General features: G+C 42.8%; 1 protein-coding gene and 1 long non-coding RNA gene across 2 annotated transcripts; one reads left to right on the top strand and one right to left on the bottom strand.

Moving 5' to 3' along the window:
• Positions 1–18,426: 18,426 nt before the first annotated feature.
• LOC125109382 (uncharacterized) lies at positions 18,427–93,938 on the bottom strand. The gene is made up of 3 exons (XR_007130210.1): positions 93,848–93,938; positions 52,570–52,658; positions 18,427–19,641 (listed from the first exon to the last, which is right to left on the bottom strand). It is a non-coding gene; the product is annotated as an uncharacterized LOC125109382 (long non-coding RNA).
• Positions 93,939–135,715: 41,777 nt separating this feature from the next.
• On the top strand, positions 135,716–139,674 carry LRATD1 (LRAT domain containing 1). Its single transcript, XM_047746283.1, has one exon. It carries the CDS (start codon positions 135,716–135,718, stop codon positions 136,592–136,594), a length of 879 nt encoding a protein of 292 aa, XP_047602239.1. The 3' UTR covers positions 136,595–139,674.
• The last annotated feature ends 4,505 nt before the right edge of the window (positions 139,675–144,179 follow it).

Genomic DNA, 144,179 nt, shown 5'->3' on the forward strand with positions numbered 1-144,179 from the left:
TTCAAAGCAGTTGGTGACCATGGGGAAGAAGAGGATACACAGAAAGAGGCAGGAATGAGGGCCAGGGACAGAATTCTAGCAGCAGGTGCAGCCCTGATCCTAAGTTCCATCTCCAACTTTCATGTACCTATTACTCAATCCTTCCTCAAAGTCCTTGAGCCAACAGAAACACTTTCTGGTTTAGGCTTGTTGAAGTTGTGTTTCTATCATTTGCAAAGAGTCCTGGTTAATAAACCAAACACAGTAGAAGCCTAAATTTATATGACCTTGCATAATTTATGTAATTTCTATCTAAACTTTGATTTCCCAATATAAATAAATCTGGGATTAGAGAAGGCAACATCTAAAAAGCCCTTCAGATTTAATATCCTAGGAGACAAGGGCACTTATAGAACTAATTTTAATTTTTCTCTAGAAAATAGTCTCTCTGATATGCACCACCATGTTCACTTATGCAATAATCACACAGAATTGAAAAGAATAAGCATCTACTTGTAACGTAAAAATCCTTTGAGATATATCCCTTGGAGCATCAGATAGATTCATCAGCTTTTAAATTGGAAAATAAGATGGAAACATGTTTGAGAAATATGGAAAGGAATAGGTAGTTATTATAATCCTTCTCGGTTAATCTTTTAATGACCTGAAATTTCCAAACCTACCCAAAACACCTACAACTTAATCACCAGTGATTTAAGGAAATTAGGAGATATGGTTATTCTCTTACAACCCATTTGAGGATTTCTGATTATGATCTAGTTACTTAAATTTGATTAGCATTCACCAGTAATGATCCCAACGAATACTGAGACTCTAATGAGACATGTGGGGTAAATTTTTAAAAGAAAGAGAGAAAGATAGAAGGGAAAGAAAGCAAAAAAGGGAGGAATAAAGGGAGGGAGGAGGGGAAAAGAGGAAGAAAAGGACACAAATCCCAGAACAAAACTGGAAATTCAAACTTCTATGGACAGAAGCTGAGAAAACTGTGAAGAGCACGGAGAAGACAAGACGGGCATGGAAGAAGCTCAGGTTTCCTGAGCAGTGCTGCTTTGGTTCCGGTTTCACTGGGAAATGTCACAATGACTCAGAACCTATAATATGCCACGTGTTGCGGTATGTGGTTAGCATGCATTTTCAGTCTCCAAGACCTTCATCAGGTACCACCAGGTAGGTTTACTGATCCTGTTTCTAAAAGAAGAGGATTCTGACGCTCAGGGAGTTTAGTCCAAAACCAGCGAATAATGAGAGGGTCAGGATTTCAAATCACTTCTGCTTCTGCTCCTTCAGCTATGTTCTTTACAGCTATAGGTAAAGTCCTACAAATAGCTCTGTAAGTGCTGAAAGAAAAGAATGTGGTCAGTCAGAATGGGGGAACCCTGTGGACAGAAGATCTCCTACAACAGTGGTCTTCAAAATTCGGTTGTGGGACTAAGACCCTTAGGATCCCCTGGGAACTTGCCAGAAATGCAAATTCCCGCCCCTCCTCTCCCATCCACACACCTACTAAATCAGACCTTAGGAGATGAACTCCGGCAATCTGTGTTTTAATAAGACCATGGTGTGATTCTGAGGTACACGCAAGTTTGAGAACCACTGGTGAAGACCAGCAGTATACAAACACCCCATGACCTTTGCTTCCTCCCCCTCCTTTCTTTTTTTTTGCCACTTAATGGTAATTCTTGTGTCCATTCCTATAATTCTGCCTCCAAACTGCAAAATGCGAAATACTTTACTTCCCCAAGGCCATTGTGATAACTTTTAAAAGCCCATTATGTGCTAAGCTTTGCAAAAGATACAAAAGTAAATAAGTCTCCAGTTTTTAACAACTTAAAATCTCATGAAAGAAACAGACACACAATTAACTTTAAAATAAAATAGGCTGGGATAAATATTCAAACAGGAAAACAGGGCAGTTTTAAAATACAGAGCTGAGTAAATAATTCTAACTGGGGGCCAATACGGAACGACTTTTCATCAAAGATGGACTTCAGCATGGTCTTTAAATAAGCGATAGGCTCCAAGCAGAGCCATACCAGGGGAGCCAGGATAGGAGTACAGAGCATGGGTGGTTAGTGCAGAAGGAACAAAGTAGAAGGAAGCCATTTCAATGTCCCAACATGCTACCCTATGTTCTCTTTCATCTGTGCCTCCTTGAACATTGTCCCTTCTAGGGCAAGTGTCCTCTGGGTATACTACAGTAAAGAAATCCCCCCTTTAAGCTCACTCCACACCCTGAACTTTCCCTTCAAAGCAGTGATTAAAATTGACCTTTCTCTAAATTTAAAAATCTCTTTCTGTGTCCTTCCACGAGGCTGCAAGTTTGTTTTGACAAGGACGACCAGGTCTGTTTTTTCTACCCATACAGAGCTAGCCTCTAACACGGAGCCTGATCTCTAGCATCCTCGTAATGATATTTGTTTCCTAAATGCCCAAGACAAAAACGGGGGTGGAATAATTATCCCGAGGGGGGAAAGGATGGGTTTTTTGGGAATTAGACAGACCTAAGTTCAAATCTTGGATCTGTCTTTCTTAAAGTGTATCATCTCTGGCAACTTCCTTAATTCCTCCCTTCTCAAAAAAAAAAAAAAAAAAAAAAAAAAAAAAAAAAAAAAAAAATTTTTTTTTTTTTTCATTTTAAAATAGGGATAAAATTGCTCTACTGGAATGTTACAAAATTTAAATGAGAAAATGTATTTAAACTACTTGGCAGATAAACAACCTTTAACAAAATGATACTATTCAATGCCACAGGGAAGGCAGGATCTAGAAGACAGATAAGATCTAATAGCTGTTATTCAAGAGAAAAAAAAGGGGCGCCTAGGTGGCCCAGTCTGTGAAGCATCTACTTGGGCTCAGGTCATGACCCCAAGGTCCTGGGATCCAGCCGCACATTAGGATCCCTGCTCAGCAGGGGGTCTGCTTCTCCCTCCCCCTTCTGCCTTTCCCCCTGCTTGTGCTCTCTTTCTCTATCACTCTGTCAAATAAATAAACAAAATCTTTAAGAGAGAGAGAGAGAAAATTAAGTCATTTAGGGGGATGTAGTGAGCTTTAAGCCCCGGCTACCCCAGGGGTCACCCCCATCACCCAGGGGTGAGGTGGCAGCTCTGTGAGGAAGGGAATAAGGAAAATGTGAGGAAGCAAGGGGACAAGTAAGAGAGGCAGGGGAGAGACAGAGAAATGGAAGCAGGAGCGGGAGAGAAAGAGCTCCTCTTGTAGAGGCCCTGCCTCCCAGTCAGTAGGGGTGTTCTCCATGTAGGGACATGTTATTACCACCTCCCTTACACACTTGACCTCTCTATTCCTGCCTGTCCCTTACCCACACATTCACACTCTGCCCAGCTGTAAGTGCAGGATATCCAACTCAACACAAATGACGAATATAGATGCTTACGTGCAGATACAGGATTGGAAGGGAAAAATCCACTAACAACAAAAGTGTCACAGTAAATATAAGAAACAGAAGATAATTCTTGGAAATTAAAAATGGAAGCTTGCACCTTGAAGTATAAAAATTTCCACTAATAAAGTAGTCATGTCTAGATACTGAATTTCTGATTTATATAATTGAACAGAAGTCCTTTCCAATCAAGACCAAAATAAATGATGAGAGAAATATAATGACACAAAGGAAAAGTCCAGGAGTTTAAATAGTCATCTCAAAGGAGAAGGAAAGACAAGCAGGAAGGGGATAATTAAATGAATTACCAAAAGAGTCAAGTGATCATTGAAAAGCTCTCCATAGTGTCAAGTGAGAACCATACAAATATAATCACTTCCTGAAATGAAGGAATGTTAGTGTGACTTCCTGAAATCTAAGGATAAATTAAAAAAAAAAAATCTCAAAAGTATCTGGAAAATAGTGCCATCTACATAGAAAATAAAGAGTCTCATACTGACATCAGATTTTTCTTTTGCAAAATGCATTCTGAAAGACAGTAGTATTTCAAATTTCTGAGAAGGAAAATTGTTCTCAATCTGAAATTCTAAACCCAGAAAAGTTACTGAATCATCTCTACACCTATCATTTTCTACAAGTAGGAAAGCAAAATTACATCAGCAAATTCAGAAGTAATTATTACATAATTTTATATGATTCTAAACAAATAGCTCCTAATAAAAGAATTATAACTTGGAACTACTACTGTACTATCAAGTATACCTCTAAAATACCAGTAATATTTGGAAGGCAGCTAGTAATAGCTAACATTGTGTAGTATTTGCTGTTGTTCTAAGCAACTAGAATTCATTTAATTCTAAGAGTAACCATCTATCCTCCAAGTTTTATAGAAGAGTGAATTAGGGCATAGAGATTCTACATAACTTGTCCGCAGTCCTACAGCTCACAAGTATTGGACTTGAAATTCAAATTCAAGACAGTCACCAGAATCCCTGCTCTTCACTTTTGTCCCATACATAGCTTAGAGATAGTGGTTAATTCACATGATTTACATAAAATTCTAAATTGAAACACCCCTGTTAAGAATTGAAGAGAAATCAGTGAAGAATAGATTACATCCCATGAATTACTTGATATAAAAATAGAAACAAAGAACATATAATTATTCCAGTAAGTATAATAAAGGTGAAAGGGCAGATAAAATAATCACATACAGTTGTAATAAAATGGCAAAATAATTTTCAGCATATCAATGATCACAATGAATATAAATGGCTACATTTAGTTATAAAAAGTTGAAGATTTTAATTTAGAGAAAATTCAAATTCAGGTTTTTTTGTTTTTTTTTGTTTTAAAGATTTTTATCTATTTATTTGACAGAGATCACAAGTAGGCAGAGAGGCAGGCAGAGAGAGAGAGAGGAGGAAGCAGGCTCCCCACTGAGCAGAGAGCCCGATGTGGGGCTCCATCCCAGGAATCTGGGATCATGACCCGAGCCAAAGGCAGAGGTTTTAGCCCACTGAGCCACCAAGGCGCCCCTCAAATTCAGTTTTATGTAATGTATAGATGACATACTAAAAACGCAAAAGAGAATTTGAAAACGGACAAATACATGCAAAGGACACACCCATGGAATCTCTAAATCTAAGTGTCTTCATTAAGGAATTTTACCAGTATTAAATAAAGATATTATTAAAATCTTTCACAGAATCTTCCCAAGAGCCGAAAAGAAAACAACTCATTGACAATTATTTACGAACTTTGTATAACCTGATTAAAGCCTATGACCTCACAAAAATAGAAAATTATTGCCCAAATTCTTCTAAAATTATAGATGCAAAACTTTCACACTATACATTAAGCAAACAAACTCCTACTGGATTATACAACAATAACAATGTATCACACCTCATTTTAGTAAAGACTTAAGATTAGTTTAAAACCAGAAAATCACTATAATGTACTATATAAACAAAAGACAAAAATCATATGATTACCCAGTTGTTACAGAAATGCATTCAATAAAATCTAATGCCAAGAATGATAAAAATCCTTAGTAAACTAGGAATATAAGGGATTATCCTTATTCTGATTAAGGGTATCTCAAAAAAAAAAAAAAGTATAGTAAACATTAGACTTACTGGTAAACACTGAATGTTTTTTTCCAAAGATTGATAAAGAGATAATCATAACTTCTATAACCATTTCTGTTCAACATAGAATAACCAGTACAATAAATCAAGAAAAAGAAGTGTAATCTGTAAGAATTTGAAAGGAAAAGAGAAATGTAGCCATGGATGTTCATAAAAGATATGTCTGTGTTTAAAAAAATTCCAAACAATTTAAAGAAAATGAGAAGGGGTGCCTGGGTGGCTCAGTGGGTTAAGCCTCTGCCTTCAGCTCAGATCATGATCTCAGAGTCCTGGGATCAAGCCCTGCATCAGGCTCTCTGCTCAGCAGGGAGTCTGCTTCCCCCCTCTCTCTCTGTCTACCTTTCTGCCTACTTGTGATCTCTCTCTCTGCCAAATAAATAAATAAAATCTTTTTAAAATATTTTTTAAATTTTTTAAAAAATAAAATAATGAGAATTAATAATCAAATTTATTTTTTTAAAGATTTTATTTGTTTATTTGACAGAGAGAGATCACAAGTAGACAGAGAGGCAGGCAGAGAGAGAGAGAGAGAGAGAGAGAGGGAAGCAGGCTCCCTGCTGAGCAGAGAGCCCGATGCAGGACACGATCCCAGGACCCTGAGATCATGACCTGAGCTGAAGGCAGCGGCTTAACCCACTGAGCCACCCAGGTGCCCCTAATAATCAAATTTAATCAAATATCTAGAACAAGATCAAAGGAAAAAAACAAAACACAACACCTCAGACATACTCATATTTCCAAGATAACTCTCACATAATGTTTGTCAAACAAATTGATATGCTTGGAACTTATTTGTAAAGCTTACTTTATGTCAATACTTCATATATTAGAGTACATTTTCCCACAAATATTAATGATAAACTGAACAGCTGTATTTATGGATTGGACATAATCTAGATATTAATATACTAGGAAATTCCTTTCTTTACCAACATTGGTATTGAGGATACTGGTGGTGCAGTCAGTTAAGTGTCTGCCTTGGGCTCAGATCATGGTCCTGGGATCAAGAGGGTGTCCTGGGATCAAGCCCCACATCAGGCTCCCAGCTCAGTGGGGAGCCTGCATCTCCCTCTTCTTGTGCTCCTCTCCCAGCTCGTTCTCTCTCCCATTCTCTCTCTCTCTCTCTCAAATGAATAAATAAAAATCTTCAAATACTTACATTGGCATTTTCCTGAAGAGCATGAATAGATGTTTCAATATCACCCGGAAAACCACGTGAAGGAATCGTGCTAAGGGTGTGCATTGATAAAATGGAGTCCTAGCACCCTCCATACCCCAAACCCTAGGTAATCATTCCCCAGCAGATTGCACAGTTTTTGAGAGCTGTATTGAAATACAGGACCTCATTGTATACCCTAGCTAGGATCGAATCTCTTAGCATGAACATGAGCCACACTGCATGTAGGACGAGCAGCGGCTTAGCAGCAGGAGGGTCGCTTTCTAGCCTTGACCTAACAAATCTCATGATTTACAGAATTCGCTTCAATTTCCTAAGCCCCAATTTCCTCATGGTTCCTGATGAGGGAAACCTACCAGAGGCTTATACTTACAGCACGATTACTTTCACATAGCAGAGTCAACATATTTGAAATATTTAATTCTAAAGCACAACAATATGCTCATCTCCTTGAAATCACTGTACACGTGACAGTAAAAAAAATAAAGAAAGAAAGAAAAAAAACAAATATTCTACTTTAAGACCGCGTATAAATACCCAAATTCCAGGGCGCTTGGGTGGCTCAGTGGGTTAAAGCCTCTGCCTTCAGCTCAGGCCATGATCCCAGGGTCCGGGCTCTCTGCTCGGCAGGGAACCTGCTTCCCTTCCTCTCTCTCTGCCTGCCTCTCTGCCTACTTGTGATCTCTATCAAACAAATAAGTAAAATCTTAAAAATAAATAAATAAATAAATAAATAAATAAATAAAGTACCCAAATTCCTTTCAAATTCTAATTTTTATTCTTTTATTTATTCACTGGGCATCAGTTATGGGTCATTAATAAGAAGACTCAGTCCTTTCCTTCAGAGTTCACAGTGAAAAATAAAAGAGCCACAGTGGAAGTACTTGGGGATCATTTTTCCTTCCTCTTCTCTAAACATGGTCATTGGAGGGACAGGAAATGTAGACTGTGAGTTCCTCAAAGTCAGGCACTACAGCTTACCCAGCTAAGAGGTACACAGTTTAGGACAGCACCTGGCTAACACTTGGCCCATGGATACTGATTCAGTGGAAATCTTACACCCCTCCAAGTCTCTGCACACACTGTCTTGGGCACTGTGTCTCCCCATCTTCAACCCGGCTCTCGAGCAAAGTGTCATTCAGCGTCCCTCTAGCACTTATTGTGGATCACCCCTGTTTCTGCCAACCTCACCTGTTTATTCTTCCCTCCTTGGCTACCCTGAATTTGGTTTCTCAACTTAAAAAAAAAAAAAAAAGCACTGATATGATTGAAAGGGGAGAATCCTATCACCTACTGTCCACAGCACCCTCTGATGTGTCTTCTCATTTCTGAAGAGAATAAATTATTATCAGCACACATTCTTTTTTCAGAAGCCAGAGCCATAAAAACCTGGCTTATTCTTTTATAAATAGGCTCCCAACATGAAATTGTTCCATATTAAAAAGAATCTTAACTGAGTAAGTTTTAAAAATAGAGGAATTTGGCTGAGTCCCCAGTCTTCTCTTGTGACTTCCTGCTGGCTCTTTGCTCCCCTAAAGCAGCCCCTGGAAGTATTACCACTAACATAGCCATTCTCACATTTTGGTTCTGAGCTCACCAGTAGCTGAAAGGATCCTGCCCAAGTTCCCAGGTTCTCTGATCCAATCCCAAAACATGAGCCCTTTTATGTTTAACTAAGTGTACACATCCGTGGCCATTCATTTTACTTAAAAATAAGAAAATTACACATAATCTATTAAGTGAGTAAAAATATGGTATTTCCCAGTCATAAGTGATGTCTTTCAGAGTTTCATGAGGACTCTAAGTAGAGTCTTCTGCCAAGAAATCTGGCCACCCTGCCTGGCAAACCTGCACAGCTCTTGTAGCCCAAGTGTGCCTACCAGTATGAGGGCCCTACAGGTGTGGGGAAGGACATTTTGTCATAATAATCATCAAGACCATTATGAATTCGTTGTGCTTTTCAATTACAACTATTCTTGCTTTTTAATTAAAAATTGCTGTAGGGGCGCCTGGGTGGCTCAGTGGGTTAAGCCGCTGCCTTCGGCTCAGGACATGATCTCAGGATCCTGGGATCGAGCCCCGCATGGGGCTCTCTGCTCAGCGGGGAGCCTGCTTCCCCCTCTCTCTGCCTGTCTCTCTGCCTGCTTGTGATCTCTCTCTCTCTCTGTCAAATACATAAATAAAAAATCTTAAAAAAAATGTTAAGTGTCCTCTGCTACTGTCAGTTTGTTGTGAGTTATTTGATCAGCTCTATAAGGTATGGGGATATACATTTAAATCAAGAATAATTTGGGGGCACCTGGGTGGCTCAGTTGGTTAAGCCTCTGACTCTTGGTTTTGGCTCAGGTCTGGATCCCAGGTTGTGCAATCAAGCCCTGTGTGGGGCTCTAGGCTCAGTGTGGATTCTACTTCAGATTCTTTCTCCCTCTCCCTCTGCCCCTCCCTGCTCATGCTTGCTCTCAAATAAACAAACAAAATAATTTTTTAAAAAAGAATAATTCAGACTTCACGTTGTCTAATGACTGGATTTTAAAACACTGTATTCACTGTGCTTCATTCAATCACAAAAACGTTTTCCCCAACACTTGTTTGGGGTCAGGCCCTGTTCAGAGTGCAGGGAGCACAGCACTGAGCAGAGCAGGACCAGACTCCTGCCCCATACAGGTCAGGTGACTCATCCAGACCCCATTGTGAAAGCAAATGTATGACAATCTCTCCTAAGGTTTTCTTTTATTTTGACTTCATTTCGGTAATGGAGTTCTTTTTCAAGTGGAAAGAAGAACAGTAGAGGTAACATTCAGGGAATTTTCCACCTCAAGGAAAAAATACAATCAAAACCCTTTGACACTTCAGCACTAACTGATGTCTGAGTTCCGAAGATACTCTTCTGCAAGGATGCTGCTCAAGGAACTCTGTTTTGGGCGAGTACTAACACGGCATTCTTTAAGTAGTCTCAAGCGAACAACCACAAAACTCTGCTTTACTACCTGCCTAAATCTGCTACTTTGGTTCCAAATTTCCCTTAATAAACTTAATTCAGCATAGCCATCACCCAGCCCTACATCAGTACTTACAAATCAGACTCCCCTTCAAGCCTGTGCCACCTCCCTGTCTCCATGACAGGAACGGGCTTTTATTTCCTGCTGGGCACTTTAGCTAAAGCCTCTGCATGTCTTCTGGGCAGTGAATACAATTCCAATACAGGCAAGCTGGCTCAGTGAAAATTACTCATGGTTCAGCACATGCGGGTTGCACAGCAGAGGAATAGGCTTATAATCATTCCATTCATTGGTCTGAGCTGAACTTCTGATGGGAAATTGTAATGAGGCTGAATTACCAGTACTCTCCAAATAACCGATACATCCTAGATGGGGAGAATGGTGGGATTTCCAAAAACCACTCCATTGTTTTAGGTGTGTGTCTATGTCTATGCATTTTCATTCCCAGAATCCATTTTTATTAAGTCTCATTCTTGGGGAAGAACACAAGCTTTTAGGCTGATCTTATCTGCTTTCTATCAAGCTTCCCTCTTGTCTTGGCTGCTTGAAATGAGACATTCTCACCCTATCCGCTTTGTCATATGTAAAGTGGGAAATTTTTTATCTGTGCTATGGATCTCGAAATTAGAGAAGAGTTCAGTAAAATTTCTAGCATTTAATTGGGACTTAGATGGTGCTTAATATATATATATTAATTGTTTGGCAAGTGGCAGTTGTGTGCCCCTTCATTTCTGAATTTGGATAAGCTTTAGGTCTGTTCCATTTATAATGGAATAGTATTTAAATATGTCTCTTAACCTGTATATGTTGATGTCAAAAACTCAGTGAGAAAAGAAAGGAGCTGCACAGATGAGCTAATCTCATGGTTTAATTTTTTTTCAATGTATAAGATATTTTATTTAAATAAAAGCTTCTTTGATAGTCTGATATGGATAGGTGAAACATGAGTTTGCTGGTTGAAACAGAAGAGGAAGCCCAAAACTGTCTTCTGCTCAACCCGCCCCCTGAAATTGAGCCAGAAGGACTTCAGTGAACTTCTTTGACTCTATTAAACCTAATTTGAAAGGTACTCATCACATTTTCTATTGTACAGAGGAGGTAATTTAGAACCAGCCTGGACCAAAAGACTTTGCCAAGATCACATAGACACTAGCTAGGATTTGAATCTAAGTGTGCAACTCTGGGGCCAAGGTTTTATATTCAGCTTGTCTATTTTATACATTCAATAATTATTTATTGAAGAAAGAATATTGTGTCAAGTTTGGGAAGGGTTACACGTGGCAAAGTCTCAGCCCTGTTCTTGAGCAGCTGAACAAAAGTGGACACAATTGACCACACACCTCCAAGTAACTTGGAGATGGAATAAGGCAAATTCTGTCAGAGGGAGCACAAAATACCATGGCGAAGTGAAAAAGGGAGCGATTTGTTTTGTTGGAACATGACGTTGGAAGCCAAGAGTAATTGCTTTTAAAGAGAGCCTTTAAAGAATGGAATAATCGCCAGGCAGAAATACAGAAAGAACGTGCCAAGAGTAAGATAGAAGATGCACAAAGGCACAGAGTTAGGAAGGCATCTTCTAGGAATAATGAGTATTTCTAGTTTGCTGGACCATAATTACACAAGGGAAGTGGCGAGAATTATGAATTTCATTTTAATTTTATTCAAAGTTGTGCAGGGTTTTGAATGTCTGGCCAAGAGGCTTGGACTTGATCCTGTAGGCAGTGAAACGCCATTGAGAGATTAGGAGGACTTGAAGGAATTATTTGGAACTGTTTCAGGAAGATTGCTGTGATGGTAATTTGGAGCAAAACCTGCATTTAACAACCTGTGTATTTTTGATCTGTCATTATTAATGAAATATAAATAGAATTAAATTTTTGGTAAACCTTATTTCAGACAGTTTTATGTTTACAGAAAAATTGTGAAAATAGTATAGTTTTATATTACCAATATATTCTGTACCTACCCTTATTGTACCCTAATTAACCTCTTTAATTAGTAATACATTCTGGATATTTAACTCCTAACAAATATATGAATTAAATATGTTTTCTCCCATTCTATGGATTGTATGTTCTTTTTCTTCATTGTATCCTTTGGTGTGCAAAAATATTAATTTTGGAGAAATCCAATTTATGACCCCCCCCCCTTTTTGGCTGGTGCTTTTGTTGTCATACGTAAAGGATCCATTGCCAAATCCAAAGTCATGGAGATTTATTCCTATGCTTTCTTCTAAGACTTTTTATAGTTTTAGCTCTTAAATTTAGAACTTTGATCCATTTTGCATTCATTATTGTATATAGTACGTGGTAAAGATCTAATTTTATTCTTTTGTGTATGGCGATCTAGTTGTTTCAGCACTATTTGTTAGCAAGACCATTTTCCACATTAAAGTCTCTTAGCATCCTTGCTGAAAATCAGTTGACTGTAGATAAGTCGTCTATTTCTGGACTCTGAACTACAGTTCTCTAAAAATCTATCCCTATGACAGTACCACACTCTTGATTAGTGTACTTTGTAAGTAAGTTTTAGTGACTTTTGAAGTGTGGAATTGTAAGTCCTACAAATTTGTTCTTCTTCAGGATTGTTTTGATATACTGAGTCTCTTGTGATTGCATAAAAATTTTAGGATCACCATTTCTGAATGTGCACAAAAGGCATTTGGGAGTTTAACTGGGATTACATTTAATCTGTCAATTACTAGTGAGAGTATAATCTTAATGACTCATTTAGGTCTTTATTTTTTTCCAGTAATGTTTTACATTTTCCAGCATACAAGTCTTGCACTTCCTTGGTTAAATATTTTCCTGTTTCTTACTGTTTTTGCTGCTATTCTAAATGGAATTGTTTTTATAATTTCCTTTTCAAATTACTCATGATGGTGAATAGAAATAAAATTTATTTTTGTATGTTGATCACATAGTTCTCTAACTTTTATAAATTTGCTTATTAATTTGAATAGTCTTATGGGAGATTATTTAGGACTTTCTATATACAAAACCGTGTCATCTATCAATACAGATGTTTACTTCTCTTTTTCCCTATATGGATACTTTTATTTCTCTTTCTTGCTTGATTCCTCTGGGTAAGGCTTTTAATACAATATCGAATAGTAGTGGACAAAGAGGGCATTTTTGTTTCATTCTTGATCTTAGCAGAAATCTTTCAGTCCTTCATCACTAAGCAGGATGGTAGGTGTGGATTTTTCATAAGTGTCCTTTGTCATGTCAGCCTGTAAATGATTTTGATGACTCTATCATCTATTTCAATACATACATCCCAATGGGCTAAATTCTCAGTGGTTCTGTCTCTTGTTCTCTGCACCAACTAATCACTAAACTGTGGAGGCCGAGAAAATCCAGGCCATCCCACCTCAGGTTTAGCCTTAGCATAAGTACAGCCATCTTAGCTCCGGCAGCCATCTCAGATCCCTGTGCCCAAGGGCTGAACTTTCCCCCACCCTGCTTTAGTAACCCCCACCCCGTTTTGGTTCCAGGAATCCCCACCTGCTTTAGTAACAGGAACCCATAAATACCCCTGCCTTAACTAAGCTCGGGGTCCAAATCCCTACTCCACTGTGTCGGGTATACTTGGGCCCAAGCTTAAGCTTGTCAAATGAACCATCGTGTGATTGCATCAGTGTTGGCTCCTTGGTGGTCTCTCGGACGCGAAAACTTGGGCACAAGAAAACATGAATTTTTTATGTTTTTTTTCCAATCTGGGACAAAGAGAAAGATACTACTAGTTACTGAGCATTTACTACTTAAAAAATATTATTAGTTATTCTATCATTTCTCAATGTGGAAATTATAACCCCAGTTTTCAGCTAAGGAAACCAGTGATTAAAAACCTTTTCTAAGTCACACAATGACTTAGGGAAGAGGTCTAAGTGACTCTAAAATGCATGTGTATTTCTAGAACAGACTAGGCAGTCAGGGCCATGTTGCATAAGTACTATCTGAGAGCTGAGAATGACCTGCAGGCAGGGAACAGATTTTTCTCTTGATAAGGAAAATGTTTCCTTAACAGAGGTTCACAGAAATACTCAGAAGTGCTAGTCACTTGAAGATTCACACCCTTTAAACCGGTTGAGGCAAAGACCTGGGAATGTATGCCAGGCCCTGAGAACAAGAAGGAAAATGGGTGGAACCAAATGCAGGAGAGGCTTGGGAACAAAACAGAAAATAACCTTTAAGGAAAGGCAGCGGGCAGACTAAAACTCTGGAGAATGGCTTGGGGAAAAAAGTTTGTTATTTGAGTCTGGAACACAGGGTCTTCTGCTACTTCTTCTACTGTGGTCTGAATTAGTTTGTTCTGGGAAGGGTTAATGTCTGTGCATGTGTTGTAAGGGGTGGGGTTGCCGCTTGGATCTAAACCCATGAAAAGAGATACATAAAAGCTCCTGATCCAGAGGCTACTGGGTGGTTTGGTCTGTTGAAGAGTCTAACTCTTGATTCTGGTTGGGGGCATGATCTCAGAGTCATGGCATAAAGCCCTGCATCAGGCTCTGAGCTAGGTGTGAAGCCTGATTAAATTCTCTCTCCCTCTCACTCAGAAAAAGACAATTATCATTTGATCTCACTCATATGTGGAATTTAAGAAACAAAACAGGATCATAATGGAAGGGACAAATCAGAGAGGGAGACAACCCATAACAAATTCTTAATCATAGAAAACAGACTGAGGTTTGCTGGAGGGGAGGTGGATGGGGGGTTGGGGTATCTGGGTGATGGGCATTAAAGAGGGCAGGTGATAGAATGAGCACTGGGTGTTATATAAGATTGATGAATCACTGAGCTCTACCTCTGCAACTAATAATACATTGTATGTTAATTAATTACACTTAAATTTAAATTTTTAAAAAAGATTCCCTCTCCCTCTCCATCGGCCTCTCCCCCCTCCAGTATCTCTCTCTCTCTCTCTGTCTCTAAAGGAAAACAAAACAAAACAAAACAAAAACCTCATGATCCACTTCTTTTTTGTCTCATTCGTCTCTCCTACAAAATTTCATCTATATAGACAACTTAGAACACTGAATGTGAATTTTTTCACCTCTTATAGAATATTCTCAGTATTCCAGCATGGGATATTCATGAGATCAGAAAGTATTTTGACTGCCTGAGTTCATATAGTAGATTTCATACTTACTAGTTAGATGATTTAGGCTTAGAAATTTTTTTTTTAAGATTTATTTATTTATTTGACAGAGAGGGAGACAGAGAGCACAAGTAGGCAGAGAGGCAGGCAGAAAGAGAGGGGGAAGCAGACTCCCCACTGAGCAGAGAGCCCGATGGGCTCGATCCCAGGACCCTGAGATCATGATCTGAGCCGAAGGCAGAGGCTTAACCCACTGAGCCACCCAGGCACCCCTAGTAATGTTCTTTTATTCTATTTCCCCATCTATAATATAGGATGCTGAAACTGTTTACCTCATAGAGTAGTTTATACACACACACACACACACATTTAAAACTAGCTGATGCATAATATGCTCTATATATTTACTATTATTTTTATTATTGCCATTAATGATGAGAGAGTGATAATAATAATGATGTAGTCTCTACACCCAGAACATGACTGCACAAAATAGGAACTACATGGTATTTGCTGAGTGAATGAATGGGTTAATGAAAATTCTACCAAGGTAATTTCTACCCAATTAATTTCTGCCAGAAATTCAGTTAATTTCTATCAGAGTAGTATCAAACCATAAAAATCTCACAAATAACAACTCACAGAGGCAAAGCAAAGCATTTAGTAGATAAGGATTTTTGGTATTCAAAATACAAGGTAATGAGGATTTATATTCTTCAGACCCTCTACAGAGCACTGAAATAAAAAATGGGGGTAAACCCCTCAAATAATGTTTATTCTGAAGATTTCTTCTGATGACAAAAAAAAATCAGTATTACTTTAGCACTGTTAATTAGAAACAAATCCCTTAAAAATCTTTCTTTGATTCAGTTGTTCTGTTCCAATTATGAAATAAAATAAATGCATCCATAAAAGGAAAACATTTTATGCACAAAGATGTTCACCATACTGTTTATAATAGAAAAAAAATCTCAATTAGTTAAATATCTAAATACAGCAAGATGAATAAACAGATTGGCAAATATACCATAAGAGGAGCATTAGCCAGATTTTCAAACATTATGTGCCAACAATGTTGGTCATGTGATACAAGGTTCTCTTAGAAGATATTTGTATCAGCATGTAGAAATGATTGCCAAATTCCTGGGGGAAGAAAAGAAAAAAACCAAACCAAAACAAAACAAAACCTCACATATCTAGAACATATTTTATTTAGCCTAAGATTTACGAAAAGATCTAGTTCTTTGAATCTCCAGAATTTTTGCAAAACTCTGTTAAATAGCTAGTGTCTGTGGTTTATAGCAAATTCTACGTCTACATCCATAACTTCTCAATCAGATAAGCACCCATGCCTGGGAGCTCCAAGTCCACGCTAATGTACCACCGGGAAGTAAGTTACAGACCTGTGTATAAAGACAAAATATACCTGATACCAAACCAACAGGCATGCCATTCAAAGACTCATACAGGGTCCTGGGCAAACTATGGCCCAGGAATCAAACCTGGCCCGTGCCTGTTTTTGTATGGCCTATATGCTAAGAATGGCTTTTCATTTTTTTTTAAAGATTTTATTTATTTATTTGACAGAGAGAGAGAGATCACATGTAGAGAGGCAGGCAGAGATAGAGGGGGAAGCAGGGTCTCTTGCTCAGCAGGGCTCAATCCCAGGACCCTGAGATCATGACCTGAGCCAAAGGCAGCGGCTTAACCCACTGAGCCACGCAGGCACCCCTGGATTTTCATTTTGAAAGAGTTATGGGAGTAGGATAAGGAAGAAAAAGATATGAGACAGAGATCATAGGTGACATGCAAAACCTAAATATTTATTTTGATTGTTTACAGAAAAAGTTTGCCAACCTCTGCTATTAGAACAAAGTAAGATGCAGAAGAATTTCACACCCATTCTCTGGGTAGACATTCCCTGAGTTCTTTTATAGGTGCCAGTTATTCATTCATTCATTCATTCATTCATTCATTCCATCCACGTTTTTGAAATACCAAATAATCAGTACAATTCAACATTCACTTTTGGCTCAATAGCTATGTACCAGGCTCCTGAAGACTTGAGGTCTGTCCTCATGTGACCTCAGGATCAACCCACATCAATTTACTCGGTGTCTGCTTCTGTATCTGTTTTGGCCCCAGCCAAGCAGACACACTGCACAGGTAAAATTCCCTCACCTCACACTGAATTAATATGACATCAAAGTAGCTTTATATGAAAATACTGCTTCAAATCTTGGGATTACTCTATCCTATGACTCCCATGCTAGGTCGCTCCATATATTGCTGCTGCTTGAAGTCAAATATACTTTCTTCACATTGTTCAATACTTCCCTAAACCTCCTTCTTGGGTTCTTTCTGCTGTTTCATTTGAATCTGCATTTTTATGGTGAAGCTTACCTGCCTATGTAATTAATTGCTTTGCTATGCATCTCCTCGGATCTAACCACAGTCTGGCTAGCCCCCAAAATTCCACTTTCCCTACAGTCCTCCCCGACAAAGGACCGTAAGGTCAGCATCCTTCTTTCACCCATATTTTTCCAGATCTCCCTTCATCTTCATGTGAAAGTTTCTCCCATTGAAAATCAGGCATCTGCCTCCAAACAAATCCCATGAAGTAACAAATAGAGTTTATTTGCTTTTAACTGGAGAGTCACACTGGTTATCATCGTTTTACCAGAAGTACAGATTAATGATTTAATATCCTTTTGTTAACACAAATACAGGAATATGAATCATTATATAAATAACAAAATTCACCTGGCATAACTTTAGGAACAAAGAAATTCATGTGGAAACAACTTAGCAAAAAAGGCTCCTACTGGTGAAAATCTGGGAAAAAGAAATTTCAATTTCAGCACATTTAACTACTCCAAGACCACCTGAGTGTATAAAGATCTATCTACCCACCTAGGCAGAGTGCTTGAGCATTAGAAGGGCTGCCAAGAAGTTTGGGCGGAAGCCAAACAGGCAGCCAAGCAGAGATTCTAGGCCAGAAAAGATACCAATCAGGTCAAACCCACCTGGCTGGTTTATGACTTCTGGAAACCTCCACGACTGATGGTCAACATGCAGACCCTCAGACACAACCACCAAGCCTTACCTGGGCCAGAAATTTGATAGTTGGTGAAACTGTAACACTTATTTAAAGTGACTTTACAAATGAGGAATTTTATGCCTATGGAAGAGAAATGATTTGTTCAATATCACATCAGTTTGTAGTAGAGGGGAACTAAAACTCAAGCTGCTTGTTTTCTCATCTTTTTCTCTTAGGCAATGTGATGATGGGTTGAACAGGATTTTTAAAAACATTACCATGGAAGAAACCAAAGTAAATTACTTAATGAATTAGAGAATGATAAATATTATAAATGTAAATTATAGGGGCGCCTGGGTGGCTCAGTGGGTTGGGCCGCTGCCTTCGGCTCAGGTCATGATCTCGGAGTCCTGGGATCGAGTCCCGCATTGGGTTCTCTGCTCAGCAAGGAGCCTGCTTCCTCCTGTCTCTCTGCCTGCCTCTCTGCCTGCTTGTGATCTCTCTCTGTCAAATAAATAAATAAAATCTTTAAAAAAAAAATAATAAAATAAATGTAAATTATATATAAATACATATCACAGGTAAAACACAAAGACCACACATAATTACAAATATAATTTTATGTAAGTATATAGCAAATTTACTAAACTTAAGAAAAATTCATTACAAAGATAATTAAGAATACGGTAAAATACCTGGGTCTGAGATTATCTAGTTTAAAAAAAAAATGGTTTTCCTATTAGTAGGTACTCATCTCATATAGTGAGTAAACACTAAACTTCCACAACAGAAAATCATCCACATTAAACCCACACGTCCAACTGTTTAATCATTGTAATGGAATTCACTGATTTTGCTGTTCTTGTCAAAATCTTTGAAACGCCTAGCTTTTTATTATACCATAGATGTAGCCAGAGTTCTCATCCTGTAATTCAGCTCACTTAAGTATATCAAGATGCTGTATCAGGATCGAGAACTCAGGGAAACAGATTGAAAGCAAACAACGGAGGAGCACCCATCTCTGCCCTCACAGGCTTCTTGGACTTGTGTGAGCGAAAGAGACAAGACAGATTCATTCCAGTGCAGGGCAGTCATTGCTGGGAGAGTATTGCATACAGGACACAAAACATGAATAGCTCTGCTTATACATGTGAGAACAGATAACATCAAGCTATTTAAAAAAAGAAGAAGAAGAAAGAAATTTATTTATAACCTGCCTTTCAGAATTTCAAAAGGCAAACACTGTAGGGGCGCCTGGCGGGCTCAGTTGGTTACACGAACAGACTCGTGATTTCAGCTCAGGTCATGATCTCATGCATCTTAAGAGCAAGCCCCGCCACCGAGCTCCACGCTCAGTAGGGAGTCTGCTTGGGATTCTCTCTCTCTCCTTCTGCCCCTCCCCCTGCTCTCGCACTCTCTGAAATCAATCAATCTTGGGAAAACAAAATAAAAGGCAAGTGCTGTGAAGGTCACCTCCCCCAGAGTCCCGGAAAAGGAGAAAGGGTCTCCCATGTGTCCTAGATCATGGGGACCCCAGCTGTGGAATTCACCAAGGACATGACTTGATTAACAAACAAGAATCCTCTTCTTCCTACTGAGAGAATTCATTACCCTCCATGTTGCGATTCCCTGGCCCAGCCTTCTGGGAAGAGTGGAGGTGGTTGCTTCAACTGTGTCCGTGTGTCTGTGAGGAGGATGTGAGCTCTGTTATTGGCGCTTGTGATGTGGGGGTTGAATCAGGACAGGCAGTAACTTGGGGCTCATGATCTCCCAGCAGCCTGATGAAGTGGAAAGAACAGGAGATTTACAGCCAAGAAAAGTTCTACAAAAATAGTAGTCTTTTGACTTGAAACACATCATCCTACGGCCCAAGCTTGAGTTTCTTCATCTTTAAAGGAAGAATGACAGTCTGGGCAGGAGTTCCAGAGCATAAAATAGGATTTGGCACCGAGTGGTCCACTCCTTGGTTCTCATGCTACCTGTTCTCGCTGCTAGACCAATAAAACAACCTTCCTGACTGGACACCGTATTCCCTGACCCCCCATCACCCCCAAGAGCACCATGACTACTGCTCTTTTCTCAATGCTTTGAAGCTGCTATTAACACTGATATATTTAAAAAAAAAAAAAAAAGACAATTCCTCAAAGCTGTTTATATGTGTAGAACCAGGTGCAAATGTTTATGAGAGCATTCAAGGCCCTGCCTAACCTGCCTTTCTAATCCCTTGCTCATTCTTCCCATGAAAAGCCTCAACTTCCTCCAAGCCTACTCAGGAACCCACAGGGTTGGGTACCCAGCAGCCCCATGATCCAGAATATCTTTGCCTCCCTCACCCCTTTAAATCTTACCAGTTTCTTTAGCTCAGCCTAGCATTCACCCGGGATTTCCTCTTAGTGGCAGCACCCCCTTTGAAACATTATGGCACGCACTGTCCATGCCATTAACTTGGTAGATTCTCTTTCTTAGCCAAATAATTTTCAGGTCCTTACTGTGTTGGTCCATGGTGGAAAGTGCTTTAAATAGCTCTGGAGTTTTCCACATGTGAAAGTCTCCTCTCCCCAGTTAGATGACAAGTTTCTCAAGGACAGAAAACCAGTTACCAAACGTGTTTAATAGCAGCCAGAGGATGTATAAAGTGGTGTTGTCTAAAGGAAAAAAAAAACAAAAACAAAACAAAGCAAAGCAAATAAACAGTACACTCCCTGAAATGGGATGTACTGGGGTTTTGAGTATACCGGTTATATTTAATTAAAATGGTTTATATGAATGAAGAAATAAATGCATAACTTTTCTCACCTCTAGTTTCTTGGGGATAAAATGTATGGGTCAATTTCAGAGGATAAGAATCTGTTATTTGCCGCTGGCCACCTTCCCTTCCAGAGGATCTGCAGAGCCTCCAAAGGAAGGCAAGACCCCAGATGGCAGTTTACTTGAGTAAAGTTTTGACAAGCTGTTGTGCTTACTCCCCTTGTCAGTTCCCAGTACAGCAGTAAGGTCACCTGAGCAATGGACTTGAAACACAATTGAAATAAACAGAGTAGATGGTGAATTTCTAGCCTGACTGCTCCTAAGCCTGTTCTTCCCCGCCTCCCTTTGAAGTTCTGCAAAAATGAGGCTGATGAAGGGATTCTTTCATGCTTTCCAGGCCTCGTGAAACCTACCATAACACCTCCCACATCCTGTACCTTTTCAGAATCCGCCTAAGGAAAGCAAACACATACACATGCCCCCTAGAGTTCCCCACCACTGTGTGGGCCTTTCATTCCACAGTCCTCTTGAAAGTGTTATTTGTGAGGCTTAAAATATTGTGAGCTTGCAGGGGGAGGAGACAAGTGCTCTGGAGAAAATAACACACTAGGATAAGCCACATCACATTGTTTCTTCTGGGACACATTTTGTTCTGGGAAAATGTCCTAATAGCTGTTGATTTCAAAGTTACTGTGTATCACAGCACTGTGCCTAAGAAAATACAATGACATTTTCTATGATGATATTGTAGTGAAATAATAGCTGTTCAGTCCCATAAGCAGCAGACTGACGTTCAACATATATTAGAAATAGTGAGTGTTGAATATCTAATCCATCAAATAGCTCCGGGACAGGACTGGTTTCCTGATGGGGGCAGGGAGGAGAGGGGCAGATTTCATAACTAAGGTGTCATACAAATTTTAGCACAATGTCAGCTGCTTTTTTATTCCCAAATGAAAAACAGAGGCGTAGCTTATTAGTGAGCTAATACCATACGGTGTGCAAAGTCCCAGCTTGGGTGACAATGACCTATACCCTGGCACCCCAGCAGAGGTACCGTCGTTGAAATGTAAGTCACTGAGCAGCTCTGTGGTTCAGTTTCCTAATTTTTTTTTTAAATAGTTACAATTATACTTGAGATGGATTTTTTTTTTTCCTTTCTTTTCTTGAAGACTAGAACCAAGGTACGGTTCCTGAAATATACTAAACACATGATGGCTGTCACTATTGTCATTATCAGATGACAATGTGAAATTCAAAGCCCCTTTGCAGACCCCTGCTACAGCATCCCTTCCTCACCAGCACAGAATCATAGACCCTCATGAACAGGGAGAACAGCACTAGGACAGTCCCCAAGCATTTCCATGACCACTAAAGGCACTCTGGCTTTTCTTGACAACTTCTGATAAGACAGAGGATGGGAAACCTGTAAGCTGTTAGAATTTATGTGCCCCGAGTCTACGGCCATACCACCCTGAACGCGCCCGATCTCGTCTGATCTCGGAAGCTAAGCAGGGCCGGGCCTGGTTAGTACTTGGATGGGAGAATTTATGTGCCCCGAGACTTCGTGAGTTCCTCAGGAAATCCCGTTCCTCCTTTATAGGCGATTTTGTCTTAACTACCAATAATACAATGCCCTAAGTCCAAAACTCCAGATTCCTGGCCATCAGAAATTCAATTTTTTTCCTTCATTTGTATATTAATTTTCTATTGCTGCTGTAACAAATTACCACTGGCTTTGTGGCTTTAAACAACACAAATTGTTTATCATGGGGTTCTGTCAGGTCCAGTCTGACACCGGTCTCACTGAACTACAAACAAGGTGTCAGTAGGTCTGCGCTCCTTCCGGAGGCTCTAGGGGCTGAATCCATGTTATTGCCTTTTAAAGTGTCTGGGAGCCACTCACATTCCTTGGCTCATGGCCCTCTTCTTCCCGCTTCTAAACCAGCAACATTGCATCTCTCTGATCTCACTTCTGCCTTCTCTGACTTTCCTCTTCTGCCCCCTCTTCCACTTTTAAGAACCATTGTGTTTACACTGAGTCCTCCCGGATACTCCAGGATAATCTCTCTATTTTAAAGTCAGCTGATGAGCAACCTTCCTTGTACCTGGCTACTTTAATTTCCTTTTGCTATGTAACCTAGCACATTCCTAGGTTCTAAGGATTAGGACATGGGCATCTTTGGGGTAGCCATTATTTGCCAAGCACAATTTGATTTTAAAACGTTTTTTCTGGGAAAAGAAACAACCTCAAAGAACCAAGTTTTGCCATCAGTGAGAAGGCAATCTAAATGTTTATTGAGGAACAGTTCTATGTCAGTCCCTGCACATTTGTTAACTCAAACCTCAGGACAACAGCCTTAGGTGAACTAGCAAAGCACCCTCTTGCCTCCTTGTCCCTACTTCTGTAGCACCAGAGTAGACCTTCACTGCATTACATATAAATCTCGAGATTCCAGAGGAAAAAAACATTCTAAGAGATCAGAAATCAGAGAGTCTGTGACTGAGAAGTTTGAAAAGTGTTTCTTAAATATGATATATTATTTCTAATATTTATTGATCAACTTACATTTACCCTTCCCTGGGCTAATACATCTTACTTATTATGCATTATATTATGTAATTTTTATCAAAGCCTTAATTGGCAGGTCGCTGGGGTGGCTCAATCAGTTAAATGTCCTGATTCTATTTTGGCTCAGGTCATGATCTGAGGGTGATGGGATCGAGCCCCGCAGTGGGCTCCCTGCTCAGACGAGTCTGCTTCAGATTCTTTCCCGCTGCTCGCCCCCAACAACACTCACTCTCTCTCTAAAATAAAATAAATAAATCTTTAAAAAAATTGGTAACTATCTGCATATTAAAGAAAGAAAAAAAAAGACTTCAATAATTTGGTAAATTGTTCAAGGACATACACTAGTAATTGGCAGAATTACCATTTGAACCCGGTTTGCCTGACTGGAAAATGCAGGTGTAAAACCATTATACTAACTGGTTCTGACATGTTGGGTCACAGGGCATCTAGCAAAGACTGAACTTGAAAGGATTTTAACTCGAATTTAAACCAATGTATTTAAGCTCTGTCAGAATGCATGTCTAGCCTCAATGCTGATTTCTTTGAAGCAGGAAATAGTCCTTTGGAAAGGTAAATGTAGGCCGTTCCCGTGGGGAAAAACAGGACCCTTAGCCCAGCCAAGGGGGATAGGCATGCGTCTGGGAAGAGGGAATGTTTGAACAACCAAGAGGAAGGACGAAGTGCTCCAAACAGAAGACAGCAGGCATAGAAACACAGAGATACCGACTTCCATAGAACATGCAAGAGACTGGAATGTTCATACTAATGTAATATAAAATGTGAGAAAGGAAATGAAATAGGATAGGTAGATAAAGCAAAACATTCAGGTCTTCGAATGCCATGCTGGAATTGGAAAGGTTTCTGAGCAGAATTAACCTGACATTTGTAGTTAAAAAGAATGTAGGGCAACCACACTTGAGGGGGGATGGGACCTATTAGGTTGATGCCGGTGCCTGGAGAAGAAATGTTAAGTCTGAGAGAGGATTAGTTGGTAGTGACAGGGAGAAGGGACATAAACATAGAAGCATGGGGCGGCGGGGATTTTGAATCCCAGGCCCTGAATCAAGGCTTCCTCCTGAGCTCTTCTGGGCTGCCCTTTCCTATGTGTCCTATGAGCAGCTGGGTGCCTGCGGTGAGGCACACTCAGGTGACCTCAGAGGTCCCCTCCCTCTCTGAGACTCAAATTGAATTGCTTTGAAGTGCCAAACCTCCTCTGAAGAGGCATAATTTAGAGACTGTCTCAGCCTTTGCAGAACCCCTTTGCCTTTTGGAGGAAGATTATATTTTCCAGCTGGAGTCAGTAAGAGTTGTTTCAGCTTTTACGGGAGGTCTGCGATAGACACTCCGGGGAACGTTCTCATTCTCTCACTGGATTGCGTACAATACACACCGTGGTTTTTATTTGTTTGTTCAGGGAGAAAACCATCCTCCGATTCCCCTGTAATGACAAGGGGCGGGGAAGGTGTGCAAAGAGCAACCCAAGTACGTTTTAATATTTCCCTGCTAAGGGCTTGACGGTGTTTCACAAATGGATAAAGATTTTGCCAGAAACAAAAGGACGAGCTTCACCCTTCGGCTAAACAGTGTTGCAGACCTACCATTTAAAAATTTCTCTGAACATGCATTTATTTAATCGCTACCTAGTATTTGCAGAATGGCCTACTGAGTGACAAACATGTTCTGGGCCCATCTGTGAATCAAACTCTATGGGGATATTTAACAGTAACACGGCGACACCACACATGGGACTCAACTTCTCCCGTCATTATCTCCTCCTCTATAAAACGGGGAGAACATGAACTCGTCTATCAAACACAATGTCAAGCAGAAACGATCAAGCAGTGATGCACCCGAAGACAGGCAGGTAAAGGCTGCAAGAGAAGGTTTGATTTAAATATTATCGTACAAGAAGGTTTGGCGTCAGTTTTCTGCCCAGAGTTCATTTCTGTCTACAAGAATGACAGAGACAAGCATTTATAGTTCTTTTTGCACCGAAACAGTAACGTGACTAATGGGACACCTGGGTGACTCAGTTGGTTAATCTGCTGCCTTCGACTCAAGTCATGATCCTGGGGTCCTGGGGTCAAGCCCCGGATCCGGCTCCTTGTTTGGCAGGGAGCCTGCTTCTCTCCTCCTCTGCCTGCCACTCTGCCCGCTTGTGTGCTCTCTCTTTCTCTCTGACAAGTAAACAAATAAAATCTTCAAAATAATAATAATTAATAATAATAATAATAATAATAATAATAATAATGTGACTAGCATCTTGCCTAAGTCAAGAAGCTTTCCATATGCCAGGCACCATGCTAAACGCTCTTCTTAGAATGGCTTCATTTTTCATCTTCACAGTACTTTCTCATTTGTTTGCCCATTTTGCAGGTAAGAAAACTGATGCTCAGGGAGGCTGCATGATGGTCAGATGGTGCAGTCAGTATGCTAACAAAGTCAACTTGGTGCTTGACAGGTCAACTCTACAGCCCATTGCTAACCATATTCTGCATTGCAAAACCTTAGCCAGACCCTCAACTAAGCTAACAAGTCTCAACATTTTCTTAAATGGGCCCCAAAAGTGGAAGCAAGTTCCTACAGACCAATGTGGGATCGAAACAACATGCAAGAAAATCAGGAGAACTGGGCAATCCCAAACACGAAGGGAGAGAACTGATTAGAATTGTCTTCCATTCCTTAGTGAGGAATGGGAGGAAACTGTCGGGAAACTGATGACAGAATGTTCCTCCATAACTGATCGTGGGTATCTGGGTCGTATGTGAAAAGTCACACGATCCTTTTTTTTTTTTAAAGATTTTATTTATTTATTTGACAGAGAGAGAGATCACAAGTAGGCAGAGAGGCAGGCAGAGAGAGAGGAAGGGAAGCAGGCTCCCCGCTGAGCAGAGAGCCCGATGCGGGGCTCGATCCCAGGACCCTGGGATCATGACCTGAGCCGAAGGCAGAGGTTTTAGCCCACTGAGACACCCAGACACCCCACAGGATCCATTTTTAAAAACAGATATATGAAACCAGATCTGATTATGGAAGCTTTCCCCCTTGAATATTTTGGAGGTCAGCGTATGGCAAATAAGGCGAGGGAAGGGTCAATTTCCTATCTTTACACTGATGAACATTTACGGGAGGGAGGTAGAGACAAAAGGTCTCAAGTACGTGCAGGTTTGTCAAGCTGCGAAAAGATGAATGAAGAGCTAAATGGCCCTTGGCTTTGCAGAGCACATTCATAAGCCATTTAGGGAAGATGGAAAACAAAAAACAAAAAAAAAAAGAGGGGACTGAGCTTCAAGGAGGTGTGGTGGGTCTGAGCATGGCTGGGCCCTGGTGCTCTGGGAAAGGCAGCAAGGGCTTTCAGGTAGTGAGATGTCGGGAAGCCGGAATTACACACACAGGATGCATTACAGATAAAATATACACTACAGAGTGAAAGACAACTTTGATGTCATTCCACTTCTCTATGTTTATGATGAACTTTAGCTACTATAGTTTTCCTATAATTAAATTTATTATTTAATTTTGTGGCATGCCTAATATTTAATTTTATGTAGTTTGCACTGCTACAAACTAAAACCCAATTACTGCTCCCAAAGTTTTAATAAGGTCTGTTTTATAGACACAAAGGTCTCTTAAGAGAAATCACAGAGCACAAGTTGCATCCCATCCCTGGATGGGTGGGGACAGAATGGACATGGGGCATGGAACTTTGGTGCAAACAGAAACGTGCATCAGTTTCCCCAAAGGATGGATGACCACACTAAGATCTGTCCTCCTAATACTAATTACACTAAAATAAATAAATTAAAACTTCATAAGCACCAAGCAGGTCCTCTGTCATATTCTCAAAAATCCGAAACAGAAGGAAACTTCCAGAAATTATTTTACGTAGGCAGGTATCTAAGGCCACTCACTGAGAGCAGTAAATAAAGAACACCTTCGAAGTCTGATGCCCCAGGATGACTGGGAGCTGAGCAGTTGGGGCAAGTTACTGAGCTTCTGTAAACTTCAACTTGGTCCTTGGTCAAATTAGGTTACCAGGACTTCCTCATGGATTTACTGTGAGTGTTAAGTTACATAAGACTGTAAGTTACTTACTTTAGAACCAGATATATGGAAGGTATTCACCCCAGAGAAGGGCAGTAGGACAAAGTCTGGTACAGAGATTTGGGAAAATCAAATTACCTACCCTCAGAACAGACTACGCCCCAAGCCAGCTGGGAGACGGAGGTAACACAAACATCCAAAAGCACTCAAAAGACGTCATGTGTGAAAGCACTGGCCAACCCTAAAATACTATCATTTTTAACATTGCTCTTTTCCCAACAATGCAGGGCTATATTGTAAATGCCTTGAGACCCAGAGCCATGTCTGTGTTGTTCGCCATGAAATGGCTAGAATTATTAGCTATGCAGGAAGTATTTTTTTTTTAATTGAGTAAAACTAAAAATCAAACATCTTCCATGGACACTGGTGGCTGAATTTAAAGCCTCTTCCTGGCACTCTAAAAAAAACAAACAAACAAACAAAAAAAAACAATCATAAAGCATTGAGAGCACCATCAGCCTCATGCAAGGGAAGAATATGGGAATGGGTTTTCTGGAGGAACTGCCCTTCACTGCCAAGGATGATGAATGGGAAGGCTCCAGGCAGATCAGATAACCTGAACCAATACGTGAAGGTTCATTAACGAGCCCATGGTCCCACTGGCAACCGGGGATGTCACAGGTCATGAAACATAGGCACTTGCAATCTTCCCCTGGGACAGTATTTATCTTGAATTATTTACCACCAGATTTCCTGACAGTGGGAATGGGCCGATATTGTGGTTTTTGTATGGGGGTGGGAATCCTCAAATTGTAATTAATCCGTCTTGAGGAGACTGAATGGATCTTACAGAGCCACAGCCCGTAAATTACCACAATTAGCGTCTTTATGGCACCATGAAAGTTTCATGTCATGAGAAACCACATTTCCAGAAAGAACAGTGAGTGGAAACCACTTTGGAATAGATTGCCTCTGATTCCTGTAAGGTGGTATTTCTTTCAGCTACATTAGGTCTAGTCATTAGGGTGAATAGGATCCATTGGAGAAATGGATGACGGAATTTTAAGGAAGGCAAAAGTGAGATGGCTTTTTATCAAAAAGTATGTCCTAGCCCCAGAAACCACACAGAGAGAAAATGGCTACGTGAGAAATAATTACAATTTGAATGTATAGATGCAGTAACTCCTGACCTTTCAAAGACTGTCCCGTCACCTTTGGGATGGAATCCAAACTCCTCAGCTTAATGGGGACAGTCGGGCCCTCAGTAAGCTGGCTCCTGCTCCCTTCTCCGGCCTTATCTCTCAGGCTCGCCATGTAAATTCTGCACCCTGGGTTATACAGAACTCTCTGCAGTTCCCAAAACACACCATGTTTTACGTTGGGGAACACTTTTTCTTCCCATCCCCTGTGCCCGGAATTCCTTCTTTCCCTTTCTGCCTGGCAGAACTGAACCCATAATGAGTGTTAAAATACTGCACACCCCTCCCCCCAGAGCTTTCCCAGAAGCTCTCAGTCATGGCAGCTCACTCCCCTCCTCTTGCCACCAGTTGTCTCAGCCCACTTTTCCTCTAATGCCTGGTACCCTCTACCACCACTGTGAGGTTTTTACCTGTCTCCATGATGGGGCCATGAGCTCTTTCAGGAGAAGGACATTGTTTCCTTTTCTCTCCAGTCTGCCCAAGGCACAGGAACTGGGTAGGGGCTCTGACAATACAGTTTTTTTGTTTTTGTTTTTGTTTTAAAGATTTTATTTATTTATTTGACAGAGATCACAAGTAGGCAGAGAGGCAGGCAGAGAGAGATGTGGAAGCAGGCTCCCTGCTGAGCAGAAACCCCAACGCGGGGCTCAATCCCAGGACCCTGGGATCATGACCTGAGCTGAAGGCAGAGGCTTTAACGCACTGAGCCACCCAGGCGCCCCCTGACCATACAGTTTTGATGAAGAGAGGGGATGCCACAAATCTCAGAAACTCTCACAAAATGCATATCAATAAAAGCAGATGTGAATTCCACGTGGGATGCAAACACATACGGCTGATGTCGCCATAAGACAAAATGACAAAGGCTGCCATAGAAATGGTGATCTTGCCCTCTGGGGTTTGAGCCGGTCATGGTAGTAGAGAAACATATAAGCTATTACATATTGAAGTAGTTACACATTAATGGGTGACTTGGTTCTCCCATCTGGAATTGTCCCACCTCTAAGTGTCACGTTTCATCTGTGAGTCTATGGCCAGGTCACCCACCAGCAATTCTGCGAGGTTTTTGGTGTTAGCTTCAGGAGGACCCCATCTCAGCTTTCTTTGGGTTTGTACACAGCATTATGGCTTTTGCCTTGTGGCACTCACCAACTATCTCCCTTTTATTATATTTATGTGATATATTAGGTCATTCATGTAAATTATTAAGACTGATGTTTTTCACTAAATTAGGACTTACTAAGGACAGTATTCTATATGTTCTGGATATCTATTCTATCTGCTTCTGGGTATCTATTATTATTGCATATCAGATAATCCCCGAAATTGCTTAAAACAACAATCATTTCTCTCTCATAGTTTTGGGGATCAGGGATTTGCGAATTGCTCATTTGACCTATTCTGGTTTGGAGTTTCTCATGTAGACACAGGCAAACAGTGGCTAGAGCTGGAACAATGGAGGACTAAGGCAGCTGAGGGCTGAATGGGATCTCTTCTCCTCATGTACCCTTAGTACCTCTCCATGTGTTTTCTACACATGAGCTGGTTTGGGCTTCCTCACAAGATGGCAGCTTCAGATGTCTTCAATGGCATGTCAGTGTTCCAAGGCAAGTCCTAAGAGAGCCAGAAGCTGCACTGCTTTTATGACCTAGTTTTAGGCATCATAGCTATTGTATTCTATTAGTTAATTCAGTCACAAAGGCTTAAGTTCAAGGAGGGATGATATACACTCCACTTCATGATAGGGGAAAGGAAATGTTCTGGAATAAAATGCAGGGCAGGAAATATTTTAGTGGTCATTTAGAACATGCAACCTTTTTTAAGCATAATTTTAAAAAAGGTTTTATTTGAGATAGACAGCGAGAGAGAGAGAGAGATCATAAGAGGGGAGGGGGCAGAGGGAGAAGGAGAAGCAGACTCCCCATTGAGTGGGGAGCCCAATGCAGGGCTCGATCCCAGGACCCCGGAATCATGACCTGAGCTGAAGGCAGATGCTTAACCGACCGAGACATCCAGGTGTCCCATGCATAATTTTTGTCCTTATTCCCTAAAACTCATTCCATATGCCTGGACTTGAGCTCAGTACATATTTTTTAAATGCTGAATTAACAATTGCTGAATTACAGTAACACTGGCTGGAACTAAATATTTGAGCCAACATACTTCCCACACCTAATCCTCAGCTATCAGTCAGCTGCTCATCCAAGAGGGAAGGTAAAGCAGAAGATGGATGTTTTATTGACCTTAGTGATTAGCAAGAATTGAGTATATATTATTTCTCTCAAACAAATTCAAGTCAGGCCAAGAAAAATGCCAATTTTAATCAAAGTAGTTTAGGAACTATTCAGAAGAAGTATCTGGTGATCTTTTTCCTCTGACTTTTCTAAAAGAAGAATTTTTTAAAGTACATTTCTAATATCAACCCAGTTGATAAAGGTCTTAAGAATTTCAGTAATTTCTTTTAGTATTTAAGGTGGGACTTTCTATAGCCCAGCTATTAATGTGTGTGTGTGTGTGGTGTGTGTGTGTGTGTGTGTGTGTGTGTGTGTGTATTAATTGTCAAGACAATTTTTTCCCCCTTTGGCAAGAGAAAAGTTCTTTGAGTTCAAGAATTTTTGCACAGCTGTTCTGTTTTGAAACACAGATTTGTATAGTGTGGTATATGTGAGTATGTGTATTTATGTGTAATTCTGAATTCAAAAAAACATGTTAAAACACACAGCACATGTATTTGAGCCAAAGAACTAAAGTAACACCCTCACATATTGTCTGTTTACCATCTGTCTGTCTAAGACTTGGCATTACAGAAATTACATTAAAATGTTGTCTCCTCTCATAAGTAGTTAGTTTCTTGGGTACAAGAATTCTGTCTGATGCTTCAGTATAACCTGAGAAATCCTCTATGTTGACCAATCAAATAAGCATGAATGCCCCACTTGACACCCAAAGGACAAAGATCACAAAATCCAGCCACATACTGATGAGTCATAACAGGCAAAGCCTTGTTCAACAATTAGCTTTGGGAGTAGAAGGTAAATGCAAACACAATATTGTATTTTCTGAATGTCTATCCCTTATGGTAGACTTTTTCCTGCTATCGACATCTTGAAAGGGCACAAAAAATTTTAGGGAGCAAACATTCAGAACGACACAATCTGTTCCGGGATATTCTAGTTTCTTCTACAAGCAGGTAAAGGTCTACAAGCAGACCTCTGCAGGATGGTGCGACTTGATGCTACAATAAGGCTCCACCTTCAGATTGGTAAGACTATCTAGCAGTTTCCACCTCATAAGGTAATTAAAAAGAAGAGGATATACTGTATTTATAATAGCATTTTAAATGTCAACAAGTACAATCCAAATATAAAAAACTGACCCAGAAGATTATAATTTAAACTTGCCCTTTACCAGTTTTAGGCACCACTATAAAGCATTCAAGACCCTCTAAATCCACTCACCTATTTTAATTTCCATTCTCTCCCAACTTAGGCTCTAACTCCAATTAAGTGAGATGAATTATTCTTTCCCCCATGAACCAAGCCCATATCCAATTTCTTCCCCTTCTTACCACCCCTCAGTTTTTACTATCTGGGATTTTCTCCCTCTTTCCATACTGATGGAAATGCTATTCATTTTACTAATTTAAGTCCCAGCTTCAATTTTATTTCCTCCCTTGTCTCTTTTATGGATTTTATAGTATAAAAAATGATGTGTAATAAATGCCAGGATATCTGGGGTTAATTCCATTGGGGCAATTTATAAGTTTAGAGTCCTTTATCGAAACACTTGGGCATACTTTAAAAAAAAAAAATAGGACTAAGTAATATCCTTCACTGAGTCTCATCAAACCAGATCAGCCAGTCAGTGAGTCAGCCAACCCCAGGAACTATACTAGGAACTGCAGGAAATAAAATGACTATGACAAATCTACTGTCCTCAAAGAGATCAGAATCTCCCAGGAGAGACAGATAATTCAACTAATAAGAATACCTCCGAGTCTTGGAGATACCAGGCTCTGGGAGTACCAAATGGCCTGCCATAGATTTTCAGCAAAAATATTTATCTTCATACTAAATCTACACACCCGTCAGTAAGAATGTTTGGATAAACATGGAAAGTCTGAGTTCACCTGCCATAGGGTGAATACTGGCAGTAGGAGATGCGCAACCATGTATGAAAGGCTCTTTTCACTTGGTATAACACATCGATGTGCTCTCCTCTGCTTAAGCCATTCCTTGAAGGCGGCGTGCGGTGGATTCTGGAAGAAGAGGCAGAGATGGGCAAGTTCATGTGTCTTCTGGGTGATGGACACAGAAGTCACGTCCACTTTCATTTGGAGAAAGTAGAAGCAGAGTGAGTGATTCACCTTGTTTTAATGCAAGCAGATGGCAGGGTCATGGGAACTTGTTTAAACCATTAGTGAACTGTCTCTTCAAATTAAGGGCTTTTGAGAATTAAGAGCTCCGTGAAACCCCCATGACTCACAAGACTGTATGCTCTCCCTGAGTGATCAGGCCTCTAAGCCCCTGAACACTAAACCACAAGGAACATATAAAGGCATGGCTGATCGCTTGAATGAAGGGCCGGCATTCTGATTCAAGACAACATGTGGTGGGAGGTAACCAGAGGAAGCAAGAATTACCCAGTGAGCCACCCTCCACTTAGTGCAATCACAGGCTTTGAAGAACCACAGAGCAATTGGGTAGAAATAAACTAATAAAGTCTGGAGAAGCTTTCAAATATGGATGGGTCTGAATCATGTCTTGAGTTTCTTCAACTTATATTCAGAAGGGCAACATCCTCATATATTGAAACAAAAAGGGTCTGCCTTAAAAATACAACTTAATTTTAAAAGGAATTAATTGATCTAAAATCTCAGGAGACTTATGCCTATATATATATTACATATATGTGTAACAGATATATGTAATATATCATGTATATATATTAATATATAACATATATCTTGTTTTTATTTTGTATTTTATATCATATCACATTTTATTCATGCTAATCAAATAACATTGTTAAAAAATATTAAAACGGAAAACTATGACCTTGTCTAGATTACAGAAACGATTATTTACTTATAAAGGAAATAGCTTTATATTGTGATCCTATATGGTGATCACAAAAACATAAGAGATATACAAGAAATTTACACAAAATCATTGTGTTTTGCATGTTTTATGCAAGAAGCTTTTAGACTGGCAATTTGAGACTAACATAAAAAAGAAACTTAGGGGGCGCCTGGGTGGCTCAGTGGTTAAAGCCTCTGCCTTCCTCTGCCTTCAGCTCAGGTCATGATCCCAGGTCCTGGGATAGAGCCCCACATCGGGCTCTCTGCTCAGCAGGGAGCCTGCTTCCTCCCCTCTCTCTCTCTGCCTGCCTCTCTGCCTACTTGTGATCTTTCTCTCTCTCTCTCTCAAATAAATAAAATCTTTAAAAAAAAAAAAAAAAGAAACTTAGACCTGCAAAGTCCATTGGCCATTAATTCAAATTCAGTTTTTTACAGTTGAGAAAAATCAGGTCAGATAAAGGAAGTGACTCTCTTTAAGCCATGTAGCAGTGCTGACAGAAAATATACCAGAACTGGAGAACATGAACTATACATGATTTCAAATCCAGGTCTGATATTATCAAGCTCAAACTATAAAACTGTAACTCAATATCCATATAAGATAGGCATTTTCTATGAAATACATCTAAAATACATAATCACTGATTTAAATGAAAAAAATCGTGATCTACAAAGAATACAGAATCTAAACTCAACTGCTTTTCTTTACTGAATACAGTAAACCAAAATTGTTTTAAATTATTCAGAAGCTAAAATAATCCTCTGAAAAAATACCTCCGAAAAATATCAGAATTAAATTATGGTCTGATTCAAATGATTTTTATCACAATCTTACTCTCTGGAAACTCATGTTCTCTAAAAGAAATTTTAGCATGAAATTGAGAGTTCTGGGGGTGCCTGGGTGGCTCAGTGGGTTAAGCCTCTGCCTTCAAGCTCAGGTCATGATCCCAGGATCCTGGGATAGAGCCCTGCATTGGGCTCTCTGCTCAGCACGAAGCCTGCTTCCCTTCCTCTCTCTCTGCCTGCCTCTCTGCCTACTTGTGATCTGTCAAATAAATAATAAATTAAAAAAAGAAATTGAGAGTTCCGTAGAAAATACAGTATTACTTTTTTAATCTAAAAGCTGATATTGATAGCATAATTTCATAACATCTTGCCAAAAACAAACAAACAAAAACAGAACCTCAATCTTAAAATAAACTCATTACATGGGTTAAAATACCCCAGATTCTAGGGCTGGTCCTGAAAGAAATTGGGTATTTTCCATTTGTCATGAAAGCTTCCCTGATTAGGATCCAGAACTCCTAAAGGAAAGAGAGAATGTATCCTACCTTAGCAGGGTCTGTGATTCAATGAACAGAGATGGATGGGCGGATGGAGCCAGAGAAAAGGGCAGCCTCCTTGCTTGGCAGGAAGACCAAAGCAGACCATGCAAAGTACATGAAAATTTGAAGTCTAAGTTCAAATGGTGATCAAGGTCAGTGTTCTAATAGGCAGTGCCTCTGAACACAAGAACTTAAGTGGATCAAGGTTATGTATCATTTCTCAATTCCCACCAGTCCAGGGGCAGCTGGAGATCTGGACCCAGTGTGTTGGGAGAAGTCTGCATGAACCCAGAAGGGTGTTTGGGCTCCGGTCACGCTGCACAGGGACCAGAGCAGAACTCTCATTTCAACTGGGACAAGGAAACGTTTCCCTCAGGAAAAATCAGGTGGTGCTCGAGAATTACAGATGCACTGGAGGGGGAAAAAAAAGAAAAAGAGGCTCTCCCTCCTTTTGTGAAGTCACCAGTTTTGTTACAGAAAGAGGGAAAAAGAGAGTGGGATATATTAAAGAAGGAATACAAGACAGTGAAGAAAGGAGGGAGAGGAGATGTGAGGGTTGGGAAAGAAAGGAAAGCAGGGATCTTGGAAATCCCAATGCTCCTCGAGCAGACACTGAAGGATTACAAGACTCCCTGGTTCTATGGGACTCACAGTGTCTACTCCAGGTGTGAGCCTCAGGCAGTGGAGATGTACCGAATTTGTCCCAAGAGATGGAGTCCTTGCTCCGCCACTTACTACAGGGATACCACCGAATGAGTCACCTTTTATCTCTGTGCATCAGTTTCTCTTCCGTAAAATTCTAAGGAAAATGCTGCATTCAGAGTCTTACTGTGAACACCAAATAGTGTACATGAAAGCATTTTGTAGACCATAAGTTGTTACACACACACCATAATGGCGCTCCTTACAGATCATGTAGTGTCCACTGATGTCTTCCCTCAGTGGAGGGAAGTGAGTCTTCCCTCACTTTCTTCTAAAGCGCAGCTACCAAGACATGGTTATAAATGGACAACCAAGAATCTGGGATGAATCTTCACAAACTTGGGACTAGCACTGGGATTATCTTCCAATGCTACCTTCCACTGTGCTGGCCCAAACCTTTCTGCCCATACACAGAGACCCTCCTGCCATGGGGGCCTTAGAAACCATCCTTGGTTTCTAGAAACCAGGGATGCTGTAGAAGATATTCTCAAATCCTTGGTTTTCTGAAGTGTAGAAGGAAAGTAGCTGATGCTACATTGTAGTAAAATACAGACATCCATCTTTTGGATGCTACATAGTTCAAATTCTAGGTTTTGTGCCTCCGAATATGTACCAGTAAAAAAGTAAAAAGGAGGAATGCATTTTTATATGTTTGTTTCACTCTAAGTCATTTTATTTATTTATTTTTTAAAGATCTTATTTATTTATTTGACAGACAGAGATCACAAGTAGGCAGAGAGGCAGGCAGAGAGAGGGGGGAAGCAGGCTCCCTGCAGAGCAGAGAGCCCTATGCGGGGCTTGATCCCAGGACCCTGGGATCATGACCTGAGCCGAAGGTAGAGGCTTTAACCCACTGAGCAACCCAGGTGCCCCTAAGTCAACAGTTTAAAACCTGCTTCATTGATTTGATTTTTAAAAAATAGTTCAGAGACAGAAATAGAACCTGGGAGACTTCGCTTTTTCCTTACCTCTGAGTTAATAAGAGCACACACAGCATTGGCAATCCATGAAGTTATATGAAATCTGGCCATTGTTCTGTATAAATGGAAAATTAGGTGGGAGGTGACATGCCCAAGGACACAAATCATTGTCTATCAGATCAGGGCTAGGATCCAAATCACTAGTATTCATGGCACCAGATACACCTGCTGTGAGCTTTTCTGGAGCAGGGACAGATCGTCAACCTCGACTGCATATTAGAACCACCTGAGAAATTTCTAAAAATCCCAATAGCCCAGCTACACTACAGACCAAGTAAATTGTAATCTCTGGGGGTGGGACACGGCATTACCACTTCTTACAGCCGCTCAGCAGACGAAAGTGAGGCCTATTGTTCTAGAGTCATCTTTCCTGTGCCTAAATGACAATATAAAATTCTGTATTCATGTAAATGATAATGGCTTGGTTTATGGAGCACTTGCTCTGCCCTAGGTACTGTGTCAAGCCCTCTCCATGATTTTTTCCACTGAACTCCCCACTGCAGCCTTACAAAGTCAATGCTACTGTTATCCCCATTTAACAACAGAGCAACCTGATGCCTACCTAAGCTAAACACCTTGCTCAAAGTCATATAGCTCTAAAGTGTCAAGGTCCATCATAGACCCCAGAGCCCTTGGGGACTAGACAACATCTCTAATCTGGCAGAGACACAGTGAACAGGCAGGCCTTTTGTGGTTGATGTAGGAGTTGTGAGGCTTTGCCCAGTGACTATTTCTTAATCTCTACCCACATCCTGATGAAAGTTCACTCTATAGACAGCTGATCTTAACGTGTGACTCCTCCATCAAGCACATGATCTTGGTCTTTTTAACGATGCCAGATGTTATCCTGTATATCCTGTAGAAGAACATTGGCCTTTGCATTGCATCCAAAAGACCAACTCCCAGGAAAGCACGGGCCATCATAAGAAACTAGACTTCACACGTAATTTTGCTCAAGGTTTCCTTCCCCTTGATTCTGTTGACTACCCAGATGTCAAGACTTCATGGGATGTGCCCAACCCTGGCATCCTGATCTAACCACTCACGGGACTGCCCAATGTCCGGCCTTCAGACTGTTTGCACGGGCTTCCTCCAATGTCAAACTGGAAGTATGAAGTATGTAGGGTGAGAAATGGCTCAGTATCCTAGTTATTTTTGGGTTGTTTTTACAAACAGAAGCCCAAGGACAAATTCTCAGAGGTCTCTGAGCTTCACTACAAGACTTTTAAATTTTTAACATCACTGACAAACATTTAAAAATTAAAAATAGCCTATTCTGAATGATCAGAATGACTGCTTTGTGTCCAAATCCTTTCTCACATTTCCAGCATTCAAGTTTGTAATTATATTTACAAATGAGTTTTCACCAGTCAAATGGTGCCATGTTAATTGTCCCAGGCTAATGAGAACAGAACAAAGGCAGATTTAGTGGGTAAATGATGAATTCCTGCTGCGTGAACTCCAAATGGCATCACTGTGAACCGCAGGCATGAGGGTTCGGAAGCAGCACAAAAAGTGGTGGAAAAATGATCTTCAGGCCAACAGAGTAGGAACAGCATGTTAAAAGGAAGGGAACAGTTGGTACACGGCCGTCAGGCAGGTGGCATTTAGTTTTGGCAAAATTCATTACTCTTGACAATTGAAATTATTTTTGCTTTTGTCATATATTTGGTTTTAGTTTGTTAATTTGTTTTGACTTCAGAGTGGTATGAATTAACAGCATAAGGAATGTGGAGCTAGTTTTATGTGCACACATAGTTAAGTAGTGGGAGGATAAAACAGTCTAATTCCATATTGCGGGGTCTGTGAAAATATTTACCTCGAAAAGGATCCACAGCCACTGGAGTTCAGTTCTGACCAGGGTGGAAACTTGGCTCCTTACCAATCTAGGTGGTTCCCCAGAAGTGTCCTGGGCTACTAGAATCAGCTCCCCATGGACCAAGGATGGGAAGGATATAGCATGCAACACCTTATACGATTTCATTGACATTTAAGTGATTTAACTTGTTCATCTAATTTTTTTTCTATTCTTAGGCTCGTATGAATGTTCCAATTAAATTAAAAAATAAGGGAATGAACAAAGGATGTGTTTTTAATAGACTGAATTTCCATTTGAGTTTTATTAAAATTGCTATAGAAATTACCATGAAAAAGTCTGTCTCAGAAAATGGTAATATCAATTGTTACCATCCTGGTGATGAAAAGAGGCAGTATTAGGTGAGGTGATGGTCCATGTGTAGACAAAGTAGTAAGCATTAATTGGGAGCCTTCCCGGGGCAGGAACGATCTTGTTCCTCTATGAATTCCTCACACCCAAACAGGTCCTAACACAGGGCAGGTGAGTGCTTGTTAAGTTTGCTGCCATGTCTTGCTTGGCATGCTGCCTTTCAGAACTCACCTGGAATGTTCCCACAGGCTCAGCCCTGCCTCCAAGTGTAGGGTCCTGGGAAGCAACCCTAAGACAGAAATTCTGCAGCTCAGCATCAAGTCAGCCTAGATGCACAGCCCATTCTCTGCTCCCGGTGACTTGTCTCCCTGCTTGGGAGCCTCCAGCTCAGGGAAAGGGGCCCTTGAGACTGACCTTTCCAGTCCTCCTAGCGATGGCATTCGGTCCCTGAAAGTAAGCACCCCAGGGTTCTCCACTGATGGGTCTTCTGGAAACCAGTCATCTGGTGGCCTCCGCCTCTGCCCATTCTGCTGCCAGATGATGCTGTCCCTCCCAAGGGAGGTGGGAGTTGTGGAGATTTCAGCTGCGAGACTCTGGGCTGAGCAGGATGTAGTGTTGTTCAAGTACAAGTATGCAATAGTTCATGTGTTGCCAAGTTAGACACCACACTATGGCTCAGAGTTATCATCTATATAATGGGTATAAAATTTAATTTATGAGAGTTGTGAGGTACAAATGAATTAATTTATATAAAGCATTTGGAAGAGTGCCTAACTCACCATGAGCACTCAAAAATGCTGTTTTCTCTTGTTTTTTGGGGGTTTTTGGTTTGTTTTGGGGTTGTTGGTTTTTGAGGTCGCTCATACCGCCACACCCATGCCAAATATTCCTGGGAACTGATAACTGGCCACCCTGTAGGCTCTCTAGACACTTAACTCTGGTTTTCTTTTCTTTTCTTTTTTAAAGATTTTACTTATTCATTTGTCAGAGAGAGAGAGAGCGCACAAGTAGGGAGAGTGCCAGGCAGAGGCAGAGGGAGAAGCAAACTCCCCACTGAGCAAGGAGCGTCATGTAGAACTCGATCCCAGGACCCTGGGATCATGACCTGAGCCAAGAGCAGATGCTTAACTGATGAGCCACCCAGGTGTCCCTAACTCTGGTTTTCTGACCAACTTTTTCCTATTTCTTTTGGTTAACTCTACATGCTTCCCTAGCAGAGGACTCTCATGGCATCATTTAATCATTAAACAACATCTAACTACCATTTCATAGTCTTTAAATTTCTTCAGGGCCAATCCCCTGATCAAATGTCATTCTGACACTTAACGGTTGAGTTGTAGACATTAGGGTTTCCCTACAATAGAGTACACCCACTCAGGTATTGTAGGCCCAAATCCACAGGGCCCCAAGTGCACATACTCACTCACTGTTCTGCAAGCAGCCCTTTATGGGGTGGGGTGACAGATGCCACACGTCCTTCATCTGAGACGTAAGTATCAAGTAGGAGATCAGACAGGGGAGAGTTTAGAGAAAAGATAGGAGTAGCATAAGGGGAGTCCAAAAAAGCCACTAATGGCATGGCAACAGAAGGTCACCTCTGTCATTTTTCAGAGCTTTTCCATTTGCAAAGTACTACATTCTCTCATTTTATCCTCACAGAAACACCATGAAGTGACAGAATGCATTTGAATGACTGGGACAGTGCTTGATCCATTTTCACCAGATGTGAACCCTTTCAAAGCAGCTGATATGCCCACAAAATCGTGTTCAAGGGCAGCATAAAAAAGTGGCTGTAGCTTGAGCACTTTTGAAGTTAGCCCACTGTGCCCTTGCTGATGGCTTGAATATACTTTAACCTTTCCCACTGGTGATTTTTTTAAGAATTCAGTTCCTGATTTTCTGGTTTTTTTCAGTTCAGCAGTCTTCATCTGGCAACTTCCCCAGACTGGACATTGGCTTTCTTAGAACTCCATTTCTATGAAACCATAAAGCCCTTTGACTCGTATCCCAACTGTCACAACTTGAGATTCTTCTCTTGCTCCCTACAATGTAAATTTTGTTTACACGTGTAGTGTCTGGTCCCTAAAGATCACCACCCCCTAGTGTTCACAATCCTGTATAAATCCCTCCCTGAGTGTGGGAGGTATCTCTGATTTGCTTCTAGCCAATAGAATAGGGCAAAGGTGAAAGCATTTTGCAGATGTAATCAAAGTCCTAAATGGATAAATTTTGACTTAATCAACCATGAGTATATCTTGGGGCAGCTTGACTTTGGTGAAAATCCTTAAAGGAAAAAAAAAAAAAAAAAAAAGAGGACTGGGTCCTCTTTCAGGTGAGAGCCTAGCTTTGCTGGCTTAATGATGTGAGTGACCATGGTGAGAAAACTCAAATGTAAGGAACCATGGATAGCCCCAAAGATTGAAGATGGCAACCTCCAGCCTATAAGAAGCTTAGGCCTTCCCACAACCACCACAGGGAAATTCATTCTGCCAACAATCTGAATGAACTTGGAAAATGAGTCTTCTCCAGTTGAGCCTTCAGATGAGAACATTCTTAAATTTTATCTCACCTTTTTACAAACTTGACTAGGAACTTTAAAGCCAGAAAATTTGCATACCTGATTAGAACACTAAAATTTTGATTTGCTATATATGTAATGTAAAGGAGTCATGCCTAAAATGAAATGGGCAGGAAATCTTGAAATGAAAACCAAGAGCAGAGGTTGAAAAAAAAAAAAAAAGGTTTAAGTTTGAATATAAAAAACTGCTTGGTAGGATTCCATTCATTAAACAGAAACATTTGATATTTTAATGCTTATGATTTCATTTATAATATTCTTGGACAATTGAAAAAAAAAGTAGCAGAAAACAGATCAGTGGTAGCTCAAGGGAATTTGTTGGAGTAATGGAACTGTTCTATATCTTGATTATGTAGTAGATACATGAAGATATTTGTCAAAACTTAAGTTTAGGGGCGCCTGGGTGGCTCAGTGGGTTAAGCCGCTGCCTTCGGCTCAGGTCATGATCTCAGGGTCCTGGGATCGAGCCCCGCATCGGGCTCTCTGCTCAGCAGGGAGCCTGCTTCCTCCTCTCTCTCTACCTGCCTCTCTGCCTGCTTGTGATCTCTCTCTGTCAAATAAATAAATAAAATCTTTAAAAAAAAAACAAAACTTAAGTTTATACTAAAAATAGTGAATTTTACTGCATATAAATTATAGCTATCAGATTGTTTTGTTTATAGAAAATATATAATGTTGATTTCATTAAAATTATAAACTTTTGTGCTACAAAAGACACCATTCAGAAAACGAAGACACGCCCAAAGAATGAAAGAAAACACTTGCAAATAATCTGATATTGCACTCTATCCTGAATATACAAAGAGCAAAAGTTACTCAATAATACAAAACAATTAATGGAGAAAGTACATGATTAGACATTTCTACAAAGACACATGAATGGCTAATAAGATAAAAAGTGTTCGTAATGTAGTAAAAAGATAATCAAGATGTCAAGCCAAAGAGATAGTACTTATACCCACTAGTATGTCAATATTTAAAAAAGAGAGAGAGAACAACTGGTTTTGACAAGAATGTAGAGAAACTGTAACCTTCATACACTGCTGGTATTAACATAAAATGATATAGCCAATACTCTGAAAAGCAGTTTCTCAATTCTTAAAATTTAAACACAGAGTTTCCATATGACTCACCAGTTCCCCTTCTGGGTTATGCCCAAGAGGAGTAGAAATACACATACACATAAAACCTTGTATACAAATTTTTCTCTAGTTTCTTATTGAAGCAAAAAAACATATAATATAAAATTTACCATCTTAACCATTTTTAAGTGCCCTCTTCCAGGATCTAAAACACATTCATAATGTTGCATGACCATCACCATCATTCATCTCCAGAATTCTTTTTAACCTTATATAATTGGAACTCTATGCCTATTAAACAATGCCATTCCCCCCTCTCCCCAGTCCCTGGCAACCATGTCCTACTTTGTATCTCTATGATTCTGACTACTCTAGATATCTCATATAAGTGGAATCATACAGTATTTGTCTTTTTGTGACCAACTTACTTCGTTTAGCACAACGTCCTAAGTTTATTCATGGTGTAGCATATGTCAGAAATTCTTTCCTTTTTAAGAATGAATATTCCATTGTACATATATACCATTGCTTATCCACCCATCCCTCAGTGGGCACCTGCGTTGCCCCCACATTTTGGTTATTGTGAATAATGTTACTATAAACACGAGTATACAATTATCTATTTAGGACTCTGCTTTTCATTCTTTGGGGATATATATACAGAAATGGAATTGCTCGATCATATAAATGAACATTTATAGCAGTGTTATGTATGTAAGACAAAAGTGGAAATCATCTAATTGTCTATCTCTGAAAAATGGATAAAATGTGGTATATCCATACAATGGAATAGTACCCCACACTAAAAAAGAAGGAATTATTGACTTATGCTACAACATGGATAAATCTTGAAAACACCATGTTTTGTTAGAGTAATTGGTCACAAAAAATCACAGATTGGATGATTCTATTGATTCTATTGAAACATTCATAGTTGACAGATTTGTAGCAACAGAAAGCAGATTAATGCTCACCAGGGACTGGGGTAAAGGAAGTAATAAGGGGAGACTGCCAACAAGGACAGAGTTTCCTTTAAGTGATGAAAGTGTGCTCAAATTAGCTTGTGGTAGTGATTGCACAAATCTATGAATGTACTGAAATTTATTCAATTGTACACTAGATGGTGAGTTGCATGGTATGTAAATTTTATATCAATAAGGCTCTTAAAATTCCCAAGTCTCACTCAAAAGAAAAAGAAAATTTTAAACTTCCACAGTCCAAAGAGAAAAGGGCAAAACACATAAGCAGAAGGTCTCTTTTAAAAAGGAATACCAATGATCAATAACCATATAAAAGGATGCTCAGTTTATCAATTATTGAACTAATGCAAACAAAATAAAAATGAGATCTTCCCCCAGTAAGATTCATAAAAATTAAAGACTGGCAATACCCAGTGTTGGTGAAGTTATAATTAAATAATCTTTCCAACCTCAAGACTTGCATATGCTCAGCTGAAACAAATTTTCTAGAAACAATGTTTGCGGTATATATGAAAATGTGTGATATGCATAACTTTTATCTAACTTTAAGGCCACGGTAGCACAGGATTTATAAACAAACATTCTAGTCTGTTCCCGCAGTGCATGATGTGGAAGTGGCCTGCCACAGTGTCCTGGAGGGACCTTGCTTGGGTTCCAGGCTGTGAGGAAGCCCTGCAGGGTCCTGGGACAGAGACCTGGACAGCCAGGGAGCTGAGATTTGAGATGGTAAGTGGTCCTTACTGTATAGCACAAACTGGTCAGTTGTGTGCAATGTGGTACAGATGTTCTATATTTCTTTTTTAAATTTTTTATTTTTAAAATTTTTTAAGATTTTATTTATTTATTTGACAGAGAGAGAGAGAGAGATTACAAGTAGGCAGAGCAGCAGGCAGAGAGAGAGAGAGGGAAGCAGGTTCCCCGCTGAGCAGAGCGCCCGATGCAGGGCTCGATCCCAGGACCCCGAGATCATATCCTGAGCCGAAGGCAGAGGCTTAACCCACTGAGCAACCCAGGCGCCCCCAGATGTTCTGCATTTCAACAATTAGTCTGACCTACCATGAATACAGACTGAAAGCTGGTCCTATGAAAATACAAGCATTAAACATGCATGCAATAGACATTATCCCAGTTTGTTTACAATGCCAGAAGAATAAGTGTTCAACTTTAGGGCACCAGTTAACTAAATCAAGGATATTCAGAAAGTATGATAGTCTGTGGCTGTAACACATGATTTGAAAATATATACTTATTAAATAGGCAAAATTATCTAATCTTGAATGAAAAAGATTATTTGACAATATGGAGAATAAAAGTATCACAATTTAAAAGTACTCATGCACATATGCCTGTGTCCATAAGGAAAGAAATATCACCTGGGAGGCTCCTGGGTCACCTCTTCCATAAAGTCTTTGCTAATCCAGACCAAGTTCTCGCCATCACATAGCTTGCATTCCAGTGTGGCGGAGAGGGGAAAGAGAGGGGTGAGTTTTGTGGCATTGGTAAGCAAGAATAAAATGATCAATTCAGAAAATGAAAAGTTCTGTGAATAAAATTTACAAAAGTGAGATAGGAGAGGGAGGACTATTTAGTGAGCACAGTCAGGGTAGAACTCTCTGAGGAGGTGACAGTTAACAGAGGTTACCATGATAAGAAACAGCCAGATATGTGAAATATGGAGCAGAGAGTTCACGCAGGGAGAAGAGAAATGATACAAAGTTCCAGAGATGAAGACAAGGTTGGTGTGTTCAAGCCACAGAAGGAGGGCTAGGGAGGTGGGGACACCATGAGCCAGGGAGAGCTAGTAGAAGGAGCAAACAGAGACAAAACAACATGGACCCATGGATGTCTTGTCAGGAGTGGCACAGAAATTTGATTTTTTTTTTTAAGTGAGATGGGAATCCATCACAGAGGAAGAAACATCAAATCTACTTTAAAGATAGATTACTAGGCTTCTGGTGAGTGAATTGACTGGTGGGCAGAGAAGAAGCAGGAACAGCAAGTGCCATTATATTAGCACCAGCAACAGATGCTGGTGTGCGTCGCACTAGCAGCTATGGACACGATGAGGCAGTGAGAAGGGTTCAGATTCGAGGGACATTTTAGAAGTCGTGCTCCCTGGATTCCTGATGGGATGTAGGGGTGCAGGAAAGAGGGGAGTCAAGGCTTTCCACTCAGGTCTTGGCTTGAACAATTGAGTGAATGATGATGTCACTGATGGGGGGAGGAGCAGGTCAGGGTATGTAGGGGAATTCAAGAGTTCTTTCCTGGAAACTAACTTTGGGATTCAGATTAATTACTCAGGTGAAGATGTTGCGAGGCTGTTTTGATATTTTTACCTGAAACTCACAGGGGATGGGTCAGAATTGGTCAACTCCATTTGGGTGTCATCAGTAAGGAGGTGGTGGCTAAAGATGGAAGATTGGCTGTGATCACTTAAAGAATGTGGATGGAGAAGAGAAGATGAATAGAAGATTGGATTCTGGAGCCCTCTAAAGCTAAGAGGAGGAGAAAAGAAAGAAGAAGAGAGACGAGGAAACCTTTCCTATAAAAGACCAGGCAATAGCCATTTTCACATCTGAAGGCTACACCACACCCCACCTGTGGCTACTGATACTCAGCTCTGTCACCATATCCTGAAAGCAGCCACAGGCAGTATGGAAACAAGTGGGCATGGCTATGTTCCAAGAAAACTTTATTTACAAAGGAGGCAGCAAGCAGACTTTGGCCAGTAGCTGTGATTTGCCACCACTGGAATAGATAGACAGGAAGGAATTATGCTGGTGGTTGAAAGCGAGCAAATAGATCCCAGTGTCACAGAAACCCAAAGAAGGTGCCTGAAGATGGAAACAACAGTAGATCATGTCTAGCAGACTGCAAAGAAGCCTGAGCGTAAAGTCTTCCAACTCTACAGGACTATGTGGTTTACTGAATGCATGGTTGTTTCCTACACTCTCCTGGGGATACAGTCCCTTCCTTCTCCAGGGTCCTCCGCCAAAAATCTCCTTCTGACAACATCCCTCCCTTGGAAAGCTCTAGGTTTCCAATACTACCTAAGCCCAGAACCTTCTGTGGGAGACAGAGTAACAGAGCCCCAAAGATGTCCACATGCTAGTCCCTGTCACCTGCAAATGTGTGCCTTGTTACCTTGCAGATATGCCTGAGTTAGGGTCTTGTGATAGGGAAATTATCCTGAATTACCTGGATGGGCCTTAGTAATCATCAGAGTCCTGTCTTGGGCTGAATGGTGTCTCTCCGAATTCATGCATGAAAATCCTAACCCAAGTACCTCAGAATAAGACCTTCCCTGGAACTAGGGTGACTGTGGATACGGTCAGTGAAGATAAGGTCATACTGAAGTATGGTGGCCTTTTAATCCAATATGACGTGGGCCCCTATTAAAAAGGGGAAATTTGGACATGAACGAGCATACACAAGGAGACGGTCATGTGAGATGAAGGTCAGAGGTCATGTGAGAAGTCAGAGGGACACTTCTATAAGCCAAGGAACACAAAAGATTGCCAACAAATATCCAGAAGCTAGGCAGGAGGTCAGAACAGCCTTCAGAAGGGACCAACCTTGCCAACACCTTGACCTAGGACTTCTAGCCTCCAGAACTGTAAAAACAACAAATAAATAAATATCTGTGATTTGAGCCACCTAATTTGTGGCTTTGTACTTCATTCCTGCAGCCCTGGCAAATTCATACATGTTGTTGAAAGTGAACCAGGGAGGCAGAAGAGGACTGGAGATGGAGAGAGGGCCGTGAGCCAAGGAATGGGGACAGTCTCTAGAAGCTGGAAAAGGCAAAGAAAATCATTCTTCCCTAGAGCCTCCAAAAGGAACTCACCCCTGCCGATACTGTGCTTTTAGCCCACGAGACTGGTGTTGGACTTCTGACCTACAGACATTCATGATAATAAATTTTCATGGTTTTAAGTGAGGAAGACAGTGGTAGTTTGTCACAGCAGCCACAGAAATTGGATACGCCTCCCCAGCTTCAAATTCCACCCCCACCTCCCCACTCAGGCACAAGGATAATTCCTGTTCTGTGGGCTGGACGAAGAACAGCTTAAAGCCAAGTGCCAGGTTTTACTCCTCTTCTGGTCTCTAGCACTCTGCACATGCTCGGGAATAAAGGCAGGTTAATGTAAGTTGAATGACTACGCCTTTCCCCATGCTCTTCACTTTCCTACCTGCCTATAAGCATACTTGAGGTTTAATTTTCTGGCCTTGAAGCTCATTTTCTTTACATTCCTTCATCGATTTTATGACATTTTATTGGACTACTCCAAACTGTCCTAAGCTCTTCTGAAATTCAAGAACAAAAACAAAATCAGGCTTTGAAGATCCAGCAAGAAGCAGGACCCATCATGAAAGTGTCTTTAGCAGAAGGTGATAATGTGAAATCACTTGAGCTAATTTGCCGCAAATCACTGCTAAAATCTATTGCAGTGGGCAGATCTGAATGGGCAATTTCACGGGAGGAGATGGGCTGACCCAATCCTTACCCATCTAAAAATCCATTTAGTCTTATAGGTGAAATAATAAATTTCATTATGGTTTATTGAAAACATCTTCTTAATGATTACATATAGGCCTGTGAAATCATTGATTTTTTTTTAATCTTGGAACTGCATGTCTAGCTATACATGTCTTTGTGCTAAATATTCCAAAGTATGAATGAGAATCTACTAAACACTGAGTTAATGATGGATTCTCCAGAATGTCCTTGATAGCAAGCTCACTAGCAACTGTGGAGTTCGAATATGTTATGATCTATCTCTGTGACAGAGAACCCCACATTTCAGACGATGGAGAGAGGGCTGATGGTTACAATGAGGTCAAATGCAAATTCAACCAGATCAAGTCTCTGTTGTAACACGGGCCGAGCATCTCCTTCCTATGGCTGTAACTCAAACATTTTTTTAAGGTTCTCACATGTGGTGTACCTTGATATTTTATCTCATTTAATCATCCTCGCAGGTAAATGAGGTGGACAGTCTGATCACTAATTTGCAGAGGAGGAACCTAAGGCTAAGTCTGCGTTGAACGGACTTCAAGGCCAGGCAGAAAGTTAAGGGCAGAGCAGAGACACGTACCGGAAACGTTGTATGTTCAATGTTCTCTCCGTGAGCCCCTAATTCACGTGTTAGAGCAAGATCCCTCCAGAAATGGTGAACTCGTGCTCCCACTCCAAGATGGCTGCCGTCTATGGATGGAAACTATAGCCTTTTTATTTTTTAAAGATTTTCTTTATTTATTTGACACAGAGAGAGAGACAGTGAGAGAGGGAACACAAGCAGGGGAAGGGGGGTGGGGAGCAGGCAGCCTGATGCAGGGCTCGATCCCAGGACCTGAGCCTAAGGCAGCTGCTTAATGACTGAGCCACCCAGGCACCCCAACTATAGGCTTTTTAGATTCAGAAAGGACATTTGAAACAATCTCTCACGTCTTGGCACGTGAGCTACTTTACCGAGGAAGAACCTGGGACTGGTCATAGGTCAGAGAGTCAGGGAGCCGGAACCAGAATCCACGTTTTTTGGGTCACCTCACCTTGCTTTCCTCAGCAGCACACGCAGATGAGAGGGTCTGCAGGGAGCGATGGCAAACCCATCACCTGGTACCCAACAGAAGCGATCAGAGTACAAAGGTGTGCTCAGAGCTGACTGCAGGAGATTTTGGAAGGATTTCTGGAATTAGCAAGCTCAAAGGCAAGCAAACCAAAGAAGGAAAAAGAAAGAAAAGAAAACCACAAAAGTGGAGGATGGCATGTGTTTAGGTTCTTACAGAAAATCCTCGCTAATGTATCTGTGCAGGGCTAGACCCACAGGTGCATTTGGCCACTGCACAGAGTCCTAAAAGGGGAATAGCAGAAATGAGAATGTGTCAAATAGAAGGAAGCCAGGGCCAGCTCCAGATTTAAAATGAAACCCAAAGTCCTCTGGGGTGCGCACACGTGCAGCCCTCAGAGCCCCTTCATCCCGTGAGTTCCTGTACCCACGCAACCCAGAATTTTCTTCCTGTGGGGCTGAGGGAGTGCTGACTTCCAAAGCTCTCCCCTGAGAGCCCTTTCCAATTTTCAAAGATCCCAAGGGGAGGAGGGTAGGATTAACCCAGATGAATTTTATCAAAAATGGTGGCACGTCAGTCATCGAAGAGGGAGTGAGCTTCTCATGTTACAGACAGGAGGAGCCCTGTGCCTTCATCTGTGAATGACCAGACAGAGGATGTGGGGAGGCACTGGGAGGTGGGGGTTTGTGCGCAGCACAGTGATTTCTGGTGGGAGATTAGTTCAGATCCTGGAGCCTGGAAACCCAGACTCCAGTCCCTGCTGCACAGCTACCGGCTGGGTGACTGTGTACCGAGCACTTCCCCTTGCTGGACTTCTATTTTTTCCTGGCTTAGTGAGAAAGCTGTGTATGGCCTCAAACGCCCGTGGCAGTCTGCCTATATGATTCCAGCTCTTCCTCATCCTTCCCTTATTTGGGAAATTTCCCTTATTTGTGACATGAAAATGATAACTGTACACAGCTCATAGCTTCCTATTAAACAAGAAAATCTCTATTAAAAGGGCTTAGATAAGTTCCTGGCACCCAGCAAGCAGCCAGAGATGTTCATTCTGCATCATTTTAGACGACGGTAAATGATAAATCTGTCGGTTTTTCACTTCCCCTGATGCCCTCTATGCGGCACAGCCCACAGGCTCATCATTCCCAAAGTGTGCATTTCCACCAATTTAGAGCGTGTTAGGAAGAACAATGCCCTTGAGACGAATCATTATTAGTCTATACATTACTACCCTCTGGTCATGTTAAAAATCTTTCAGCGGCTCTTCATGGCCTTTGGAATAAAGGCCACTGGCCCTGGCTGTCTCAGGGCCTACTGCTTCGCTTCCGACACATAGGTGGGCTCGAGCTCTTGAAACACACCATGCACACCTATACATGCCTGTTTGTACAAGAGGTTCCTTCTGCATGGAATGCGTTTTCCCAGCCCACACCCCTTCTGCCTGTTGCTACAGCATCCACCCTCCAAGACCTGAGCCAAAGGTCACTCTCCTTATGAGCCTCCATTTCCTTCCTTTGGCAGAAAGTTCTCCTCCTCTTGCAAACTCATATGTCACTTTTGCCCCTCCTCCAACAGAGCAGGCATCTCAGTCCAGCTCAGCTGGGTCAGGGTGTTGGGCAGATGATCTCTCCCCAAAGGATTCATGAGGGTAGAGATTCTGTCTTACTCATGCCCTGTGGTTACCTCCTAGGCCAGGAGGATAGAGGACAAGAGATGACCCTGAAGACAGTGGTTAGGAGAAGGATCTGAAGATGTGGCAGAGCAGGAAAGGCATTGCTAACAAAATCCTTGGCCAACTAACCAAGCCGAAGAAAGAAGATAAAAGTTGGAGCTAGGTGGGGGGCCCCCTAGGTGGCTCAGGCAGCTGAGTGTCTGACTTTGAGTTTCCGCTCAGGTCATGATCTCTGGGTCCTGGATCAAGCCCCATAGGCTCTGTGCTCAGCAGGAAGTCTGTTTTTCCCTCTCTGCTCCTCCCCCAACTCGCTCACTTGATCTCTTTCTCTTTCCCTCTCTGAAATAAACAAATCATAAAAAAAAAAAAAAGTTGGAGCTGGGGGAAAGTTGACAGAGAGCAGATCCCATGTCAACTGCAGGGGGGCTCAGAGGCATAACCACTCTGGGGGCAGGGGGCGGTCCTAGGCAGACAAGGCTGGGCTGAGCTGTGTGGCTGGTGGGGCCAGGGGGCCCAGATCGAAACCCATAGAAAATGAGTATGTGGTGGTATTTCTTTGATGTAGTTTCTCAGATATGTAGCTCAGAGTTGGAGCAGGACAGATCTTTATGGGTTACATAAAGGTCTAGACGTTCTGAACGCCCACAAGCCCAGCACATAGGAAGGCTTCAGTATCTGCTACAGCACATTCAGAACCTGGATGGCCCCGGCCTCTCCCTACTGCTCTTCCCTTCACTGCCCACCGGTGCTCCCAACAGACACACAAGGTGCCGTCCAACTCTGCATCCGTTTCCGATGCTTTCCCATCCCCCCCTCATCTGATACCCACCAAGCTCACTTCCACCCCAAAGCCTTTATTACCTAAAGTGCTCCCACCAGCTATCCTCATGGCCTGCTTCTTCACTTCCCTTATTATGGTCCCCAAATATCTTTAATCATTAAAATGAAAAGGTAAATTTCCCTGTATCCACCCTAATTCTCTCTCCATCCCACTAAACCTGCTTTATATTTCAACATAGTCATTTTCATTACCCGACTCCTATGGATTGACTGGTTTAACAATTTATTTCTGTCTCTGGCTCACTAGCATGTAAGTTTCCAGAGGGCAAGGACTCCTCTCCTTTGTCCTCCGATGTATCCAAAGGCTTAGGTCACAGTGGGCACTGAATAACCAGAAGCTGTACTATGTCTAGCTACAAAAAGTTACTGTCTGACTCCATCTACATATGCTTCGCCAACATCAGCTTGAATCGCCATGAAATTCACTGCCTATCCGAAGACAAACGTGTTCTAGGCTGACATTTAAATTATTTGGCCGCTACAAGAGCCCTGATTCCGACCGAATTGTAGATATTGCCTAGCTCCTGTATTACTAAGCCCCGGGACCCACTTCTGCTCTGCCCACCCAAGGTATCAGAGCTGAGTCTGGCGCTCAATGTCTTTTTTTCCAAAGGAATTGTGAGAACATAGCAGAAAGCTCCAGTTGGAAACTTCTGAGTATCCCTGCTCCCCTTCCAGCTGGTGCTGAATGGGGCTGATGAAGATTGACTACCGTGATGTGGTAACAATCCATCACACTTAGAGTCTCTCTTCTGAACATTAATCTTATAAATTCACCAGGAGACATAATAGTGTAAATATATTATTCATAAACTAGAGGGAATCTCCACTCACCACCATAACCATTTTGACAATAAATCATAACATGTAAATGGTTTTCTTCTTTGTTTTCGGGGGTTTTTTTCTTCTCATTTTGGAGACTCAACAAGATACATCTATAAACAGAAAGAAATCTCCGAGCTAGAGCAGAAACTCATAGGGAGGAACCTGGATTAAATGGGCAAACAAGAGGGAACACAGTTGAACCGCGATGATTTCTCATTTTGCGTTTGCTAGACCATTACAGAAGCTTTCTCACTGTATCACAAATGAATGAATAAGCATAGGAAGAATATGTCCTTTTTGGCCTTTAAGGCAGGCTGTGAAACCATCTGAGTGGAAATACTCACTGTTTGGGATTGGGGAGGCAGAAATTCCCTGCTCTGGGAAGGAAAAGGGTCGTCACGATAAAGCCGACATCAGCGGATGAGCAGAAAGCCTGGAAAGGAAAGGAACATTCCTTTAGCAACACACACTCCGTGACAAGTGCATCACACACATTATCTCTTTCCATCTCCCACAACCTAATGAGCAGGCAATATGGCCTCCCTTTTGTAAACCAAAGAAGCGGGATACATAGTGATGAAGTAACGTATCGCTTACATAGAGCAGTAGAATGGCTGATCTTGGACTTGAATCAGCCCACCTGTCTGATTCCAGGGTTCCTGCTTTTAAATACTATGCTGACTTCTATTGTCTGTGCTTTGCCTACACCCTGGGGATTAGGTAGGACAGCATAGCTCCTTAGACCAGAATGGCTGGTTTCACAAGAAGACTCCCAAAAGGGGAAAGTCAGAGCTCTGTCTCACACTTATCTGGCCCATCCAGGAATAAAGACACTGAAGTGGTGGGTCAGGATACTGGCTTATACCCACCCCTTCTAGGCTACCAGCTGTCAGCATTTATACTATGATTAGTCGGAGATTATAACTGTATTTAAGATACTGGGTGTGACCTATTCAGGGAGATCAAAGGCCACCTTTGTGATTGAATGTTATTCCAAAAAGGCTAAGGGAGTGGCTCCTAATTAAGGAGTGAAACTCTAGGCACCCAAGAAAGAAGTTACTAACAGTAATAATGGGATCTTTGAAGTTTACACAGCATTTTTCATGCCTGATCTCATTTGTCGTAAAAGAAGAAATCGCCATTTGTTGCTGACCTCCAGTGTTTCCAGAACCGTGAAAGGCACTTCACAGGTGCTCTGATCAGTGCAGGGCAGAATGGCAGATCAATGGGGGTGTGCCTGGCTCACCGGCAATGATGCTGCGGGTCAGAGAGCGGGGTCCCTGGTCTTTCTACCCATTCACTGCCCCCCCCAGTGTGCCAGCTGCCAAGAGCTGCCTACGCTTTCCCATCCCTCCCTCAAATCACCGCTAACTCTAGAACAGGATGGAAAAATGCCAGTTGTCAGAATCTAAAAACTGAGCTTATATCTCACAAGTCTGTTTTGTTTCAACATGATTGGAATTAGTCTGAAACTGAGAAATTACCTAGGAACATTTTGGTCACATTTCACAGGCATGATTCCAGTGTGGAAATCAAAGGCGAATGGCTGTCATGAATTTGGGAAGCTATGCACAATCTGGGAAAAACCGTGCTTCCATCCCAAGAGATCTAGGCCAGATACGAAGTCAGGGCGAGAGGAAGGGAATGAGTACCCAAACTGGACAAAATATAAAAAATAAAATCACATATGATACAAGGAGGCTATCAGAAACAAGGAATGAGGAAAGAGATGAGGGCATTGGGCTGATTTTAGGGACACAGAGAACTATCCCACATTCCCCCAAATGCCCTGGCGACCCTCTTGTCACCAAGACACTGCCTTAATGGAAAGAACACACATCATGTTGTCAAAAACAAAACTGAGCTCAAATGATATAGATCAATGTGCCAGGCCCAAATCTGTCCCTTGCCAGTTGCGTGGATGCCTAGGAATGAAGAAGTCTCACTCAGCCAACGGTTTCATCATCCGAAGCCATACCACCTGCGCTGCGTCCCTTCCACGAGGTGCTATGACACGGAAGACATAATATTACAGTCACTCATCATCCCGATGAAGCCAAAAAGGTAGGTGAGACTGTTCTTAAAACCGGTTGACCAAGCTCTGCAATAAACTTCAATTTTAAAAAGACATAACAGGGCACCTGGGTGGCTCAGTTGGTTAAGCAACTGCCTTTGGCTCAGGTCATGATCCCAGAGCCCGGGGATCCAGTCCCGCATCAGCCTCCCAGCTCCTCAGGGAGTCTGCTTCTCCCTCTGGCCTTCTCCCCTTTCATGCTCTCTCTCACTGTCTCTCTCTCAAATAAATAAAATCTTAAAAAAAAAAAAAAGACATGAACAATGGGTGACAAACCAACAGAACAGGGTCAAGAAAGATGAGGAACTGAGAAAATGTTTTTTTTTTCTTTTCTTTCTGTTTTGTTGTTGTTGCTTGTTTTGTTTTTGTTTTTGTTTTTTGAGAAAAATGTTTCTGGCCAAAGAAAAAAGGATTTAAGTTTGGAAGAAGATAAAAATGAAGGACGGATAAACTGGCTCGGGCGGAGGGTACTGTGCTAAAAAATGAGTAAGAGAAAGCAGAGTGACTCAGAGTCTGTATTGGCTCTTGTCACTGGAATTGCTAAAGAAAACTAGATGTTTCCTGATCTAAAATGTTGGAAAGAGAATGTGTGCACTGCACAGGATGTGAAGGCTTTATCACCATTTTCTTGTCCTGTAATTTTAAGATTTGATGGAAGGCCACAGAGTCAGGTGGGATCAATTTCAAAACATGTTATCAGAGACTCAGATAAAGTTTAGAAAAAAAAACTCAAGTTCACTTTAAATGTAGGAGTGGAATAATAATGTTCCTCATGATACTGAGAGATGGTCACTGGTGGTCCAACACAGGAAAAATGCAGGCAGGCCCATCCTTAACAGCTGGTATGATTTTGGGGATTAGCCTAATTAGATGCTGGTCCCCTCACCTGTAGTAAGTGTGGTTGGACCCTTCAGGATCATATGAAAGGTTCCTCTGGCTCGGATGATCTAGAATTCTATTATTCATGAAGGGGAGTTGACCAGAAGATAGAACCATTCCTCTGAAAGAAAGGGTTCTCCAGGATGTCAGAGAAAGTTCACCCTAGATTGCAGGCAACCACAAGGATTATCAAATCTTTTCTCTGAAAGCCACAACAATGAATTGGGCATACGTGTAGGACAAAACTCAGCTAAAGAGAAAAAGATCCCCATTTGTGGCTTTGTGGCTTCATAGCAAAAGCAGATCGTGTTAGCCATTGTGACTCGTAATGCAGTCTTCCAGACAAGCCCCTCAACGGTAGAGAGCTTCATATCCACCATCCTACACACACACCGCAGGGTCCTTTCTTGACCACTGCCTTTTCACTTAAGACTCTCACTTCCTCACCCGTGTCCACCCCAAAGTGTGATTTCTTCTCTCTTTGCTGCTCATCCCCCTCTTTCCAAAATGCTGTTTCATAAAAGCATTTTGTAGGTTCACCAATACACTTCTACTCTGCCATAAGAGGAGCACTATTTTTCCCTCAAAGCCAAAAATTTGGTTTCCTCTTTTCACATGGCCTTTGCTGATAATCGTTCTAAGGCCTTCTTGTCCAGCCCAGGTGCTAACAACTCAGGAGAGTTCTCATACTCCCTCCCTGCTCTCCAAACCCAGGCCCACTCTGCTGTTCAGCATCATGGAATCCAGCGCCTTCTCTGGGCCTGCGTTTAACTCTCAGGCAGGAAACCCAGGGCCACGTTTGCGCAGGACACTGAGAGAGGAGTTGAGCAAGAAGTAAAGATCAATAGCTGAATTTCTTAGTAGTGGTGAAGGAACAGCAGGAGAAGGTAAAAAGGAAAGAAGACACCTACTCTGTGCCAGGCACTGTGTTAAGTAAGCATGCGAAAGTCAGGACCCACTGAATCAGCATCAGAACCTAGCATGTACTACATATGAACACAGGGTTAAGCGCTTTGTTTTATCTATTTATTTTTCTAGAGAGGAAGAAAGAGAAGGAGAAGGAAGGGTAGACAGAGGGGGAGAGAGAGAATCTTAAGCAGGCTCCATGCCCAGTGTGGAGAGCTGACGTGGGGCTCAATCTCAGAACCCTGAGATCATGACCTGATCTGAAATCAAGAGTTACGTGCTTAACCACCTGTGGCACCCAGGTGCCCTAATGTGTTAAGCACTTCCACGTCTTTACCCATTAATTAACCTCAATGCCCATTTCAAAAAAGTGAAAGCATGTGAGCCATTTCACAAAAACCATATGGCTGATGACTGGCTGAAACAGGACCATCACATCTTCCAACCTCTGTCCAATATTTTCTTTCTACCCTCGCTGTCTCCAAATTCAAGCATTAAAGGCAAAGTAAATGTTTTGTGGTTGTCCAATGGAAGATGTAACCAACCTTCCACTCAAAATTGGTTCTGATATTGAGACAGGTGGTGTTATACTTGTACCGAGATAGTAAGAAAAGATTTATTACTCATATAATGGAACTTTTTAGGGCATGCAGGACTGGCACCCAAGCTGCTGAGGGATAGCTCAAGTGAAGGGTGGGGAAGGTGGCTTGGTTTATATCATAGTTAGGGGCTGGGGTCAGGATGAAGGCCCCTGTGCATGAGGCCCAGGGGCCACATGGTCTGAATATTCTGCCGGTACAGAATGACGGTGTGCCAGGCTTTCTTTTCAGTTTGTCCAGCTGTGGGGCAAGGTGTGGGGAGTAGAGCTTGAACGGTCTCAGTGGATATATGGCAAAAATGGAGCCAGACTCTTATTTTCTGCTACAGTACATAAGTGCAATGGGTAGGCAACGTGTTCCGAGTCCAGATTCAGGGAGATCCCCCAGGCAGTGGTATGTGCGCTGGAACACTCTTTCCCTGTGCCCAAGCCAGAGTGACAGGGCAGAGAAGCTGTGTGTGGTGCTGACGCTCCAGAGAGCAGCACCTGTCTCATTCTCTGTGCCTAATGAGTTCACTCGGATGAAGGCACAACACTCAATCGTAAACAATAATCAGCCCCCATCCATCAGGAGCCAAATTACATGTTTGCGTGCACTGAAAGGGCCTAAAACACCCTCTCACAAGTGGTTGTGCAGCCCAGCGTGCAGGAGAACATCCCAGGAGCCAGCTTCCAACCAGGACAGGAACTAATGTTGACTGTGACCGCGATATATGCCGAGCCCTGGAAGTACACAACACTGTCAATCCGCCTCCAGAACCCACGCAGGTGGCACTGGGTCAAACCCACATCTCGGAGTTTAGGGCAGCACAGATGGGGCCGCTGCAGTGCACAACTCTAGGGGGTGATATTCTCCTTGTGTTCTCTGTCTGCAGCATCCGCTGAGGTGAGGCACTAAACAGCCAGCAGGTTTGCACCCAGGGGCCCTGCACAAGCGAGGAAGTGACCTGCTGTTGAGAATACACTTGGGGAACAGCTGTCCTGCTGTCTGAACCCAAGGCTTTCTGATTCTAAAGCCCCTGTATGAGATCTTCCCTGAGATATGAAAACTTCATCTAAAAATAGCAGAAAGGAAGTTAGGGGGTGGGGGAATTTTTTACAGTTGCTTTTCCTTAGGGTTTGTCTTCAAAGTTTTCCAGAAGAAAATTCACGTTCAGCCTAGGACTCCCAAGTGCGGCAGTTGCCAAGCAGGACATATGAGCCTATGAATTTTAGGGAGGAATCGTCTGGGCATTTCTGTGACATATCAGTGGCCCGTTGCATCCGACATCCCTCGATTCTGAGTTCAGGAGTCTTTTTTGATGAGGGATCTAATTCTTTTCATCATGATGAAAAGAATGAAAAGAATTAGAAATGAAAAGATGAAAAGAATTAGAAATACTGTTGAGGGGGCGCCTGGGTGGCTCAGTGGGTTAAGCCGCTGCCTTCGGCTCAGGTCATGATCCCAGGTCCTGGGTTCAAGCCCCGCATCGGGCTTTCTGCTCAGCAGGGAGCCTGCTTCCTCCTCTCTCTCTGCCTGCCTCTCTGCTTACTTGTGATTTCTCTCTGTCAAATAAATAAATAAAATCTTTAAAAAAAAAAAAAAAAAAAAAAAAAAAAAAGAAATACTGTTGAGAATTCTCTCATTTAGAAACACCACTCAGACATGGAGCAGAAGAGAGCCAGAAAGGGCATCCTAAAGTGTGCGTGTTTGGATCTGTACCCTGCAAGGATGTAGGAAAAGTAACTCAGTGTGCTAGAGGCTGGGAGGCCTCACTCCAGGAGGGGATAGGCAAAGAAGTGGCATGGGGAGGAGGCATGTGCTCTGAGCCTCTGCCCATTATGTTTAGTCCTTGAGGTTATATTGGAACAAGCTGGTGAAGGTCTTGCTTCCAACATGGAAGACTCAGCATGACAGGAGAGAGTGCAGAGAGTGACGAGAAGAAACTTAAGTAGCAGGAGAAGAAGTTTGGCCCCATACTGCCGGCTTTGAATATGGAGGAAGACCACAAGTCGAGGAACGTGATGGTCTCTAAAAGCTAGAAGGGTTAAGAAATCAGATTCTTCCCTAGAGCCTCCAAAGGAACACAGTCCTAGCCAAACCTTTGAGTCCAGCATAGACCCATTTCACACTTCTGACCTACAAAATTGGAAGATAATAAATTTGCATCGTTTTAAGTCACGAGGTTTATGGAACTGTATTATAGCAGCGATAGAAGACTAATACATTCACTCCAATTAATGTTGGCTGTTATCACAATTAGTCCAGGATAAAGTTCCAAAAAGAAGGAAGAAGAGAGCAAAGAAACAACTAAGTTGACACCCGCTGACTATGGAGAAATGATGAGAAAAGTGCGGGGTGTATTTGAGAGGCAGCAGATGACACGTGTGGCTTGATGGGGCCATCGCTGAAGTTCAAGCACAAACATGGTAGAGTGAAGGCTGTCCAGTGCCAAGCAGACACATGGCAACATAATCGTACATCTGGTGCTCAGTGATATTCCAGGTAACCTGTGTCCATTGCAGCTTCCATTTGTCCTGTCCACTCTCCCACCTTCTTTCCTGTAAGAAATCAACCTTCCAAGCAATATTTCCATTGCCAAGCAAACATCAGAGAGGCAGAATTGAGTTTCTAGAGAGGGATTTCTTTTTTTTTTTTTTTAAAGATTTTTTATTTATTTATTTGACAGAGATCACAAGCAGGCAGAGAGGCAGGCAGAGAGAGAGAGGGGGAAGCAGGCTCCCCACTGAGCAGAGAGCCTGATGCGGGGCCCGATCTCAGGTTCCTGGGATCATGACCTGAGCCAAAGGCAGAGGTTTAACCCACCGAGCCACCCAGGTGCCCCTAGAGAGAGATTTCTGAGGAAGTCTTGTCTAGAACAGGGACCACTAAAGGCCACACATCCATGAGTGAGATACTTCTCCAGTGATCTGATGCAGCGAAACAAGGACTTCACTTATGGGAAAGGTAAAGCTCGGATGAGAACAGTAAGGGGAGTGGTTGCATTTCCTTGGACAAGTCCCTCCCCTTCTGTCTAGTCTGTGAAATGGGAATCGCAATCCTGTTCCTGCTTCCCTAGCAGATGGCTGAGGAGATGAAAGGGGGAAAGAGAAGTGAAGGAACTTGGTAGGAGAGGAGCACTGCACAGCCTCCGTCAGCCCTCGTTAGTCCCGCAGGCTCCCAAAAGACAAGGAGGGAGTAGGTCTGTCCTCCAGAGGCCTCGGCACTGTCTGGTTGCAGGTTTGATCATATAGATACACATTGGACATCCTTCCCTTCATTCCTGTTCCTTCTTATATCCTGATTCTTTCTATTCCCCTTCTAATCAACTGAACACTTTGATCACTATTTTGCCTTCTTGTCAAACAGATCTCTGAAATTCATTTATTTGCAAACTGATTTTACAACCCAAATTGCTCATACATAATGTTCAAGCATGTCAGAGGAAGCCTGAGCATCCACCTGGGAAGTAAACCCAGACAGCAAGACTGTTCTTTAAAACTAGGAAGCTTTCCTGGAATAAATACTCATTTTGTACTTTAGTCTCTGTTTTGAGAAGGGGGAATAGCATCAAAATCCTATAAGGTCATTTCATTGGTTACATATGAATAATAATTTCACAATTAATCCAGAAGATGACTATTCCTAAGATTATGCATTCTAGGTAAGTTTCAGGGTGTTGACTTTGCTTGAGTTCTTCTCTTTACACGATCTCATTTTGAGGTTTGAGATGACTATTTGTAGACAGTAAAATATATGTCTTCCACCATGAAATTGTTTCAGCCATGTATAAAAGAGGAGTTTTCCTTTCAAACTCTGTGTCCCCTGTTTTCTGATCTGGCGCCCTCAGAAGTTGGCCTGTTCTGGGCAGGACCACGCATATGAATTTTTTAAGAGAAAGGAAAAGAAAGAAAGTCAAAGCTTGTCATGGAAGCTGCCCACTTGGGTGGGACACACACTGGAGAAAGTAACTTACTGCAGAGTTGAAGTTTATAAGCACACCCAGGCAGGAAACTGGCAGACTCAAAAGAGTGTAGGTGTGTAGGGGAGTTTGTGATGACACAGGCATCTACACCTGACCCTAAACTACTTAGAGGGGTCGAGCTGAACACTAAGCATCCAAAAAGAAGCAGCCTGTCCTGGTAGTTCTCCTGTTGTTGTCTATTATTCCCCTCTGGGCACACCATGGTGCCCTCAGATGCCCACTGCTACCCTATTATCTACCAGAAGTTGCCCTGGGACAATGAACAATTATACCTCAAAGTAAAGCAGAATGCACAATCTCAGAAGAGTTTTAGAGATCATATGGTTTAATATTCTCATTTTCCTATGCTCCCGAGAGCCCAGCTGGTGAGAGAGAGGCAAGGCTCCTGACCGCCTAGCACAGCCCACCATGGAAGCTACTGTGTCAAGTCTTTCTGGGGCTCGGTTTCCTGAAGGTCATCTCATCCTCTGAAAGGCAAGGCTTTGTATCCCAGAGTGGGAAAACTGAGGGACAAAAGTATGAAGACTTCCACAGCTCCCTAAAAACACCCCATCCCCACTAAAGCAATTCTCCTGCACAACTAAGTCAATCAATACAAATGGAATGGGTCACTGGCAGCACTTCCAAACTTGCATTATTAAGCCAGGAAATGGGGTCATTTCTCTGCATTCAGGATCTTAGAGGCAATCCTGAGAGGGCCCTTTTGCTAAATTGGTATGTGGTTTGCATCCTGGGTCTTCATCTCTCACTCATGATTTCGTCATAGTGGCATAGGCCCAGCTGGTGAGAACTCAGTCTCAGAACTTGGGGTCTAGGTTTGTTAAGGAGACATTCACTGTCTCAAGGAAACAATTTTCAGCCATTGCTTCTCCTTTCTTCATCCTCAGGGCAACCTGGCTCTTCTCAGTCTCCAGCCATAGCCTGAATCTGCTCCTATCCAGTAAAGGCACAGAGTCTACAAAGGGGAAGCCATTACAAAGCAAATACTTCCCCCAACTTTACTGCCACTGACTGCATATGAACTTTTCTCTATCAGGAAATCTTTGTCAACATATTCCCCTTTGTCTCCGTCAGTCTGCCTGGTTAACTTCCACCAAAGCTGAAGACTTTCCTGCCCTGATTGCTCAGGCTGGCGCTGAAGCCCTTCTTCAGGCCACCACAGCATGGGTGGTATTGTTTCTTTGTATTGGCAATGATCCAGGAGTTCTGTCCACATAGGAGCCTGGTCTTTTTTTTTTTTTTTTAAGATTTTTTTTTTTTAAATTTATCTATCTGACAGAGAGACAGAGATCACAAGGAGGCAGAGAGGCAGGCAGAGAGAGGGGGCGGGAAGCAGGCTCCCTGCTGAGCAGAGAGCCCAATGCAGGGCTCGATCCCAGGACCCTGAGATCATGACCTGAGCCGAAGGCAGAGGCTTAACCAGCTGAGCCACCCAGGTGCCCCTAGGAGCCTGGTCTTAATGATCACAGTAACAAATGACTATTCTAATAATCCCATTACTGTTATGAAGAAGCAAAAAAAAATGAAGAAGAGGGAAGAGAATAAAAAAAATGAAAGAAACAGCAATGGAGATGCCACTGGTTCCTAAAGATGGCTGGAACCAGAGTGCAAGATGTAGACAGAGAGACAGGCCAATAAACAGCAGCAGAAACACAACAGGGGGGCCTGGGTGGATTCCTTGCCATCATCAGAGTGCATGGTGACTGACAGAGCTGGGACTTTTAAATGGTCTTGTTTCTTCATCATCTCAATGTCTGCTCTTTGGAGCAGAAATCATCTCTTGCCTTAGCCTAAGGACAGACAAGAATGACTTGAAGCTGGTCTGCTGAACTGGACCCAGAGCAGAGAGAGTTTAGTCGTCCAGCCTGGAAGTACACCATCAGCCCATCTCCACCTCCTCTAGCCATCTGGGCTGTTAACATGACCAGAGTCCTGTCTTCCCCTAAAGGAGTCAGAAAAGACAGGAAGATGGAAGGAAAGTTTCTAACATACCTTAGAGTAGGATTCCTTCACCTAGAATCTCAGAGGGGGAGAGAATCAAAGCCTTTCTACCCCTCAACTGTGCCAGAAGAGAGGTCTCACCTCCTCAATGTCTCCTCAGGAGTCAGTGTGAGTCATTTCTTCTTAGAAGGTTCCTCTGCAATTTCAGTGTGTGACCCATAACCCCACCCCATGCACCTCATGTCTGTCATTGAATGACCTCCATGCCAGGTCACACTGGCAGTGGTTTAGAAGTTGTCCTTGCTTAAATGTCCCCAAGAAGACAGGTAGAGATGACTTTGCACAATCAGTAGAGATAGCGGTGAACACCTACTCACAGTTTCTAAGCTCTTTTGTGTCTTCTATCTCATCTACATTTTCCAACAACCCAAACATGGAACTTATCCAAGATTCAAGAGCTAATAAGACTAGGAAGCCTGACCCCCAAATCTGACTCCCTGATCTTTGTGATGCCTTCTTAGAAAAGGCTAAGTTGTTTGAGTGGCCTGATCTAGAGGATGTGTTCCGTCCTAAAGTTCAAAAAACGGGATGGTTTGGAGACACGGAGAGCTTTGCTCTAAAGATCTCATATAGTCCATTCTTTTTTAGCCTGAAAAGCTGGGGGAACTACTTAAACTAAAATAGTCTTTCTTTAAAAGTTAATAATCAGGGGGGGAGGAGTCAAGATGGCGGAGAAGTAGCAGGCTGAGACTACTTCGGGTAGCGGGAGATCGGCTAAATAGCTTATCTAAAGATTGCAAACACCTACAAATCCAACGGGAGATTGAAGAGAAGAAGAACAGCAATTCCAGAAACAGAAAATCAACCACTTTCTGCAAGGTAGGACTGGCGGAGAAGTGAATCCAAAGCGACGGGAAGATAGACCGCGGGGGGAGGGGCCGACTCCCGGCGAGCGGCGGAGCAACGGAGCAAAATCAGGACTTTTAAAAGTCTGTTCCGCTGAGGGACATCGCTCCAGAGGCTTAACTGGGGTGAAGCCCAGGCGGGGTAAGCGCGGCCTCAGGTCCCGCAGGATCGCAGAAGGATCGGGGGTGTCTCAGTGTCGCAGAGCTTACCGGTATTGGAACGGGGAGGCCGGCTGCAGAGACAGAGCCGAGGAGTGACTCTCAGCTCCGGGTTGCCTTGAACCGGTCGCAGGCTCGGTCAGCTTGGAGCGCGGCCGGAGGCCAGGGTGACGGGAGTCATTTGGTGCTGTTCTCTGAGGGCGCACTGAGGAGTGGGGCCCCGGGCTCTCGGCTCCTCCGGGCCGGAGACCGGGAGGCCGCCATCTTTATTCCCGTCCTCCGGACTCTACGGAAAGCGCTCAGGGAACAAAAGCTCCCGAAAGCGAACCCGAGCGGATTACTCAGCGCGGCCCCGGGTAAGGGCGGTGCAACTCCGCCTGGGGCAAAGACTCTTGAGAATCACTACAACGGGCCCCTCCCCCAGAAGATCTATGGGAAACCCAGTCAGGACCAAGTTCACCTACCAAGGAGAACGGCGGAATTCCAGAGGAGAAGAAAGCAAAGCACGGAACTCATGGCTTTCTCCCCATGATTTTTTAGCCTTGCAGTTAATTTAATTTTTTTTTCTTTTCAATTTTTTTTTCTTTTTCTCTTCTTCTGCTAAATTTTTTTAACTTTTACCGTTTTCTTTTTTTAACGTTTTTTAAATAGTTTATCTAATATATATATATTTTTTCCTCTTTTTATATTTTTTCTTTATCGGCTTTCTTTTTTTTAATAGTTTTTTTTTTCTTTCTTTCTGAACCCCTTTTTATCCCCTTTCTCCCCCCTCACAATTCGGGATCTCTTCTGATTTGGCTAAAGCATATTTTCCTGGGGTTGTTGCCACCCTTTTAGTATTTTACTTGCTCCTTCATAAACTCTTATCTGGACAAAATGACAAGGCGGAAAAATTCACAACAAAAAAAAGAACAAGAGGCAGTACCAAAGGCTAGGGACCTAATCAATACAGACATTGGTAATATGTCAGATATAGAGTTCAGAATGATGATTCTCAAGGTTCTAGCCGGGCTTGAAAAAGGCATGGAAGATATTAAAGCAACCCTCTCGGGAGATATAAAAGCCCTTTCTGGAGAAATAAAAGAACTAAAATCTAACCAAGTTGAAATCAAAAAAGCTATTAATGAGGTGCAATCAAAATGGAGGCTCTCACTGCTAGGATAAATGAGGCAGAAGAAAGAATTAGCGATATAGAAGACCAAATGACAGAGAATAAAGAAGCTGAGCAAAAGAGGGACAAACAGCTACTGGACCACGAGGGAGAATTCAAGAGATAAGTGACACCAAAGACGAAACATTATAATAATTGGGATTCCAGAAGAAGAGGAAACAGAGAGGGGAGCAGAAGGTATATTGGAGAGAATTAATGGAGAGAATTTCCCCAATATGGCAAAGGGAACAAGCATCAAAATCCAGGAGGTTCAGAGAACCCCCCCTCAAAATCAATAAGAATAGGTCCACACCCCGTCACCTAATAGTAAAATTGACAAGTCTTAGTGACAAAGAAAAGATCCTGAAAGCAGCCCGGGAAAAGAAGTCTGTAACGTACAATGGTAAAAATATTCGATTGGCAGCAGACTTATCCACAGAGACCTGGCAGGCCAGAAAGAGCTGGCATGATATATTCAGAGTACTAAATGAGAAAAACATGCAGCCAAGAATACTATATCCAGCTAGGCTATCATTGAAAATAGAAGGAGAGATTAAAAGCTTCCAGGACAAACAAAAACTGAAAGAATTTGCAAATACCAAACCAGCTCTACAGGAAATATTGAAAGGGGTCCTCTAAGCAAAGAGAGACCCTCAAAGTAGTAGATCAGAAAGAAACAGAGACAATATAAAATAAGTCACCTTACAGGCAATACAATGGCACTAAATTCATATCTCTCAATACTTACCCTGAATGTTAATGGGATAAATGCCCCAATCAAAAGACACAGGGTATCAGAATGGATAAAAAAACAAAAACCATCTATATGTTGCCTACAAGAAACTCATCTTAAACCCGAAGACACCTCCAGGTTTAAAGTGAGGGGGTGGAAAAGAATTTACCATGCTAATGGTCATCAGAAGAAAGCAGGAGTGGCAATCCTTATATCAGATCAATTAGATTTTAAGCCAAAGATTATAATAAGAGATGAGGAAGGACACTATATCATACTCAATGGAACTGTCCAACAAGAAGATCTAACAATTTTAAATATCTATGCCCCTAACGTGGGAGCAGCCAACTATATAAACCAATTAATAACAAAATCAAAGAAACACATCGACAAGAATACAATAATAGTAGGGGATTTTAACACTCCCCTCACTGAAATGGACAGATCATCCAAGCAAAAGATCAACAAGGAAATCAAGGCCTTAAATGACACACTGGACCAGATGGACATCACAGATATATTCAGAACATTTCATCCCAAAGCAACAGAATACACATTCTTCTCTAGTGCACATGGAACATTCTCCAGAATAGATCACATTCTTGGTCCTAAATCAAGTCTCAACCGGTATCAAAAGATTGGGATCATTCCCTGCATATTTTCAGACCACAATGCTCTAAAGCTAGAACTCAATCACAAGAGGAAATTTGGAAAGAACCCAAATACATGGAGACTAAACAGCATCCTTCTAAAGAATGAATGGGTCAACCAGGAAATCAAAGAAGAATTGAAAAATTTATGGAAACAAATGATAATGAAAACACAACAGTTCAGAATCTGTGGGACACAACAAAGGCAGTCCTGAGAGGAAAATATATAGCGGTACAAGCCTTTCTCAAGAAACAAGAAAGGTCTCAGGTACACAACCTAACCCTACACCTAAAGGAGCTGGAGAAAGAACAAGAAAGAAACCCTAAACACAGCAGGAGAAGAGAAATCATAAAGATCAGAGCAGAAATCAATGAAATAGAAACCAAAAAAAACAATAGAACAAATCAACGAAACTAGGAGCTGGTTCTTTGAAAGAATTAATAAGATTGATAAACCCCTGGCCAGACTTATCAAAAAGAAAAGAGAGAGGACCCAAATAAATAAAATCATGAATGAAAGAGGAGAGATCACAACGAACACCAAAGAAATACAGACAATTATAAGAACATACTATGAGCAACTCTACGCCAACAAATTTGACAATCTGGAAGAAATGGATGCATTCCTAGAGACATATAAACTACCACACCTGAACCAGGAAGAAATAGAAAGCCTGAACAGACCCATAACCAGTAAGGAGATTGAAACAGTCATCAAAAATCTCCAAACAAACAAAAGCCCAGGGCCAGACGGCTTCCCGGGGGAATTCTACCAAACATTTAAAGAAGAACTAATTCCTATTCTCCTGAAACTGTTCCAAAAAATAGCAATAGAAGGAAAACTTCCAAACTCATTTTATGAGGCCAGCATCACCTTGATCCCAAAACCAGACAAGGATCCCAACAAAAAAGAGAACTACAGACCAATATCCTTGATGAACACAGATGCAAAAATTCTCGCCAAAATACTAGCCAATAGGATTCAACAGTACATTAAAAGGATTATTCACCACGACCAAGTGGGATTTATTCCAGGGCTGCAAGGCTGGTTCAACATCCGCAAATCAATCAATGTGATACAACACATTAATAAAAGAAAGAACAAGAACCATATGATACTCTCCATAGATGCTGAAAAAGCATTTGACAAAGTACAGCATCCCTTCCTGATCAGAACTCTTCAAAGTGTAGGGATAGATGGCACATACCTCAATATTATCAAAGCCATCTATGAAAAACCCACCGCAAATATCATTCTCAATGGAGAAAAACTGAAAGCTTTTCCGCTAAGGTCAGGAACACGGCAGGGATGTCCGTTATCACCACTGCTATTCAACATAGTACTAGAAGTCCTAGCCTCAGCAATCAGACAACAAAAGGAAATTAAAGGCATCCAAATCGGCAAAGAAGAAGTCAAACTATCACTCTTCGCAGATGATATGATACTCTATGTGGAAAACCCAAAAGACTCCACCCCAAAACTGCTAGAACTTGTACAGGAATTCAGTAAAGTGTCAGGATATAAAATCAATGCACAGAAATCAGTTGCATTTCTCTACACCAACAACAAGACAGAAGAAAGAGAAATTAAGGAGTCCATCCCATTTACAATTGCACCCAAAACTATAAGATACCTAGGAATAAACCTAACCAAAGAGACTAAGAATCTATACTCAGAAAACTATGAAGTACTCATGAAAGAAATTGAGGAAGACACAAAGAAATGGAAAAATGTTCCATGCTCCTGGATTGGAAGAATAAATATTGTGAAAATGTCTATGCTACCTAAAGCAATCTACACATTTAATGCAATTCCTATCAAAGTACCATCCATGTTTTTCAAAGAAATGGAACAAATAATCCTAAAATTTATATGGAACCAGAAAAGACCTCGAATAGCCAAAGGAACATTGAAAAAGAAAGCCAAAGTTGGTGGCATCACAATTCCGGACTTCAAGCTCTATTACAAAGCTGTCATCATCAAGACAGCATGGTACTGGCACAAAAACAGACACATAGATCAATGGAACAGAATAGAGAGCCCAGAAATGGACCCTCAACTCTATGGTCAACTCATCTTCGACAAAGCAGGAAAGAATATCCAATGGAACAAAGACAGCCTCTTCAATAAATGGTGTTGGGAAAATTGGACAGCCACATGCAGAAAAATGAAATTGGATCATTTCCTTACACCACACACGAAAATAGACTCATAATGGATGAAGGATCTCAATGTGAGAAAGGAATCCATCAAAATCCTCGAGGAGAACACAGGCAGCAACCTCTTCGACGTCAGCCGCAGCAACATCTTCCTAGGAACATCACCAAAGGCAAGGGAAGCAAGGGCAAAAATGAACTTTTGGGATTTTATCAAGATCAAAAGCTTTTGCACAGCAAAGGAAACAGTGAACAAAACCAAAAGACAACTGACAGAATGGGAGAAGATATTTGCAAATGACATATCAGATAAAGGGCTAGTGTCCAAAATCTATAAAGAACTTAGCAAACTCAACACCCAAAGAACAAATAATCCAATCAAGAAATGGGCAGAGGACATGAACAGACATTTCTGCAAAGAAGACATCCAGATGGCCAACAGACACATGAAAAAGTGCTCCATATCACTCGGCATCAGGGAAATACAAATCAAAACCACCATGAGATATCACCTCACACCAGTCAGAATGGCTAAAATTAACAAGTCAGGAAATGACAGATGCTGGCGAGGATGCGGAGAAAGGGGAACCCTCCTCCACTGTTGGTGGGAATGCAAGCTGGTGCAACCACTCTGGAAAACAGCATGGAGGTTCCTCAAAATGTTGAAAATAGAACTACCCTATGACCCTGCAATTGCACTGCTGGGTATTTACCCTAAAGATACAAACATAGTGATCCGAAGGGGCACATGCACCCGAATGTTTACAGCAGCAATGTCTACAATAGCCAAACTATGGAAAGAACCTAGATGTCCATCAACAGACGAATGGATAAAGAAGATGTGGTATATATACACAATGGAATACTATGCAGCCATCAAAAGAAATGAAATCTTGCCATTTGCGACGACGTGGATGGAACTAGAGGGTATCATGCTTAGCGAAATAAGTCAATCGGAGAAAGACAACTATCATATGATCTCCCTGATATGAGGGAGAGGAGATGCAACATGGGGGGTCGAGGGGGTAGGAGAAGAGTAAATGAAACAAGATGGGATTGGGAGGGAGACAAACCATAAGTGACTCTTAATCTCACAAAACAAACTGAGGGTTGATGGGGGGAGGGGGTTGGGAGAGGGGGTGGGGTTATGGATATCGGGGAGGGTATGTGCTATGGTGAGTGTTGTGAAGTGTGTAAACCTGGCGATTTGCAGACCTGTACCCCTGGGGATAAAAATATATGTTTATAAAGCTGTAAAAAAAAAAAAAAGAAAGAAAGAAAGGATGAATCCCCAAGTTTTGTAACAACATGGACGAGACTGGAAGAGATTATGCTGAGTGAAATAAGTCAAGCAGAGAGAGTCAATTATCATATGGTTTCACTTATTTGTGGAGCATAACAAATAGCATGGAGGACAAGGGGAGATGGAGAGGAGAAGGGAGTTGAGGGAAATTGGAAGGGGAGGTGAACCATGAGAGACTATGGACTCTGAAAAACGATCTGAGAATTTTGAAGGGGTGGGGGGTGGGAGGTTGGGGGCACCAGGTGATGGGTATTGTAGAGGGCACGGATTGCATGGAGCACTGGGTGTGGTGCAAAAATAATGAATACTGTTATGCTGAAAAAAAAATTAAAAAAAAATAAAAATAAAAAAAAAGTTAATAATCAGGGCACCTGCGTGGCTCTGTGGATTAAGTGGCTGCCTTCGACTCAGGTCCTGATCCCAGGGTTCTGGGATCTAGCCCTGTGTCAGCCTCCCAGTCTGCTTCTCCCTCTCTTCCCCACTCATGTTTTCTCTCTCTCTCTTTCTCTCAGATAACTAAAATCTTTTTTTTAAAAGCTAATAGTCTCTCATGGTTCACCTCCCCTTCCAATTTCCCCCAACTCCCTTCTCCTCTCTAACTCCCCTTGTCCTCCATGAGAGACTATGGACTCTGAAAAACAATCTGAGGGGTTTAAAGGGGCACAGGATGGGAGGTTGGGGGAACCAGGTGGTGGGTATTAGAGAGGGCAAGGATTGCATGGAGCACTGGGTGTGGTACAAAAACAATGAATACTGTTATGCTGAAAATAAATTAAAAAAAACCATTTAATTATTATATCACATAAATAAAATCATCTGAAAAAAATAGCTAATAGTCACTCGCTGCTATGGAACCAGTTAATTGTAATTAATGACTCATTAATGTAAAATTAAGATGCCTGCTACTCCATAACTAGCCAATAACCAGAAAATAGATGAGAACATAACTGACGAGTCTTTCTAAACCTTTAGGGTCAGGATTAGGTACCTCTCTCTAAGATTTGCCAAGATGCTCCAAGAACCTAGTCTTCTCCAAAAACATAATAGAGAGTTCTTTGCTTGTATGTGTATGTAGCCTGCTGCCCATAGACACCAAGAAGCAATAGTCACCTACCTGTCAAGAATTCAGATGGAACACTTCTGCTACTCTAGACTTAAGGATAATGGAGAACCCCAGATGGCTGCAGCCTGAGATGGTCATTTAGACATCATCTTACTTACCAGGCTCACAGAGAAGCGTGTTGCCCAGTGTTACAGAGCAGAGTCAGCCATGAAGCTGGGAGGCAGCTCCAAGCTCCCCTTCCAGGCCTCATATTATTTTTGCTCCACTCTGCCATCTCTGATTTCAGAGATGGACTCTCTGAAATCAAGGCACTCATAACTGAATAGATCTTAAATCAAGAGTCTGTGGCTGAGCTCTTTGTCTCTCTCAAGATCTTTACCCTTGTCAAGATTTGCTCCGGAACTCGGGACAATCACAAAGCAGAACAAGGAGGCATACATCTTGAGAGATTGGGGAGATAAATGCTGAACTTCATTCACATGTTTTAAAATTGGAATGAAATAGAATAAAAGTCAGCTTCCAAGGTCACAGTATCATTAGTCAAACAAGAGAGTGAAAGAGATCTCCCTAGAAGTTGATAAGACACCAAAAAGTAAAAGGCAAGCTCACAAGGGAACAGAACTCAGGAAATTTGCAGACACGGCTCAAGGTGGGCCAGAAGAAGAGAAAGGGCAAACCCTCCATGCTGGAGAAGCTGAGCTGGCCACAGGGGTAAGCCATTGGATTTATTCATGGAGATGCATGAGGACTCTAATATTGGGGATATTAATTTAGTTCTTGGCACTCACTTGTCTGTTCAGCCCTCTGGGGGTTAGACAAGGCTACTGTGACTATCCTCTCTTGTAAAAACAGCTTTGAGAAGGAACAGGTTGTGCTGGGAAACTCAGCTAGAAGCCTAGAGGCACAATTGCCAAATCATGGGGTTGGATCTGGGCTGGATTTGGGGCCATTACTTAACTTCACACCCTCCTCTGCAGGATTTCTGCTCCAAGACGCAATGTGTAAGAGCACACAGTCATGATGGAATTCAGAAGAAGGTAACGATCATCTCTCAGATAAACTGAATACGCTTGCACGGTACACTTCGAAAGGCAAACACTTCCTAAGACACTGAGTAATAAACAGGTGTGTCTGATTTGGAGTGAGGCAAGAGAGGATGAACCTGGAGTCACATGACATCAGTTTCCATTTCACTTGAGCCACTTCCGACCTGAGTGGCTTTCTTTAAGCATGCTCCTTGACAGCCTCATGCCCCCGACCTGTGCAACAAGCGCTTTATCCCAGAGATGCTCAGAGATCCTCACTGGAAATGATTTGTCAGCTATGAGCATGTCAATTCAAGATAAGGGCTTGCTTCTAACTTCTTGCTGCCTGCTTGTACGTACCATCTGCAGAAATGGTAGGCATCACAGGAAAAATCTCTTCCTACCATCAACCTCCAAAATGTCTACTTTCTGGCGTCCTGGGAACACTTAGTACAGGCTAAAAGAGTTCATTCCCCCATAGGTCCAGCTAATTTTGCCAGCTCCAGCTGTAGCATCCTGCATTTTGTTGTATTGGTAACACACTGCTCCATATTATGTAAATGTGTGTGCTCTTTGCAGACCGGCAGTAATTGCAAAGCTAAAAAAAATCACTGGAGTGGTCCTGTCTCCCGGGAGCACATCACATCAGGAGTTTGGTTACTGACCTTTTCATTTGTCTGAACAAATAAAAAGAAAATTATTGACTTTCTTTTTTAAATATTTGCTTGCCTCCCTTTCAAGATAAATGATATAAATAAAAATATCAGTCACCTGTTTTTATAGCGTGCTTTGGAATTCCACCCGACTCAAGGCCATTCTCCTGCCTGGACTCCAGCTGCTTAACAGTTTTTCTGCCATCCAAGGATAAAATTTGTATTTAAGATGCTGTCTTCTGTAGGCTCAATGCTGGAGAGTGAGTCTACTTAAAATTACCATTGAAAGTAATTTCCCCCTCATGAATTTCCCACAATTCTCCTGTTGAGACTGGCTCCATTTTACTTACCTTCATTTTAAATGCTCTAATAATTTTTAAATAAACTTTCCTTCGTGTGCACTGTAGTACCTGGATGGACTTATCAAGAAGCTGGAAATACATGTAACAAGGGTTATTAATCAATTGAGTCTGCTGTGATTCGATAATTAAGAGAAGGGAAAGTACTTGATAAAAGGGATAGATTTTTAACTTTTTAATGCCTATGAATTAGTGAGTAGAATTTTGATGGGCTGTTGGAATTGGCACAGAAGAAAGGCAGCTAGCCCATACATTCTGAGGTGACACAGGGAACTGGGGCAGACCTGGTCGGGACATCGGTATATGTGGTTCCAAATAATGACCTAGAGCAAGTCATCTACCACCTCTGGCTCACAGCTCACCTGTCTGTATTCAGGAGACATGAGAAGCAGCAAATATCCCTTAGACTTGATACCATAGACTCATGAAATTCCCTAACACACACCCAAAGGAAGAAGGGGGAAGCAGAGAAAGGGTTGCCAATCTCTAGTTCTCTAAATAAAAACCAAAAATATCAATTTTAAAAACATGGAACCATCAAAATATTACAGAAAAAAAATGTGATAGCATATAATTGAGTTTATGAAAAAATTACTAGATTTTTTTCCATGTTTTAAGGATTGATGAAAATTTCCTCATGCATCAGGACCCAAACATGACTCCGAGGCTAGAGCATCTCTAAGTGCCATTCGAATACTTCAGTTCTGTGACATTTCATAGTACTAGCAAATCTGAAAGATCCTTTTTGCTCTAAAATCCTATGGAATTCTAGAGTTTGAGATGCTGCAAATCCTTATTTTTTATAGTGTTTTAAAATGGATTTCCTTAACTGAACGTTCTGTTTACAAAAGGTTGATAACATCTGCTTTAAATAGGAAAGTCACTTCACAATTTTACTACCTTATTTTTTTCTAAAGATTTTATTTATTTATTTATTTGACAGACAGAGAGAGAGATCACAAGTAGGCAGAACAGCAGGCAGAGGAGGGAGGGAAGCAGGCTCCCTGCAGGGCTCGATCCCAGGACCCTGAGATCATGACCTGAGCTGAAAGCAGAGGCTTAACCCACTGAGCCACCCAGGTGCCCCTTTACCACTTTAGTTAAATGATTAACTCGATAAAGCAACTTAAAAGTCTTCAGTACATTTGCACTGCATGTGCTTGGCTATTATGCCCAAAAGTTTTTGTTCTTATGAAAATGTGCTTAACACAATTATATTCTCTTAAGTTTATTTTAGTTTTTTTTATTTTTCATGTGATATCTGTATGGAAATATCATATATTTCAAACTGTGAAATGTCACATATTTCCTCAAAGTCAAAAAGAGAAAATTATAAATGTTTGCCTTGCATTAAAGGTCCATATTCCCATGCTGTTCTCTGTAAAATAGGGAAAAAAGTACTATTCTCCCCTATTGATAGAGGTGACTGTGAGGCTCACAAGAGATAGTCATCTGAAATACTTCTGTGATCTAAAGAGTTTTAAATTATCTTCATTATATAAAAAATGCTTAAAATAATAAGTAACTTTGATATAATTTGTTGAAGAGAATGTATGTCACTATGATATTATAATACTTTATAAATATCAACTGAGTCAATTTTAAAATAACTCATCAAAGGTTTTTGGAAGGATAAATGGAGTTGTAGTTCTTTTATCCTTAAGCTGGTAAAAAATAACTTTGTTGCATGAGAGGAATACTCTGAAAGATCAAGTTGATAAGAGAATATTTCAAGTATAATTAAATCAAATGAGTCAAAGTAAAATAGGATATAAATGAACTTGATAGTAGGCAAATGTGATAGAGGATTCATGAGACATGGATTTACTAAATAACCATCCTAGAAATTTAGTTATTTCTTAGTGCCTACCTTAAATTAAGATGTTCTAGAAAAAGGATGCAATCTAACTGGGAAGACTAAGTTTGTTTTGACTCTTCTTGGAAACTGTAAGAAATAACAGTGTTTTATGTTTGTTTTATTTTTTTAAAAAGAAAAAAAATGACCTAAGATCACAGAATATCAGTACAGCAGAGATGGGTAAGAATCTTAGAAATTGTCCAGTTTGGGAGGCAAGTATGGTCTATCTGAATGACTGGCAGTCCTGGTCCCAAATTGGTAGAGAAGGACAATGAAGATTCCTCTGAGCTTCTCAGAAAAGAGTCATGAACTTGTTTTTCATTTATATGGCAGATGTGTTTAGACTTTTATAATGTATCAGAGACTGTACTTGACACAGTTCACAGTGGCAAAGAGGACGACAGCCCCTGCCCTTGGAGAGCAGACAGATCATTACAGTGAAATGTGACACTTCCCATGGGAAGGAACAGCACGGGTTAAAGGCACATGTCACATAACCTAATCCAGAGCATCAAGTGACCCTCCCAGAGGGACTTAACGTAAAATATGACTTCTAGAAAATTTAGCTACAAGAGAGTGGTGGTAGGGTATTTGTCGCGGCCAGCGCGATAAATCGACCAGGAACGTGAGGGTAAGAGGATGAAGAAAAGAACTCGAGAAGCAAAGAGATGGGGGCAGGAGGAGCACTGAGGAGGATGTCCAACAGTGCTAAGTTTATTCAAAGCACTAAGGCCATATAAATAGTGATAATAGGAGAAGCAATACACCTGTGTCTAGTTAAACAACCACGAGTTCCTCATGACGCCAAATGGCTGATGCCAGTACAAATACAGCAAACTGAAAGTAATTTATGGGCTGTACTAGGGCAGCAAGGACCAGCCATGAACTTATTACCCCAACCGAATTGTTCTCATTTCTTTAGCAAGCGTGTGGGAAGTCACATAGGTGAGCACACAACACAGCACAGATCCTTTCTCAGTGCTACTTAACTTTTCCCATCCTAAACCTTTTGTTAGGTTATTCGGACTTTTAAGGAGGCACAAGTCAGGGCCTGGTTTGGTCATCATCTCAAGACTTAACTGCGGCCTCCCACGGTATTCCCAGAAGCAGAGAAGACGGCAATGCTAAGGCAGAAAGGAGCCTGGTCACGCAAGTGCTAAGTACATGCAAAATACCCACAGCAGAGATGAGAAAGGGGTCTGGGCCACATAGCAGTGGCCACGTGTAGCAGGAATGATGAATGTTGTTTAATCAACAAGACTTCTCTATGGTTACTCTTCTTTATTCTAGAGGAATAACACAATTCACCCCTTGGGCAATTGGTTTTGTTGTTGTTGTTGTTGTTTTGGGGCTTTTGTTTTCTTTTGTTTTGAGAAACATGAAAGATCTATTGCTTGAGGAAGAAGAGGAACCTTGGTTGTAGCCTCATGTGGCAAGGGAGAGGGAGCGAAGAGAGAGGAATTGCCCTCCACAAGAGATGCAACTTCCTGTATTCCTGGCAGCCCAGATGAAAGCATGAGGAGGACAATTAAAACACAGATTAAGATAGCAAGAAGTGAGGAGAGTCTTGTACTAGAGAATGAGACAGAGAAGTGGGGAGTGAGGCCAAGTAACTTTTACAACAGCAAACCCAATGAGCAATTTCAATGTATTCCAAGTACTATGTGGGAACCTCTAACTTCCACCCACCCCAGCCTCAGTAAATGTCAGTTATGGACTTGTGTTTAGGTTCTTTGGAAGAAAATAGAAACAGAAGCAGCCTCCAGAATGAAGCCTAATATTTAGGAAGCATTCTAAACCTGTTGGGTTCTGATGCCTATAAGATATTCAACTGAGAGATCTACCAAGTGGCTACTTGGATATATAAAGCAGGGTTTAGAAGAAAGGATGGTATTGAGAATAAATATCTGAGAATGTCACCAGGTAGAAGCCAAAACAATAAGAAACACACACACACAAAACCAAACAAAAATAAGCCAAAGACCTTTATAAAATTAACTCAAAAAGGTATGTAGAATAGGAAGGGGAAAGGGTCTTGAAGAAAAAAACAAACAGAAACATAGAAAGAGTAGCCTGAATAAGATATTCATTAAAGGGGATCAAAGGAAAAGAAAAAAATAAGAATGTAAATTCAAAGCAAAGGAATTAAAGAGTTTCCAAAACAAGAAAATGGTCTTCTCTGCCAAATGCTGTTGAGAGATCAAATGGCAGAAGGTATGAGGAATACACTCGTGCATTTTATTCCAAAAAGATGACTGATGACTTGGGCAGGAATAGTTTTTGTTAGTCTGAGGTCTTCATTCAGGCATGGGTGGGAAAGTGAAGGAGAGGGACTCTGGAAAATTCTGCCAAGACATTTGACCAGAGAAGGAGAAAAAACACTGGCAGCAGCCAGATCAGAAGATGAATTGAGTACAGAAAGACTTGAGGATATTTAAATGATGAGGAGAAGGTTCTGGCAAAGAGAAATGTTCATGGGTTAGACCCCTCCCTAGGATTGAGGTCATGAGAAAACACTAACCAGAGAGGGGAGCCCAGAGCAGAGCTTTAAGGATGTAAGAGACAGAGACAAGGACAGATTGAAAATTGACTGAATCCGTATCTTTTAGATGATTGGAAAAAACTACTTTCCCAGGGATTACTCATCAAAAATTTGGACTTGAACCCTTCAGCCCCTTTAAAATTTTTCGTGTGAAGAGCATATAAAACAAACATTAAAAGGAACTCTTGTGGCACCATCACATTGGCAGTCCCTTAGAAACCATCCACTATAGCTTCCCCCCACCGCCCCTCACTGTCCATCTCCTCCCCCATCTTTCTATTTATTCCACCTGTCTTATGTTAAGTTTGTTCTCCTCATTTCCTTTAAGTTGGCTGTTTATTTCATTGCATTTTTTTTTTTCCTTCTGCTGGTTTGGAGGTTACATACTCCATTGTAATTAGTTTAGTCACTTTCCTAAAAATTACAATCTGCATACCTAAGTTACCAAAGTGTAAAATTAATCACTACATGTACCATCTCCTCAGAGGTCCAAGAACCCTCCTGCCCTGGGTGCCATGAAAGGGGTGCCTTTCAGAGTGTTGCTGAATATCTTTTTACTTATGTTTGCGGGACATCTTTTTCCATCCTTTTACTTTAAACCTACCTACATGGTGATGTGGGTTTGTTTTTTGATTTTTGTTTTTTTTTAGGATTTTTATTTATTTATTTGAGAGAGAAGAAGAGAACACATACATGAGAGAGAGAGGGAGAGAGAGAGGGAGTGCATGCGCACGCGCACAAGTGGGGGAGAGGCAGAGAGAGAGGGAGAAGCTGACTCCCCACTGATGGGGAGCCTACTCAGGGCTCCATCCCAGGACCCTGGGATCATAATCTGAGCTGAAGGCAAATGTTTACCCCACTGAGCCACACAGTCACCCCTATATGACTATGTTTTAAGTGAATTTCTTGCAGACTTCTAAAGTTGGGTCCTGTTTTTTATCCACTCTACCAATCTGTCTTTTAATATGTATTCAGACCACTAATGTTTATATTAAATATTGATTCATTAAGGCTTAAATCTGCCCTTTTATTTGCTTTCTGCTTGTTTTGCTTTTCATTTCCATGTCGCCTTTTTCTTGCCTTCCAGTGGGTTACTGGAGTATTTTGTCAATCTTATTTTGATTTATTGTCTTTAAATATTACTTTGAATAGAATTTTTCATGGTTAATCTAGGAATTACAATACACATATGTAACATATTAGAGTATCTGTATGTTTCTATATGGACATTTTCACACTTAAGGAAAACACAGAAATCTTTTTTCTATATAGGTCCTTTTACTCATTCTGCCTTTAAAATATAAATGACTGGGAAGCTGGGTGACTCAGTCAGTTAAGCATCTGCCTTCAGCTCAGGTCATGATCCCAGGGTCCCAGGATTACGTATTGGGGGGCGGGGGGCGCTGCTCAGCAGGGAGTCTGCTTCTCCTTCTCCCTCTCCCTCTGACCCTCCCCACCCAGCCCTTCAGGGCTCATGCTTGCTCTCTCTTTTTCTCTCTCAAATGGATAAATATATAAAATCTTTAAAAATATATAAATGACTTTTTTCATCTACATATACTGAGCCCCAGATCAGGTGTTGGAATATTTGTTTCAACCAAACATAATTTTTTTTAAATTCATGTACAAAAGGTTAGCCTACTATATTATTATTATCTATATTATCCTTATATTATATTATCCCTAGGTTTACACATTTCATTGTTCTTCCTTCTATGGACCAGCCACCTTCTTTTGTCATTTTTCTCTTTGGAAAACTCCTTTTAGTCATTCTTCAGGGGAGTTCTGCTAGCAACAAATTCTCTTGGTTTTCCTGCCTCTGAAAACATCTGTATTTTCCTTCATTCCTGAAGGATATTTTTGCTGCATATAAAATCCAGAATTGAAAGTTCTTTCTTTTCAGCACTTGAAGTATTTTGTGCCACTTCCTCTGGCTTCCGTGGTTTCAGATGAGAAATCTGCTCCTGTTCAAACTGTTGTTCCCCTCTAGATAACGCATTGTTTCTCTCTAGCCTCTTCACAGCTAACTGCAATGATCCTATCTTCAAATAAAGTCACATTCTGAGTTACTAGTGACTATGACTTCAACATTTGAATCTGGCGCAGATACAATTTAACCCATCATATATGCCATGTCAGCTCTTTGATATTTCCAGTTTTCCTTTAAAATATCTTAACCAGATTTTGTCATTATTTCCAAGTGTATGGGTGGTTTAAATACCACCCTTTACAAAATAAGACTTGATTAGTGTTGAGTAATAATTAATTAATTCAATCATTTACTTAATCAACCAAAAGTCCTATACTATGCCAGGCGGTGGTAATAAAAAGACAAATTATACATAGTGCCAGCATCTAGGAATTTATAGCCCAACACGAGGGGGAGAAAGGCATATAGGTATACAGCCATAATGGAATTTTGAACAAGGTCAGACCCATAAGTGTAGGAAAAGAATGTGCTTTGGTTATTTGGAAAAGTGAGATTATTTCCATATTGAAGTGAGTCAAGAAAAGCTCTATGGAGAGAGTGACATGAGATCAAAATCTAGAAGAATAGCTAGGATTTGAACATGTAGAAATGAGAAGAAAAGGGTACTCTTCATAGTAGAAAGAGATTGAACAAAGGCAAAGAGACGGGGAAATGTCTGGTATGCTCAAGTAACAGGATTCTGCTTGCTACTTTTTTTCAGACATGTTAATTGTGCCATCCAACAAGTTTGAAAAATTTTTGCAGTGCACAGATAAGGTGGTAGTTTGTCAGCAGGAATGAATCAGACTTTAGAATTAATCAGAACTCAGGCTGAATCCTGGCTCCCACACTTGATAGTTGTGTGCTCTTAACTTCTGGTCTGTTTCCTTATTAGCTCCTTCACAGGTGATTTTAAGCCTATGAGGTTTGAATGCAAAATGCTCAGCATTCTACCTGTTATTTCTTCTATAGGAGAACTCTCACCACAGTGGTGAGAGCCAGAGATAAGACCACAGTGCATGGCTATACCATTCATGCATTTCACAAAGGTTCCTGGTACAGTGGCCGCAATCCACCTCTCTTCCCACCTACCAAATTTGTGTCCTGGCTCAGAGCTATCCACTTGTCCTCAGCAAGGCACCTCCCTCTGTCCGGAAGTGTACACATACAGGGGGGCACTTTTTTCTGATTCGTATAATAGAGCAGTAAAGATTAGCCATATCTCTGGGCATAGGTTGGTACATTGTAGGGCCAAATAGATTATGGTTTCTAATTGACTTCCTAATAAAAAGCTTTCATGACAAAGTCCAAGGTACCTAATGCCTTCTTCTGAATACTTGTGCATTCTGCTTGCAATGTATTTTTTTTCTAATTGAGAATATCATGAAATCTTGCCTTATATAATTTCGTTTTTGTTCAATATTAGAATCTGAGACAAAATACAAGAAGCACAAGACAACTTTGAAAGCAAGCCTTGGCATTCTCTGGTTGCAGGAAGGAAAATGAAGAGAATAATAAAGTCTGCATAGATATGAATGGGGCAAAGACCTGCAGTAGAGAGAGAAGTGGGATCACTACAACCGATTAAGTAGCTAATTACAAGTATTAGTGTGGTACGGGTTACGTCTGCCCAATGTAAGGAAGTCCATGGTCAAAACTGTCAAATCATACCTGAAATATTCAAGGGATGTGAGTGGGATAAAATGTTAGCAGGAATTTTTACTCAACTTTAAAGGGATTACCTCTAAGCAGTCTTCCTCCCCATCTCCCCAGCCTGGCTTAATCTGTCCCCTTCTGAATCCTCAGGACAATGTCACAGAGTAGAGAAGAATTAAAATCACCTGGAGTCCAATCTTGCTGGATTCCCACAAGCAGCACAACTACAAGCAAGGTCTTTGCTCTCAGCATCAATCACATCTTAGACTGGACTGCCAGGAGGATTAAATGAGATAATGTATGTCATCCCCTGAGCGGAAGTACCTACCATAGGAGGATCTCTCAATAATTAGCAGCCATTAATATCCCCTGACATGCTTTACTAATTTCCCCACTCATCCCACCTGTTTGCACATCTGTGGCGATCTTAACCTCCTCTGCCATCTGGAGCCCACTGTTATTTCCAAAGCTATGTAAAATGTGGTCAGAATCATGAGGACAGGGCGCCGTTTTCAACTCTTGCTCTCGATCAACCACAAGGGACTGAAGACAACTGCTGATAACTGTTGTCTGTATAGTTTTCAACAGTAACAGAGACCTACATGATAAACTAGAAAAGTCAGCTGTACCTCACGCTCTGTCCTGCCGTCTGCCCTTCTAAGTGAGCACCTCACGATAGGTCCTAAGGGACAAATGCATCCTTTGGATTTGAAAGCTAATATATTTTGAATTTACTGGATACAAAACTGAAGCACTTTTCATTTTCACTTTGAACTAGTTTCTTGAACCTGCAATCTAAGACAACGATTTTTTTTAAGATTTTATTTATTTATTTGTCAGAAAGAGAGAGAGAGAGAGAGCACAGGCAGACAGAGTGGCAGGCAGAGGGAGAAGCAGGCTCCCCACAGAACAAGGAGCCCGATGTGGGACTCAATCCCAGGACGCTGGGATCATGACCTGAGCCGAAGGCAGCTGCTTAACCAACTGAGCCACCCAGGCGTCCCAAAGACAACGATTTTTTAAGACAAACCAACGTGGACAGTTGGTGAAGACCACAGCCTGAGGATAGACCTATTTGTTAAAACCCTGGATCCATTACATACGAATGATACGGAATGAAAATTAGAATGCCAGCCTTGTAACATGGGCGGTTACGAGGATCAAACGAGATTTGGGGTGATTCACTTAGTGTGGTGCCTGACATGTTGTAGGCAGTCAGCAAATTGTAATGATTGCCCTGCCGCCAAATATACCAATTACAATGATAGCATTCAGATAAGTGGGGTGATGGGCAGCCTTAAACAGGAATATTAACAAAAATAAAAAACACCGAGACAATGGTTAAAATGTGAGCTCCAAGAGGGAGGGATGTTTGTCTATTTTGTTCACTGTTTTACCTCCTGAATTCGAACAGTCTCTGACAGGAACAAGTGCTTAACAAATATTGGTTGAATTAATTAATAACAAGCTCTAGGAATTACATTTCAACAGGGGACCCTTCAGCCCCGGGAAAACATTATGGTGTCCATTTTTCTCCTCCATCCTTCCAGCATGCTCTCCGCAGAGGAATTGATGAGTTTGGTCATGGTTGTAGAGGAAAAGCCAACATTGCAGCTTAAAGCTTTTCGAACATGCAAAAGAATTTCCTTTGCAGTAAAAACTCTCCAGTCAAGAATCTCTTATGTTTCCTTAGTCACCCTAATGGAAATGATTTTAGTCCTTTTGGATTGAAAGCAACGTGACTGCCAAGAGCAAAAGACTCAAGAGACAGGATGTGTGGCTCTGGTCTGCCATTCACTAGCTGTGTGGCCTTGAGTCCCCACAGTCACCACCCACCAGTGTGACTCAGGGGCTTACATGTGTTAAAAGTCAGAAATAAATTCAACAAGAAAGGGAAATAAAATTAGGAAACATCCTGGTAGGTTTCCTACCTAGTAAATAGGATATAAATCCTGATTCCTCTATACCATAAGATTTAAAAAAAGAGAGAGAGAGAGAAAAGAAAAGAAAATCAAACAGCTCTTGAAAATGATCACTAGACAAAATATTTTTGTCTAGGAAAATAATTCTAGTAATAGACACAGTTCGTTGTGGTGAATTTTTAAAACTGTTGAACAGAGATTAAAATACTTAGACAACCAGTAAAAAAGCAAACTTAAAAAAAAAAAAACAACAAAAACTGGCCATTAAATTCACAAAAAGGTTTTAAAATGTATTTCATTTCAGAATACTTTCTTTGAAATATCTTTCAAGGGGCGCCTGGGTGGCTCAGTGGCTTAAAGCCTCTGCCTTCAGCTCGGGTCATGATCTCAGGGTCCTGGGATCGAGCCCCGCATCGGGCTCTCTGCTCAGCGGGGATCCTGCTTCCTCTTCTCTCTCTGCCTGCCTCTCTGCCTACTTGTGATCTCTGTCTGTCAAATAAATAAATAAAATCTTTCAAAAAAAATGACTTTTTGAAATATCTTTCAAAATTGAGTTGTCACAGCACCTAACTTTTTTATACTTGGACCCCAAAACAATATGCAAAATGTCTTTCTGCTCATTTTTCAACCTATAGTGAAGAAAAAAAGAAATAGTGACGGGAGAGAAGGAGGAAGTCCATTCACTCTGACTCAGCGTCCAGAAAAGAGATTATAAGCATGGACTATTCCTATTAATCTATTTGTCTCTTAAAATATAAGTAATTAAGGGGCACCTGGGTGGCTCAGTGGGTTAATCCTCTGCCTTCAGCTCAGGTCATGATCTCAGGGTCCTGGAATCGAGCCCTGCATCAGGCTTTTTGCTCAGTGGGGAGCCGGCTTCCCCCTCTCCCTCTGCCTGCCTCTCTGCCTACTTGTGATCTCTCTCTGTCAAATTAATATATATATATAAGTAAATAAATAACTCATGGAAAGAGTTCAAAACATCTATTTTATTTTAAAAAAACTTGAAAAATATGCTGAATTCAGAAAAATGATAGAAATACCCAGCAGATCAACAGTGTTGAGCTCTCCTCCATAGTGTAACTTCAGAGCACACAGTGCTCCTACCTTCAAGGCTGCCTGTCCCAAGGAATGCAACAAAAATATAACTGATGTTTCAGGATACTGAGATTCGCAATTTTGAAAGGAGGGCAGCAGGAAACAAAGCTTAGCTAGTGTGTGCAGCCTTTATCAGGGAAAGACACCGATGCAGGAATTCCTGGGAGCTAATTCCCCAAGGCCCAGAATGTCCATGGAAGAGAGGTTCGAGGACAGGCATGTGAGTGCAGGGGTTGGAAGGATTGTATCTAATAAAAGCATGTTCGCTGCAGTTCTCAACAGTGTATTTTTCCTGAGTTGCTGGGAATTGGAATACATTTGTATGTGTGTTTGCTTTTCTGTATTTTCCAGATCTATAATCAGCCCTAAGTTTTTGTAATAGAAAAATGACAAATAAATGAGATTTAAACAATGTACCCCAATGATATTGATGAGATTGTAGCATAAAGGGCTCCATTTTTCAATTTCAAAGGCTTCCCATCTCTTTGGCCCACAATTAATTTCTCAGAGCAACTGTTTACTAAACATACCCCCTACCCCTCCAGCTCCCATCCTAGCTCCTCAAAGAATTGATTAGGCTGCCTGGCTGTTTTTTCCAGGAATTATTTAAACATTATCTAAATGTGTAGGCAACACTTTGCTGCCATCTGCTTCTAATGAAGATGATAATGATGAAGATCACAGCATTGTGGGTTAAGACTCCATAAAAATGCATATGTGTTTACAAAGCTGTGGATATTAATTTAGGTCACAGCTTTGGTCGGATGAGAGAAGTGTTGTCACATCATCATTATGCTTCTGCCTGTACAGATTTCTTTTCCCCTCCTAGATGTGCTGGAGGTTTGGATGCCAAGGACTCTCCTTCTAGCCCACTGGGTTTAACCCTTGAAGGTAATTTCAAAGAACTGACAAGTCAAGGGGAACCAATGTAACAGCTTTGTTAGTCTTTTTATGTATGTATGTATGTATGTATGTATGTATTTATTTATTTGACAGACAGAGATCACAAGTAGACGGAGAGGCAGGCAGAGAGAGAGAGAGGGAAGTAGGCTTCTTGCTGAGCAGAGAGCCCGATGTGGGACTCGATCCCAGGACCCTGAGATCATGACCTGAGCCGAAGGCAGCGGCTTAACCCACTGAGCCACCCAGGCGCCCCAGCTTTGTTAGTCTTAAAAGTTGATAAAAGCCACCCATGTATGGTTTCTTAATAAAATTAATTTGGAAACTACTACTACTCAAGCCTAAGGATAAATGGGGTACCCCTCCCCACACCCACCTCATGCTAATGGGGAGAAGATCATCAGTACACTGAGAAGGTTCTCCTTCTGCCTATGAGCATAGACTTACAACTCCTTCAATGACCTGGGCAGGCCACCTCTTGGCCCCAGAAGCCCCGGAAAAGAGTCATGAATAGGACATTCATGAAATTAGTGTCACAGACATGCTGCATCCTAGGCCACAAATCCATTACCTATTCTATGCCTCATCTCCTTGGGTGCCCAGCAATATCATCCAAACATTACCTAACAAAATACACAATGAACAGTAGCACAGAAATGCCCAACCTTGAATACGGAACCTTCTGATTATTGCATTCCAAGAGAGGAAGAGAAATAAGAAAATAATCTCTGCCTTGTCAATTAAACTGTAGAGGACTAACTCCAAAGTTCCTTGCTCCCTGTGTTAGGTAAAATATCCCACACATACTCCCCACATGTCCACGTCCTAATCTCTGGAATTTGTGACTACTTTACCTTACATGGCAAAGAAGTACTCAAGTCATGGATAAAATTAAGGATGGTGATCAGTTCACTTTAAAATGGGGGAGATTAAAATGGGGGGATTATTGGGTGGGTCCAGTATAATAATAAGGGTCCCTAAAAGGGGAAGAGGGAGGCAGAGGAGGAGGTAAGAACCAGAGAGGGTACAGCATGTGGCAAGGACTCCGCATCCCATTCCTAGTTTTGACAGTGGAAGAAAGGGGCCATGAGCCAAGGAATGGGGGCAGCCTCTTGAAGCTGCAACAGGTAAGGGAACAGACTTTGTCCTAGAACCTCAAGAAAGAAACACACACCTGCCAAGACCTCCATTTCAGCCCAGTGAAGTCAATGCATTACTTTAGAATTCATTTTGCATGGACAGAACTGTAAGATAATAAACCCACGTTGTTTTAAACCCTTGCATTTGTAATTTCCTACAATAATCCAGAGACTAGAGGGGAGGAATCAAGATGGCGGAGAAGTAGCAGGCTGAGACTACTTCGGGTAGCAGGAGATCAGCTAAATAGCTTATCTAAAGATTGCAAACACCTACAAATCCAACGGGAGATTGAAGAGAAGAAGAACAGCAATTCCAGAAACAGAAAATCAACCACTTTCTGCAAGGTAGGACTGGCGGAGAAGTGAATCCAAAGCGACGGGAAGATAGACCGCGGGGGGAGGGGCCGGCTCCCGGCAAGCGGCGGAGCAACGGAGCAAAATCAGGACTTTTAAAAGTCTGTTCCGCTGAGGGACATCGCTCCAGAGGCTTAACCGGGGTGAAGCCCAGGCGGGGTCAGCGCAGCCTCAGGTCCCGCAGGGTCGCAGAAGGATCGGGGGTGTCTGAGTGTCGCAGAGCTTACCGGTATTAAACGGGGAAGCCGGCTGCAGAGACAGAGCCGAGGAGTGACTCTCAGCTCGGGGTTGCCTTGAACCGGTCGCAGGCTCAGTCAGCTCGGAGCGCGGCCGGAGGCCAGGGTGACGGGAGTCATTGGGCGCTGTTCTCTGAGGGTGCACTAAGGAGTGGGGCCCCGGGCTCTTGGCTCCTCCGGACCGGACACCAGGAGGCCGCCATCTTCGTTCCCGTCTTCCAGAACTCTACGGAAAGCGCTCAGGGAACAAAAGCTCCTGAAAGCGAACCCGAGCGGATTACTCAGCACGGCCCCGGGTAAGGGCGGTGCAACTCCGCCTGGGGCAAAGATGCTTGAGAATCACAACAACAGGCCCCTACCCCAGAAGATCAACGGGAAACCCAGCCAGGACCAAGTTCACCTACCAAGGAGAGTGGCGGAATTCCAGAGGAGAAGAAAGCAAAGCACGGAACTCATGGCTTTCTCCCCATGATTTTTTAGCCTTGCAGTTAATTTATTTTTTTTTCTTTTTCAATTTTTTTTTCTTTTTTTCTTCTTCTGCTAAATTTTTTTTAACTTTTACCGTTTTCTTTTTTTAAAGTTTTTTAAATAGTTTATCTAATATATATATTTTTTTCCTCTTTTTATATTTTTTCTTTATCGGCTTTCTTTTTTTTAATAGTTTCTTTTTTTTTTTTTCTTTCTTTCTGAACCCCTTTTTATCCCCTTTCTCCCCCCTCACGATTCGGATCTCTTCTGATTTGGCTAAAGCATATTTTCCTGGGGTTGTTGCCACCCTTTTAGTATTTTACTTGCTCCTTCATAAACTCTTATCTGGACAAAATGACAAGGCGGAAAAATTCACAACAAAAAAAAGAACAAGAGGCAGTACCAAAGGCTAGGGACCTAATCAATACAGACATTGGTAATATGTCAGATATAGAGTTCAGAATGATGATTCTCAAGGTTCATAGCCGGGCTTGAAAAAGGCATGGAAGATATTAAAGCAACCCTCTCGGGAGATATAAAAGCCCTTTCTGGAGAAATAAAAGAACTAAAATCTAACCAAGTTGAAATCAAAAAAGCTATTAATGAGGTGCAATCAAAAATGGAGGCTCTCACTGCTAGGATAAATGAGGCAGAAGAAAGAATTAGCGATATAGAAGACCAAATGACAGAGAATAAAGAAGCTGAGCAAAAGAGGGACAAACAGCTACTGGACCACGAGGGGAGAATTCAAGAGATAAGTGACACCAAAGACGAAACATTATAATAATTGGGATTCCAGAAGAAGAGGAAACAGAGAGGGGAGCAGAAGGTATATTGGAGAGAATTAATGGAGAGAATTTCCCCAATATGGCAAAGGGAACAAGCATCAAAATCCAGGAGGTTCAGAGAACCCCCCCTCAAAATCAATAAGAATAGGTCCACACCCCGTCACCTAATAGTAAAATTGACAAGTCTTAGTGACAAAGAAAAGATCCTGAAAGCAGCCCGGGAAAAGAAGTCTGTAACGTACAATGGTAAAAATATTCGATTGGCAGCAGACTTATCCACGAGACCTGGCAGGCCAAAAGAGCTGGCATGATATATTCAGAGTACTAAATGAGAAAAACATGCAGCCAAGAATACTATATCCAGCTAGGCTATCATTGAAAATAGAAGGAGAGATTAAAAGCTTCCAGGACAAACAAAAACTGAAAGAATTTGCAAATACCAAACCAGCTCTACAGGAAATATTGAAAGGGGTCCTCTAAGCAAAGAGAGACCCTCAAAGTAGTAGATCAGAAAGAAACAGAGACAATATACAATAACAGTCACCTTACAGGCAATACAATGGCACTAAAATCATATCTCTCAATACTTACCCTGAATGTTAATGGGCTAAATGCCCCAATCAAAAGACACAGGGTATCAGAATGGATAAAAAAACAAAAACCATCTATATGTTGCCTACAAGAAACTCATCTTAAACCCGAAGACACCTCCAGGTTTAAAGTGAGGGGGTGGAAAAGAATTTACCATGCTAATGGACATCAGAAGAAAGCAGGAGGGGCAATCCTTATAGCAGATCAATTAGATTTTAAGCCAAAGACTATAATAAGAGATGAGGAAGGACACTATATCATACTCAAAGGAACTGTCCAACAAGAAGATCTAACAATTTTAAATATCTATGCCCCTAACGTGGGAGCAGCCAACTATATAAACCAATTAATAACAAAATCAAAGAAACACATCGACAAGAATACAATAATAGTAGGGGATTTTAACACTCCCCTCACTGAAATGGACAGATCATCCAAGCAAAAGATCAACAAGGAAATCAAGGCCTTAAATGACACACTGGACCAGATGGACATCACAGATATATTCAGAACATTTCATCCCAAAGCAACAGAATACACATTCTTCTCTAGTGCACATGGAACATTCTCCAGAATAGATCACATCTTGGTCCTAAATCAAGTCTCAACCAGTATCAAAAGATTGGGATCGTTCCCTGCATATTTTCAGACCACAATGCTCTAAAGCTAGAACTCAATCACAAGAGGAAATTTGGAAAGAACCCAAATACATGGAGACTAAACAGCATCCTTCTAAAGAATGAATGGGTCAACCAGGAAATTAAAGAAGAATTGAAAAAATTTATGGAAACAAATGATAATGAAAACACAACGGTTCAGAATCTGTGGGACACAACAAAGGCAGTCCTGAGAGGAAAATATATAGCGGTACAAGCCTTTCTCAAGAAACAAGAAAGGTCTCAGGTACACAACCTAACCCTACACCTAAAGGAGCTGGAGAAAGAACAAGAAAGAAACCCTAACCCAGCAGGAGAAGAGAAATCATAAAGATCAGAGCAGAAATCAATGAAATAGAAACCAAAAAACAATAGAACAAATCAACGAAACTAGGAGCTGGTTCTTTGAAAGAATTCATAAGATTGATAAACCCCTGGCCAGACTTATCAAAAAGAAAAGAGAAAGGACCCAAATAAATAAATCATGAATGAAAGAGGAGAGATCACAACGAACACCAAAGAAATACAGACAATTATAAGAATATACTATGAGCAACTCTACGCCAACAAATTTGACAATCTGGAAGAAATGGATGCATTCCTAGAGACATATAAACTACCACACCTGAACCAGGAAGAAATAGAAAGCCTCAACAGACCCATAACCAGTAAGGAGATTGAAACAGTCATCAAAATCTCCAAACAAACAAAAGCCAGGGCCAGAAGGGTTCCTGGGGGAATTCTACCAAACATTTAAGAAGAACTAATTCCTATTCTCCTGAAACTGTTCCAAAAAATAGAAATAGAAGGAAAACTTCCAAACTCATTTTATGAGGCCAGCATCACCTTGATCCCAAAACCAGACAAGGATCCCAACAAAAAAGAGAACTACAGACCAATATCCTTGATGAACACAGATGCAAAAATTCTCGCCAAAATACTAGCCAATAGGATTCAACAGTACATTAAAAGGATTATTCACCACCACCAAGTAGGATTTATTCCAGGGCTGCAAGGTTGGTTCAACATCCGCAAATCAATCAATGTGATACAACACATTAATAAAAGAAAGAACAAGAACCATATGATACTCTCCATAGATGCTGAAAAAGCATTTGACAAAGTACAGCATCCCTTCCTGATCAAAACTCTTCAAAGTGTAGGGATAGACGGCACATACCTCAATATTATCAAAGCCATCTATGAAAAACCCACCGCAAATATCATTCTCAATGAAGAAAAACTGAAAGCTTTTCCGCTAAGGTCAGGAACACGGCAGGGATGTCCGTTATCACCACTGCTATTCAACATAGTACTAGAAGTCCTAGCCTCAGCAATCAGACAACAAAAGGAAATTAAAGGCATCCAAATCGGCAAAGAAGAAGTCAAACTATCACTCTTCGCAGATGATATGATACTCTATGTGGAAAACCCAAAAGACTCCACTCCAAAACTGCTAGAACTTGTACAGGAATTCAGTAAAGTGTCAGGATATAAAATCAATGCACAGAAATCAGTTGCATTTCTCTACACCAACAACAAGACAGAAGAAAGAGACATTAAGGAGTCCATCCCATTTACAATTGCACCCAAAACTATAAGATACCTAGGAATAAACCTAACCAAAGAGACTAAGAATCTATACACAGAAAACTATAAAGTATCATGAAAGAAATTGAGGAAGACACAAAGAAATGGAAAAATGTTCCATGCTCCTGGATTGGAAGAATAAATATTGTGAAAATGTCTATGCTACCTAAAGCAATCTACACATTTAATGCAATTCCTATCAAAGTACCATCCATTTTTTTCAAAGAAATGGAACAAATAATCCTAAAATTTATATGGAACCAGAAAAGACCTCGAATAGCCAAAGGAACATTGAAAAAGAAAGCCAAAGTTGGTGGCATCACAATTCCGGACTTCAAGCTCTATTACAAAGCTGTCATCATCAAGACAGCATGGTACTGGCACAAAAACAGACACATAGATCAATGGAACAGAATAGAGAGCCCAGAAATGGACCCTCAACTCTATGGTCAACTCATCTTCGACAAAGCAGGAAAGAATATCCAATGGAACAAAGACAGCCTCTTCAATAAATGGTGTTGGGAAAATTGGACAGCCACATGCAGAAAAATGAAATTGGATCATTTCCTTACACCACACACGAAAATAGACTCAAAATGGATGAAGGATCTCAATGTGAGAACGGAATCCATCAAAATCCTCGAGGAGAACACAGGCAGCAACCTCTTCGACCTCAGCCACATCAACATCTTCCTAGGAACATCACCAAAGGCAAGGGAAGCAAGGGCAAAAATGAACTTTTGGGATTTCTTCAAGATCAAAAGCTTTTGCACAGCAAAGGAAACAGTTAACAAAACCAAAAGACAACTGACAGAATGGGAGAAGATATTTGCAAATGACATATCAGATAAAGGGCTAGTGTCCAAAATCTATAAAGAACTTAGCAAACTCAACACCCAAAGAACAAATAATCCAATCAAGAAATGGGCAGAGGACATGAACAGACATTTCTGCAAAGAAGACATCCAGATGGCCAACAGACACATGAAAAAGTGCTCCATATCACTCGGCATCAGGGAAATACAAATCAAAACCACCATGAGATATCACCTCACACCAGTCAGAATGGCTAAAATTAACAAGTCAGGAAATGACAGATGCTGGCGAGGATGCGGAGAAAGGGGAACCCTCCTACACTGTTGGTGGGAATGCAAGCTGGTGCAGCCACTCTGGAAAACAGCATGGAGGTTCCTCAAAATGTTGAAAATAGAACTACCCTATGACCCAGCAATTGCACTGCTGGGTATTTACCCTAAAGATACAAACGTAGTGATCCGAAGGGGCACATGCACCCGAATGTTTATAGCAGCAATGTCTACAATAGCCAAACTATGGAAAGAACCTAGATGTCCATCTACAGACGAATGGATAAAGAAGATGTGGTATATATACACAATGGAATACTATGCAGCCATCAAAAGAAATGAAATCTTGCCATTTGCGACGACGTGGATGGAACTAGAGGGTATCATGCTTAGCGAAATAAGTCAATCGGAGAAAGACAACTATCATATGATCTCCCTGATATGAGGGAGAGGAGATGCAACATGGGGGGTCGAGGGGGTAGGAGAAGAGTAAATGAAACAAGATGGGATTGGGAGGGAGACAAACCATAAGTGACTCTTAATCTCACAAAACAAACTGAGGGTTGTTGGGGGGAGGGGGTTGGGAGAGGGGGTGGGGTTATGGATATTGGGGAGGGCATGTGCTATGGTGAGTGTTGTGAAGTGTGTAAACCTGGCGATTCGCAGACCTGTACCCCTGGGGATAAAAATATATGTTATAAAGCTGTAAAAAAAAAAAAAAAAAAAGAAAGAAAGAAAGGGTGAATCCCCAAGTTTTGTAGCAACATGGACGGGACTGGAAGAGATGATGCTGAGTGAAATAAGTCAAGCAGAGAGAGTCAATTATCATATGGTTTCACTTATTTGTGGAGCATAACAAATAGCATGGAGGACAAGGGGAGATGGAGAGGAGAAGGGAGTTGAGGGAAATTGGAAGGGGAGGTGAACCATGAGAGACTATGGACTCTGAAAAACGATCTGAGAATTTTGAAGGGGTGGGGGGTGGGAGGTTGGGGGCACCAGGTGGTGAGTATTGTAGAGGGCACGGATTGCATGGAGCACTGGGTGTGGTGCAAAAATAATGAATACTGTTATGCTGAAAAAAATTAAAAAAAATATTTAAAAATAAAGTGTATTAACTCTTATGGAAAAAAAAATAATAATAATAATCCAGAGACTAATAGGTCCCCCACTTCCCTAGTCTATTCTCCCTCAGCCAGATGCGTCTCACTCAGAGGCAGTTCAGGTTCTTGGGAAGAAGCTGCATCCAGACCCACCGGCTGCTGGGTTGGAGCACCTCCAAAACGGACGTAGTGCAGCTCCAAGGTTCTTGTGAGGGCGATTTTTCTAGCCCATCAGGACACACAAGAATATCACAGCACCACAATCACACTAACAGAATTTAGAGAGCCCATGACAAACCCCCCAGCCTTAGCGCAGCTGGCACACACACAACCAGGGGCCAGATCCCAGCAGCCGGTTCAGAGAGCAGCCCAGCCTCACGGGCTATCTCCAACCGCAAACGCCAACAGAGGCCTCATGCTGGGAAAAGGGAGGAAAGATCGGGGTTTCAGTTCTGCCCCGATGCTGCTTTTCATCCCAAGGGTCCCGATCTAAACTCAGTAAGGAGAGATCTTCTATGGATGGACAGGTTCACTGTGACCTTCTGATTTCTTGGAGGGAAATAAACGCCATCACACAGCCTCCCCTTTCTGGAACTAACCTCACTTCTTCTTTTTTTTTTTTTTTTTTTGGTCTAACCTCACTTCTTGAAAGACTTACACAATCACAGTTAGACACTCACTCTTAGGCTCTGGCCCTGTGAAATTCCATCTCTTTCAAACTGTAGGTGCCTGGCCTCAACACCGAACTGTGTAGACTCTGTTGACAACCGTCTCTCGTGACGTTTCACTGGCACTTGCGATGTTTGTAAGCGGCAGCTCCCCAAAGCCCCTTCAGGGCCTGGCTTCCTTGGCACTGCTATGCTCCCCCAGCCAGAGGCCAAGGAATATTTTATTCCTGTGCATTGGTGGCTACTCCCTTTACCTCTTGCTCTTGAGTTTCAAGGGGCTTGGGAAGCTGATCTCTTAGGGGAAGTCTGCTGCTTCTCTACATTTGTCTCAGCTTAACATCACCTTCAGCAAATTCATGAACTTCCCAGTGCACAGGCACCTCTGGGGGTCAGAAAGAATCAATATGCCCTTAGAGCCAAAGTTCTCCCTGCACATCTTCGCATCCCTCTGCTTTTGAATTTTCCAGGCCTTGACTCACCGGTTCTATTTTCCTAGCAGCAAAATTTCTTTCTTTCCTCACTTGTCCATCACATAAGGGTAAGTCTCTGAGCGCTCTGGCTCCTCTGTTTCCCCCCCCCCCCTTCTCAGCGGGCCGAGTGAAGTTTAAAGAAACGATAACCTACTTTCTAAGTTGATTGTCTTTCTTCTAAACTGTGGAGGTAGGCTTGTTTGCTGGATCACTGTGCCCTCCTTCGTTTAGCTTTGCTCTTGGACCAAGCACACTTCCTTCTAGATTTTATCTGGCGCTGTCGCCTGCCTGACGAGTGAGTCAGTTCTAGGCCTGATGAGAACGAATGTGCCCGCCACCCAGAAGATCACTCCCCAGTTGTCTGCAGCAACCCCAGGCCTAATGTCCATCCTGGTGGCCTCTGCAGCTGAAACTCTGTTATGTGTCCTCAATCCCTCGTCTCCGTCCATGTCCTCGCCATGCTCCCCTCACAGCACACGACATATCTGTTTGCACGAGCTTCTGCGTTATCTTGAAAACTAAATAAATATGCTGCGTTGTTATTCCCTTAGCAATCTGAACCCCCTCCTGTGCCATCCCAGGTTTGAGGGTGGCCCCATTTGCTCTTAGGATTGCCTCACCCCATTGTCACCCTGCTAAGAAGTCTCTCCATAATGTTGTAGTCCCACTCTGGGAAATAATCTGATCTGTGCAGAATATTCTGTTTCACGTAGCTAAACGTTTAGGGGAGAAATCCAGTCTCTGATGTAGCGACTGACACACCACCCCTTCCTTTCCAGTTCTTCCTTTAGGAGTAATTAAATCTGGGCACACATCCTTCTCCCATTCACATCTGCGTTCCTGGAGTCCTCGGACTCTGGGTTAAGAAAATGCTTTTCCTGCCCTTCCATTTCAATGGGCACATCTTCCTCCAGTTTCTCCTTCACTTTTCTCCTGCTCCTTCCTAATGACAATAAAAACTTGGGGTTTTTTAAGAACTAATGCTATTCCAACATAAGTGACCAAACTCCATTCCTAAAAACAGTCTGTTCTGGACAAGGGAGGTTTTAATGCTCTCTCCATGTCACAGGCTTTTCTGTCTCCATCCACCAAGATGACACGTTGCTGCTGATAAAGGAGGAAATCGTTCTCCTTTTTATCTGTTCATTGATTTAAAAATGCACCATTTCTCCGTAATCGATCTCAGCCTTGGTCTCTAAAACCCACACCCGCGCTCAAAGCTTACAAAGGGAACAGTCTAGAACTAACCTGAGACCCTGTGGAGAGGAATGACTCTGCAAACTGAATGAATCCAACGCTTTCCCTGAGTGAAATCCAAAATGAAACCAAGACAGCATTTGGGACAGGAGATCTAGCACGCTCTGTCAAAGCCCCAGTGCTGACAATCTAAAGACCAAACAGTGAACATTAATGTTCTGAATGCACAATCCCGCTGCGTTTTGTAACTTGAAGTCCCAGAAATACCACGTCAGCCTGTCATTTCAATATCACGCACAGTCACCGTCTAGGTCAAAGCTTGGCCTGTGAACTCATGCGAGCGAGCACTTAGATGCTCCAGAAGGAAGCCTTCTTTGTAAGTGGCACAGAGTACGAGATGTTTGATGCCTAAATCCTACACTAGCCCCTCTCACTCTTTGCCTGTCAACAGAAATATCAAGAATTAAATAGAAACTAGAGGTTCCTACTCAGTGATCTGCCACAGACATCCCCCTGGTCTATCCCCACCTAAGTGAGGCAGTGAGGGCCCCAGGCAGCTGCACCTTGGCTTACACACGTGGTCTGAGACTGAACAGCTAGACCAGGGGCCTCCCCACGCTGAGAATAAAGCCAGTGCAAATGACTTTAATTCATTCAAAAAAAAAAAAAAAAAAAAAAAAGGAAAGAACAACTCATTGACTTCTCAACCTGGGAGACACCAGGACAGCAACAGAATGCAGAGCCCAGGGGTCACGGTAGGAGCCAACAGGACGATCCGAGCCCCCTTTCCCTTTCCCCAGCCCAAGCCGGGAAGAGCCAGCCCCTCCTCAGACAGGCTGGACTTCACGGAGAATCGTCGCTTAGGCCCGGGAACGAAGATGAGCCACAGGGCACACAGTGCTCCCCGTCCTCGAGCACAGCCCCAAGCCTGTGGAGCCCAACTTGAAGAGCATTAGCTGGTTCTGGGGCTGAGCTTCTGCCCCCACAGCCCACGGAGTCCCCCAGCCCTGAGCAGAACCCATCCTCCCCAACCCCTGCCACTCCCCTTTTCTACTGTAGGAGTTTATTTTATTTAAAAACTCAACAGAAAAACAAAACTTACTGTTTCCCAAGCCTGCCACACAGAGGAGTGGCTCTCCAACAAGGGTTCCTGGTCGAGCAACATCGGCATCACCTGGGAACCTGCTAGAAGTTCAAGCTTATTGGCTCCAACCCAGACCCACCGAATCAGAAATTCCAGCAGGGGGGCGGGGACAGTCTTCAGTTTCACATGCCCTCCAGGTGGGTCTGCTGCACACCACAATTTGAGAAGCCCGGACTAAACAGTGTCATAACTGCACTAATCAGGCTGCCGCTTCTGCACTGGGGGAAAGGAGCTGACCAGCAGAGAGAGAAAGGAGCCGTCTCCAAGCCTGTCTCTTCAAGAAGAGGGGAAACTTCTACTGCACACAGGATATCGTAAATTCCCTTTCCTCTTAGATGATTTTGCAGCAACACAAATTGATGAGAAATAGTCACTAAGAACTAATTCTGAATGACTTAACTGGTCTTCTCACTGCTGTCTGAACTCACTGGGACAGGAATTATTTTTCTAACAAAAAGTCTAGTGGTCTACCTTGCTCAAAGATGGCAGTCCATCACCTAATTCCCGGGGGGGTGGGGGGGAAGGGTAAAAGCCTAAACTACCTGGCTTGGAAAACGAGGCCAGTCACAAACTGGCCCCAAACCACCTTTCCAGCCTAATTTTTAAAAAGCTCCTATTACGTTCTCTACATCAAAAGGAGTAGCTTCAGATAAAGCAATGGAAGAAAGAATTTCCCTCCCATATAGCCATCTCCGGGATCAGGAGCCCCCAGGAAGCAGGTTAGCCATGCAAATGTTCAGCCACATCCCCAGAGAATCGGCTCCAACAGCCCTGGAACAGGACCTGTACATCTGCATTTGTCCAGAGCCTCCGGCGACCAGCTACTCCCTGAGAAATTCTGCTCCCTGTGTTGCGGAGCAGATGCTGCCCGGCACGGAGTTTAAGGAAGTACCTATTAACTCCTGAGCAGTGCTACCATGATCCATTCTCAGACAGTTCCACTTTATAAACTCTTCTAACCTCCCTCATCAAACCATTCTAACATCTCACAGCATGCAAATCGTATTTATTTAGCATTTATTTATTTATCTAAGATTGTATTTATTGATTTGATAGAGCACACAAGCAGGGGGAGCAGCAGAGGGAAATGGAGAAGCAGACTCCCTGCTGAGCATGGAGCCCCACGCGGGGTTCCATCCCAGGACCCAGAGATCAGGACCTGAGCCCGAAGGCCCATGCTTGACTGACTGAGCCATTCAGGTGGTGCCCCTATTTTGCACATTTAAAACACATCTTAAGAACAAATAGGTCCCACATCATTTTGACGGAGGTGTCTAGTACTTAAATACCTGAAAACTGAAAGGCAGGGACATCAGACCCACCGTAGCACTGAACGTAAGGAACAGTCGGGAACATTCCAGATGCATAGATAGATGTGCTCTCATTAACGTCTTCATTCAGGCTCCTTGCCCAGGGTTTCCACATCTAACTCTACATGGTTGTTGAAGGTTTCTGTGCCAAAGCGCAGCCAAGATGACTTGTTCCCTTAATTTTGCCATTAACTTTTTTTTTCTTCTCTGCAAACTCTCAGAACAAATAGATTCTGTTTGCATGAATAATGCACCATGTTCCCAGGTACAAAGGAGAAGCCAAAGTCTTCACAGCTGCAAAAGGAAGCTTAACCAAGATCCATTTCCAGTGCTTTGCCTGCATCAAAGGGCTTACAGCCCATGGGGGAATTTTTTTTTTTAAGTTCATCTTTTGAAATTCTTTCCTTTCCACTCCCAGCTATTTTAAATTCCACTTCATGAAACCGAGCATCCACTTTTTGGTAATGGACTGGGAGTCAGAAACCCGGATTCTCCTGCTAGGTTTGCTATCAGCTGCTGCATGACTTTGGTAAAACATTTGACCCCTGTGAGACTCAGTTTTCCTAGCAGCAAAATGGGCCATGTGACGAGACAAGTAGGCGGCTCTCTAAGTCCCTCTGCTCTAGGTGGAGGAGGAGGGGGCTCTGCCACACCCCGTCCAGATCCCCAGAGACATTCTCTCATAGCGAGGAAGGACTTACTCCGAGATATTTCACTACTCTGACCACAACTTCAGTTTGAGATATTGGCTGATGAGCAACTTAATCGTTAAGGGAGAGGATTGTCATGGAATCAGCTATCCTACAGCCTGAGCAAAGGCTTTGAAGAATTATCATTTCACGTGTTGTGTGGGAGCCGGGGAGTACACGGTCCTCTGCTTCTCTCACTCTCCTTTCAGGAGAGAAGATGGAGGCTTCTCCCAGACCTGGGAACTGTGTTAGGCTGGGATGAAAACGTGGTCATGAACTAAAACAGGAGTCAGTGGTCGCTGACCAAGGGTATGAATTATTTCATTCTCGGTTTCTGCTGTTAATTGCACATTGGAAGACAATGTGCAGAAACTATTTCGTTTTACTTTACCAGGCTCAACTAATGTAGGTAATTAAGATTCACTGCCTAATTAACTTCAAATGGCTATACAGAGAGTAACATAATTCTGTTCCTTTCTAAATATCAAGGTTTATTCATATAGTAAAAACAGTATTATGTGTAATCGAAGGCCTCACTGTTTGTTCATGTTATATCATTAATGACATGCCATCCTTTTAGGGCTACACAATATTCATGAAGTGCCCTCTGTTTACAGAGAGTGGACAAGAGGGCCCCAGAGGTTAATGACTGCGGCAGACCTCACAGGCTAGTTGGTGACAAAGATGGGTCTCGAAGAAGCTCTCATGGTAGATTAGTGTTCTTTCAAATTAGTCATTGAAAGGATTCATTTGTATTGAGAGAAATTATTTCTATTTTAACATTCCTGGTTTATCGAGCAATGTGGGATCAAGGGCATTTTTGACATAGGGCAGTTGAGGGTAAGGACGAAAAAGAGGGAGATCCCTTGTTTTTCAGATTTACTCAAATGTAATTTATTTATATCTCACAGTCTATCAACAAGTTACACTAAATGCCAAACCCACCCCTGGTGAACAGATGATATAAAGGCACGCTTAAGAAATACATTTAAGTCAAAATTGTGCTGCCCAGCGTTTACTGGGCTCTAAACAATTTGTAACAGGACAAGTCACAGTAAGGAACGCCCCTTCTGGAATGCTAAGCGATGCCTGGCTGACCCCAGAGTGAAGTTCCAGACCCAGGGTGTGCAGAGGAGCTGCCCAGAGAGATTAGGAATGCAAAGAAAGGTAAAGGAATCAAGTATGACCTGTGTCCTGGGGTGCCCAGCATCAAGCCAGAGAAACTCACTTCAGCCATGAACTGTGTGTATGTGAGGGCTGCGCTCCAGCCAGTAACAGATATAGACAAAGTCCAAAGGCTGAAAACCAAGTAGATCCTCAGGAATGTGAAAAGTGTGAGAAAATCAAGTTCATCACTGGGCCCAGGACTAGGATATGCACGGTTTACTTACAACCTCCTGGACTTTGGGATTCACCACGCACATGAATGGAGAGATGGATGATGGCAGATCATCTGTGAGAAGAGTGTTCCTTTTTTTTTTTTTCTTTTTATGAGGTTACGACAAAGCATGTCACAATATTGGCAGGAATGAGAGTCACTGTGGCACCCGTGGGGTGACCCACTCAGGAGGGTGATCATTGTACTCATCCTCTTGAGAAAGAATATCTGGTGGGACCCTTTGTGTGTTAACATTTTAGGGAAAAAAAAAAAAGCCCTTCCCCAGGAAGGGAAACTAGGGGAAAGACCAGGGTTCCTGAAGTACAGATGCCTGAACATGTCTTAGCTCCAACATTGAGAAGGCAGCTATGTTTGGAAACTACAAATTAACTGATAGTGCTAGAAATGTTTGTATTCTGACTTGATGGCATGACAGACCAGTGTGCACCAGCACCCTGACCTGGCTCAGCCTTTGGCACCTTCCTCCTGGTAGCATGCACCTTCTACTGGAGACCCCTGCTCACCACCCCTTCCCGTCTTCCAGCAACCCTAACTTCCCATGGGAATAAGCAGCAGCGTCACCACTGGCCTGTCTCAACCCAAATTTTCTGAGTGACCTTTAAATCAAATGTCCTTGGGGCGTCTGGGTGGCTCAGTAGGTTAAACCCTCTGCCTTCAGCTCAGGTCATGATCCCAGGGTCCAGGGATCGAGCCCCACATAGGGCTCTCTGCTCAGCAGGGAGACTGCTTCCCTTCCTCTCTCTCTGCCTCCCTCTCTGCTTACCTGTGATTTTTGTCTGTCAAATAAATAAATAAAATCTTAAAAAAAATAAAAAATAAATCAAATGTCCTTGCCAGTTTGGCTGCCACTTCTCCCCTAAGCGCAACACTGGGGAGTGGGGTCGCTATGAACTGAAGACTCATTGTAGCAGAACATAACGATGTCCTAGGTCTGCTACCATTATAGGAGCAGACCTGGAGCAGTTACTGCGCTTGGATGCAACTCACCAAGGTCACTTCCTTCATAGTCACCAGTGGTTATTTGCCAAGAGGAAATAAACCCCCAGCTTCCCCTCCCTCTCCCCCCAAGACCTGCTACAGCAAGGAGAAAGACACCAAACGGGAGGACTACTGATGGTCAGGCTTTTACTCATTGTTGGTGGGAGCGTGAGTATGGAGAGGGGAAGAAGGTGAACATTTGTATTCTAGAAATGGAGTGGGCCCAGCAGGTGTGCTCCATTACCATGTAGGGGACATACCTGTTACAGAACGAACAAATTAATTAATGGATGAATGGATTAATTATGTTTATAGGAGATTTGTCCTGCTTTAAAGGCACTATCCAGACACAGTGGCCTTTAGCCACTCCTCTTTCTGCAAGAAGTAACTTTAGTACTTCCAGCTCCTGACTGCCTTAGCTACAAGCTCAGAAGCGTTTGATCAGATGCCAGTACTTTGATCTGGCCATTCCCTAGGGAGGCAGAAGGTCAGGCCCTGCAGCCCACTGGCCCTGCGAGAGGCTCTCCTAGGCCCATCCTGTATGAGCAGTGCTGGGACTCAGTGTTGAACTTCGCCTTGGTGACCGTTTGGAAAGAGCATGTTGCCTGGGGAACACATCCTGGCTGGCCGGCAGGAGACCCACATTCCAAAGCACAATCCCATTTCCTACACAACAGGGAAATGGAGGAGACTTGTCTTTTGAGTTTTGATTTTCAAACCTTAGCCCAGTGCAGGAGCTCAGCCAAGCGAAGAGAAAGGAAGAGAGAGCCACGGATGGTGAGAAAGGCCTCCCACGTAAACGAACCATACTGGCCTCCAGGGAGAAGACAGTGAAAATGCTCCGTGAGCCACGTGCTACCAGCTAAGTTGAAGGGCTCCGTAACGGAAGAGTTAGCCCCTCAACACCACAGTTTGAAGTTCAGCAAAACATCTGACAGTCCCTTCTGGAAGGATCCACATGGGATTTCCCTGTATGGAACATGACCCAGATCAGACGCCCCATACCCTTGGTCACAGTCTCCCTTTCTTGGAACATGAGGGATGATTCCTCTGGTTTTACTGGGGAGTCAACATCCTGGTCGCACAATGTGATCACATGCCCTGTTCCCACTGGCTCGGGAGTCAACATAGCTGGTAGTACAGGAATGAGATCCAGGATGGGACTGTGCCTGGCGGGGAGGGAAAGGGGGGGTGTTGGCAGTGGGATGCGCCAGGAGGCCAGGGCTACCGTGACAACTATACTCATGTCTTCAGTTAATCTTTAAAGAGAAACACGTCTTTAACCATTTGTTAGGCTTTAGGCCTTGTTTCCTTTGACTCTAGTCCTAAACAGGTCACTTAACTTCTCAAGAGACTTGGGCACAATCACAGCACCCACCTTGCTGGCCAGCTTGTCAAGAAGGACCTGAGAATGGTAATGGCCATCTGCTGAGCGTTTGGTAAGTGCTTGTGCTCATGACTCCATCCAGGGGTGCCCAGGTCAAACGCTTGAATGGAAATCCAGTAATTGTCATGGGACGGGGGTTGGTCAAGTGCAAAGCACGATCACAAGCAGTATCTCATTTAATCATGCACGCTTCAGTCTGTACAACAACATGGTGAGGAAAGAGCATTTTCCTTATTAGAGAGAGGAAAACCAGAGTCACAGTGGGCGTCCAAGATGACCCAGCTGGTCAGTGTTCCAGTCTGGGGTCGACCCAGACCTGCTTCTCACAAAATATCACAAGTAGGGGCTGTGGTTGCTAACACAGATATCACCTAAACCAAGAGAATCTGGGAAGACAAAGCAGTGGTTTTTGAAGGGGGTCCAAGCTGGACTCCAACAGCAGCAGGAAACAAAATGCTCAGAGCTGGACATAGAACAGGCTGCCATCCCCGCAGACACGGACAGAAGGATTCAACCTTGGCCGCCAAGCATGGACGCTATAGGCCCAGAGTTCGCAGGCAGAGGAGTTTAAAATGCTGCTCCTAGTCTCTGGTGAAAGCTCAAAGAGCCTCTATTTAAAAATGCCCTTCAGGTTTTGCCCAACTGAGTGGAAAAAAAAAAAATCCAACTCAAAACCTTGGAAATATCTGGGGATGTCAGAATCTAGTATTTTTGCTGAAAACCAAGTAATGAGGGACCAGTTCTCTCAGGAAGGTTTGCTGACGTGTATGAGGGCCAGGCTCCCAGGGGCGGTGTCCAGTGAGGATTCTCTCCCCTCCCTGGAGGGATGGTCAGAGACAGCCTTGGGGAGTTTGGGAAAGGGGAAGTGGGCGGCAGGGACTCATCCCCAACCCTCACTTTATTCCTCACGGACTTCTCTAGTGAAGCTTTTCACTGGCCCGAAGGGAGAAGAGATTTTCTTTCCGTGTTTTATAGACTTGCTTGACTCGTGGAAAGCTGACGCAGGGAATACCATTCTCCTGCCTGCCAACACTGCCGGTGAGCACGAATTATTACAGGCTTTAATTTCATTTAATAGGGGAAAGATCCTTGCCAATAATATATATGAAAGTGCGCTGTAACGAACAAAAGGAAAGCATTCTACGGATGTATAAGGAATGATAGTGATCATGTTCACAAAGATAAATTTTATGCAGCAAAGGAAAACAAAACCTGAATTTTAACAACAGAAGAATAGTTAAATAAATAATCGCTTATCTATATGATAGAAGGCTGGATGGCCACTAGAAGTCATTTTATGAAAAAGTTTTTATGATGAAAGGAAATGTGATTACTACTCCATGAGAATTGCACACGGTATGCCTGCAGGTAAGGTAGACAGACGGATGGACAGGTGGAGAGTTGGAGACAAACCGTGAGAGGGGAGAACATTATAGCAATATATAAATAAGACTTACCTCCGAGTGACTGTACCATGCCTGCATTTTATTTTCTCCTTCATTTTTATTTCTTTAGTTTTACCCTGCCTTGTTCTAAAAACAATTTTAAGTTGTTTACAGCACACATACAAGATAAAATTAAATTTGGAAAAAACATAAGCAAGTGAGGAATAAATATAAGAAAGATAAGATGTAGCCGGCAGGGTGGCTGGTGGGTAGAAGACATTCCGTGAATCCCCACACATTCGGTAGAGACCGACCACAAATTCACCCCTAAGCTTTCCGGACACCAACATGCGGAGAGAGAGAGAGAGAGAGATGCAAGAGACCGTGCAACCCATGAATACAAGACAAAGCATGAGCAAGAAAATAAAGCAAAATGCTTCTGTTTAGGAAAACAGGAAAGAAAGTTCTCCCGTGGTTCTCTGCTCCAGGGGACAGCGTAGAAGGTGGGGAGCGGCAGGGCAATGTGTTTTGTCCCCTGTGACCCAGTGAGTCACCTGTAGACCTTCCCAGTAGCCTCCGTGTAAGCTGGGGGGTGGGGGGGGGGGGTGGGCAGAGCACGAGAAAGAGCAAGAGCCACCACGTAGGGATGGTTCCTAGTCCCAGACTCCACGCGCAGTGGTGGTCCCACTGTCTCATCTGATCCTCACGCACCCCGACAAGGTATCCTGGAAATCAGCCGAGAGAACAGCTCAAATCCAGTTAGCCAGCAAATGGCGGGGCCCAGGTCTCTCTCCACATGCCTGCCACGTTTTACCAGTCAGTTCTACGGCTCCCCAAGTCCGGGGAAGAAACAATGTTCCATACAGGCCAGGGGCCCAAGGCCAGGATGCGGTTCAGAGAAAAGAGCTCTGGGGGAGATCTTTTTTTTTTTTTTTCTTTCTACTTTTTAGTATTCCCGAGCTTTGGCCAATGATGATGTGGACTTTTACGTTATGCACCCTTGCGGATTCTCTGCACAGCCCTCAAGCCCCCTGGCTCGCACTACATTCAGTTGATTTTAGGAGTTCTTGAGGCGCTCCATGGGGCGGGGGCTGTTGCTTAAGCATTGACTCCTTGTTTTGCCTCAGGTCATGATCTCAGGGGTCATGAGATGGAGCCCCCATGCAAGACTCCACGCTGAGTACAGAGTCTGCTGGAGATGTTCTCTCTCCCTCTCCCTCTGCCCCTCCACTCACGATCACCAACATGGGCATGCTCACTCGCTCTCAAATAAATAAATAAATCTTTTAAAAAAAAAGAATTATAGGGGCGCCTGGGTGGCTCAGTGGGTTAAAGCCGCTGCCTTCAGCTCGGGTCATGTTCCCAGGGTCCTGGGATCAAGCCCCATGTCGGGCTCTCTGCTCACCAGGGAGCCTGCTTCCTCCTCTCTCTCTCTCTGCCTGCCTCTCTGCCTACTTGTGATCTCTGTCTGTAAAATGAATAAATAAAATCTTAAAAAAAAAAAAAAGAATTATTAGAGGCAACTTTCTCCCCACCTGATGAGGGACCTCCGCAAGGATGCAGAGAATGGTCTTGGTTTATAAATAAGCTCATCCTTATCCTGAAACTTCCACAGTTTTAATGAAAAGCCCATCACTGAGCTATTTCTATGATGTGGGGTCTCATCATGAATTTCAAGCCACTGTGAACACATTCCTGAGTTTCTCCTACGCAGCTCATGTCTCTCCTATTTCCTAGGTGGATGCTCTATTCCACCCAACAGGCTGGGGAAGATATCAAGCCCCAAGGATTTTAAATGATACTAAACTGACCAAAGCAACATTTACTAGAGCTGGTAATGTCGATTGGAAATAATTGCCCTCATACACTCATATTTGGAGTATAAGTAAGAGTAACCTTCATTCTTAAAACAAAAACAAAACCTTCATTCTTAAAGACAGTTTTACAAAGCACACCAATAGCATTCTGAGCCTTTGACCTAGAAATTCCACTTGAATAGATTATTTTAAGGAGACAAGTGTAAATGAGGGCAACATTTAGCTACTAGGATGTCTCCTAGCACTGTTCACAATAGGGCAAGATTGGAAACCAAATATCCAAAAATAAGAGTTCGTTTAAATTGAGATCCATCCTTATAATGAGGTAACACACATTCATGTAAAAGTTATATTATAAACTGTATTAATTTACTTCAGTTATTTCTGTATCTTATGTATTTAGAATGAGAAAATTGGGTATAAAAATTTGTGTAGCATGATCTCATTTCTTAAATAAACATTATAATATGTACATGTAAGAAAAAATATAGAAGGATATAAGGATATACTCTAAAATGTCAATGGTAGTTATTCTAGCACTAAGGTATTACCAGTAGCTTTTAACTTCTACTTTTTGAATACATGTACATGAAAAAATGTTCATCATCATTAGCCATCAGGGAAATTCGAATCAAAACCACACTGAGATACCACCTAATACCAGTTAGAATGGCAAAAATCAACAAGGCAAGAAACAATTGCTGGAGAAGGTGTGGAGAAAGGGGAACCCTCTTACACTGTTGGTGGGAATGCAAATTAGTACAGCTACTTTGGGAAACAGTGTAGAGATTCCTCAAAAAATTAAAAATAGAGCTTCCCTATGACCCTGCCATTGCACTACTGGGTATTTACCCCAAAGATACAGATGTAGTGGAAAGAAGGGCCATATACGCCCCTCGTAACAGCAATGCTCACAAAAACCAAACTGTGGAAAGAGCCAAGATGCCCTTCAGCAGACGACTGGATAAAGATGATGTGGTCCATATATACGACGGAATAGTACTCAGCCATCAGAAAGGATAAATACCCAACTTTTGCATCAGCATGGATGGGCCTGGAGGAGATTATGCTTGGTGAAGTAACTCAAACAAAGAAAGTCATTTTCTTATGGTTTCACTTATATGTGGAACATAAGGAATAGCATGGAGAACATTAGGAGAAGGGAAAAATGGAGGGGTAGAAATCAGAGTAGGAGATGAACCATAGGAAACTACAGGCTCCAGGAAACAAACTGAGGGTTTTAGAAGGGAGGGAGGTGGGGGGTGGGTGAGTCTGGTGATGGGTATTAAGGAGGGCACGGATTGCATGGAGCACTGGGTATTATACACAAACAATGAATCATGGAACACTGCATCAAAAACTAATGATGTACTGTATGGTGACTAACATAACACAATTAAAAAAAGAATAAAAGGACCAAAAAAGCAGGGACCACACCCATCCCATTCCGTACTGTAGCCCCTGTATGTATTCAGAACACGGCACAGAGTGGGACCTAACTGAACACTGAATGAATGAATAAACAACTGAAGCTTTTTTTTTGCAAAAATAAAACAAAACTATAAAACTCAAAAAGAAATGAATAAATGTGTGTTTAAAAACGTATCTATAGTGAAGATGTATTACTCCAAGAAAAAGAAAAAGGAATTTAAAAACAAAACGGGCAAAACCTACTGAAGTCTCAGTGTTGCATTTCTGTCTATACGGGAGGAAAAAAGCCAAGATATGGATAAAAAGGCCGATAAGCCAGATCAGAACATTCTCCCATGTTTGTCTATACCATTGCCATGGGCAGGGCTAAAGATTTAAAAATCCTTCATGTGGGGGCAGGGGGGCTGATGGAAGACATTCAGGTAAGTGTGGAGCTGTCCCTTGAGGCATGCTAAGCTAGGAGTGTCCATAAAAGTAACCTAAACCTTTTTCTCTCTACAGCTTTGAAGCTCAAATTTAAAGCCAAGGCTACCCATGGAGATGGAAGCCAACCCAATTTTTATAGTTTGTAAAAAAGTTCCTTTCACCCAGGCCTTTCCCATTTCTGATTTCACAAGAGCGCACCTGCCCCACTGGTCCCAGCAGCAGCTTATTATATCCTCCTTGCAAGCAGAGAGCACTTGGTAATCAAAGATAATTCTGCTCCCACGTGAATAAATGCAGTCCGGACTTGTCTATCACTAAAAGGCCTCGAAAAGACTAGAAGACACAAATGGATATAAATTTAGTTCTAAACTGTTTTTTAAAATACATTCTAGCACGTTTAACGGCAGAGCGAGCTAATGTATGTCAGCACTGCATTTTCTTGAAAGCTGCTTCCATGTGTTACTGAATAAAAAGATGGATCCTGGTCTTTCATCAAAAATAGCACCCAATAAAGTGAATGTTTTCATTTGCCCCCTTCCCTTTTTGGGGAAACTTGCAGTCACTAATAAAAATTTATTGAACAGCTACTAGAAAACACAAATATGAACTTGTCTTATTGCCTCTAGAAGGTCCTTTGCCCCGTGTCAGCTAGACAAGGTACCAAGTAAATTCTGAGCTTACATGTAAAATGTCAAGGAGTTGCAAGGCTTAAAAATGTTAGAAAGCCACTGTGCAAGAGGCGGGGGAGGTACAAGGCCCCGAATGCCTTAGCCTCAGCTTTCTTCTCTCCATATTTCCTGCTGCTCACTTGGGCGATGTTCACGTCCCAATATACACCTTGCTTTTCTTTCATTTATCAATGGCTTTTCATATTCTGCCCTCTCCACTGGAACCACCTTCTTATCCATTTCTAGCCTAGGAAGCGCTGACTCACCCACTCAGACATCTTCCGCTTTGTGAAGCATTCAATGAGCATAGCCCTTTCCACCTTCCCCCGGAAGGCCAACCAGTCCATTGTCTATGCTACAGAGAATCCTGTTAGAGAGAATCGTGTTATTACATGAGTCATACTCTAGCTGAATAATGTGTCACATGTATCTCCTCTATATGAGAAAGCAAGATTTTTGAGAGTAATGTCTAGGCTAATTTCTTTTTGATTCCAGAATTAGCACAGTGCTCTCCGCAAATGTAAGGACTCATAACACTTAGTTGACCTGGATGAAGAGTATGTCAAGTCATCAGAACTAGTGAAGGAAAAGGGAAAGGGGAAGTAGAGGGAGGAAGGGAAGATGGAAAGAGCAGAGAAGTGGGATGGGAGAACGAGAGGGGAACGCCAGTTGAAATGCTCAAGGATGACGGTTTCCACATCCTAGACTCTGGTTATTGTGGCCAAAATTTTCCTCTGGTTTCACATCTGTTGTCTAACTGATATCAGAAATAGATGAGCAAGTAGGACAGCAGTATGAAAATTTTGTGTTTCTAGGAGAAAGGTCAGTGTTGGGGGATCCATAGGCCAATTTTGGACAACAAGACACTCTTAAAAGTAGAGTGAAAAGAGCTCTTGAGAAAATATTATTAGATATCTAAATATCCTTCACATATTTTTGTCCACCAGGCCTCCAAAATATTCTATAACAACAATTGTTTGTTCTGTTTTTAGGGAGAGAGAGTGAGAGAGCACGAGGTTGGGCAGAAAGGGGCAGAGGGAGAGAGAAAGAGAGACTTTTAAGCAGGTTCCATGCTTAGAGCCAAGCCCTATGTGTGGCTGGATCTCAGGACCCTGAGATCTTGACCTGAGCTAAAATCAAGACACTTAAATGACTGAGCCACCCAGGTGGGCCTATGACAACATTTCTTTAAGCCTGTTCCATGGAATAAGTAGTGGGGGAAAGAGAGATCAAATAATTCCCTGCTCAAAAAATTTAGGAAGCATTAAGTGTTGTTTTTTTTTTAATGGTTTTTCTACAATACTACCTAAGCTTTTAAAATTCTGTTACACATTTTGAATATCTAAGAGTATCCACAATTTCCCTAACTTAGTGGACCAGAGAATCCCAGTACATCCCCTGAGGCTGGTGCTCCTTCTAGAAAATCAAGTCCATCTTAGAAAATCAAGTCCTGCCCACTAAGTAGTAGATGTCATCCCTTCCCTGTTGATGGAGAAGGGCACTGATGCTAAAGATATGGGGCGTATGGGGAAAAAGAAGGATTTCAAAGCCAAGTACCAGAGGCACTTAAATCTTGGAAATGTTTACTAGGGCCTGAATCAAGTTTCACACTTCAGGGTAAGGAGTGGGACTTTTAGACCCCCAAGGCTTTATCTATAGAGTCCCTTATCTAGAGTGTATCTAGAGTGCACATGTGGCCCTGAAATGGGTCTAACATAACAGGAGTTTTAAAGCCAGAGCCAAGTCCTTGGGTTGGACCGCAAGAGTAGACAATGACACACAGATGGAAAATGGTGTCTCCACGCACTGACATGATCTATTCCCACATAAGAGCTCTTGTTAAAATAGACATTTTTATAGACTTTATAGATTTACTGTTGCATACAGTAATTTCCTAGAACCTAGATACTAGCATAGATGATATTATCAGAATAACACAAAAAATAGATCTGATAGAAGAAAGATAGTCACATCGCAATTCAGGTGAACGCCTTTTTTCCATCAATATCACTGGAAATGGAGGGGCTTGGGTGGCTCAGTCAGGTAATGGACTGCCTTTGGCTTGGATCATGATCCCAGGGTCCTGGGATGGAGCCCTGAGTCAGCTCTCTGCTTGGCAGGGAGTCTGCTTCTCCCTCTGCCTCTGCTCCTCCCCCAACTTGGGTGCTGTCTCTCTCTGTCAAATAAATAAATAAAATCTTAAAAATATATATATATATATATATATACATATATATATATATACATATATATATATATATATCATTGGAAATGAAATAATTTGTCTAAAATATTCCTCATATAATATCGACTCCATAAAACAAAAGTTTCTTGAAGGTATAACCTCCTTTTTAGCATTATGCTTATTTTTTTTACCACCAAATCACTACAGATTCATATGATCTGTTTTCCCAGTTGTTCAAGGCCATCCAAGCATTATCACCATCAGAAACAAGCAATATATCAGGAAAAGTGCTAGAGCAAGGATCAGGAGACTTAGCTCTGTTGTCAGCTCCTTGTACAACCTTAGGCAACGGCATTTGCTCCCCTAAACGTTGTTATTCTAATCCTGTGCTGTCCCCCACAGAAGCCACTAAACTCCGGGGGCTATGAAGCACCCGAAATGCACCTAGCCTGGTCTGAAGTATGCTTGAAGTATAAAACACATACGGAATTTCAGGTATTTAAACGGAGAGTAAGAGTGTGACTATTTCACTAAGAAATTTTACAATGAATTCATACGGAAATGATACTATTCCGGATGGACTAGGTTGGTAAATATAATTTCACCTGTTTGTTTTTACTCTATTGTGTTAACGTGGCTTTTAGGAAATTCTAAATTACACACGGGATTCGCTTTGTATTTCTAGCAATGGCACGGGTCTAATGTGTCAAACGAAGCGGTGACTTCAGATTACTTCAGAGCGGCCTTCTACTCCCGAACTCTTAAGATAAAACCTTTGATGGAAGATAAAGCTAGGGGAGGGTCTGAGGCATAAACCTGGAAAGAAAGAACCACATAGGACGAGGTTTCAGACAGGACTGTGAGTGCTAAAAATCACACCGGCACCCCTGGGTGTGGTGGAGAATGCAAGAGGGCAAGGATGCTGTGGGGGTGGGGAGGGAGGAGCGCGTCAACCTAACTTTGAAGTCTGAGGCAGCTTTGGCTTAGCTTTGGATGAATGAAGCTTTGTTGGGTCATGACTCCTAGTTAGAATAGCCTCGAAGTTTCTGAAGTGGATCGTACCATACAGACCAGAATAAAAGATAATGATGCAGATTTTCTGTATTAGGACTGTACTAACGTAGTTTTACTGAGTTAGAGACGAACGTCTCTGGATAACGGATGAGCCTGGGACAAGGGGGAAGTATTATCCTCAGCAAGACGGAATTTGTGAAGAGTAATTGTGGTTTTACAAATTGATTTATTGAGGAATGTATTGGGGGGAAAAGTAGGAATCTCAAAAGTAAATCTCATGTCATTTAGAGAATCAAAGAAAAGACAGCTTAGCTTTCATTTAATCCAACCCTTTCGTTTTGGGGATCCGCACCCTGAGGCTCAGACTGGGAAAGTGAAATTGCCTTTCTTCACGAAACGAGCCTAACCACCTGTAGCAAAGTTGAGCAGGATTATAATTCAGAAGTGGGTCTTACAAAGGAATCAGAAAAATAAGCAAGACTGTTTTCCTTCAAGAAGTTTTTCGTAGCTGAAATTTTCTCCTTTTGTTTCCTTTGGATGTTTTTAAAAACTGACCAAACTGGTGATATTTGGTGCCCTGTCTTTTCCTATTAAAACACAAAGCAGAGAAGACATTTCAATCTTTCCAAAGTGGAGATTAGTAACATCTCCACCACTGGATCCAGTAAGTGGTTCAAGGCTATGTAAAGAGGGTTATATGTTGTTTGTTGATTGAAAAATATCCACTTAGCTGCCTAGTAACTGTCTGTAAAAATCTTGACACCTCTGCCCAAAGTTATTTACTCGTTGGTTGGTTGTTTCTGCCCAACCGTCTTAATAATGGTTTTGAGGTAGGAATGTTGGCTCTCCACTTCCAGTCACTTGGATAATACACTGTGAAAACTTTTGCTTCTAAAGAATAGGGAGACCTTCAAAGCACAGCAATTATCGCCCCCCTCCAAAAAAAAACCATCAGAAAAGTGAAATAAATTAAAACAAACAAATACACATTTCAAAGACTCAGAGACCTCATGAGAAATAAGACGATAAAACTCCAGAGAAGGAAACTCCTTGCAGAGGTGCCCGGAGGACTTCCTGGTCTTGGGGGAGGCATTTTCTGATCACACATTAAGCCTGAGAACCAGGACTTGCCTGAGAGACAGAAGCCGGCAGAGCTGATCTCCATGCCAAAGACCGCAGTGGCAAAACCAGGCATCACACGGTCCCAAAGAGTCCATTTTCACCGTCAAGAGATACACTAACATCCAAAGGAGCTACGAGCAGGTGGCTGGAGGGTGAAGTGGATAATTCCAGACAGCAGAGGCTTCCAGAGTTAAGGAAACAAAACCACTGGGAGAAGAGCCATGAGAACTACAGATGGGAACTGAAAGCTTTCGAGGAGGGGACTGGTCCCTGAGGTATCCATCACGTTCCCAGGGGGCACTGGCCTTTCCTGGAAGAGTTGGGAGGCTGAGGATCCAGGCCAAGCCCCCAGCAAGAGGCTGCTGCTCGGATACAAAGAAACCTTTATAATCCTTTTGGAGCAACTCCCAATTTCCCCATTCCCCAGCCACAGGTAACCACCAGTCCACTCCCTGCATCTATGAGCTTGACTGTCTTAGACGCCTAATGTAAGTGCAATCATGTGGCATCTGTCCTTCTGTGACTGGCTTAGTTCACTTAATGTAATGTCCTCAAGATCCACCCCTGTGGTCTCAAATGGTAGGATTTCCTTCTTTTTTTAAGGCTGAATAATATTCTAGTGTGTGTGTGAGCATATATATATATATATATATATATATATATATATATATATATGCTATATTTTATTTATCCATTCTTCAGGCAATAGACAAGCTCTGGAGATCTTCTCTACAGCATAATACCCATAGTTAGCAATACTGTATTATGCACTTACTATATTTAAAACCAGAAAGAAGGTAAGTGAAAGGAAGGAATAAAGAAGGAAAAGTAAAGCTCTTGAAACAATGCCTAGCACATAGTAAGCACCAGTAAATGTTTACATTTATAATTCATCTCCTACCCCAAAAAGGAGGAAACCAGCAAAGGTTCTCAGAGTTGTTTGGGAAGCAAATAACTAAATAGGAGACTTGAAGGACCTAAAAAATGAAGCTGGTCTCTACCGGAAACCCGAGCCCCCCAGTGGGGTAAAGCCCAAACCTCTCTCCATGGTCCTTGCTTTTCCAAGTCTTCTAACCTCTTTATTTTGGAGGAGGTCTTGGCTTTTCTGTTCATACTCCCAAAGGTGTCTCATCTCTGAAACTCAAACTTTTTCATCATACTGAATCTGTCAAAACTATCCCTGTGGGTTAATAGCTGCTGTCCATCTGTCACTAATGACAGAGACAAAATGATGCATTTAAAAAATAATCCGTAGCCTCACGATCACCAAAGATCAAAGATCCCCTAGGACAGGTGCTGGCCGTTGAGCTGGAGCGGAGAATGAAGGCGTGTGTTAGGGGGAGATCAGAAGTGGAAAGGAGAAAAGATAAGTCTGGAGCCAAAGCTGTGAAGGCCTCGTCACATGACCCCTCAATTATACAAAGTGTGTGCTGTCTCATAATTGTCAATCTCTCTTAGGTCTACATCTCATTCCTCAAACTCCAGGTTAACTGTGGACTTCTCAAAGATGAGGTCTTGAACATGCCACATCAACTAGCCCGGCTGTGGAGACAGGAAAAGGTCCCAGAGAGAGAACGAACATTAGTAAGAAGGTAGCTGAAGGAAGGAGGGGGAAACGGGCAAGAATAAAAAATGGAACAATACAAAAATATACGGAGACGTTCTCTTATCAATGAGCGTCGGTCAAGGCGGGTTAAAGATCCGGCGTGTCCACCTTGTAGACAGCCTCCCTGGGTCTGGCCTTGAGTCTCCTTGGATGGCCAGCTCAAAAATTAGCTAAACGTCACTTGACTGAGTACCAGTCAGCTCCCAGTTCCACAGTCCCTACAGTGCTTTTGCTTAGTGGTGCTCAGCAGGCTCCCTGCCCTTGCGGAAAGACAGTAAGACCCCTGGGAAGATTGCTACACCTAAACAAGAAAAGAAATGGAAAGGGCCGATTTGATCTAAGATAGAAAGTTCTTATTTATTCATATGAATTTGTTGTTTCTCATTCTCCTTGTGTATTTGTTACATTGTCTCCTAAACTAATTACCTAATTACAGAGGGTGAAAGCATTTACAGGATTATGGAGAGTTCCCTCACATGTACTGTGGAGGTAGAGATGTTTATTAATTGCTCCATCGAAAAATGTTCCAACCCTGTCACAGCCGCTGAATTATTCATTCATCTGCCCCCTCCACCCCTGTGTTTAACCAGGATTAATCCCTCCAAGGAACCACTAAATACCACCGGCCATTTATACTAAGCCCTTTAATTAATCACATTATTGGTCGTGTGTTGACCCTCTTCTCTCCCACATGCCATTCACAGTTTTCTGGGGAAAGAACCAACTAGAACACACACTTCTAGCAATGGCTGCAAGGCACTCTGCTACCAATTATTCCTTTAAATTGAAGTCACCAACATTTCAGACAAGAGAGGTCAAAATGTGGCTGTTTTTACTTTGACCGACAGATACGGCTGACGTTTTTGTTCTGCTCTTTGTAAAGGAAGACAACCAGCGGTAGACACAAGGAGACCCTCCTGTACAAAACTCTCCACTCCACAAATCAGAGACCCACGGAAATCTGCTCACCCCTTTTCTTCAGGACCAGTGCCTTTGGGAGATGCATTAGTCGATGCACTAGTATTTCCTGCAGGATGCACTGCAGGAGAAACAACTCCCGACCCTCCGTGCGGGCCCAGAAAGGCGGATGTGTCCACTCATGCAGACTCTCGTGCACGTCTGAGTGACACTCGTGTCACTCAACAGCGCAGTCTGCATCAACTGTGTGGCTTGCCATCTCCACATGGAGGCCCCTGCCTAGGAGGGAAAGAGAGATACAGGCTGGGGAATTGCAAGTGCTCCTTCCACAGTGTCAGTGGGGTGACAGACGTCACATCCAAGAGGAGTCATCTAGTCCCATTCAACTGCAAGGAGACAAAGACATACAGTCCCTTATGTGTCCAGAAGAGAAAGGGAAGCAGATAATGATAAATACAACGATTAGCGTCTTGTCTATCACAGAAGATTAAGTGCACTAATCTTTACTTCAACTGCTTAATGGTTACTGGTAGTAATACCTCACTCTGATAGGGTGAATGCTCACTTACCAATAATTTTCCATTGATTTCTCTCATGAGTTTTTATTCTATCTTGTTCGATCTCTATTCTATTCTGCCATGTTTTCTTCTATTTTGTCACTCAGAGATAAAGCTCCACATGAGTAGGAACTCAGTTGGGAAATGTCTCCACCCCACCACAGGTGTATTTCCATTATGTCAGTCTCTCACAGGGCTTCTCAATCTGGGTGCCATGATTCAGAGATTACAAGGACCGTCTAAGGCAATGTGTGCATCCTGTTTCCTATGAAGAGGGCCCATACTTTCCAGCATGTTTTCAAAGATTTCCCTCTACTGGTCTATTGAGTCTTGGAGGCTGGAACAGTCTGGATGATCTTTTCCTCTTCCAAAGCATCTGCCAAATGCCAACACAGCCAAGTGGACAGAACAGATTGCTGATGAAGGAATTTTGGAAAAGAAGTTGGGAGGGAATAGGGGTCCTAGAGAAAATGTTTACATGGGTGTCAGCAGTTGGAGGTATGGGATCTGGCTCAGGGGTCCAGCAGGAGGGCATTAATGACTTAGAGGGAAGGAGCCAGGAAGCAGAATGAGGGCACAAAAGGAGAGGGAGACTATCTGGAAGACAACCATTTGTGTGCTTCACGAAGAGCTGGGAAAGATCGCCTTGCCCATCCCTGGATAAGTATATTTGCTACCAGAGCTTACTTATCACAGAGTTCCTGGCGAGAAGAGGTCTGGCTGTGGGCATCCAGACACATTAACTGAATCTTCTGGAACAAGGGATTAGCATATGCACCAAAGTTTTTTGTTTTTTTTTTTTTTAAATCAGTCCTGTGATTTATTTAGCATGTTGACTCACATATTAACTGTAAAGAAATCATCCCCTACAGTCTCATTGTGTGAAAGGTAGACCTGCCCTTTATGGGCAGGAAGATGAAAGGGTGAACCTCTAAAGCAGAAAGAAGGGACGATGTATATAGCAAACTACATGAAACGTTTAAAGAAGAAATTATGTTAAAAGAAAATGCTACCCTACAAAAGGTAGAAAGCCACAACTAATTCCCAATACTACAGCAGACTGCAATGTTTTGGGGAAGCTGAAATAGTTTTCCTTTTTGTATTCTAAAAACGAGAAATTGGTTTATGCTGAAATCCCAGGAGGTTCTTTATAAAGGAATACAAAGCCAGGTTTTAAGGAGTCATGGTGGACCCCAGTGGGAGAGCACATCACACCTCTTCCCCCTCAGCCCAAGCACTGGCCCTTTCGCAGGCACTTCCAGAGGAAAAATATCACTCTATATTGCAAAAATTGTATTTGAAATACCCTCCCAGCTTTGCTTTGTCCACTGAAACCACATCTGTCCTTCAGAAGCCAGTTTAGAGATCCCAAGCCCCACAAACTGGCCAGCTGGGACCCACCGACCGAACTCTTTTATAACAGCAACTACAACTAAGCCAACAGCTACCATTACTAAAGATGGGCCATGAGCCTATAAACACACCTTCAGACCTACAGATGAGAACACTGAAGCCCGACCCTTCAAAAACATCACGGTACTGAACTGTTACCTGTGGTGCCCACATCACCCAGGGTGAGCTTCTAATCCCTCAGAAGCGGGGAGTCCCTCATTACCTCATCTTTGGTTTTACACCCAGTGGCGCCTGCAAAAGAGCAAGGACCTGATAACGTCTGTTAAAGAGAGCGAGAGGAAGAATGAATGAGGCTCAGAGAGAAAGAAGCTGTCCAGACGGACAGTAGGGATCACGGATAAGCTGGGACCTGTGGCCTGACCACAAAGCTCCTGGGGACAGCTGTCCCAATAGAAACTAAATGCTAATTTTTGCCATGTGTTTTACATGCTTTGCAATGCCCCATCTAATTTTTTTTTAAATGTGAAATCTGTGGAGTAATTATAGACCCGGAAAGGTGCATAAAACAGTAAATGTTCAATGAATTCTCAGGAATTGGTCTGTCACACACATGCTGCCCACGTGAAAATGTAAGGAACATTCTCAGAACCAGAATGAGAACGAGAGAGAAGCATGTCGCTTCCAGCCTTCCTACCCTGTAGAAATCACTGCTTCATCATTACGATAATAATATTCTTGTTTTGCTTTTGGTTTTACCTTTGGACCCATTATGTACTGTCTCACCTAATTACAAAAGTTCCTTAACGGGTAGTGTGTGCAATGACCGTCCGTGTCCTAGAGACAGGACGTCGGGAGTACAGGGCTCAGTACTAAGGTCTTGCCTATCTGCATGGGGAGAAGAGGCAGAGTGGCCTTTCCAGGAGCCTCGGGGGGTGCCGTCTCACCCCTCAGCTCATTTGGACCTGACTCCCATCTTTGCGCAGAGCCTTCGGATCCCCAGCTGCTGGAGAGCTCACATTCAAGGTTTCTGAGCCCGTGCCACCTATCAGAGAGCACAGTGGGACTCGTGCTTGCATCTGGCAACAGGCCTATGTTCCAATCAAGCCCATTTGACTCAGCTAGGGGAAAAAACAGAGAAAGGAAGAAGTCTGTAGGAGGCCAGCTGGTGCGCCCCTCCCCTGCCGGCACGTGTCCTGCAAGCTTGAAGCATACTCGACATCAGAGGGTCCTTGACGCTATTTTATATACGAGCAAACTTCATTTAAAAACCTGGTTAAATCAAGAAGTTGGACAGAGGCCAGAAATCACCCTGTCAAACCCATTAGCATTTGAAAATGCAGAAAAGCCAGGCCCAGGGAGGAAAGGGACTGTTCAAGGTCGCACACTGTGCTCAGGTGCAGGTGCCAGTAATGAGGGCAGGTAAAGGAGGCGCTCGGCTGAGGTGAGGTCCTAAGGGTTTTACTTTCTGTTCTGAGCTGGCCAACCCAGTTGCCTCATACTCCGTTTTGATGAGGTTCTGGGAAACAAGCCAGCTAACTCGAGGGAATTAGATAAAGCAAAATAGAATAGTTCACTTTTTTCCCAAGTCCAACTTTGAGGCCAGATTTGAGCGATCCAGGCAAGGGGAGTTGGTCACTGTCCCCGCAGCCACACAGAAGACCAGAAGTCAGTGGCGTCGTCATCAAGAATCCCTCAGACCCACAAGACACTTTGTGGACCATTGTATGGTTTCCAGAATGTTCTCACAGGTGACCAAACATGACCCTCATGCAAGTCCCTGGAAGGGGGCGAGGCCGATCATTTTCTTCCTCATTTTTGAGGGAGAAACTGAGTTTTGATCCAGGATCATAAAACTAGTGGAGCTGGGGTGCTGGATTTTTATTCCATCCCGGCCCTCAGTGACAGGAGAGAAGAAAGTCTGAGAGAGGGTCACATGTGCTTCATGCTTTGCTCCAGGATCATGTGACACTGAAAATCTCCCAGTAGCTCCTCCCCGCCACGGTCCTGCTTTCCCTGGTTTCAGGCAAGTGTCATCGGTCAACGGGGATTGGAAGCAGATGGTTTAGCATCAGGAGGTGAACAGGAGCCTAAGCCTAGGTCACCTGCCAACGGCACTCACCCCACTTTACCACTTCATGGGGCATGTTTTCATCTCCCATCACCACAAGAAGGAGGCTGAGGACAGTAAAATAAGACAGGTTGTGAGAGAGAGTGCATTCCCATAACTTTTATGACAGTGGACTGTTATAACGGTTCTGTTTTATCATCGGTTGCTAATCTCTGACTGTACCTCGATGATACAGTTTACCATAGGTACGTATATAAAGGGAAAACCACGGCATATGCGAGGTTCATTCCTATCTGTGGTTTCAGGCATTTCCGAACATTCTGGAACATACCCTGTGTGTAAGGGGGGGGTCTACTGTACAAACAAATCCAATTGCCAGCTCTGTATTTCAATCATCTCTCAGTCATCTTTTTTTTAAAATTTTATTTATTTATTTGACAGACAGAGATCACAAATAGGCAGAGAGACAGGCAGAGAGAGAGGAGGAAGCAGGCTCCCTATCGAGCAGAGAGCCCGATGCGGGGCTTGATCCCAGGACCCTGGGATCATGACCTGAGCCGAAGGCAGAGGCTTTAACCCACTGAGCCACCCAGGCACCCCATCTCTCAGTCATCTTTATGTGTCCCCAATACTGAAGGAACTCGGGGCATAATCTGATTTTTTTTTTTAAAGATTTTATTTATTTATTGGTCAGAGAGAGAGAGGGAGAGCGAGCGAGCGAGCATAGGCAGACAGAGTGGCAGGCAGAGGCAGAGGGAGAAGCAGGCTCCCTGCCGAGCAAGGAGCCCGATGTGGGACTCGATCCCAGGACGCTGGGATCATGACCTGAGCCGAAGGCAGCCGCTTAACCAACTGAGCCACCCAGGCATCCCGGGGCATAATCTGATTTAAACACAATTTTACCCATAAAACGTTTTTGGAATCATGAAAATCAGTAAAGTATGCCATTATTCTAAAACTGTTCAGCCTCTAACATGGCATCCCTATATATCTGAGTCAGTACAGTTGAGCTACAGGTAACTTTCCGAATAACCTGGCACATTGCTCTCATTCTGTGGGGGATGAACCTGGCGCCAAAACAAAGGAGTTAACCTTCCCCACCTGACATGAGAAATTTATGAGAGCCAGGAGAAACTTCAAATCTCCTGAGTTCCATTTCCATGTTCACCCACCAACCGGCCCCAATCCCCTTGTCTTCTGTCAGAGCACGGCCCTACCTTATGTGTTCTTAGGCGGTTTGTACTTACCATTTTGTCAGGACTGATAAGTCCATCTTGTTCATTGTAACATTACCTTACTGAGCCCATCTCCTTCAGTAGCCTCCTGCCTGACACCTCCCCTCTCCTAGCATGAGGCCCTCATCCCCAAAATGTGGATAATCTGTGCCTCCTAGCCCCCAGCATTGTGAACAATAAACTGATATGCAAGTGGGAGAGGCTAGTGACCAGTATTTATTCTTGGATTTGCATGCTATGCAATCAGAGCGAGTACTAGACCTCTCTGTGCCTCAGTTTTTCTATCTGCAAAAGGGAGAGCTCCGGTTCCAGCGTCTAGTCTGAAGCAATGCTAGAAAAACATGCGCAGGTATTAACATAACCTAATCTCTTCCAAATAAAATGCGTTCTAGTTACCAATGTCCTCATCAATTAATCGTTACTATTCTGTCGATCTACATGTATTGATTCATTACCTATTCAACTCACATTCATGTTGCACCTACTGTATATGCAGCACAATGAGGAGAAGTACGAGGAAGAAGCAACAGACCCAGTCCCTGCTTCAGGGAGCAGATAGTTCCCAGGCAAAATGACAGACAATGTGAATAAAACAAAATGACACCACGGGGCGCACACAAGCATTCCAGGAAGGTCAAGAAAGTAATGTCTTGTTCTTAGATTAATCCATTAGGAGGAAAACCAGCTCGTGTAAGGGGGGTGGTCAGGACAAGGGTCTTCCCTTACCCACCCCCCAGAGCAGCTGGGAAAGTGCAGTAGTCAGGCATGGGGGTGGGGAGGGGGAAAGAAAGAAAGAAAAAGAAAAGATGAACTATTTTAAAAGCAATCATCATATGCATCATATGCAAACAGATGCACACATACATATCATACAACAAACAAATGCAGAGCCTGGTGAAGATCCAGAAGTAGGTGTGCCCTGCTCCGTGCCATTTCCGCAGGCATCCAGCCGCGGGGGGCTCTCTCTCAGTCCACACTGCAAGGCTGTGTATTCTGGCTCCAGATTCCTGCCTCTCCCATTTACCACCCACACTTTCCTGAAGGCCTGCATCCATCCACAGGAGGCCAACAGATGAATCCAATGTGGTCTCCTGAAAAGCTCCTTAAACTGCCGATATCTTGCCCCTGCCCCACCTCCGCCGCCCTCTGCCCCCATTCTGATTCAGTATTTCTGAAAACCAGGAATGTGGGTTTTAAGGATGTTCTCTGATTGGTTCTCATGGATACTCCCGGTTGACACCCATAATGGAGTCAGAGCCTAGTTAATTCATTAACTCGAGAGCGGTCCCATAAGAAGGCATGTGTTGATTCAAAGCCACCCAGAGATGTCAGGGTTAACAAAGACATCAGGGCTAAGCCAAGGCTCCAGATTCCCAGGCAGGTCCAAGTGGCCCTGGTTAGCACCACAGAGTGGACAGAAGGAAAAAACCCAACTCTCCTAGTCCTTCTCCCTTCATTCCAGAAAGAGGGTTTGGGGGGGGGGTATATTTCAAAGCATAATAAGCATATACTTTCCATAATCAAAAGAGAGAATTCTTCTAATGGGTGGAAACTAGACTTTTGGGAACAATCACTTTGTAGTGTTACAGATGTTGAATTATAATGATGTACACCTGAGACATAATTAAAAAAAATTTTTTTAAGATTTTATTTATTTTATTTGAGAGAGAGAGATACAGAGCGCATGCATGAGCTGGGAGAGAGTTAGACCCCCCATCCCAAGCAAAAACCCCTATGCAGGGCTCAATCCCAGGAATCATGACCTGAGCCAAGGTAGATGCTTAACTAACTGAACCACCCAGGGGCCCCTAAAAAAAAAAGAATATTTACATTGAAGTATAAGTACACTGTCTGTACTACATACACTTTGGGAAATATATAAATATTTCCATTATGTCCAAAAATATGGTTAATTTTTAAAATATTATGTGGATTCTAGGAAAGAACGCATATCTTCTGGGCGCCTGGGTGTCTCAGTTGGTTAAGCGACTGCCTTCGGCTGAGGTCATGATCCAGAGTCCTGGGATCAAGTCCCACATCAGGCTCCCTGCCCCATGGGGAGTCTGCTTCTCCCTCTGACCTCCCCTCTTATGCTCTCTCTCACTCTGTCTCTCTCTCTCTCTCAAATAAATAAATAAGATCTTAAAAAAAATAATAATACATTATCTTCTACTTGGGAGGTGTAAAGTTTGATTTGGATGTTAATCTACATTTATACAAATAAAACAAGTCTATAATTAAATAACATACACATATAAAAATACATACATATTAATGTGTATATATTTAGAAATATTACATGTTTTCTCTATTACTACTGGATTTTTCATGGCCTTATTGATATAAATTAATATCTGCTTTCTACTCATTTTTGTGTATTTCCCACATTTCATTATGTATTATACTTTATTTTTTGCATAAAGATTATTAGAGTTATAACCTCATTGTGTGCTCTCCTTGCTTCATGAACACCTTTTGTCTCATATTACACTTTCTTTGAAATAAAAAAAAGAGAATTTAGTTTCAACATGCAACTTGCATTTATTTTTTTTTTTAAGATTTTATTTCTTTATTTGGCAGAGATCACAAGTAGGCAGAGAGGCAGGCAGAGAGAAAGAGGAAGGGACTCAGGCTTCCCGCTGAGCAGAGAGCCCGATACCATGGCTGGATCCCAGGACCCTGGGATCATGACCTGAACTGAAGGCAGAGGCTTTAATCCACTGAGCCACCCAAGCGCCCGGCAACTTGCATTTAAAAACAAGAAAACACAAACAGAACAGAAAGCACTGTGTTTCAAATTTTCTATTGAAACCAGCCCTGTGAATTAGTTGAGGGAGAAATTCCATTCTTATCTCAACCTAGGAGAAGATGACCTCAGGATTTCGTAAATAGCTACTGTCATGCAGATGGCATTTCTCCTTTGCTTTTCTCTCATGTATTATTATTTGTAATATTTCTAAAATCTCTTTTGAGATAATAAACTTGAAAAATCAAAGTCCCATGGATGCCCAGGGTTTTTGTGACAAAACAAATAGCAGGGCAGGAGGAAATTGTCAGAGTCTCATTTTAGTTAAAACAGCTCATTCTCATGAAGGTCCTCAAGGGCAGAAGACAATATATACACATTTCAAATTGGTGGCATCACATCAAAACAGAGATATTAAGGGAAAATGCAGTAAAAGATTGTGCTTCACACAGGTGAGACTAGGAGGACCCAGTCTCACTGGCAGCATCACACTTAACATTCTGGCTGAGGTCGGCTTTCCTGCGTCCCTCAAAATAATAATAACAATAGTAATGATAATAATAATACGGCAGGTACATGCTTACTTCTACAAAGAATGCTGATACTCAGAAGGACAAGTTTCATTCCCTTTCTCTCTTTTCCACCCATGAACGCAAAGGATGATTCAGTAGAACATGACTAAGTGAGATTCTCAATTCCTGGCTAATGAACATTGCTCGTTCTCTGGCCCGAGGAAACAAATCCAGATATAGAGGACAAGGCATTAATTGAGAGGAGGTAAATATTAAAAAAATAAAGAAAGAAGGAAAGAAAGAAAGAGGGAAGGGAAGGGAAGAGGAGAGGAGAGGAGAGGAGAGGAGAGGAGAGGAGAGGAGAGGAGAGGAGAGGAGAGGAGAGGAGAGGAGAGGAGAGGAGAGGAGAGGGGAAGGGAGGGGAGGGGAGGGGAGGGGAGGGGAGAAGAGAACAAAAGTGGATGGAGCTGTTGACACTGGGTTTATCACTTTCTCTCCCATCTGAGAAAAGTCTTTTTTCACCAAGCCATCAAAACTTTTCAATTCCATTAAAAAAATATTTATTAAGAACCATGAGAAGTATAGTGTGAGATTTAAAAAAAAAGAGGGGGGTGCGCCTGGGTGGCTCAGTCAGTTTAATCTCTGTCTTTCGCTCAAGTCATCATCCCAGGATCCTGGGATCCAGCTCCAGATCGGGCTCTCTGCTCAGGCAGACCCTGCCTCTCCTTCTCCCTCTGTCTGCTGCTCCCCCTGCTTGTGCTCTCTCTCTGTCAAATAAATAAATGAAAAGGATCCCCAGTTTGTACCTGCACCATAAGAGACACCAAATACTGGTGGTCATATTGGTCAGGATAGATGGTGCTTCGCCACATTAACAAATTGTTCCCCAAATCTTGGTAGTTCACCACAAGTAAGCTTTTGTTGTTGCTGGTTTGGGTCACATACAAAATGTAACTAAACGTTAGTTATTTCTCTTTGGCAGTTCTCTTGCTTGGTTCCTTCTGTTTTCAATCCCACCACTTTACAGCTCCTCCTTCGAAATGCAGGGACAGAAGAGGTGGAACCTGGGGAGTTCTCAATGCTGTTCCCTGCCTCAGGCCAGACAGAGGGGACACATTACATTAGCTCTTGTCCCCACAGGTGAGGACTAAGTCACATGAAGTTAAACTCTAACAGCAGGGAAGCTGGAGATAATCTTCCTGTGTCCCTGGGAAGAGAGATAGTAATGAGAACACAGCGCCATTATCTGCCCCAGAAAAACAATGAAATGTGGTGAAGAATCCAATGGAGCAGAGGGCAGCACCATTCTGAGTGGCTGGGAGTTTTCAGAGGTCAGAACATTGTGATCAAAGTTCTGAAGACAAGTCATGTCATGTATTTGAAGAACAGTAAGGAAGCGAGGCCTGCTGGATGACCGTTAATGGAAGACAGCTACTCGGAAGCAGCTGGGGGACTCATATGCTGCAGAGCTATGAGCTGTAGGACAAGGAGTAGAAATAGTTTCTCGTAAAGCAACTTGTGGTCCGTGAAGCCAGTCTGACCAGGTAATCCCAGGCACGACTCCAATGTCTAATCCAGTGAGCCGTAAGGCACCCAACTCATCCCATTATCCCCATTACCTATATAGTTGCTAATCCCTACTGATCCACATCCTGTGGCCATCTCATAGCCCCTATGTCCTCACCACCTCTATGTCCCCACCACCTCTGCCTTATGCCAGGCCCTCAGGATTGTTTACCCACTGCCGTGGACTGAATGTCTGTGTCACCCCAGAATTCATGTGAAAGTCCTGATCCCCAGTGGGATGGTATTTGGAAACAGAGCCTGGGGGGAGGGAGAGCGCTCATGACAGCATTAGTGCCCTTCGTAAGAAGAGACAGGAAAGGCTGATTCTCTCTCTCTCTTGCCCCTATGTGACTACACAGCAAAGAGGCAACTGCCTGAAAGACAGGAAGATGTTCTCACCAGAACCTGACCAGGTGGGCACCTTGATCTTGGACTTTAAGCCTCCAGAACTGTGAGATATAAATTTCTTATGTTGAAGCCAGCCAGTCCATGGCATTTGTTATAGTGTCCTGAGGGGCTGAGATGCCATCTCTGGCCACAGCCTGGTCAGTGATCTCTTCACCTCTGGCCCCTTTCCTCTTCAGTATGAACCTGATGCAGCAGACCAGACAGGACCTCGTAACACCCATTCCTAAATAGTATCACATAAGGATCTCTTTCTGATGTGCTCATGTCTATCTCACATTCTTCCAACACTGAACCGCATTGAGGTTTTCTGAAAACATCAAATTTGTCATGACTCTTGAGCAATTCTATATGGTGTTCCTATGAACTGGAAGGCTTCACTCCTTCCTGCTCAGAAAAATCATGTCCGTCCTACACAGCCTCTTCCTGATCCCTCCTTTGGTTAATAATTCCCTCCTCTGTGCTCATTTTTACACGCTTCTAAATCTTTTATTGCTCTTGTTTGTTGGCATTCACTCATATCCTGATCAGCTCTCCAAGTTCAGTGTGAACGCCACTGCGAACAGGAAATGTGCCCTCTTCACCTTAACCCAGGCCCAAGCCATAGGTCTGGTTCAGAGCATAAGCTCAATAAATACTTTTAAGGGGCACCTGGGAGGCTCGGGGGGTCAAGCAACCAACTCTTGATCTTGGCTCGGGTCATGATCTCAAAATTGTGGGACTGAGCCTCGAGCTGGGCTCAGGGCTCAGTGCTCAGTAGAGAATCTGCTTCAGATTCTCTCCCTCTCTCTGCCACTCCCCCAGCTTGCACTCTCTCTCAAACAAATAAAATCTTTTAAAAAATTTTTATTTTTTTAATTTTTTGAGGTTATTTATTTATTTATTTATTTGTGTGTGAGAGAGAGAGAAAGAGAGCGTGCACACAAGCAGAGGGAGCAGTGGGCAGTGGGAGAAGCAGGCTCCCTGCTGAGCAAAGAGCCCGATGCCGGACTTGATCCCAGGACCCTGGGATCATGACCTGAGTGGAAGCCAGATGCTTAACTGTTGGAACCACCCAGGAGTCCCAAAAATAAATGCTTTTAAATCAAATGTCAAGTTAATATTATGGACAGTATCTAAGGTATATTTTGGGCCTAATATTCAGGTTTAACACTATGATCTCCAGCAGAATAAAAATCATTATAATAGATTAGATAGATCTATTATTAGAAAATATCTATAATAGATAGATTAGAGGGTTATAAAGGAGGAATACGGAGAAATAAAGTACTTTGGACTCAATAGGGCAGAGTTCTTTAATCACACCTAATAGTTATTAAGACCTTATTCTGGGCCAGACACTATGCTAAGTGTTTTGATATATTATATCTCACTTAATAGTCACCAAAACCTCTTAAGGAAAAATACTCTTATTAATCATATTTTGAACATGAGTAAACTGAGGCACATGGCCAATATGCATCTTGCCCAGGGACCCACAGCTAATAAGAGTGGAGCCAGGATCTGAATCCAGGCACTCTAAGATGGGATCCACACATGAAAGCTACTCTCCTATGATAAGAGGACAAGCTCGGATATTAAGAACAAAGGCAATGACACAGAGAGCAGTTAGGACATTAAAGCCAAAGGGATGATGGAATGGAGCAATGAGACATGCACACATCATGTTCCTTGCCCTCGATAATTTAGAAATAGGCTGAGTGTGTGTTAGCAGGAGTGGAATGCTAAGTATGTGTTTTTAAATAGAAACCATACTTAATTAGCAATGTACAATGTCTGTGGTTAGATCCAAACTTTTGATAACTAAAATAAAAATAAATAAATAAATACCTCATCATGATATATATAATTACCAGGCAAGGAAAACATAATGAATCAGCCTTGGTAGTTACAGCAAAGCGCCAAGACACCAGAAGGCAACGCCTAGAACAAGTGACATATCAATGTAAGTGGTTACTTTACACTTTACTGTTTTAAAATAAGCACTTTCCCCCTTTTACTAAATTCTAAAGCATCTCTACCTGTTATCAACATATTTATGACAGGTTTACTGTAGATGCCCTGCCCTGTGGCATAGGTTGTATGGGGAATTTAAGTGGGGAGGGAGACAGAGTTCCTCTGACTCACAGGTGCTATCACTCTCAGTGCAGTTCGGTTCAACAAATCCGCATTAAATTTCCACCCCGTAGTAAGGAAAGAGCTCAGAAATGGGGATTCTGCTGGGGGTTGGGGTTCAGGGGTCATCACAGATACAGTCCGGCTCCTAAAGAGCTCACAGCCTTGCAGTCATATAGACGGGGAACAAGGCAATGTCAATGCCACAGGGAAAGAACAGGGTTCCATGACAATGCTGTGAAGGGCCCTCATGGCAGGCTCGGTAAGTCTCGCAAGGCTGCCAGGAGGAAGCAAATTTAAACTGAGACCTGAAGAACGAACTCTCTTGCCAGGGGTAAGATGGAGAGAAGAATCTTAGCAGAGGGAACAAAAGCAGCAACCTGAGAAAGAGCAAGGAAGCAGACAAACAGGTGAAAACAATGCTGGACTCGGTAAGGCTGAAGCGAGCAGCAAGAGCGCGGGCAGGAGGAGAGGACGTGGAGCTGCGAAGGGCAGTATCCCGGGGCCACGTGGGGGCTTTGGATGTTCTCCCAGCATCCATGGAAAGTGACAGAGGACCATATGGAGAGCAGGGCAGGAAAGGGACCTAAAAAAATGTACGCTTTACAAGTCTCTCTGATTACAGTATGAGATGATGGTAGGAACAACAACCAGGTCTGGGAAAACAGTTAAGTTGCTGCAGCAATTTTGATGGGAGTTCCGGCTGACTTGGGCCCAGGGGGGCAGCACAGAAACGGACTAATGTGGAAAGATGAGAAAGCCATGCAGGGGAAAGAAAGCCCAGGAGTTATATGGGGGCCTGAGGGTGAGGACGAGGTTGGTGCCCAGGCATTGGCTTGCAAAATGGGGAGGGCAATGGTGCCTACCCACAAAAAGACAGACCAAAAGGGAAACAACAGGTTTCCCTTTCCCTTTCAGCTTCATCCTGCCCTTCGGGTGTCTGTGGAACAGCCACAGTACGGGCCTCCCAGGCTGTTGGATATCTGGATCTGCAGTTCAGGAGAGAGACGGAGCTGGAGATTCCCATTAGGGAATCATCACAAAGGAATACGATGCAAGTCAAAAAGCAGACAAGATTATGCAGTGAGAACGCATGGAAAAGACAACTGGAGTACGGAATCCTGAAGAAAGCCAGTATTGAAAGGACAAGGTGAAGGAAAGGAGCCCACAAAACTTCGTAAGAACAGCCAGAGAAGTTGGAAGGAACCCTGGAGAGCGAAGTACAGTAGGAGGTGAAGAAAGCTCATACCTCAACAAGGAGGACGTAGTCTTCTGTGCCATGTGCTTTGGGGCGGCAAGTAAAATAAGAACCCCAAAGCATCGGTCACATTCCGTGCCAGTGGGTCACCCCACAGCCTATTAGAAAAGCGAATTGGGGTGGGTGGCAGCAAGTGCCTCAGCCTGACTCTTGATTTCGGCTCAGGTCATGATCTCCGGTCACGAGATCCCCTGTGTTGGGCTCTGTGCTGGGCATGGAAGTTGCTTGGGATTCTCTCTCTCCTTCTCCTTCTGTCCCTCCCTAGCCCCCCATCCTCTTTCTTTCTCTCTGGAAAAGAAAAAGAAAAAAGGGAAGGGAAGGGAGGGGAAGAGGAGGAGATAAGGGAAGGGAAGGGGAGGAAGGTAGGAAGGAAGGAACGAAGGAATGAAGAAAGAAAAGTGGTTGCGCTGGGTGGCTCAGTCAGTTAGGCATCTGCCTTCAGCTCAGGTCATGATCCCAGCATTCTGGGATTGTCCCCAGAGTCAGGCTCCCTGCTTAGTGGAACGTCTACTTCTCCCCCACCCCACTGCTCTTAAATAAATAAAATCCTAAAAAGAAAGGAAGGAAGGAAGGAGAAAAGGAAAGAAGAAAAGAAGGAAGGAAGAGGGAGGGGGGAAGAAAGAGAGAGAAGTGGGGGCTGCTGCATGGAGTTTAAACAGCAGAAGAGAGAGAACCCTCAGCTCTGCCACACAGCTATAATAAGACTTTTTAAAAACCACTTGACTTCACACACCTTTGAATGCCAAAGGATACATTTACCAGTTTAGTCTACGCAAGTCTAAAATGAGCCTTGCTTCTGTTAGAGACAGACTACAGAATGCCTAGAGAATCCACTTCCAAGTATTTATTAAGTGCCTACTGTTCCAGAACATCACTGTACCCAAGAGAATAAGAATCATTTCTTCCAGGTGAGAAGCGTTTGACCGGTGACTGCCACACGGCATCTCGAATGCTTGGGGAGACTGTTCAAAATGCAGATTCCCGGAGCACATCCCAACGTTAAGTTGCACTAAATCCGGGGTAGAGCCTGCAAAGCTGTACTTCTACCAGGCTCCTGATGATGCCAGAGAACTATCTGGAAACCCAATACTGCTTATCACGTAATAAACCTCCTCATGCACGACGGAATTCAGAGCATGAGCGAGGTGTTGGGGCACTGCGATGGGTGAAAGCTGAAACAGAAACAAACACCGACAGCTCAGAAAATAAAACCATGACCGTGGCTCGTGCACGCATTGAAGCGGGCAAGGCGTATCTACTTAGAGTGTCCTCTGCACCAAACCCCAGGCTCAAGCAAAGGGATTATAAATTTGAACTGGATTCGGAGCTTTTCTTCAAATAACTCTCAGTCTATTAAGGAAGAAAGGAAAGAAGATCAACCAATGATTCTAGTTCAGTTCGATCAGTATTTTGACATCTGCCACGTTCGTGACCAGTATTAACATGGTCCTCTGGGAGCATAAAGGATGGTCTCCATCAGAATGGGCGAGGAGACAGACACATGGGAAGGACTAATGCTTGAATGGGTTCTACATTTTGATGAGCAGTTAGATGAGGATGGCAGGGAAGGATATTCCAAACAGGAAAAAAGGAGCTCTACCATCACTATGCTATGGAAGTAGCCCTATGCAAATGCATATACTCTCCGAAAATTTGAAAAGAACACAAAGAAATGATAGATACTGAGACACCTTTGTATAATCCACATCCAAGAGCCTATTAAGGCCACAGATGCTGAAAGTTTTGTCCAGAGAACCCTTAGGAGTCTTTAAAGGCAAAATGATAAGAAGCCACTGGAAGAAACTTCGGTAAGAATATCAAGTTATAAGAAGGAACTAGGAAAATGTGACAATGTGGAATCCCAACCTAGAAGAGGGCCCGTAAGAAGGAATAATAAGTTAGATCAAGAGCGGTTAAGGGGAAGCTGGATTCTCTTTGGTCCTAGTTGCAAGGAAACGACCCTGCCATATTTGCAGTCAAGAGAAAAAGTAGAAGGCAGGTAAGTTAGTCACACGGAGGTGAATTTAGAGGAAACAAATAGTAGGGAGATGTCGGGCAGTACCTAGAGAGACAGGTGGATCTGTTGTTGATTTCTTTAAATTCTGGGTGATGGATGGAACGCACTGAAGGGGATCTTCACGGTGAGAACAGACACTAAGGGAAAAAGGGAAGGGGGATAAACTACTTGTTCTGAGAGAATTCTAAAACAAAGAAGAGTATACCTACCAGGATAGCTTCCTACTCTAACAAGCAGTCACAAAAATTTTGGTGGCTTAACTCAGTAAGATTTATTTCTCCCTCACATCACACTTGGATGAAGGTTGTCTGAGAGGAGAAATTTCCTTCTCTCCTTAGTTGTTCAGGAAGCCCTGCCTGCTTCCATCTAGAGGTTCTGCCATCTTTTAAATTCTTGGAGCTCTACCAAGGATCCTCCATCTATGACCAAACGGGATGAAACAAATGCACAGAAGATCATGGTAGTGGTTTTACTTTCAGAGGCCAAGCCTGGGTGTGGCTTACTAAGCCTGCACCCTCATTCTGCTGGTCAGACTCAGCCAGAGGGTATCCAGTGAACTGCGTGTGAGGCAGGACATGTCCTTTAGCTGTGCACCCAGAGGAATGGAAATGGGGTTGGTGAGCCCACGGTACTCTCTCTGCCCCAGACGGGCACAGAATGTTCTTTAGCCAAGATCAGGGTGATTAAGCTGAGAGCCTAATGTAGTCAAGGACAGGAGAGGGGACAGTTCATGAAAGACTAAATGCTAAAGTAGGACATACAATTAAAAACAGAAAAACAACATTCTTAGCAAGCAATGATGTCAGAGAATAAACATTCCTTCTGTTCTTGGGCCAATTTTAAAGAATGGCAGTTTGACCCAAGGACGTGGTCAGCAAAATTTGGGGAAAAGCCTTTCATGTGGTGCTAAAGGAACCACGAGGAGAAGAAGAACAAGATGACGGCAACAGGGCAGGCTATATACATACACACATATATGTCTGACTCCTAATCACTCCTCTGCCAACCCTCTTCTGTACATTTTCCTCACACAAGAAAATGCTCATGTACAAACAATTCAAAATACTGCAGGACACAGGATGTGATCGGCCCCAGGGCTTGCACACAGAAATCAATACAGAGCATTAGATGTTTAACTAGTCTCGGGCTAGACAGGGCTCTCGCCACTTAAGAAAGAAGCAATCCCACACCCCCGCAAGGACAGCCTTGGACACTCCATCTCAGGTTAGCTTTTTCCTGGGGCGACAGACAGACAGACGTGGGCAGTTGTCCTAACAAGCAGGACATGGGACCCTCTCCCCTCTTCCACCAATAACTTTCAGAATAGGCAGCATTTACTGAAAGGTCACTATGTGCCAGGCACTCTGTCTCGCACAATGTAAACGGGTAGATACTGTATCATCACATTTTACAGACAAAGAGACTGACTCCCAGAAAGGTTCCGTAACATACTCAAAGTTATCCAGATGGAAAATGTAGGAAAATGCAATTAATTGGCTTCCAGAATTTGTGCTTTTGATGACTACATTTTTCTTTTGGAAAACTGTATTTCTTCAGTGTAAAAAGGCAGGATGGGGTGAGGAGTGATAGACAAAACAATGATCAAACAATACTTTGTGATGAAAATAAAAGTTAGGTTTTCTGATATTGGAATGAATTGAGTTGACTGGCCTACTTCTTACTTTATTATCTTTGTCATTGCCAAAAGGCTACAAAGAGGAGATCTGTTTTCCTTCTTTTACTTGAACTCCTTCTTTTCCATACCTCAGAGCCAGTGTGTTCTGCTTTATATTCCCAGGTGGGTTCTCAGGCTATTTATTCTCTTTTGTGATTACTAAAGCTGTAAGCTTCTTACTCTGGCAGGAGGAAGATGGGGAGAGGAGGTCCAAAAACCTGCATATGGATGTTTTAAACTTTTGACACTACATCTTGAAGTCCTGACAATATTTTTTTGTTCATGATCCTTTAGAATGTTGGGGTGCTAAGCAAAGAGAAACAACTTACTTACTCTCTAGTCTGGAACAGTCTACAAGAGGCCAAGTAAGACCAAACATGGCATCTCAGCAAATATGCTATAAATGTTTGAGTATAAGATTTTTTTATAAAAATTTGTTATTATGTTCAGTTAGCCAGCATATAGTGTGTACAAGATTTGATCTTGGGATGGACAAGAGATTAAGAGAGAGAGAGAGGTTATTCAACACCAAGCACTGAGCTACTTTGAATGAGCTCATCTCAGACACCAGTGATGAACCCTTCAGATACTTCCTCCCAGAGATCACTAAGTCCAGTTTACAACCAGACCAATGACTCACTTCTTGATTTCTGAAGTCACTTGTTTAGGGCCAAACAAATTGTTTCCTATCTATAGAGTATAAAAAAGGTCACCACAATCTGTGGCCAGTTCCAAGGATGGTAACTTGTATTTTTATAACTTGCACATTGCCAAATTTCCAAAAAGATATATGTACATCAAACATATGCAGATGGTCATTTTGAAACCACTTCTTCCAGCAATACTTATAAAGCATGTAATTTTGAGAAATCACTGCATTTGGAGCCTATGGGATATACAAAGACATTCAGAAAGCAGTCTGACAATACTTAAGAATAGCCTACAAAAAAAAAAAATAATAATAAGGGTTTTTATAATGTGCCATCAGTCCTCAGGTAACTTTTCTAGGACACCAGTTTTCTCACTATATGCAACAAGATTTTATTACTCAATGAACAGTAGAGCCGGGTTACAGAGTGGCTCTGGAGTCCCACAGGCCCTCCAGAGATTTCTGGCACTGGGACTTGGGCCCAGCTTCCTCCTCTGTGGCAGTGGGCGGTATGAAGATGAAATCACCCACTTAAACCTCCTGGCATAGTGCCTCCCACTGACAAGTTTTCTATCCTTATGATTGCCGATGGAATACTGTGCAGACAGCATTGTGAAAGAGGTCCAGAACACAAAGCCCTGTAGCAGGCAGGCCAATCCTTAGGCATTCACTTTGTAAAGAGCAAGAAAGTCAACACAAATTTGCAATTAAAAACAAAAACAAAAACAAACAAACAAAAAAAGTAAGAGCTCTAAGAGTTCCTGCCAGCTACCAAAGGGGCACAAAAAGGAAGCCCTGGGGAAAGAGAGTAAGCTTCACGGAAAAGCTTCAGGAGGCTTCTTGAGAGTAGAACCAGATCTCTAAGAACATTTCAAGGCTTAGTGCAATACGCTTTTTTAAACTACTGATCTAGAATTTCATATGTAGGAAAGTTCCCTTTCAACATCCAATATCCAGAACTCACTCATTCATTAACTTTCCATCCAGAAATGCAATCGTTAATTACTGCTGGGCACCCTTATGCCACAAAACCAAACAAAAGCCCTAGGCGAAGGCGGCTCTCGGGGCTTGGCTGTAGGCATTTGTGATGGTCTCTTTCATAAAAAATCGCAGCCCCAAATCATAGGCCCAATTAAAGAAAGGGCTGGCCAAGGCTCCGATTTTTCAGTAGCATTTGTCAAAGGTGCTCCTTTTAAACCGGGCGCCGGTGCTGGGTCAGCAGTTTCACAGGGATCGGAGATGAACCGAACATCGTAGAACAATGTGACAGGCACGGGTGCCGGCAGGGAAAGGTCTGCGGGCAGAGGATCTGCCCAGGGCCGTCGGTTCCCGGGGCTCCCAGCAGGGCCCAGGTGCCCGTCTCCGACAGTGTCGCTCCCCGCCCCGGGCCGCCCTCAGTGGCGGGGTACCCTGGGGGTCTTCTCCACCCGCAGACTCAGCTTGGTCGCTGGAGTCTGCACTCCTGAACACGGAACTCGGGCGCACCGCCGTCAGTCTGGATCGGCTCCTTAAGCTGCGCGGGTGAGGGACGAGGGTGGAAGCCCGCAGCGGCGCCACCCACAAGCGCCGCGCCCCGCGCCCGCTCTCCGCGGGGGCTCACACCTCCACTCCCGGGGGCTGTGCGCGTTCTGGTGCGCGGTGGAGAGGGCCGGGGCGGAGCGCGCACGGGAGACCCGCCCCTGCTCCCCACCCGCTCTCGCGGAGATTGACGGGGCCTGGGGCGCCCGTCCCAGCCAATGAGCGCGTCCCGGGGCGGGCCCTGGAACCAGCTGCTCAGGCTACTTAGAGTCTCGGGCTCCACTGTAGGAAAGCAGAACGGAGTCGGGACTGCCCGGGTGGACCGGGCGCCCCAGCCAGCGCGGACCGGCGGGCGCACGGGCATCGCGCCGGGAACAGCACCGCACCGTTCCGCGCGGGGCAGAGCGGAGCCGCAACCCCACAAGCCGCCCAGGACTCCCTCGCCATCGCCGCCTCCGCAGCACCCATGGGGACCAGGAGACTTTAAAGGAGTTTGGGGTTTCGGGAGCAGGGAAATCACGGGTACGGAGAGGCGGCTTTCTTTGCCTTCGAAACGGTTTTTCTTCGTCCGACTGTTTGGACCCTGTGCCGGGTAGGAGGGAAAGGGGTCTTTTGGCTGAAAGTGGACCTCCCTACACAACCCGCACCCGCACACAGGCACCGCACTAGCTTCCCCCATCTTTCCCTTTCCTCTTTGTTAGGTTATTTTAGACAGAATGGCCTCGCCCTGGCGCAGCCCGAATGGCTCTGCTGGGGAGAAGGCAAGAGAAGTGAGGGGCAGAGTGCACCTGCTTGTGTGGGCAGGTGTGCCCGGGTGCGTGGGTGTACGTGCACTGGCGAGCGTGCGAGCGTGGGGTTAGAACTGTGTGCGAATGTGGGGATCTGAGTGTGTCGTCGCGGAGGTTTAACATTGTGTATGTGACATTATCACACCGATACACCAGCCAGCCTGTCACTGTCTGGACTCATAAGTGAACAAAATTTTGCCGGTGTCAAGTGAGTGTCTGCGAATGTGTCCGATTGTCATTGTGTGAGGCGCTGTCAGGGAAGGAGTGCGACCTAGCGCAAAACTGAGAGATGGGCTGGCGAGGGTGGGGACAGAAACGTGAGCGCAGCTTGCTCCAAGCTCTGAGGCCTTAAGCGCCCCTTCTTCCTTTCAACCTACTCCTCGGTCCATTCCGGGGTGTCCGTCTCCCACGCTGCCACCACCAGCGCTGTCCGCCCCACTGGGGCCCCGCATGCCTTCCCGCCGCTGGCCTTTCCTCTTGTGGGAGTTGGACCGGGTTCCAGGACGGGATCCGAGGCTGTGGTCCCGGCTTCCGCTCTCGCCCCAAGGAACGGCGGCTTCTGCACCTGTCCTGCCGCTGGGGAGGAACGGGTGACTCCAGTGCCGGTGCGTAGGCGGGCGGGCAGGTCCCGGGGGCCATTGCACGTCCTGGGGAGGGGCAGCCCGACTCTGATGGTTGTCTCTGCTTCTCTGTGCTTCCGCAGATCCCCGCTCCTGGCCCTCGCCTCGCCGCGTCATTGATGGGCAACCAACTGGACCGCATCACCCACCTCAACTACAGCGAGTTGCCCACAGGGGACCCGTCGGGGATCGAGAAGGACGAGCTGCGGGTCGGGGTCGCCTACTTCTTCTCGGATGAGGAGGAGGACCTGGACGAACGCGGCCAGACGGACAAGTTTGGCGTGAAGGCCCCCCCGGGCTGCACTCCGTGCCCAGAGAGCCCCAGCCGCCACCACCACCACCTGCTGCACCAGCTGGTCCTCAACGAAACTCAGTTCTCCGCCTTCCGGGGCCAGGAATGCATCTTCTCCAAAGTGAGCGGCGGCCCTCAGGGCGCCGACCTGAGCGTCTACGCTGTCACAGCGCTGCCCGCGCTCTGCGAGCCCGGCGACCTGCTGGAGCTGCTGTGGCTGCAGCCGGCGCCCGAGCCGCCCGCCCCCGCCCCGCACTGGGCGGTCTACGTGGGTGGCGGGCAGATCATCCACCTGCACCAGGGCGAGATCCGCCAGGACAGCCTGTACGAGGCGGGCGCGGCCAACGTGGGCCGCGTGGTGAATAGCTGGTACCGCTACCGCCCGCTGGTGGCCGAGCTGGTGGTGCAGAACGCCTGCGGCCACCTGGGCCTCAAGAGCGAGGAGATCTGCTGGACGAACTCGGAGAGCTTCGCCGCCTGGTGCCGCTTTGGCAAGCGGGAGTTCAAGGCGGGAGGGGAGGTGCCGGCTGGCACGCAGCCCCCGCAGCAGCAGTACTATCTCAAGGTGCACCTGGGAGAGAACAAGGTGCACACGGCCAGGTTTCACAGCCTGGAAGACCTCATCCGCGAGAAGCGCCGCATCGACGCCAGTGGTCGCCTGCGAGTGCTCCAGGAGCTGGCCGACCTCGTGGACGACAAGGAGTAGCCTTGTGGGGGGCCGCCTGCTCCTCTGTCTCCCCGCGCCCCCGCTCCCTCCCCCGCACCCGGGCCTCCCGGCCGGCGATCCACGACCCCCCCGCCCACTCGAGCGCCCTCCAGCGGCGGCCAGTGCCCAGCCTGCACCCCCGCACCCCTCCGGCAAGTGGCAGGAAGTCTCAGGAACTGGCCCCGGGACCAAAGGGCAGCTGCGCGTGCCCGGCTGAGCCCCCCGGTGGTGGCGACGGTGTTGGGGAAACGCAGCGTGCGCTCTCCCCTTGAGTTGTAATGGGGGAAAGGAGAAAGGGCTGAGGGGAGTAGGGACGTGGCTTTCCCCGCGGGTCACTAGTCCGTGACTGTCACCCGACCTACTGTAAAGGGAACAATCACCACCCCCAAACGCGCACACACAGACCAGTCGGAGGTGAGAAATGATCTTTTCAGGGCACAGTTCAGTGCCTGTATGAATGTGTCCCCAGACTGCAGGATTTCCAAGAAATCCAGCCTGTCCCTTTAGGCACTTGTGAGTAATGCCACCAGCGAGCACTTCGCGACTCCGGGTTATCCCGCGGCTGCCCGGCACTCTTCCAGCTCTCCAGCCCCAAGTCTCCTGACATTTTATTCCAGGCAAAGCTATAGGGTTTGCTTCCAGTCCTTTCCACCGAGGGAAGCGAAAGCCACCCCCCACCCCCATTTGCCTGTGAGTCGCGCTAGCTGGCAGCAGGGAAGCCTTTCTGGTCCCGAGAGGAAAATGGCGCAGCTAATTTGGTGAGGAGCGCGGGCCCCGCCCCCGGGAAGGAGAAGGTTCACCTGGTGTCTGGGAACTTGAATTTGTGCAGAAGGTCGCTTGTTGTTCTTAACCGCAGATTGCTCCCTCCTTGGGCTGCATTTCAAAAACAGTCATATTTTTTAAAGGGTTGGAGGAGAGGGAGGGGGAAGACATGGCAACATTCCAGAAACCAGCATTATTACAGCACCATAGCCAGTATAGTTAGTTTGGCTTTTCCTAACATAGATATCTTAGAAGGCGGGGAAGTGGAAATAAAGTTTTAAAAGTGGGAGAGCAGGTTTCCAACTATGTCAACAAAGCCTATCGTGTTGATGTTTTTATTGACCATTTTAGCAACATGCTAATAAAATTTCAAATTGAAATTTTTATTTTCATGGCTTTAATCCATGATAGTTTAAATACTGGGGGCCATTAAGAGTGGACTTAGCTAAGAGCTTAGCTAACATTGCCTTTTCACTCTATTTTTCTCAAATCTTATGAGAATTCTGTTTTTGAATATTGTAGTTAATTTTTTGGCTTGAATGGGCAGCCCTAGTAATGGTGAAGTTGTTAATGTGTATATTGTACTGAATTTCTGTCAGTTAAGGGGTTTTACTGCGTTGGTGGAAAGTGCTAGCAGGTTCCATGAGGTTTCTTTTCTCCATGTTGTATACCATTACTATTTCACATCTGTATTTCTATTTTTCTCCCTCTCCCCTTGACGTCCTTAAGAAAGGAATCCAGAATTGGTAGCTTCCCGCCCACCTCCTTTAGCCAGTCCCACAATCCATTCCTGAAAAACAGAAAGGACTCGAAGGATCAGGGCAAGTATGTCTTTTCCAAAAAAAAAAAAAAAAAAGAAGAAGGCTGTTTGAAGCCCCTTCCTTGGGCAAGGACATCCCAACTCCAACTTCTCTCCCTGTGCTGCAGCCCCGCCTGACTGTTACTTGATTCCGTGTTAGACACCTAGAGCATCTATGTCCCTTGCTAGGGGATTTGTCAAATAATGGTGTTTAGCTAATTGTTGCAAGCAATTGCATATTGACAGCTGCGATTCAGTTGGTTGGCAAATATGGCCAAAGCCAGTTTCTTGGCATTTCAAAAATAATGCAATAAAAACTAGTCGAGGTTAGCTGAGACTGGAAATGCCTTTTTCATGGTGAAATGATTCATTTTTGGGTGTTTTTTTTTTGTTTTTTTTTTTTTTTTTTTTTTTTTTGGTTTCCATCTTGGATTCATTCCCTGATCTTGAATCAAAAGGTCAGATCAATGAAATATGAACTAGAGTATTTTTCTTAAGCCTATTGAGTGATTTATTTTTTAAAAAATGTTTAAATGCATATGCTTTTCTTTCAGCACATACAACAGCAAAACTTTTGTAATAACTAACTTACCTTTGCATGTATGGAGAACTGAAAGCCACTTATTTCCCTAACTTACTCTTCTTTCAAATAGCAGATGGCAGATCATAAACCGAAATTCTTTATTGTATCTACCCTCTCCACATTCTTTACTGTGCCCCCTCCTACTGTACCTTGGCTCTCTGCTGTATTAAACACTATCCTAAGTACTTGCTCAGCAGGACTCCTTGACATTTTGTCCTCCACCTGTCACTCAGAGAGTGCGACTCGAGCAAAAGAAATGAGTCAGTCGGTCACACCTAATACTAACATTTATTTCCTCTGATGGCACATAATCTGATTTTTCTTTTACCGAGAGGGTCACTGTAACAGCGCTGGCTTAGCAGCTTTATACTTGCTGGGACTAGACTAGTGGTAAAAATAAAAGTTTGGCAGTCAAAGCAGCATTTATTCCTGTACTGGTCTGTTAAGGACCAGGTTGACAAGACTTCTACAAATTTACAATAGGAAAACACTCGTTACCAAGGGAATTCCCGGTCCGGTCCGTGTTAGTAAGAGCCAGTGGCAAAATAATTCAGATTACAGTGCATCATTGAGAGGATATTAACAAGATACATCTTGATCCCCCAAAATAGTATTTTTAGGGCATCATTAGCAATGTCAGTGAAACCAAAAAGGTGGAAGTTCCCTTGGGAGATGGCATGGATGGACTTGATTTTTATTTTGAGTGAATGTAATATCTCCAGATTTTATCAGAGTTTTAAAACTTAAAGCCAGAAGCCTCCTAACGTTTTCACAGAGGTCAGAAATTTAGTTTTGGTTGTAGTTCTCCAGAGAGCAAAGCTTCCTAAGACCTTTCATGATGCTGAATATGGCTCAGCTGGAGATCTGGGCTGTGGGCCATCTGGAATAGAGGAAAAGACCCTTATACATCCACGGTGACTCTAAAAAGCAAACTACTTAAAAAAAAAAAAAGCTAGGGAGGAGGAGAGAGGATAGGCATATTTTAAACAAAACCAGGCCCCAAAGTGTATTACTTCATTAAAAAAAAAAAAATCCTGTGGAAACGACATATATAACATTTATTTTTTAAAAATTTAAGTATATCCATGAGCCAAATAGATACATATATATAGATATATATAGTTACTCGATGTTAAAATTTTAAATCCCAATCCTGACTTCTTTATATGAAAAGAGACTAATAATATTTTCTTATAGTTAACACTTGTGCCAGATTAGAACAAACACAGAAGCAGCTGAAAGTCCAACGATGTTACATGATTTTACTATCTTTTTTTTTTTTTAAAGGTGGGGGAGCGAGGGAGAAAGAAAGGGAGAGAGAAAGAGAACATGCGCAGGAGTGGGGGGCCAGGAGGGCAGAGGGAGAGGGAGAATCTTATTCCACAAGGAGGAGTGTGGAGCATTACGCCCGGCTCTATCGCCGGACCCTGACATCATGACCTGAGCCAAAATCAAGAGCCAGCTGCTTAACCGACTGAGCTACCTACCCAGGTACCCTGATTTTACTACATTTTAAAAAAATTTGGATGTTTATCTTCCTCTTTGTGTCATGTTTCTATGCTGAACACTTTTGTCTGAATATTTTGTCTTCAGAAAAGCATGCAATTGGTGTTTACAAAATGATGAATTATCTGAATAATCAGTATATCCTAACAGACTTCAAACATTACACCTGATTGATTACCTAGTTTCATGTGTGCTTTCAACATCTTTCAAAGTTCAATGTCTTAGTTATCTAATAAATGGAGCAGGGTAAAATTTCAGTGAAATTAACACTAACTACAAAAACATAATACAACAACCTAATTTCCTTTTATCTATAATGCATACCCTCAAAGCTTCTGCTTTCTCGTTTTTAAACAGATGAAGAGAATCTTGTTAGGTTTGGCTTTCAGAGAAGACTTCCATGTGCATAAAGGGTCTGCGGCAGGTGAGAACTACAGGCTTGCAAGTTTCCTGAAACATTAAGAATTGTTTTTAGAAAATGGTTGTCTAATACCCAACTTGACTTTTTTTGTTGACAATAGCCATTTTCAGGACAGATACGATGTATACACATACATACATTCACAGGCACATCTACATGTATGTATACATTTACACATACACACATGTACATCTATGTACACATACACGTATGTATACACATTTACATATAGATACATATCTACGTCCACATATACATTCCTACCTATAGCTAATAATTATGTTTTCATTCAAAGATGGGTATAGATGCAGGCGCACATACCGACTGTTTAGAACCAAATGGAGAGTTACTGAAGACTTAAAAAAACAGGAGACACTCTCGGGGTCCTCACAGCTAGTGAGCAACCCCACAGCAAGGCGAGCCATGCCTGAAACTGAGCATAAACAAAAAGAAAATGTGGGAGTTGCAGTTAGTTTTAGTCTCAATTTTAGAAGGGTATGTTCCTTGTTTCTCTAACTAAAAAGACCTAAGATTCAAAGGAAAGCTGTGAAGATAAGGAAGTAATTACAAAATAAGACACAAGATGAAGTGGGAAAGTTAGAATGTGATAAAATAAACAAATGAGCTTTTCAATGGGGAACACCTGTTTTCTCACCAAAGCCAGGAAAACCAAGATCTTATTTTCCAACCATTTAATAACTTATAAAATCTCCTTGATTTCATCAATCACATGTTCTATGTTGACCTCATTTGAACTTGCAATGGAAGAGATTTAGGTATTTGAATACGTTGGGGGAAAAGGAAAGATAGTCTTCTATGCCTTTGTTGCTGGGGGGTGCGTTTGTGACTATTGCATTCATTGGCCGCACCCAATGAACAGTGTCCGTGCTGTGCGGTGCGGTCGGTCTCTCTGGTTGACAGTGCAAGGCACACAGTAGATGTTCGGTAAACACAAGGCCAAGGCATCCTTCTACCTCAACTGTTCTCGGTGATACCTGATCACTGGGAAAACCAGAAATCCCACCACTCGGCTTCTCTACAAGCAAACCTAAATTTCTCTAATTGAAATTGGCAGCTTTTCCCACCTCAGAAGAACCACAAAAGTGTAATTTATGAGGCTTAAGACTGATCCCAGGTAAAAGGTATTCTGAATATTCTGTTTACTAATAGGAAAAAAAAAAAAAACTATCAAAGAATCCAAAGATAAAATGTTCTCTTGTCATCTGGCCAGAAAGAGGAAAGCAAACTAATAAATAACTCTGACTATACCTTCTCATAACTTCATCTCTCATTTACATCAAGGGGAAATTTTTCTCACATGAAATCATAATATTATTCCTTTAGAAAGAAGCTTATTATTAAACCTCTTGCTAAGAATTTTCTTCAGTTCTTCAGTTATGTAGGGGAAAACCTACCAGAAGATGAGCTTAACTCTCTGGGAAAATTAGATTTGAGGGAGTTTGGTCATGGTTGTTTTTCTAAATAAATGTTATTCATTTTTATATATAAAATAGCCAAATAATGGCTATGCCCATTGGCTTTTACAATCCAATTACTTTTTTATGTGAACATGAGTTCTGAACTTAATTTTGTCCAAAGGGGAGACGCTTGTAAAATATTAGGTGTGAATAGAGCCCGTGTCCTAAATTTCGAGCACAAAATAAATGCCTCAAAAGTTAATCTGAACTATATTCAGTGTTCCAAAAAATAGGAGATGATCATGTGAGGCTACTGCTGATGTGCTTTCCAAGAAAATTCTTGCCATCAATCTATGATATAGACGTTAATGTTCTGTTCATGCCATAATGGGAAACTTGAAGGCTTCTCTGTTACGAGTATACTGATATTTGCTTTAACAAATACATTATTATTCTAAACTCAATCATTTTCCCCTCCAACAGTTCTGTGACATGCCAGCTCTTTGCTCACTGCCAAACCCCTTGTTTTCAGATTCTCCTGGGGAATGAGCAAATCTGGGGGGATCGTACTGACAATGATTTTGTAAAAACATCTCCCAGCTCTTCGGCACATGCTTTGTTTTGTCCTGCTTTCTGCTTCTCAGTGGAATTGTCTGCTCGGGGTCTGAGCCAGAGAAACGAAGACTCTAGGGTAGGATTGCCCAACTGTGTAAATAAAAATACAGGCCAATCAATTACATTTCAATTTCAGATAAACAAAGAATAATCATTTTGGCATAGGTGTATCCCATGCAATATTTGGGCCATACTTATACTAAAAATGATCTTTTTATTTGAAATTCAAATGTGACTGCAAGTCCAGGACATTAACTGGCTACCCTACTCAGGGCAGACCCTTACATCTCTAAGAAGCCAGAGACCTCTGATTTTTTGGAACTGACAAATTAAGGATGCATCCTCTATCCACATCATGGAAGTATATTCTCAGATTGCTCATGTGTCTTTTAAGGCCAAAGCCAGATTCAGGTCCAGAAACAAGCACATAATCCAGGAGAAGCCTCAGAGGGAAGAGTTCACAGGCACAGTCATCATTGAGAGAGTTGGTTGTACGTTTGTGTGGATGGGAATGGGTGTTTCATGTGTGTCTATTCTCATACTCTTTTGATTATATTTTATAGGACATGATGAATGTTTTTAAACATTCTTTATCTTTTATCTGAGGGCATGATGAATGTTTTTATCTGAGGGCATGATGAATGTTTTCCCAGATACAATTAGATATATGCTACATCACTCTTTTTAATCTCACCTGTTACTTATCCCAGCCCAAGTCCTCACGTCATACCCAGATCTTCCATAATTCCTCTCCTGTCTCTATCCTCTGGTGCCTCTATTCAAACATGTGTGACCACAGTGATCTTTTTAAATATACACCCATGCTGACGAGATAGAGGCCAAGCTCCTTATGAGGCAGTCAGGGTCCTCCATGGTCTTACCCCTATCTACCCCCAGTTTATACTAAGGCTACACAAAACAGTATACAGAACATGTCGTTTTCAGTCATGGTTTTGTGACTTTCTACATCATCCCCTTTACCTGACTGCCCTTCTTGATTCCTAAGGAGAAAACTCTTATCCATTCCCCCCTTCAGAGTAATGTCATGCTACCCCTGGCATGGTTTTGGTAGTTTTCTTCTGTGTATTCCCACTGAATTTGTTTACGCCTCCCCCAGACTCTCCTCTGCTATAAATATTGTTTACATCTGTCTCTCTCTAGAATGAGCTCTATTGGGAAAGGCTCTGTGACTTACTCATTTTTGCACCTGCAAAGTCTAGCACTTACAACACGTACTCAGAGTCTACTGAATGAATGGAAGAAGTGGGGAAGGGAGAAGAATTGGCTTTTCCATAAGTATGTGGGACATATTGTGCATGGTTTCTCTCAGAGCCCAAACCACAGTAGTAATGGGCTAAAACTCTCCGTCAACATCTACAAGATTCTCCTCAAGAATGGTACTGTATAAAATTAGTTTCTGTTTAGAAAATAAGCTGGAATTTTGAGGCATCTATATTATACTATCGATGATGGGAGATAAG

This window comes from Lutra lutra, chromosome 9 (genome assembly GCF_902655055.1).
Source record: "Lutra lutra chromosome 9, mLutLut1.2, whole genome shotgun sequence".
In the NCBI taxonomy this organism is placed as follows: Eukaryota; Metazoa; Chordata; class Mammalia; order Carnivora; family Mustelidae; genus Lutra; species Lutra lutra.

Excerpts from the sequence above, each read along its gene's own strand:
- LRATD1 (XM_047746283.1), top strand. The coding sequence starts at position 135,716 with ATGGGCAACCAACTGGACCGCATCACCCACCTCAACTACAGCGAGTTG.